This window comes from Crocuta crocuta, unplaced genomic scaffold, assembly GCF_008692635.1.
Source record: "Crocuta crocuta isolate KB4526 unplaced genomic scaffold, BGI_CrCroc_1.0 scaffold246, whole genome shotgun sequence".
NCBI classification, from domain to species: domain Eukaryota; kingdom Metazoa; phylum Chordata; class Mammalia; order Carnivora; family Hyaenidae; genus Crocuta; species Crocuta crocuta.
The window spans coordinates 7809035-7953213 of NW_027531902.1; the positions used below are offsets into that span (position 1 = coordinate 7809035).

General features: G+C 36.7%; 1 long non-coding RNA gene across 1 annotated transcript; it reads right to left on the reverse strand.

Moving 5' to 3' along the window:
* Positions 1-11766: 11766 nt before the first annotated feature.
* LOC144239978 (uncharacterized) lies at positions 11767-119189 on the reverse strand. Its single transcript, XR_013337533.1, has 3 exons — positions 119137-119189; positions 75158-75315; positions 11767-11824 (listed from the first exon to the last, which is right to left on the reverse strand). It is a non-coding gene; the product is annotated as an uncharacterized LOC144239978 (long non-coding RNA).
* Between the last annotated feature and the right edge of the window lie 24990 nt (positions 119190-144179).

Sequence of the window (144179 nt, forward strand, 5' to 3'; positions counted from 1 at the left end):
GTGGCTACTGGCCAGAAAAGTGGCCTTTGCTCTTTACTCTGAAATGGGCCATCTGTAATAAAACAGGGGCCATGGTGACAATCCCTTATATACCCAATCCAAGCTCTGCACATAGCATATGATTCCTACCCTCTAGGCTTGGCAAGGAAAGACTTTAAAATATTAAAATTCTTGGAGCGCCTGGGTGGCTCAGTCAGTTAAGCATCTGACTTCAGCTCAGGTCATAATCTCATGATTCATGAGTTCAAGCCTCATGTTGGGCTCTGTGCTGACAGCTCAGAGCCTGCAGCCTGCTTCAGATTCTATGTCTCCCTCTCTCTCTGCCCCTCTCCTGCACATGTGTGCGTGCGCTCTCTCTCTCTAAAATAAGTAAACACTAAAAAATAACTTAATTTTTTAAAAAGAAGTTTAAAATATTAAAATTCTTTAGTGTGTTCTTATTCCTCACTATACCATCTACACTTTTTAAACATTTCAATGGAAATATGGACCTGTGGTTATAAATGGCATCTTACATTCTGGACACATTTGATTAATGGAGAAATTGTTCTTTACTCATTGACATCCGGGTATGGTATGGCCTTAAACGAGTTTCCCAAATTGGTTATGTGATTTCATCAATTATGTGCAGTAGGAGCTTGCCCTACTCTTAGAAGAGTCTTTGAATTTTCATGTCTTCTTAGAGTTCTTACATTCTAGCACATTAGCTTTATAACAAGAGACATTTAGAAAATGTTTGTTAACAAATCAATGATAAAGTTCTTTAAGGGCAGTGCAAGATTAAGAATGTTTGTAGGAAACTCACTTTTTAAGTTTAGGATCAGTCTTCAGAAGATACTTCTCTTAAAAAGGAATGTTATAGTATAGAAATATTTACAATAAATTTTTCACTGCATTTCTCACTTGGAAAAACTAAGAGTGGCCATGTTCTTTGGTAGGGAACTACAAAAGAAATGATCAAACTATCAAAATCTGCCATTTCATGTAGCTTTTAAAATTATAGTTTAAACATATTTTATTTGATAAGACATATTTTGGTTTTTGTTGTTGTTGTTATTGTTGTTTTTCAAATACCTCTCCATCATTTAGAACTGGGACTTAATGCGTCACTTACTTGTTTTGTAGAAACATTTATTTCTAGTTCCTGTTAAAACAAATTGTATAAGAGGAAAATATATGCAAATGTAGCCAGATTTTGAAACTCCCTTAGCATTCATTTTGCAAGTTTAACATAAATTCTTATCCGTTCAATTGTATAAGATGACAATTTATTTCTCTGGTAGTTCAAAAGATACTTCAGGGCCCCTTAGGAAATCCATACTCACCAAACAAAAGCAGTACGGTGTCACAATCCTGGAACAGATAACACATATAACAAGGAGAAGTAAAGGCAAATACATTTCTTTGATTTCCCTGTGGACACTTCTGGTCATGGTATTTAAAAGGAACAACCCAATGGAAAATGATTTTCTTGCAAAACTCAAATATCTAATACTAACATTTACCTGGACCTGGATTCACCTTTGCAAGCTGTAACTGACTGGTCTTATAAACTTGAAACATACTCAATAAGTTCAAGGTAATGTTTGTCTGCATACTCCTTCCCTCTCTGTCTCTCTAGGTAGTCTGTGTCAAGATCTTTTGTTATGTGAAAACTAACATGCCAAAGAGCCAAGAAATTTGTTCCCTTAGCACAAGTATTTTGGCTAGAACAGAAAAGAGGCTTTAGATTAAATTTTAAAATATTCGTTTGATCACTGGCATTAATACAACTAAAATGAGGCTGAACTTATCATTATGACTCTTTCATGCACAATGAGCTAAGCTGTTCTTTTATTGCTAGTTTATTCTACAAACTAGCATTTAGTGCCCAACATGTATTAGGACATGGGGGCAAACAAACAAATGAATAAACAAACAACAAAACAAAACAGAAACACAAAACAAACAAACAATCCAAAACAAAACAGATAAAATATACTCTTTGCCCTCAAGGTCTACACTGTCTGCTGAGGGGGACAAACACAAAGATTCTCAAAACATTGTGAAAATGAATGGATAGCTGTATGTTGGAAGCACCATACGAATGGAGAGAATAGCAGAAATGCAATGAAACCAGATGTCAATATCAATCAAGAATGATTTTCTAACTATTCCCTAAAAAATAAACATGCTCATTTTAATTTCAAAGAAAAGTAAGAAGAATAAGCCATGTGCAATTTGCTTAATACAGTGGGGAAGGGAATGGTCAAAGAATCAGAAAAAAGAGACAAAACCTGAAACCACATGATGCATTTAACAACAAACCAACAGATTGATGTTGCTGGAGCACAAACTATATATTATTAAGTTCTGAAAGGTGTTGCTAGATAGCTAGGGTCAGCAGTGGAGAGTTTTGGACATTTAGCACTATCAGTGTTATCATGTAGGTGATGTAGAGGAAGAAAAAGCCTTCAAGGAGGGGGTGATTAGATTTGTGTTTTAGGATTAACTTTTCACTGGTTATGAGGAGACTGGTTTGGCTGGTGCAGCAAGATCAGGGCAGATGAGGCCACTTAGAAGGTCCCCAAATCCAGGCATGATAAAGAGGGTGGACCTAAATTGGAGTCAAGTAGAGAGAAGAAGAGAGGAAATGAAGGACTATTTAGAAATCAAAAACAACAGAAAATGGTGCTTTGATAAAGGGATAAAGAAGGCAGAGGGAAGTTTTGGTCTCCTGTGTCTAGCTTGAGAACTGAAAAGATCTCAGTGATACAAACCATCGAGTGTTTATTAAAGTCAGGTGTCTCATTTTTATACCTCTTCCCAAACAACTGGGATGTAGTAGATGAAACACTTTATTAAAAGATAATAGTGAGGCTAGACCTTCAAAGGTGAATCTGATGTTCATTGATGGAGACCAGAAATTATTTAGACTAGTGTAATTAGACCAGGTAAACTGGAGATTAGAACCTGTGAGTAGTCATGGTGAGAGAAGATTGGAGTGCTGATATTGACGAAAGACCCAATCATGGCAACTGATTTGTAATCTATAAATAAGAAAGTGGTTTGTTATTTATTTAGGTTTTCATTATTTTTCCCAATCAGCAGAGGCAAGATATCGTGAGAGAAGTAGTTTAGGGAAGTTGTCTTGTGCAGTGTCTAAGATGGGAGGGATGGGGAAAATGGAGGCAGAACCCTCAGAAGGCTGCTGCAAGCAATCAAAATATGATATATTGAGACAGTGGGGCAAATGGGGGCTTAAATATGGGGGGAAGTAATAGAAATAGAAATGATGGGTAGACAGAGTTTGTGTAAGAACCTGTGCCACTTGTTTTGTGATTGCAATTGAATTGATTTCTTAGAGACGGCAGAGTCTGAGAGAGGGGGAGAGAGAGAGAGAAAGAGAGAGAGAGAGAGAGATTTCTTCATTTTGGTAGTGTTGTGCAGGCTTTAGCAATCCCATCGTGAGGCCCAAGGGTGAACCATATGTTAACTACATTCCTGCAACAGAAACATGGATTGCTCCCTGGCAGTGACGACTGGCTATCCAGGTTTGCAAGATGCTTGAACACTCTTAATGGGACGTCACCTAGAAGATGCAGAGCTAGCCAAAACACCTTTCTATACCAGTTTCATCTTTTTACTCGAGTTGCCTTAAATGTGAAAACAATACTATAATACCACTAAGGGGGTTTTGAAGAAGAAAAACAATTCTTCCAAATTTTACTTCCCTTCTAAAAACTATTATCTTTCACGTTTTTTTTCTGTTCAAATACACATTTTTGCAAAGTTCTACATGTACTGTACATACAATTCTTCTATTTTTCCACTGATATGTGTATTCTACATATTGGTGTTTCTATCATCTGCATATTATTGAGTCACATATCTACATTGTAATGTTTGTAGCCATTTTTTCACTAAAATATATTTCAGTTGCACACTAAAATGCCTGCATCGTAGGCCATGAAACACATAGAAACATCTTTCTATGCATACAGCCCCTCTTTTTTTTTATTTTTAGGACATTTATCCAATAGAAATAAAATGTAAAACAGAAAAGCAAGCCACACTCATAATTTCAAATTTTCTAACAGCCACATTAAAAAGGTAAAAAGAGAAAAGAGATATTAACTTGAATAATATATATATATTTTTTTATTTGACCAACTAAAGCATTTCATTTACACATATGATCAAATTAAAATTATTAAGGAGATATCTTATATTCTTTTTTAAAAATTGTCTTCAGAATATAGTGTGTATATCACTTACATATAGTAGCACATCTCAGTCAGACTAGTCAAATATCAAGTACTCAATGTGGCTTATGGCTACTGTCTTGAACATAATGATTTTTTAACATATTCCCTAAAGACAAATTCATAGTCTGGGACCACCAGGTCAAAGAGTTGAACAATTTCAAGACTTTGCTTCATATAGTTATTCACTTTCCCCAATCAATCTATCAACTTAAGCTGTATGCTTATTTTAATTAGCTAATTAATTCAGTACTTCCTATATATAGATCCTGAGCTAGATGTTACAGAAAAAGTCCTATAATACAAAATATTGCCATTCGACCCCAATAAAATCACACAGGAAGGAAGGTTGAGATGTCATAGCTTTACTTCAGAACCGAACACAACCAAGTGTTAGGTTGTAAAAGTAAAATAAAAACATAAATAAACATAAATTTTAAATTTTGGTCACATTTATAAACAGAAAGTCTCGAGAAATGTATTCACCATTGTTTAAAGTTTCTTATAAAAGTTTATCTTCCTAATAATTAACTTAGATGTTATGATCAAAAGCAAAAGAAGAAAAGAAAACAAAGTCTACACAAACATAATCAAGAAAAACCATTTGGTATGGCTCATCCAGATAATTCCAGTTCACCCCAAACGAAACAGGTATCTTTCTCCTACCCCTATAGATGCCTGATGTCTATAATTCCCTCAGCAGCCAAATAGGACTTTGCCCAGGTAAATGTATTCAAACGGCACATATCTGGGGCTGTTCCACTCCACAGGCGTGAATTGCCAATCCTATCATAGCAGCTTCCGCCTGAATTTTCAGCCGTAATTGTTCCCATTCTTGCAGTACTTATGCTACGAGGGCAACAGCATCAACAAACAGAAGCATTTGCAGTTTCTCTCCATCTACTGGGAAGCCGCCTTCCTAATCAATTCTCCTCAGCAAATGCTCCAGGACAGTGGAAAATTCCTTGGGCGAGAGATAATACCACCCAAGGGAAAATGCATTTATAATTGATGTGGTAAAAAGCTGTCAGACAGACATGGGTTTTCTCAACCATTTTTGTAAACACTGTTAGCAGCACTTCTTACAACCACAGAAGTCTACAGTCTCTCTACCTCTGGGTAGAAAATTGTCTGCAATGGGGAAAAGCCCACATGCCATATCTTGTGCTTCTGCCTATCACAGTACTCCCTCCCCCTGCCCCACACACACCAAAGAGAATAATTACTATAGATACTCATGGCTCATGTTTACCTAACCATGAATTTTTAAAAATATGTTTTTAAGTGAAATGCTTGTATTTCAATTTACTGTTGTACTCAATTTACTGTTGTAAATTGTTGTACTCAATTTACTGTTGAGTACATTGTCAAAGATGGGGAAGAAAGGGAAAAGGAATATAGAAAGGAAAGAAAGGAAAAGGGAAATTGAAGTTTTCTTCTTAAATGGTCTTAGAAGTTATCAAGAAAAGGACATGGTTTGCCATATTTTTGGATTACAAAAGATTTCAGAGATCTGTGTGTTATATAAAGTCAAGTATATTCTACAATTGGCAGCTTTTTCTAGAGATCACGAGTTTAAATTATTTTAGCCAACAGATGTGAAAATCCCAGCTGTATGCCTTCTTACCTCACTTGTGTCTACTTTCAGGGAACTTAAAAAAAAAAGAAAACAAATAAATTTTATTATATCTGCATAATCTCAAAAGTCAGTCAAAATATCAGACATAATTACAGAACTAGGAAAAGCTTAAGTAGAATTCAAGGTGCTTTTCACCTTTCCAAGGACATTGAATTTTGAATTATTGTGTAATTCTGCACCTGTGAGTACAATAATTGAAAAAGCACATATATGATGTTAAGAGTCATACTTGAGTTTGAATACTGGTTTTGTACTCATGTTTTGATTCTGAGAAAAAAAAATTAATCAGTCTGATCCCCCATTCTCCATCTGATAATTGGGACTAATAATTTTTACCTTTAAAGGATGTGGAGAAAATTAATAGTGATTTGTAGGTAAAGTCTCACATATATAGTAGGCATTTAATACACAGCAGTATTAAAATACTATTAAATTTATGGTTAATTTCTGACTAACTTATTGTAGGATTTGAGTTGAGTATGCTATTAGCTACATGGATTTCATGGGAGTTTCTTTTCCAAAGTTCCTTCTTGGATTAAAGTTCAACCTCACTGCTGTTTTTTTTATTTTATTTTTTTAATGTTTTTATTTATTTCTGAGAGAGAGAGAGAGAGAGACAACATGAACAGGGGAAGGTCAGAGAGAGGGAGAAACAGAATCTGAAGCAGGCTCCAGGCTATGAGCTAGCTGTCAGGACAGAGCCCGACATGGGGCTCAAACTCATGAACTGTGAAATCATGACCTGAGCCAAAGTTGGGCACTTAACCGACTGAGCCACCCAGGCATGGACTGGCTTCAGTCTTTGAAGTGTCCAGCTGGGATTTTAATTTTATACTATAGTTCCTCATTACTCACTTGTCCCATGTTTTTAATTGTGTACTGTTTTTAGTTTATCATAAATCCATGCCTATCCATCTCTCCTGTGTAAATGCAAAAAAAAACCCAGTAGAATCTAGAAGGTCATATGAAAACCATAACCAAATGCAACACTCTCCTTTTTCATGGGTAACTACCCACATGCTTTCTGAAATTGATCTGATGATAGCTTCTGGAAAAAAGAAACCTTTGCTCTTGGTTTCAGCCGATAAGAAGAAATTGAAAGCCTATACTTGTATTAAAACCAGTTATCTGGCTAAATTTAGAGACCTACAGAGAGCATTAGATAGTCCTAAGAGTAAACATTGTGGAGCCAGACAGCCCAGGTTTGAATCTCAACAGCACTACTCACTAGTTGCATGATCTTGAGCAAGTAACTTAATATCATCATCCCTCAATTTCCTTACTTCTAAAGATTGGTGCCCAGGCAGTAGGATATATACTCAAAAGGGATAATTTAAGAGAGTTTCATAAGAGGAATGTTTACAAAGTTATGAGCAGTCAAGGAAAACTTGTAAGGGATAGTAATATACCTGACAATCAGAGAATCTCACCCTTCCTAGATCTGAAGGGGCCCAGGGAGACAGTGCCTAATGGAATGTTATGGGAGTTATTGTTGTGGGAGTAGACCAGCAATGGAGATTGTAGGCTTGGTAGAGAAAACTATCTATTGTCAGAATGCAGCCTGGCATAGAGAAATCTGATGGAGTAAAAGCCCTGATCTTCCTCTCCTCCTACTCTCTGACATATTGCTGGTATCTCTGGATTTAAGGACAAACCAGAGGGCAAGGAGCCCAAATCAGGGTGAAGAATGAAGGAGACTGGATGTAGAGTAGCTAGGAGAGAATATTCTTTGGAGTAATAGTATCTATTTCATAAAATTTTTATAAAAATGAGAGGGGTTATTATCTATACAGTGCTAAGAATTGTACTCAATGTATAGTAAGCGTTATATATGTTGGCTTTTTTTTTTTTTTTTTTAACAAAAACATCACTATTAGGGCACCTGGGTGGCTCAGCCCATTAAGCTTCTGACCCTTGATTTTAGCTCAGGTCATGATCTCATGGTTGTAAGACTGAGCTCTGTGTTGGGCTCCACACTGAATGAGGAGCCTGCTTAAGATTTTCTCTCTCCTTCTCCCCCCCTGCTTGCTCCTTCTTGCTCTCTCTCTCCCTCAAAAAACAAAAAGAAGTTTACAAAATTACTATTAACTTTAGTATTACCAATAACTTCATAAGTGATCAGACCTAAAGAGAGCTCAAGGTTCTATAATAATAGAACCTCATCTTTAGAAAAATGTAAAATCCTTATGATGAAAGTTAGGAACAAGATGCTAGTCTCCATAATACCAGAATGTGTTAGTAGACTTCAAGAAGGAATAGGGTGCATATTAGTCCACATATTTCAGTCAGGATTACATTGGCTATTTTAGCTTGAGTTTTCTTTGTTTAATGGCAGGTACTCACCTTAGAAGATGAAACTATAGTCAGGGTGGGTGGAAGAAGAACAAGATGGAAATGTAGAAATTATCAGACCAAGTGCCTCAGGTTAAACGAGCAGTGTCCTGGAGGAGATTAGTCAACTTTTATTAACATGACATTAGCAAGAGGTTTGAGTCCAAGCTCATACCTACAGTGCTGAGTAATGAATGTGCTATATGGGTTCAGCATATACCAATACCCCAAACACAGTCCCAGATCTTCAGATGTCATTATTTTGTTAGGTAGCAAACACAGAAAACTAACCATGCTACTAAGTCATGATAAGTCTCTAAATTAGTGCTAATGGGAATAAGTGCTAGAGGATTTGGGCAGCTGGAGGATCTCTCCAGAGTAATGGGGTTAAAGGCTTAATGGAAGAATAGAAAATATATTTTTGAGCAGGGCTTTTGTTACAGGGTGGTCTTTTTAGGCAGAAAAGAGATAGAGAGGAAATTTATGATGATGATGGAATTGAAAGGTGGAGTGTTGCTATTTGTGGATACTGAAAAAATATACACAAAGGAGTACACATTGCGGAGCAAGGCAAATTAGACCAGTCTAACAAGAACAACTGGAAAGAAAACATGATGGGTATTATGTGGTAATACTTTTAGTACAGAGCCAAGAAATTTGTCATGTCCTATTTTCTATTCAGCTAAAGCCATAGCTCAAGGAGTTGATTTCCCTTTTAGCTTTCAGATGTGTATACAAACACATTAGTTCTAGACTACCTATATCTGAATCAATGACTAGCACAGATAAATCCATGCATGCTAACTGGTTCATATACACTATGTATTTTCTGACTTGTTTGGAATTTATTGATCCCTCTCAACTTTCTATCTACTCTGTGATAGACAGAGAAGTCAATGTAACTATATTAGAATTGATTTTGTATTCAAAAACAGCTAACCTCGAGCCAATACTAATGGATTGGGGATATAGAACTGAAGCTGGACATGAATGCCTGTCAGTCCTGCATTGAGAATGACATTGTTTGGAGTGATGAAGTACAAGACAAGAGAAGCTCAAGTCTTATAGTCAGTCTTCCTGGTTAATACACATGGCACTTAGAACCTATAAGGTAAATAAACATGGGTGAATGCTTATGCCTTGCTTCTCTCTTGCTGTGGTTTGGAACCATTTCTGTTAATAATATGAAACAACAAAGCAAAACCTTCCAGTGCCATTCTTTCCAGTAGAAGATGATGTCAAACCTGCTACCTTACTACTTTATTGTACTTAGAAGTACATAATAGCTCATGATGAGATAGATACAGACATTGAAGAAATTATCACAAGACAAACATCCCAGGAGAAAGGCAAGAGAAAAAAAAGCAGGCATTACCAAATAGAAAATCTGAATGGGATATACACATATGAAAAGTTGCTTAACATCATTAGTAACCAGGGAATGCAAATTTAAGTGCATTGGGTTACCATTTTATACCCACAGAATGAATAAAAATTGAAGTCTGAGAATTCCAAGTGTTCACAAGGTTTTGAAGAGATGAGAAACATCATATATTGACACTGGGGGTATAATTAATACAACTGTTTTGAAAAGCAGTGTGCTATTACCAAACACATAACCCATAAATTTGATTCCTGGACATACATCCTAAAATAACTAATGCATGTGTACCAGGGATTATGTACAAAAAGTACATTGCAGCATTTTCTGAAAAACAAAATGTTAGGAGCAAGAAAATAGATAACTCAATTTTAGTATATTCATATATCATAATACATACTATACAACAGCAAAACTGGATGGGCTATAGCTACATAAATTAAAATAGATGAATCTCAAAACTACAATGTCTATTGAGAAAATAGTCATAGGGGCACCTGGGTGGCTCAGTCAGTTAAGTGTCTGACTTTGGCTCAGGTCATGATCTTGTGGTTCATGAATTCAAGCCGCACGTCAGGTTCTGTGCTTGGAGCATGCTTTGAACTCTGTCTCCATCTCTGCCCCTCCCCTGCTCATGCTCTGTCTTACTCTTTCTCTCAAAAATGAATAAACATTTTTTAAAAAAGGAAAAAAAAGTAAGAAAATAAAAAAAATTTTAACGTTTATTTATTTCTGAGAGAGAGAGGGAGCATGAGTGGGGAGGGGCAGAGAGAGAGACACACACAGAATCTGAAGCAGGCTCCATGCTCTGAGCTGTCAGCACAGAGCCCAGTGCGGGGCTCAAACTCAAAGACCATGAGATCATGACTTGAGCCAAAGTTGGACACTTAACTGACTGAACCACCCAGGCGCCCCAGAAGTCATAAAGAAATTTAAGAGTGTTTTCCACTTGCTATTATAACGAACCAAACTAAACAGTAATGTTGTTTTGGGATAAATTAATATGTGATAAAACTATTTTTGAAAAGCAATGGGATGATTAATACAAAGCTCAAAGTAGTAGAAGAAAGGAAAGAGGCAATCATTAAGGGGCATACTTGTAGTATGTTAAATTCTGCCAATGTATTATATCTAAAGTTGGGCAGTAGGTTAATGATGTTCCTTTCCATATTAAAATGTAAATACATTCTCTCTCCTCTCTGTCTTTCTCTATACATGAATACATACATATATACTTACAAATATATGCATATGCAGATGTAAATATATATACTCATTTTCTATGGAAGATATATTTAATAATAGAAAGCCTCTTACATTGATCACCTCCATCTGGACAATAACCAGTTTGGGCTATGTTTTTACCCACTTCAGGAGATGTACTTGAATTTTCCCATTGGTATAAGTTGTCCACTTTCCACACAAAACAAATCGGAAAGCAAGTTTTGTCTCTAGTTGTCTTCCTATTCTCTCCTCTTCATCGTATAAAATCTTCCTGGTTTTTCAACTCACTTCAGTCATATTTTTGTCCCTATATCTGCACTGAATTTTTTCCGTTTACACCAATCATGTCCATTAGGAACATGGGTCATTATTTTTTAGTTCTGGTCTTATGTCTACTATATCTACGGATATATCTACTTTAGTTAGTACATTGATTACCTCATCTTTCTTGAAATAGTTCACTTGACCTGGGTACACCTCTCAGTAATCCTTCTAATTTTCTTTTCTATATTTTCAATCTCCTTGGTGAATTCCTCTTCAATTTGCAACTTTTTTTAAGTTTATTTATTTATTCTGAGAGTGAAAGAGTGTGAGTGCGTGTGTGCGTGCAATTTGGGGAGGGNGTTTCCTTGGTGAATTCCTCTTCAATTTGCAACTTTTTTAAAGTTTATTTATTCTGAGAGTGAAAGAGTGTGAGTGCGTGTGTGCGTGCAATTTGGGGAGGGGCAGAGAGAGAGGGAGAGGGAGAATCCCAAGCAGGCTCTGCACTAGCAGGAACCACGAGATCATGATCTGAGCTGAAATCAAGAGTTGGATGCTTAACCAACTGAGCCATCCAGTTACCCCAGTACCATTGTTTTAAATAACCATCTACATGCAGAAGGCTCTAAAGTCTTCTTTGCAGCCCAGAATTTTGAGGAACTCCAGACTTAAATAAAGTACCTACTCACTGTGTCCACTTTTCAATGCCATCCCCACCATCAGTGTGTTCTTCCTCTTGGGTCCCTGTCAAGACATGGTGTCAGGACATTTAATCTCAACTGTAAACTGGATATTCCTTGATTCCTTTTTCTCACTCTCCCAGCATGCAATCCATCCTGTTGGCCTTAACTTCAAATGCTATCCCCAAACTGATAATTTTTCACCATATCCATAGCTACCACCATAGTTCAAGTTTTCAAATCTCTTACCTGGACTATTGTGTCCCTACTTCTGTACTTTCCTCCTTCTGCCTGTTTTTCACAAAGGAGCTAGAATGAACCCTCTAGAAGGTAAATCAAATGATATCAACTTTCTGCATAAAACCTTCCTAAAGCTTTCCTTTGTATTTTGATGAAAATTTAAGGTTCTTAACTTTAACTCAATGCTCCTGCATTTGACCCACTGTCTAACTCTCCAGCCTCATCAACCACTGTCTCTACCTCTGTCTCCTTTAGATTTATTGGCTGTTTTCTCTTCCCCCACTCCAGGAAACATAATTCTACATTAAGATTTTATACTTATCAACCCTTCTGCTTTTGATAATCTACTCCCAGATATTTGCAGGACGATCTTCCTCTCTTAGGTCTGGTTTCTTCCTAAAGGTTAGCTTTTCTTGACCACCTTATTTAACAAAATGCCTATGAACCTCTCTATCATCTCACCTTGCTTAATTTTTCTTCATGGAATTTACCATTCCTTGACATAACACTAACTTCATTTTTTGTTTGTTTCTTCTTATCTGTGTCTCCTTCTAGAATAAAAACTTCAGGGAGACAGACACTATTTTTGTTCATTGCTATATTTTCAATATTTAGAATGGTGCTTACCATATCATAGACAGTAAATATTTAATTGAATAAATGAATCTCTGGAAGAAGTACATACATAGTTTGAAATTTGGTTCCCAATTTGTATTATCATTTTTTCCCCTTTCAGCCTTTCTCATCGGAGGCTTCTCAGTTGCTCATAATCTCCAGATAAATTTAATATACTCTTGGTAAATATTAATGGGCAACTCTCTGGATAAACAATTCTAATAAATTAACTTTTAAGGGCCATTTTCCATTGTTGAAACCATATTTGTTTCCTCTTTTAAATGTCTTATAGTCTTAAATGTCGACTAAGTTAGTGATAAGCATTTGATTAGAACAGACTGAAAGTATCATGATCCATCACCTGCCACATGATTGGTTATGTGGCCCTCTCTCACAGTCACTACGGGACTGTACTATACACAGTAATGCGCAGTATAAGGTTGGGCTTCACTATGACCCATCTCTGACCCAAGTTTACACATCTTGCTGACTTTTTGCTGCATGTTATTTTGATGACTGATGATTTGATACAGGATAGATGTAAACTATTTTTCCATTACTTTTTGATAGTTTATGAAATGGTTTCAAATCTTGTTGAGGTTTTGGCAAGTTAACCCATTGCTGACTCTTTTAGAATATTATCTCATAGAGCTAATAAAATAATTCAACAAAGTTAAACTGTCACAAAGTGAAGCTTGTTTTCCACAAGCTTATTTAATCAGAACTATTAAAGTACTGAATATTCTAATGAATTTAAAACATATAAAATCACATTTAATTGACTAGCAGCCTCTGGAAGAAACCAACGTTTCTGATTTCCCTGGGACTAATCTTCCTTTCATTCAGTGTCTGTGTTGGAGCTGCTTGATGCTATGCATGATGACTGAACCCTTCCTCCCTAATCCTCATGGCCCTTTCTTTTATTCAGGTAATGAAGGACCTCTGCAATCTTGCTAAATGACTCTTCTCAAGATTTATCTGCTTTTATCGTCTGCACAGATCCTTTGCTTCCACTTAAATGGAATGCTCCCACTGCCTTCTACACAAAGATAGCTCAGTTTCTTTTTTAAAATCTTCACTAATGATATTCCCAACTGATCTGGCTATATCTTGCTTGTCTTTTTCATATGTATACATATATTAGCCTGCAGTTTAAGGTAAATCTAAATGAGGCCTCCCCATGGAACCTTGCCTGCTCCTCAGCAGGAAGGAGTTCCTTCATTCACTGAAATCCTACAGTCTGTTTATGTGAGCACCTATATATTTGACAGCTGATCAAACACCTTATTACTTTGTAATGTTAATTCTCCCTCCACACACAAATGTGCATGTGTCCTTGTGTGTATAAACTCCTAGAAGACATTCAAATTTTCTTGTTAACAAGGGCTATCTTTTAATTCCACAAAGTATTCATATAATTCATCTTCATAGGTTTTTGAACACTTTTCAGCTTTGCAACATGCCTTTGCAATTTAAGTGACTGTTGCCTGCATTTCACTTTGGAGGTAAGGTATTCCCAGCTTACTGTTCTTCATCCCTTTTGTGGTCTTTGGGGGCTGGCAAAGAGGCCCTACACTTGCTATATGCAGCTCTTTATGACTTTGATGCTTCCAGGGTGGGGCTTCTTTAACTCCAGAAGCTCCCAGTTGCCTTGGTGGCACTAGAAAAGGGTATGACACTCTCCTTTGTTCCTTGCCTATATGCCAAAATATTTAGAGGGGATGAAAACAGGAAGTCTAGGGCCGATTAGCTATCTAGCAGTATTAAAAACAAAACAAAACAAAAAGACAAGTTGTGGCAATCCCCAAGAGGGATTGCTACAGAAAAAATGGTGTCAATGGATTATCCAATGAGCTGGAGAGTTCCAGCTCTGATTAATAACACAGTTCCCAAGACAAGTCTGCTTCCCTCACATCTGCCAGGATTCTGGGTTCACAAACGTTTTTCCATGATCTCAAATTCCCTCACAAAAGCCTTATGAGTAAGAAAAAGTAGAAATTGTCCCAACTTTTATATTGTCTCTATCAAACAATGTTTTCTGATTCAAAAATCCCTTTCCCCAGCAGAAAGGGGGCTTTGTTTCCCCTTTGAAAACCTTCCTTATGAAGTCTTACAAGCCAGGAGTATAGCCATTGTGGCTTCTGAAAGCCTTCAACTGATTGGCTTGCCTCTCAGACCCTCTCCTGCTGTGTGCTTCTTTTCAGCACCAAATAAGTGTCAGACAATTAGAGATGGGACTGGAGATGTGTAAATTGTACTGTCGCCAGCAACAAATTAGTAATTTTGTGATGATACACTGTCCTTGTAACATGGTAGAGTTAGCACACTTACCTGCCTCTATTTGTGCTAAAAGGCCATGGATAAGATTGATGAAGATCCTGTATGGTAATTCATTTTCCTTCTTGACACTCTCCCCTCACCAACCCCTCCCAAGAAACGAGACATTGTCCAGCCCCTGGACATTGAACAAAGCCTCTACCTGGTCTTCCCAAACTCCCAGTGTTTTCCTTGTAGTTATTACCTAGAAGGCATTTCACCACCTTTGTTGAATGGGTGCAGGAAAGAAAGCCTGCTGCTCGGTGAAGGGAATAAACTTCCCACACCTCTTGATCTAGCCTTCTTTTATTCTGTTATCAGAGCCTTAATGGGAGCTGATAATGGCTCAAAAATCTCAGTTACCTATTTAAATTGAAAGCTCATAAATATGAATGGAAAATATTCTGGCATTTGTCCTTCCTTAATAAGTAGATATGGGAATAATTCCTCCACAGGGTTGCTGTTTCCAGGTCTTGACACTTCCCAGCCTTGACCTTTCCACAGTAGGAATTTCTGCATTTCTGAAAAGTCCTCCCGTGGATGGATAGCTGCCTGCTTTCTTGCCTGCCACCACTCTGATTGCTCCTCCAAGGAACGAGAGAACAGAAGTAGAACCATTTGCTTTAAAAAGTCCCAGTTAAACTGTGCCTGGTGGCCTGTTACACTTTAGTAAAAGAGGCACTCTTATGAGTGGGATTGGTCATAGTGTCATTGTGATATTATGATATAAGAAATGCCTTCAGAAGACCAAAATGTATTTCTCATATATATATATATTTGGTCTTTTCCCACAGTTTCTGGCTCACAGCTCCCAAACCGTTGGAATTTTGGAACTGTTAATAGCAATAAAGGAATCTTTTTTTGTTATGTTAGTGAAGGTAGGTTTTGCATCTTGCCTTAGGCAGGGAGTGTGAGGGTCTAGTTGTAAGGAGGAAATGATGAGATTAGAAGGTTGGAACTTTCTTTTTATTTTATTTTAAAAGTGTTTAATGTGTATTTATTTTTGAGAGAGAGGGAGAGACAGAGCACAAGTGGGGGAGGCACACAGAATCTGAAGCAGGCTCCAAGCTTTGAGATGTCAGCACAGAGCATGATGTGGAGCTTGAAATCTCTAGCCTTGAGATCATGACCTGAGCTGAAGTCGGACACTTAACCAACTGAGCCACTCAGGTGCCCCTATTTTATTTTGTTTTATTTTTTTATTTTATTTTATTTATTTTATTTTTTAAAGTTTATTTATTATTACTAATTATTATTATTATTTAATTTGTATCCAAGTTACTTAGCATATAGTGCAAGAATTATTTCAAGAATAGAATGTAGTGATTCATCACCTACATATAATATCCAGTGCTCATCCCAACAAATGCCCTCCTGAAAGCCGCTTGCCCACTTGACCCATTCCCCCCACCTTGCAGCCCCATACCTTTCCTCCAGACCTCTAGAGCAGGGAAAGGGGCTGGAGGCTGAATCAGCCAATGGCCAATGACTTAGTTAATCATGACTATGCAATGAAGCCTCCATAAACCCAAAAAGAAGAGGGTTCAGAGGGCTTCCAGGTTGGTGAACACATGGAGATTCAGGGAGAACGGCATGCCTGGAACGGGTATGGAAGCTCTGTGTTCTTTCCCCATATCTTTCCCTATATACCTCTTCATATGGCTATTGATTCATATCCTTTTTCATGTCCTTTAATAAATGGGCAAGCATTAGTAATGGTTTCCCTGAGTTCTGTGAGCCATTATAACAAATTAATGGAATATAAGAAGGAGGTTAGAACCTCTGAACCACCAAGCTGTAGCTCGTGGATCAGAAGCATAGGTAATGATCTGGACTTATAACTGGCATCCAGAAAATACAGTAGATGACAGGCACTCTTACAGGTATGAACCCTTAATGTATAGAATCTGATGCTATCTCCAGGTAGATAGTGTCAGACTTGAGCTGACACCCAGCTGTTGTCTGAGAATTAATTGTTGTGTGTGTGTGTCAGGGTGAGGAGGGTGGCCCTCACATTGGAATTGGGTCTGGGAACCCTAATAGAGCCATTAACATACTATTTGTTACCAAGGTATGTGTTTTTGTACTTTTTGTGGCAACGATTTTTCCCACAATCACGAAAAACTTACCCAAACTAATTTCACCACAATTCCCATGGAAAAGTAAAGGTTCAAGAACAACCAAGGGAATTTTAAATAGGAAAAGAGAATGAATCTTTCTTTTTTCAAAAATAGGATATTCTGTAATTATAGTAATGTGTGATAATAATGTGGTGGTAACAAATACATAAGTGGAAGGGAAGTGAGGGTCAAGAGACTGAACCACATATCTATAGGGAAATGGAGTATGATTGGTATAGTTATAAATCAGTGGAGAAGTGAACTGGTAAAATAACAAACTATGAACTAAGTAGAACTGGGAAGGAAGACCCATTCTCACATTCTCAATTCAAAACTCATAGTGGATATCAAAAATAAGAATATTTTTTCTTTCTTTCCTCCCTTTCTTCCTTTCTTCCCTCCTTCTTTCCCTCCCTGTCTTCTTCCCTCCCTAACTTCCTTCTTTTCTTCATTTTTTTCTTTTTTATATTTCTTTCCTCTTTCTCTCTCTCTTTTTCTGTATTTCTCTCCTCTCTGTCTCTCTCTCTGCATCATATATATGTGTATATGCATGAATGTATATACCTATCATCCACCTGAAGAAATTTAGAAAGCATAATGTTGAAGAAAGTTAGCAAGTTATAACAATATTTAAAATATATACTAAGTTTATATATATTTGAAATACTTCAGGGGCACCTGGGTGGCTCAGTTGGTTAAGGGTCTAACTTGGCTCAGGTCATGATCTCACAGTTAATGAGTTTGAGTCCCATGTTGGGCTCTGTGCTGACAGCTCAGAGCCTAGAGCCTGCTTCAGATTCTGTGTCTCCCTCCCTCTCTGCCCCTCCCCTGCTCATGTTTCTCTCTCTCTATCTCTCAAAATACATAAAAATTTTTTTAAAAAATGAAAATAAAACATACTCCAAAAGCCCTTGATATGTAATTAACATTGTGTGTGTAAAGGTAAAGCAGACAGCAAAAAATGATCAAGCAAAATAAGCAATATACTAAGAGGAAAGATACCCATATAATTCATAATAGTGTGCACCTCTAGGGAGTAAGGGCAAAGAATGGAGCAAAGAATGTGGGATGAAGAATACTTATTCCTTAGAAAAAGATTATAGTTGATGTGACAAAAAGTTAATAGTTTCTCTTCTGAGCACTGGACATGACATATATAATAGATATTTTTCTCTATTTCAATAAAGAGAGAAAAAAATGTCTCTGCTGACCTACCTACTTACTAGAATATATATTCTGAAGGCTGTCCTCTAATTGGCTGAACTGGGTTTGCATACACACACACACACACACACACACACACACACGCTCACACAGAGACATATAGACACAAACACCAGCAGCAGTCAGATTTAGAAGTATATTAAAAGCCCATAGAATTCAGAGAAAATTCTGCTTTTGCTCTTAACTTTCCTTGTCACTCCCACTTCAGAAAGAACAGCGAAGTAACTTGCTGGGAAGAAAGTGAAGTGGCAGTCATATATATTTCTCCTCTACTCATTTTTTAGTCTCTAATAAACCTTTGATAAATTCTACCCCATCTCAACTATGCTCATAAGTACGAGGCAAGGGATTTAGATTTGTTTTATACTGAAGAGGAAAGGAGATTAATGGATCAAGACTGATGAAAACAGTGGGTGTGGGTGCATGTGGGTGTGGCTGTGAATGTGTGTGTGTGTGTGTGTGTGTGTGTGTGTGTGGCAGTGGGGTGGTGACGGTGGTGAACTAATGAGTAATGAGAGTGCTCAGGGGAGGAAGACTTGGTTGGCAAGCAGCAAGAATCCTCTGGATTTCTCCTACAGCTTCTTCATCTGTTCAAACCACAAATCTTTATGGCTTTAAACAAAGCCAGAGTCATTAGCCCTATGGCTCTCAAGTGTTTGGTGATGTTTATGTTATTCGTGGAAGGGTTCATCAGATGAAATTGAAAGAATAGTTACCAGAATTTTTGGTAAATGGTAATGGTAATGGTAAATGGATGGCAACATAACAGGGGAAATAAAAGTCTTTGTTGCTGAGTGTCTGGGAGAGAAGAGAGGGGAACAAATATATTTTCCTGGATGTGTGTGACATAAAGTGCCAGTATTCTAGAGACCAATTTCACTGACTTTCCCAACTTTAGCAAAACCATTCATTTTCCTCTTAAATAAGAACCATTGTCATTTTCTGCGTTGCAGGATAATTAACTAACATGGATAAAGAGCTATTGAAATGTTGAGTGTTATTACCCTGGTGATTCATTTTTTGCAGTGGCTGTGGAACATGATTGGCAAAGTTTGTGAGTCATGGTGGGGAAAGTTTCCAAATTAGTAAAGCCCTAGATTTTTAACCATGCCAAACTCAGGGTAAAGGGCACAGATATAACCTAAGGATGACAAGTTTTACACTTCTGTCACCTTGTCTGAAAGCATTGAACTGACAGGGGAGGGCTGCTGAAAATTCAAGGTACTTTCTCAAATCTGTTGTTACCCCAACTTATGAAGCAGCTTCAGATCTAACCATCAGTAAATGATCTATCTCTATCCCTCTTGTTTTTTTTCTCCAATAGGCATGATGTGAATCATTTGACCATAAAAAATGAAATTTAGATATTAATGCTCTATTATTATGTATTGACTATAGAAATTAGCACTTCTTGCTTTAGTGTTATTTAGTACAAACTATGGGAAATGAAGGTCAGTGGTCTCAACCTTCAAATAATTAATTTTACTTGTACAGAAAAAAACTGTTTCTCCTAAAACAGAAAAGGACAATAGCAGCACAGTTTAATCAAACATGTATATTTGATTTGAAAAAAAAAAAATGCCTGTATTTTAATACAGAGGCATAGTATCAGAGAAGGCTTCGTGGAGAAGAGACAATGTCTAGAGACAGGTAAGGAGAGAAAAAGCAGTAGTGCATTTCAGAAGGAGAAGCCCATGATATAACATAAACAGTGAAAGCTCCCTTTGCCTTCACTTTCTTTATTTTCACCACTCACGTTATTTTAGGAACAGCAGGGAATATGTTGTTGGATCATAAATGCTGTTCAAAGATCATATGGTTAATGTTGTAATTTTTTAAATATAGAAATGGCTTCAGGCTGGTTCTAATTGAGCAGTCACTGTAAAACATACTAAACCACAGAGAACTTATGCAGAGAAGGATTTTTTAATTTATTTGTATGGCCTCTTTGGAATGGAGGCGGAGGCATTAACAACTTAAAATGACATTTTTGGGGTAAAATCAACATAAATATGGGCAGTTGGATTAGAGGATTAATGGCACCCTCATTGCCTGATCTTTTTTTTTTTCAATACTCTTTTCAGACAGCATATTGTCCATAAGGGTTTCTGATTATCTTCCCCATTATGCTTAGTGAGAACTTTGAAAGACTATGAAATTGGACTCAGTAGGTGTTAAAAAAAGTTTATTAAATGCTGATGGGAGTCTGTCTAATTCTGGAGATTTTCCAGTTCTAAGGAAATTGCCTTATTTGCAGCATTTCCATTCCATTGTTAACTGATCGTATTTGTTAACTTTTAAGTATATGTCACTTGATAAGAAAAAAAATCAGAAAGACAAGTTATGACAAAGAATTATTACTGCCTTTCTTCGTTGCTGTCTTATTCCTTTGTTTGTGCATGTGCTAGTTACCAGAGGACTGGACTTCTTTATAGGTCTCTGGATTAGTCATTAACACCTTCATGTGGGGGGCGAGATACACGGGCATCCTGTGGGGAAGATAACGAGTTTGGGATTTTATTGCAATGACTGCATTCCAGTTCCCAATTTTTTTCTATAGGTCACTCATATTGCAAGTAATTCTTGAGCAAACCATTCCCCATCTGTTCAGATCTTGTTATAACAAAATCAGCCATGACAGATTATGGTACATAAAACAGAATAAGCTTTGCCCAGCTGGATGTACAAAGTAAGGAGAGGAAGTATATACAGGGCCCTCTGGCTACAAAAAATGGCAATCAAGAGAACACTCTCCATCAGGAAGAGTGAAAGGTGTGAAAATGTTATGGGGAGAAAAATCTAGGGTTGGCACTTTGGAAAACCAGTTCTCAACAGCTGATTAATGTAAACAGGCAAATTAGAGCTTTTTGTTCTTTTAAATTTTATATTATTGTGGTAAGAACACTTCACATGAGAAATACTCTCTTAATAAATTTTAAAGTGTGTAATATATAATGGTTGACTAAAGGTACAACGTTGTACGGTAGATCTCTAGGTCCTATTCGTCCTGCCTATTGAAACTTTATGCCTCTTAATTGTCACCCATTTCCTCCCCCCATCCCAGTCCCTGGCAACCCACCATTCCACTCTTTGATTTTTGAGTTCGACTATTTTAGATACATCATACTTCGGTGGAATCAGGCAGTATTTGTTCTTCTGTGACTGACTTATTTCGCTTAACATAATGTCCTCCAGGTTTATCCATGTTGTCACATAACATGGAATTTCTTCTTTCTTCTAAGGCTGTATAGTATTCCATTATATGTGTATACCACATTTCCTTTATCCATTCATCTGTTGTTGGGCATTTATGTGGGTTATTTCCATAGCTATATTTAATAGCTATATCTTAGCTATTAAACATAATGATACAATGAACATTGGAATGCTAGTATTTCTTTAAGATCTTGATTTCAATTCTTTTGGATAAATGAAGAATTGTGATTGATGGGTCATATGGTAATTCTAGTTTTAATTTTTGAGGAGCCACTCTACTGTTTTCTGTAGTGACTACACTGCTTCTCATTCCTATTAATGGTGTATAAGTGTTCCAATTTCTCTACATTCTCACTTAGGCTTCTTGTCTTTTGTTTGTTGATCACTGCTTTGTCTTGATACGCATGTCCCCAGGCACAGCCCCCTGCTGTCTCAGCTCAAAAACTGTGTTCACAGAGCCTGAGTTACTCAGTGGGTATATCCCATTTCGGGGAATACACAGTAGGCAATGTGGCTGCCATCACTATCAGTAACTGAGGGGGAAAAAGTCCCTTCAGTATGAGTTGAAGAATCTTTCTAATGTATTCTAATGAAAAGGCAAGCTTGTTCATGAATGTTCTAAGAATCCCAGAGATGGCCTCTGAAGACCTGCTTTCAACTTTATGGCAACCATGGCTTCACTTCAGGAGGGACCATTCTGGAGAGCATGGCTTGTTTATAATAATTTGCTGTGAATTTTCAGTTTTGCAGTAAAAGGAACATCATGAATTATGGAAATCAAACTACAGGTGGCATTGCTGATGTCCATGTGATTGAAGAAGTTGGTGTACAGCCACCCATAGGCCTCCTATTTCTCCCAAATGCCCTTTTCCAGAGATAATCTGTAATATCTGGTTGGTGGTAGTGTGAGAGAGAACCATGACTAAGATCCAGTCCTAAATTAATGGGGCTATTTTTTGTTTTTATTTGTTTGTTTGTTGCATTTCTTTGACAAGAAAAGCTGAGGTCCACTTTTCTTTTCTCACGTAAGCAGTCTGTTGTTGATTCAGTTACCTTCTTTGGAGAAATCCACTGACCAATTAATTCCCTTCCCCTTGCCCAAACTTTCCTACACCTATCACCAGGTTCACTCTTTAGTGTTTTGCAGAACCAAGTCAACAGCTAGTTAAATCAGAAGACAAAAGAACAAAGAAATCCAAACTGCAAAAGTCAACCAGGTGCTCTGGCCTCTCCTTTTCTACTTTGTTTTCTTCAACTCACTGTCAGCTTCAAAGACAGGAAAACCCATTACTTGCCATTGGGTTTTCATGGCTATAGAGGTTATTGCTATGTGGTCATTATGCAGTTCCTTGAAATGATCTAGAATATTTCTTTTGAGAGGTATGTTATGCCTGATCAATAAAACAGGCTTTCAGGATTCCATTCAAAAGAAGGTGGGCTATATAACATTCTCTAATGCATTTAATATGTACATTATTTTTAAAACATGATATTCATATACATCTCATGAACAAAAATGTGCATGTAAAGTGTACATTTGCATTTATACTTATTTATTTAAATTTTCCTATCTATTGCTGCTCATCTTAGAATGTTTATCTGACGGCACAAAATCTTTCAAAATATAAATATTTGTGCATTTTTATGAATAATTATTACTTTTAATATTTAATTTAATATGATCTTTTTTCTGTTTTGTATCTAATTTTTAGGAAATAAATGTTTTCATTGTTATGATGTCAAATCTATTCATCCTTTATTTTTTCTTTGAAAATATAGTCAAATATATTATGAAAATATATGATCAGAAATTTATGATATTTGTTTTTATTAAGTTTTAAAATTTTGATTCTAGTGCTGTATTAGTTTTAGGTATACAATATAGTGATTCCACAATTCTATACCTTACTCAGTGCTCATCATAAGTGTACTCCTTAATCCCTATTACCTATTTCACCCATTCCTTTATTATTTTTCAACTTAGATTGATCTGCCCATCCAAATATATTTTTTATAGTTCACAAATATTTTCTGTATTTTTATAGTTAACAACTATTCTGAATACCAATATGGAATTATTTGTGTTGATACATTACATGAGATTTTATATAAGGTTTGATGGCTTACCCAAGCAACCAATTTTCTAATGTCCTTTAATAAATTATCTTTCTCTTTTCCAAAGACTTATTATTTCTTCTCTATGGATATGAGGTTCTTAGATAAACTAAGGCATACACAGAAGTACACTATCCTGACCCACTAACTCCTCAGGAGAGATTTATTAATGGATAGGTTACTACAGAGGAATTTCTGGTCTAATATATTTCCATCTATTTCCAAAATAATCTTCTAGTTATTACTAATTTGAACTATGTTTTAATATCTGAAAGGAGAAGTTTCTCATAATAATAACTTTGTAAAATGGTTTATACTAGTGACCACTGAGTGTTCAGTCAGTGAAACATCAGAATCACTTTAAGATTAACATCAAATTGCTACTGAGATTTTGATTTATATTAGGTTTAAACCTACTAGTTAGCACTTTTGTCCCCCAAATGTTATTTTGCACAACACTATGTCATAGGTTAATAGGATGCAATCAAAGACATGTATTCATTAAGTCTTGGTTGAAAAAGCTGTATTTACTGAAGATTTACTATGACAGATGACCTGAGAGCTACCAATGATTGAATTTCCATATGATTGCCAGTAAAGATAAAAAGTAGCTTTTCCCATACTTCTTTGTCATAAGATGTGTGCATACGTGTGTGGATTTGTGTGTATGTATATTTTGTCCACACCGATGTATTCTAAATCATTGTCCTAAGCAGTTCTCATTTGGAAACACTGCCATAAATAAATTTGAAAATAATGTCATCTTTATAACATCCAGCCTTCTTAGTCAGGGGTGTAATAGTTCTTCATTTGCTTCCTTTTATTTTTTAAAATGTCTCAACCAAGTTTTCTTTTATGCTTAGTTCCTGTAAGTTTTCTTTACATTATTCAAATATATTATTTGAATTTGTATTATGGATAATTTTTCTAATGTATTTTTAAAACAAGTGTTGCTAGCATGTAGAAATATTTTCTAATTAATTTTGTACTCAGTCATTTTATTTAACTCTCTTATTAATTTTATTTTATTTTTATTTAAGTCTTATTAACTTTAATGGATTTTCAGCTGATAGTCTAAAGTTTTCTGAATAGAAAACTATAATAGGCACAAATAATTATTATTTTATTAATTTCCTTTATTTTATATTTTTGCTTTAAATAAGAGTTCTAAGATTATGTTATGTCATAATACTGCTAAAGCAGTATAGAGTAATAGGGGTGGAATAGAAGCACAAAGTAAGCATTTAATAAATATTAACTATTAGTTTATTTATATTTTAATAGATACATTTCTAGTCTTTCACTATTTTAGTATGATGGTTTTTATTGCTTAATTTGAAGCGCATACCTGAGTTTGTTGTATGTATCATTCAGAATTTTGTACAGATAGGGGAACCTGGGTGGCTTAGTTGGTTAAGTGTCTGACTTTGGCTCAGCTCATGATCTCGCATTTTGTGAGTTCAGGCCCCGCATCGGGCTCTGTGCTGACAGCTTGCGGAGCCTGGAGTCTGCTTCAGATTCTGTCTCCCTCTCTCTCTGCCCCTCCCCTTCTCATGTGCTGTCTCTCTCTCTCTCTCTCTAAAGTAATAAACATTAAAAAAAAAGAATTTTGTACAGATACTTTATTCTTATATTTTTCAGAGGCATTATTTTCCTCCAGTCAGAATACTCTGTAGAATTATTAGATTAAATGACTTTTTAGTGTCCTAAAGATACATCAATAAAAAAATGATTTAAAATCCATATCCTAAAGAAGCATATATTCTAATGGAAGAAAAACAGATAAAAATAAAATTAAAAATCCAAGTTTAAAGAACATGATATAGATTGGATAGGATAATAACATTCACAATATATCTAACCAGATTTCAGAGGTGACAGTAGGGAAGAGGTACTATTCAAAATGACAATGGCTGAGAAAAATTCCAGAAATATTGAAACATATCAAAGAGATTCAATAAACTCTAAAAAGATTAATGTGCTTGAAATGGTAGTTTCAACATTCTTGCTTGCTGAAACCAATATTTAGATTATCTGCTAGTCTGCTTCCATTATGTGTCTTTTGTCTTGATTTTCAGATACATTTTCCTGGCTCTTCATGTTTCATGACTTTTTGTGGTACTAAGAATCACAAGAGACTGTGAATGATGCAACTTTCCCCCAGAGAGTGTCCACTCTGTCCTCTGTTAGAAAGAGAGGATGAGCAACTAATCATCACAGCCGGGGATTAGAATGTTCTATGTTGTGCTTCAGTATTAGTAAGAGTGCCCACCATGGATTCATTTGTTTCTAGAATGTGGCATCCTTGGGGTTTGAATTTAGCAGATTCACTCCTGCCCTCTAGAGTTTTAATCCTAGCTTTTTAGTTTCTATCCCAAAGGCTTCAGAAGAGACTAACACAGTTTGAGTCCTTTTGGTTGAACTTTATTTTCAAAATACTAAGAGACCACAAGAGATTTCTTGCTGCATTTTAGAAGTTTCTGGTCTAGATCCCTAAACTCCCATGCTACCCAGAACTTAGAAAATGCTCTGTAGGGGAAACCAGCTGCATTTTGGGGGCCCCATTACTTTCCAGCCTGTTTCATCAGCCTGTGCAAACATTAAAAACCTCTCTCTTGTTTTCTCTTTTCTTCAGTAGAATCCTACTGCCCAGGGCAAATCTTATCTTTGGTCAATGCCTAGAATGTACAAATGCTTTCAAGAAAGAATAATGGGCTGTGAATGTTAACTCACTCCAAATCCCACTCTTTCCTCTCTGGAATTTTAATCTATGTAGCTTTCATTACTTTCATAACCCTCTTATGTATTTTAAAATACAATATTTGTATGTTATCTATTTTCTAGGTGTTACAAAAGTTGTTGACCTGATGTGATTTACCACATTCTATCCAAAAAGAATAAATGAAAAGAAGCCACACCTAGACACATTATACTAAAATAACATCAGATCAAAAATGCTAAATGGAAGCAGAGATGGAAGAAGGGCTTGTGTCTACTGATTTGCCCTGAAACTAATTGGGGCATATCTAAATGTTAAATGCATAGATAACCAACTTCTTGAAAAGGTATTAAAAGTTAATTGGTATAGAGCAAGTATAATGAGAGTTTATGGACAAGTGTTCAAATGGAGGGAAAAAACTAGACACTGATGGATAAGGAATTTTAGAAAATGAATACATAAAAACATTAGGAGAAATTCTCAATAAGTAATAGGCTCCAAAAACTTCACTGGGTTTTAGGAATCTTCCAATCATGGAAGAACCTAGAATAAGAAAGTTGTGACCTCGTGTCTGAAGGAAATAAACAACTGACAGGTGATTGAAACAGGGTTAGTTATGAAAACAGGTGGTAAAGGCATGAGACATGTTTCGAGTACTGTTGCATAGACCAGAGTGGAATCAAAATACAACTGACTTAATCTTGAATTTTCTGAGTCCCTTAGCTGAAATTCTGCAAAGTCAAATTCTCTTGTCTAAAGGTATGATTATTTTCAGAGCCTGAGACAGACCCGAGAGGAAAAACATGGACCTGGGCACCAGGCTTTGCTTTTCTTTCTAACTCTGCCTTGATGTGCTTTCCTACAACTTACCCTTGATCAGTAGTCTTTTGACCTTTATCTGTCACTTGTCTTATTACTTACCAGTGTGTTTTAAAGTGTTACAGCTTAGAAAGAAACCAACTCTGAATAGCATTTCCCTTGGTCAAAACTTTCTCTGGCAAAGAGAAAGGACTGTAAAGATCAAAATAAATGGAAATCAATACAATGAAGACATTAAAATTCCAGCCCATTTGCCACTGTCACCTGCACAGGGCAGATGGCCTGGTAGCAAAGAGGAAGCAAGAGTTGTTGAAAAAAAAGTTAGAAACAATGAAGTTTGCCAAGTCACAGATCCTCTATGGATTTGCGTGGTCCCTGCTATCGCCATTTGGCACTTTCTCATTGCTGGACGTTAGTACTGGATAATGTCTTACCAGAACTGGGGTTGACTTAGATGTCTCACGTTTCTCTTATGCCCCTGCAGAGGTGCAGAGTGAGGGAGAAGCTCCTGAGTTGTCTCATAGACATGGACAATTCAGAGCTTTGAGAAGTAGCCAGAGAGGGACAGGCAGGGCCCCAAGAAAATAGCATGAGACTTTTTTTTTTTTTTTTAAAGAAAGTATGGGTAGGATTAAGTTACTGAAAATCAAGAATAATTGGACATGCTTTTGGCGGTAAATGCAAGAGAGTTGGTTAACCTGCCAAGAATGTGACTATCTTAGGGAGGGTTAGGAACACGGAAATAAGACAGGGTTCTTTGAGGGTAAAGGGCCAGATATTTCCTGGATTATTGCTAGGAAACATTTACTGTATTAAGCTTTGAAGGTGCAACTTCTAGTTGGAAGTGCTAAGTGTCCACTCTTTCTTGTGTCAGGATAGTTCCCAAATGGTATTCTTCTTCAGTAGAAAACCAAACCACTTGATTCATTCCTCCAGGTAAACTGCCCCTGTGACCAGAAACCTCCACTAAACTTAGAAGTACACTGACAGATGTAAATAGCCTAATAATCAACAGTCCAACCCCACAACACCTACCACCAACAAAAGTATTGGTTCCAGATAACAGACTGGATGTCCACCAGCCAAATGCTAACAAAAAATGTTTTGTTTATGACACAGCTTTGATTTATGTTATTATTAATTAGTTACAATTATTTAAATACTAGAATATTTCACAAGTGCAGGATTTCTACTTTAAAAACGTAGGTGTTTTGGAAATATTGGGAATGTTGGGGCCTACATTTTACATGGAAACAATTAGGTGGAGGTTGCCTGCTTTACATGGGACATGTGCTATGCATTGTTTTCCTCTTATAATCAGTTTATAACTTCTTTATTCATTCATATTCCTGGGTGGTTCCAATCAGAAGTTAAGTTTACCAACAAGGTAAACACTGATTTATAAAGTTGATTTGTATCAAGAAGTTCATATTGATAGTATCATAAAACCTTTGGAGATAAATAGAATTTTCATAGTACCAAGCACTGCCATCACTAATTAAGATGTTGCTGTCTTTTCAGTATTATTTTATTTTGTTTTACTTTCCCTATAGCTCAGTTTACTCAATAGATAAGAGAAATGGCTACAGATCAGTTTCCTCATCTATATGATGAAGTATTAACTCAGAAGGTGGTGTATAATTAAATAAAGTAATGTATATGTAATTTTGGAGTAGTTACTATAATCTCATAAACATAAAAATAATATTCTGTGTGTATCTGTTAACTTTGTTCCATAAAAAAAAAATACTGCTTCAAAACTCGGAGGATTAAAACTACCATTTATTTAACGCAGTTATTTGGGTTGGATGCTTAGTTTTTCTGATCTGGAGTAGTTCAGTTCGTCTTTCCTGGGCTTGCTTATGTTTCTGCCATCAGTTTTCAGGTCACAAAATCACATCACAGCTTGGCTGGTGGCTAGAAGATCTAGGATGGCCTCACTCACATATATGTCTATTAACAGGCCAATTGTACAATGGGTGACTGGGAAATACATCTCTCATCATCTAAGAGGCCAGCCCAGACTGTGTCGCATACAGTTTGAGGTTTTCAAGAGTAGCAAGTGATGTCCAAGTCTCTGATAGCTCTGATGGTTCAATTAACCAAACAACATCACAGAGCAAGCAAAGACTGAATGATTAGAGAAACTCATTTCACCTCTTGCTAGGAGTTGCTGCAGACTTACATTAGAACTTTTTTAATTTTTTAAAAAATTTATTTCTGTGTGAGAGAGAGAGAGAGAGAGAGCATGAGCAGGGGAGGGTCAGAGAGAGAGGGAGACACAGAATCCAAAGCAGGCTCCGGGCTCTGAGGTAGCAGTCAGCACAGAGCCCGACATGGAGCTTGAACCCACCAACCGTGAGATCATGACCTGAGCCAAAGTCAGATGCTTAACCGACTGAGCCACTCTGGTGCCCCCAGACTTTACAAAGGCACACACATACATAGATGAAGAGAATTTGTGGCCATTTTTGCAATCCACTGTTATTGCTTTTGTAGTCAGTTTATTATTATTATTATTATCATTGTTGTTGTTATTGTTGTTGTTATCTAAACAGGAATACCTGAACATCTGGCTATTTGACTTCACTGGGTCACTTCTCTCATTGGCTCTCCATTATCATAGGAAAAAAAGCCCTACAAAGGCTTTATGCTAGCATCAAGAATCCTTTGGTATTTGACTTTATGTAGCTCACTAGCCTCATCCTCTCTTCATTTACTGCATGGCTTCCACTTGTTCTGAATGAATGTCCCAAGAAATACTAATACGTTCAAAACTGTGTACCTTTTTTATATCACCTGCTACTTAATAACCACCTAAGAAACACTCATTAGATCTCAAAATTCTTCTCACACTTTAATTCCTCCATAAAAGTTTTCCTGACCTTCTTTCTCACCCACAGAGTAAGTTTCTCCTTGCTTAACAATACCTTTATTATATTTTAATGAAAATGCCTCCATAACTGCAAATCTTTCATAACTGTAGGCATGGATCTCATCTTCTCTGAAATTGTATCACTTAGCAAAATGTCTAGATCTAGCAGGTTCTCCATGAATGTTTGAGGAATGAAGAAACATATAACAGAGTGGTATATAAATTACATGTCCTTAAATATCCTCTAGAAATAGGGTTGATGAAACCACCATTATGCATCCTACGGTATGGGAGAGAGCCCTAAATATCCAGGTCATGTTTGTGTGGCCAGATTTCCTTGGCCTCAGATAACCTGCTCTTTACTCTTCCAAATGTATTTTATCACAGAGGAAACTCTCCTTTCACTCTCTGAAAATAAAGGCTTTGTCTAAAGTAGACCATTCCCTGCTATGAATTGATAGGATAGGGTCAAGCATTTTCCAGATCTTGAAACTAAGTTTTGTGTGCGCATAAATGCTGTTAGTAATGTATCTGGAGAATAGAATGTAGCCAGTCTGTGCCAGGGGACAGAATGCTCTGTGAGAACGATTTATGATCTGTCAGGTGGGAACTTTTATGGTGCTGTGCTAAGAGACAAAGAAATTTTAGGAGCTGCTAAAAGCAACACAAAATATGCTTTCAGGCTTAATGAGGAGAGGCGATAAAATCGGGTTGGCATGTATGGCTGGCTCCATGTGTTAGAGAAAAGCTGAAATGTTCTTAGTGTTACATATTTTGATTTTGCTAAATTTGTTTTGGGCAGAATGGATATTTATGTCCCTGCATGATGAGCAGTAACTTCAATGTCTATCAATATAATAGAGTTTTATTTGAAAATTTTACCCCACAAAGAGTTTTTATGTGAGTTTGTCATAATTTTTTTTCCACACAAAAGCTTTTTTTAAAAGGAAAGGAGATAATAAATCCACTTTTTATTGTCTTGGCTAAAGAAAATAGCCATACACTGACTGAATATCATTTTTATTTCACTGATTGAAAAACATTCCCGTAGGAATTGGTTTAAGTGGGTAAAGTGTTCAGATTGGCAATATTTCTATTTTTTTTTTACAGTTGGTTGATCTAACCAATAACTAATAGAGAATTTCTAGAATAGAATAAACTTCAGGGTGGGCAGTAGTAACAGACAGACTCAAGCAGAACACAGTCATAAAACTTAGAAGAGCTCTGTTAGAACATTTTAATCTAAACCAATCATATTAAAGTTGAGAAAACAGAGGCCAAAGCAATTTAAGTGCTAGACCAAGGTTCAAATAGCTCAAATGTATGTCGAGCATAAGGAATCAACTCTTTCCACACTTTAGGAGTGTTGTTTGGTGTCTTAATTAAATGTTGACAAAGCTGTATTTCTAGTTATTCTGATCAGACCGCACAAAATACTTTCAATTTCACTGTAAACTTGTGGAAGAAATGACTGATTCAATAGGATTCACTTCAATATCACTTGCAATGTTGAAGGTATCCAAATCAACAACACTTCGTACTTGATACTATAATACCACAGGTACGCACAGAAATTTTTATTGACTGAGTTAGGAAACAATGAAAATAAAAATATTAGTAACTTACAAAAATTATATTTCTTTTATGACAAAAGAGACATAATTAATGTTTTCCACATCTTGATTAAATATAAATATATACATATAAATATATACATGTTTATATTTATATTCATATATAGTGTTTACACACACACACACACACACACATATAGTGTTTAAACATGAGTATGAAGTGTTGTATTTATCCATTTATATATCCATCTGAAAAAAGCACATACTTGTGTGTTTAAGTTGTCCTGCTGCAATGCATGCTGGTAGTTGAACTGTAGGGCAACTGCTAAACTGCTAGCTAAATCCTAAACCAGGATTCTTGGTTGTCCCCTTGAGTCAAAAAGTCTTCAAATTCAAGTAATCTTGTTTCATCAGCTGGAGATTATCCAAATGGCCCAGATGGAAATGCTTCAACTTTTTGGGTTAATGGATTGCAGAAATTTTGATTCAGTATACATGCAGTGTTGTGGGGGAGTACAAAACTTTGCACTTGTTACATTATCACAGGTGATACTGAAATGGGGCTTACAAGTACTATGAGAATCATTGCTCTAGGCTTAAAATCATTTTTGCTAACTTAAGAAAGCATATTGTGTCCTGGATCAGAGGTTTTCCCTGTAACCTAATGACTTGTTGTGCATTTAGAACAAGTGGGACAACAGCATCCTTTACTGAATAACTGGCATAGATAGACAAATAAGGGAGAGAGACGGAGGGAGAGGGATGGAGGGAGACAGAGGGAGAGAGGAAGTAATCATAGGACCAAAACACCTGTGTTTGAATCCTAACCGACCCCCCTCCACAAACACATACAAATTAGCTCTGTGACCTTGGGCAAATAAATCTTGAATCGCAAATTTCTTTGCACAATAGAGCTAATAATAATACTTACCTTATAAGGTTGTTTTTCTGATTACATTAATTGACAGAGAAAGAGAAAAAAAAGCGAAGCATGCTTAGAAAACTGTCTGTCACATAATACATTCATTGTACAGAGCTTACTTGACTTATGATGAGGCTGTGTCCAGAGAAACCCCTCATAAACTGAAAATATAATAAGGTAAATGTGCTTTTTACACACCTAACCTACCAAACATCATTGTAGCTTAGCTTTGTACTCAGAACACTTTTATTAACCTATAGTTGGGCCAAATCATCTAACACAAAGCTTATTTTATACTAAAGTATTAACTATCTCATGTAATTTATTAAAGACTGTACCTAAAATGACTAACAGAATGTATGGGTGCAGAAGAGCTGTTAGTGTGTTGACTGTTCACCCTCAGGATCGTGTGGCTGACTGTGCTCAATGACTCTGCCCCGCTTCACAAGAGAGGGTTATCCCACCTATCACCAGCTCAGGAAAAAGACCCAAATTTAAGAATTGAAGTATTGTTTCTACCAAATGCATATTGCTTTCACACTATTGTAAAGTTGAAAATTTGTTAAATACAACCATTGTAAGTCAGGGACCATTTGTGATGTAGAAATTTACCAAATTGATGTGTAAATGTAGGGAGAAGTACTAGAAGAGTTCTATTGAACTCCTTTATTTTTGTGGAGAATGAATTTACTCAAAGAAGAAGAAAATAAGAAGGCATCAGAAAAGCTTTCCCGTGACCTGAAAAAAGAAAGAATATGCAAGGGAGAGGATTGGAGAAAGTCAAAAAGGATTCACCATCATGCAAGGTTGAGTATCTTCATCCTTTTCTGTTTTCTCCTTTGGAAATCCGTGGATAGACACTTGTTCTTTAGAGAGCATACTCAAGGGAGCACCCCTTGAATGTCTGGCAATTATTTTCCTGTGGACATTGTCTTGTAGAGAGTTGAAGTAATTGAGAGATGGAGCTATAGTGTGTGTATTTTTTACAGGCTGTGATCCTGACTCTGACATCTAGCTCTGGTTTTATCAAATAGTAGAAGAAAAGGATTATGAACTGAAAATCAACAAAAGCAATATGGATATGTTTCTCCTAGCTGAGGAAGATTCTCTCCCTAAGATTATATAGAGATATGCTTTGAAAAATGCATTAGCAGATATGAAAGGATTTTCACTTAAAAAGCAGACAGTATATTTTGTTTTAAACAATCTTTCACTGTAACAATATTTATTCTATAACAATAAAAATTATTTAATGTGCTACAGTAGCAGAAATAAAATCACCCATTTTCCAATATTGAGAGATTATACAATTGATAACAATTTGAAGTGTGTCAGTCTTTTGAAAAATTTCACTATATAGCCATCTATGAGGATTATACTGGATATTTGATTTGTATCCCATTTTGTTCATAAACTATGGCCTCATGACTGAGTTCCTATATCTTAAAATTAGTTGAAAACCTAATTTGTATTGATGTCCTCTAATGGACATGGAAGTACTCTGCTTTTGGAAAAGTATATTGTTTCTAATTCTTCTCTATTACAAAAAAATTATTTGTGTAATAAATTTTCCTAGAAATGTGATTCCAATATATTTATCAAGTAATAGTCTAAGGGAAAGTCCATTTTTCTGCACCCTTGCTGACTCTGAGTATAGATAAATTTTTTAAGTTAGTAAATCAGCTAGTTAAATAAAAAAAGACTCCTCATTACTATTTTGTTCTGAATCCATTGTTTGCTAGAGAAGTAAACCTAGTTTTAACCAACTGAGGATATAGAATTTGGAAATGAAAATTTGATGCCAACTTTTATGATCTGCCTTGGATTCTTGACTTCTATCCCTGCTGGTTGGGATTAAAAATGAGCCTGTCACCATCTGTCTGTGTCTGCCCCATTTCTGTTTCTCGGAGTCATGCATGGGTGCAATCACACAGACACCCCTTGATTCCACACATAATCAAGAGAAAAATTTAAAACCACAGGAAAAAAGCTTTTCACAGAACAGGAATTGCGTCCTCGATCTTTACATGCTAGAAACAGTCTTCAATTTTCTCCATGGAGATCTGTTTTATGTGTTATTTTGGTTTGCTTCTAACCCTGTTTTCTACTGCAAAAAGGCAATTTCTATTACTGGACTCTTGATTCGATGTGCAGTTAAATGCTACATCAAAGCTGAGTTTCGGTATTTCACAGTGGATGGGAAAAGTATTAACAAAGTTTGTGTTTTCCTCCTCATGTAATAACCACTAATTCACAGGAGTTAGGGGTTTTGGTGGGCTGAGTCTGTACTTCCATAACAGCAGATTTTCTACCTTTTTCATCAGAAATTCTCCCAAATATAGTGTTTGTCAGAAAATGCTCTGGTTTGATGTCTGACAGAATGTCAATCTCTTAGTTATTTAACACAAGTGGTTCAAACTTCTGACCCCTTGGACAGTGGAAGTCCCCCCCCCCCAACAAAAGCCTCAGGACAACAATCAATTCCTGGTTCAATCTGTTCTTAACAAAGCTTTACATTTCACCATGTGGTTATGCAGTGGCTATCATTGTCTGCTCTCTGTGTTAGATATTTCTTACCAAAAAAAAAAAAAAAATCACTTGGAGGGGCCAGTAGAATCCAACTGATACCTGCAAATATGTCTGAAAAGTGGCAGTAGAAGAATTCAATTTCTGAAAGCTATCAGAGTTCCTTCCTGGTCAAGGAGCTTCATTTTATATGCTCAAATTTAGAAGTACTAACTGACCTTAAATATGAATAGATATTCTGAGTGATACAAATTAGTGAAAGATGTGGGGTCTATGAGCAGAGAGTGTACCCCCAAAGTGAGAAATCAGGGTGGCTGGGTGGCTCGGCTGAGCATGCAACTTCAGCTCATGTCATGATCTCATGGTTTGTGAGCTCAAGCCCCACATTGGGTTTGGTGCTGTCAGCACAGAGCCTGCTTTGGAACTTATTTCCCCTAATCTCTGCCCCTTACCCACTCGTGTGTGTGTGTGGGTGCACTCTCTCTGAAAAATAAATAAACATTAAATAATGAGAAATCAGAATCTCAGAAAAGCATTGAGATGGAGGAGCAAGAGTCATTCCTAAGGGAAATGCTATTTTTGTTGTTTTCTTTGTTTCTTAGTGTTTTCTCACTGACTTCTCTATAAGTGTCTCTATTCTCCACAAGTACACACACAAAAAAGACAGTTTGGACACTGACAGATTTTAATTTTAAATCCAGGTCCACCAATTACTAGCTGTGTGACATCAGCAAATATATTTAACCTTTTTCTTTAATCTCAGTTTCTCCATTGTTTAAAAAATATACAATAGGGGGCAGAGCCAGGATGGCAGAGCAACATGCAAGTTTTCTACCTCTCTCATCCCTGAAATGCAGCTAGATCAGCACCAAACCATTTTGCACACCTAGAAAATTGATCTAAGGATTAACACAACAATCTGGATAACTTGAGCTACAGAACTCAGCAGGTATGGGGTGTGAAGGGGTGAACTGGAGGAGAGAGAAGCCACAGAAGGTAGGGAGCTGTCTTTGCTTGTGGAAAGAGGATGGAGATGGTGGGAAGTATAGAAAAAGCACTCCCCTGGAAACAGCTGGAGAGAAAGGGAAAGAATGGAAACACCCATTAGGGAATGAACAGGAAAGGGAGAAAGGAGAACGGAAAGGGTTTAAATACCGTTGGGATTCTATACACAGGAGGGTGCAGTTAGAAACTCCACAGCATGATACTTGGTGGAGCTCTGGTGGGAAGGCCGAATCCCCAGGAGCAGACAGCGAGGTCATGGTTATGCAGTAGCTACCATTGTCTGCTCTCTGTGTTAGACATTTCTTAAAAAAAAAAAAAAATCACTTAGAGGGGCCAGTAAAATCCAACTGATATCTGCAAATTTATCTCAAAAATGGCAGTTTTCTGTCAGCAACACAGGGAGAAGAGGTTCCCTTGCTGAGAGGACATTTGGTAGAGGCTGTGTGGCCTCCACACAGGCAAAGATCCCAATGAACCCCAGAGAACAGCCATGTTTGCTGGTGTTGGAACAAGAACGATAGGAGGTGGTGAAGCCTGGTGCCAGATGTGTATTGTGATTTGCCATAATCCCTGAAACACTGCACTACACGATTGCATGAGCTTTTTCTGGGGCAGGCTGGCATCTGACTGCAGTCTCTGGGAATCTGTGGCAGTACTTTCTTGCGAATGTTCCTGGGAACAGGCCAGCACCCAGGCATTGCTCAGCGAGACCCTCCTCCAGAGGGTTGGAGCAGGTCCAAGCTACAGGGCCCTCATAAGTGAGGGATTTGGAAACAGCCCCATCTGAGATAAAAATCAGGAGGCTGACGGCTTTGTCGTGGACAGTGTTGAAGCAGGAAGTGGACAGAAGCCTGAGAGAAAAGTGAGGAGAGCACAGAGTTCTGATGCTGAAGTCTGGGTGGCTGGGTAATGCCATTTTCACCTCTCGCGCTAATATGCATACATGCGTGCATGCCCCACAAGGATCCACATCAATAAGCTAAGCAGCACCATCTAGTGGAAAATGGAGCTGCTACATCAAGCCCCATCCAGTTGCACCAACCAAGCTCTAGAGGACCACCACAAGTCTTTCCACCTGCTTAGTTTATGGACTATAAAGTGCTTCATAGTTTGACTTCCAGGGGAAACTGGATCTAATTTAATTCATACTCCATTCTGTTCACTGGTCTATCTATCCAATTTTTTCTTTTTTCTTTTCTTATTTTTTAATACAGAAAGAGAAAAACTATTTTCCATATTTATAAAAAAGACTTCTTTAATTTTTTCTACTTTATTATTTTTTTGTAATTTTTTGTTCTATTTTACTTTAATAATTTCATTTTATTCTATTTCATTGTATTCATTTTTTTATTTTCAAAGGTTTTCCTATTTTTTCTTTTTTTCTTTTCATTTCTTTTCCTTTGTTCTCTATTCTGTCAAGCTTCTTTCAACAACCAGACCAAAACACAAGTAGGATCTATTACCTTTTATATGGCTTCTTTTTTCTTGTTTTTAATTTTAATTTTTAATTTTGTTATTTTTTCTTCTTCCAAAGTGATAAAGCAAAGGAATACACACACACACCCCCCCCCCCAAAAAAATGANCAACACAAATATAAGCAAGATTTCTGAGCCAGAATTTAGAATCACGATAAGAATACTAGCCAGGGTTGGGAAAAAAACCATAGAATCCCTTTCTGCATAGATAAAAGAAGTAAAATAGGATGAAATAAAAAATGCTATAACTGAGATGCAATCTCAAATGGATGCCATGGTAGTAAGGATGGATGAAGCAGAATACTGAATCAGCAATACAGAAGACAAACTTATAATAAGGAAGCAGAAGGACAAAAGCAAAGCAAAAGAGCATGATATAAGAATTAGAGAACTCAGGGGCACCTGAGTGGCTCAGTAGGTTAAGTGTCTGACTTCAGCTCAGGTCATGATCTCATGGTTCATGAGTTCAAGCCCCATGTCAAACTCTGTGCTGACAGTCAGAGCCTGGAGCCTGCTTCAGATTCTGTGTCTCCTTCTCTCTCTGCCCCTCTCCTGCTCATGCTCTGTCTCAAAAATGAATAAACATTTAAAAAAAGAATTAGAGAACTCAGTCACTCATTAAAAAGGAATAACATCCAAATATTAGTGGTCCTAGAAGATGAAGAGAGAGAAAAAGGGTAGAAGGTTTATGTGAGCAAATCATAGTGAAAAACTTTCTTAACCTGGGGAAAGACACAAACTTTAAAATCCAGGAAACCCAGAGGACTTCCATTAGATTCAACAAAAACCAACTAACAACAAGGCATATCATAGTCAAATTCACAAAATACCCAGGCAAGGAAAGAATCATGAAAGCAGCAAGGGTGGAAAAAATCCTTAATCTACAAGGGAAGACAGATCAGGTTCACAGCAGACCTATTCACAGAAAGTTGGCAGGGCAGAAAGGAGTGACAGGCTATATTCAATGTGCTGAATCAGAAAAATATGCAGCCAAGAATTCTTTATCCAGCAAGGCTGTCATTCAAAATAGAAGGAGAGATGATGAGTTTTCCAGAAAAACAAAAACTAAACCAGCCCTGGAAGAAATTTTAAGGGGGAGTTTCTGAGGGGGGAAAAAGAAAAAAAAACAAACAAACCAAAAACCCCAAAAGCAACGAACACTAGAAAGGACCAGAGAACACTACCAGAAACTCCAACACTACAGGCAACATAATGGCAATAAATTCACATCTTTCAGTACTCACCCAAAATGTCAATTGACTAAATGCTCCAATCAAAGGACATAGAGTAACAGAATGCATAAGAAAACAAGATCCATCTATATGCTGTTCATAAGAGACACATTTTTTTACCTAAATACCGCTTCAAATTGAAAGTAAGTGGATGAAGGACCATTTATCATGCTAATGGTCGCCAAAAGAAAGCAGAAGTATCCATACTTATATCAGATAATCTAGACTTTAAAATAAAGACTGCAACAAGGGATGAAGCAGGACATTATATCATAATTAAGGGTCTATCTACCAAGACCTAACAACTTTAAACATTTATGCCCCAAATATATGAATCAATTAATTGCAAACATAAACTCATTGACAATTATGCCATAATAATCATACCATAAGACGGGGATTTCAACGCCCCACTTACAGCAGTGGACAGATCATCTAAGCAGAAAATCAACAAGGAAACATCGGTTTTGAATGGCACACTAAACTGGATGTACTTAACAAATATATTCAGAATATTTCATCCTAAAGCAGTGGACTACACATTCTTCTTGAGTTCCCATAGAACATTCTCCAGAATAGATTACATACTGGGACACAAATCAGCCCCCAACAAGTACAAAAAGATTGAGATCATAACATGCATGCTTTCAGACCACATGCTATGAAACGTGAAATCAACCACAAGAAAAAAATTGAAAAGACAACAAATACTTGGATACTAAAGAACGTCCTACTAAAGAATGAATGAATTAAAAAAGAAGTTAAAGAGGAAATTAAAAAGTAAATGAAAGCCAATGAAAATGATCAAATCACAGCCCAAAACCACTGAGACACAGGAAAGTCGGTTATAAGTGGGAAGTATATAGCAACTCAGCCCTTCCTAAAGAAGGTCTCAGATACATAACCTAACCTTATACCTTAAAAGGCTATAAAAAGAACAGCAAATAAAATCCAAAAATGGCAGAAGATGGGAAATAATGAAGATTAAAGTAGAAATCAGTGCAATTTAGGGNGAAAGAATTAAAAAAATTGATAAACCCCTAGCAAGTTTGATCAAAAAGAAAAAAGAAAGGACCCAAATAAATAGAATCAAGAACGAAAAAGGAGAGATCACAACCAACACTGCAGAAACACAAACAATAATAAGAGAATATTATGCACAATTATATGCCAATACATTGGGCAACCTGGAAAAAATGGACAATTTCCTGGAGACATAAACTACCGAAACTGAAACAAGAAGAAATAGAAAATTTGAACATATCCATAACCAGTAAGGAAATTGAATTAGTAATAAAAAATCTTCTGAAAGGGGCACCTGGGTGGCTTAGTCGGTTAAGTGTCCGACTTTCGCTTAGGTCATGATCTCACGGTTGGTGCGTTCGAGCCCCACGTCGGGCTCTGTGCTGACTGCCAGCTCAGAGCCTGGAGCCTGTTTCAGAGTCTGTCACTCCCTCTCTCTCTGACCCTCCCCTGCTCACGCTGTCTCTCTCTCTCTCTCCTAGAAATAAATTTAAAAAAAAAATCTTCTGAAAAACCAGAGCCCAGTGCTGGATGGCTTTCCAGAGGGAATCTACCAAACATTTACAGAAGGGTTAACACCTATTCTTTAAAGCTGTTCTAAGAAGTGGAATTGGAAGGAAAACTTACAAACTCATTCTATCAGGCCAACACTATCTTGATTCCAAAATCAGACAAAGACCCCACTAAGAAGGAGAACTACAGACAAATTTCCCTGATGAACATGGTTGCAAAAATCCTCAACAAAATACCAACCAACCACATCCAACAATACATTAAAAGAATTATTCACCATGACCAAGTGGGATTCATTCCTGGGATGCAGGGCTAGTTCAATGTCCCCAAATAAATCAATGTGATACATCACATTAATAATAGAAAGGACAAGAACAACATGATTATTTCAATAGATGCAGAGAAAGCATTTGCAAATAAAGTAACCTTATATGTAAAAGCCATATATGAAAGACCAACCGCTAATATCCTCAATGGGAAAAAAACTGAAAGCTTTCCCCCTAAGGTCAGGAACATGACAGGGATGTCCACTCTTGTCACTCAACTTAGTTTTGGAAGTTCTAACCTCAGTAATCAGAAAACACATGGGAATAAAAGACATCCAAATCAGCAAGGAGGAATTCAAACTTTCACTCTTTGAAGACGGCATTATACTCTATATGGAAAACGCAAGGGCAACTGGATAGCTTAATCAGTTAAGTGTCTGACTTCAGCTCAGGTCACGACTCACAATTTGTGGATTTGAGCTCCACATCTGGCTCTATGCTGACAATTCAGAGCCTGGAGTCTGCTTCAGATTCTGTGTCTCCCTCTCTCTCTCTGTCCCTCCCCTGCTTGCATTCTGTCTCTCTCTGTTTCTCAAAAATGAATAGACATTAAAAATTTTTTCAAAGGAAAACTCAAAAGATTACTGTTTTAAAGGGGCACATGCAAAAAACTGCTAGAACTGATCCATGAATTCAGCAAAGTCACAGGGTATAAAATTAATGCACAAAAACCAAGAGCATTTCTATGCACCAATAATGAAGCAACAAGAAGAGAAATCAAGGATTCAATCCCATTTCCAACTGCACCAAAAACTATAAAATAGCATGGAATAAACCTAACCAAAGAGGTAAAAAATTTTGTACACTGAGAACTAGAGAAAGCTTAATAAAGAACTTGAAGACACACCAAAAAAAAAAAAAAAAGAAAAAATATCCCATGCTCATGGATTGGAAGAACAAATATTGTTAAAATGTTGCTACTACCTGAAACAACCTACATATTTAATGCAATCCATATCAAAATAACACCAGCACTCTTCACAGAGCTAGAACAAGCAATCCTAAAATCTGTATGAAAACAGAAAAGACCCTGAAAAGCCAAAGCAATCCTGAAAAAGAAAACCAAAGCTGGAGGCATCACAATCCTGGACTTCAAGATGCATTACAAAGCTTTAATCATCAATACAGTATGGTATTGGCTCAAAAACAGACACTTAGATCAATGGAACAGAATGGAGAACCCAGAAATGGACCCACAAACATATAGCCAACTGATCTTTGACAAAGCAGGAAAGAATATCCAATGGAATAAAGACAGACTCTTCACAAATGGTGTTAGGAAAACTGGACAACGACATACAGAAAAAAAATGAACCTGTACCACTTTCTTACGCCATGCAGAAAAATAAACTCAAAAAGGATTATAGACCTAAATGTAGGACAGGAAGCCATCAAAATCATAAAGGAGAAAGCAGGTAAAAACCTGTTTGACCTTGACTGCAGCAACTTCTTACTCAACACATATCTGAGGCAAAGGGAACAAAAGCAAAAATGAACTATTGGGACCTCTTTAAGATTAAAACTTTCTACACAGTAAAGAAAACAATCAGCAAAACTGAGAGGTAACTGATGGAATGGGAGAAGATATTTGAAAATACATATCAGGTAAAGGGCTTGTATTCAAAATCTATAAAGAATTTATCCAACTCAACACCCAAAATACAATTAATCCAGTGAAGAAATGGGCAAAAGACATGAATAGACACTTCTTCAAAGAAGACCTCCTGATAGCTAACAGACACATGAAAACCTCAGTATCACTCATCATCAGGGAAATACAAATTAAAACCACAATGAAATACCATCTCACACCAGTCAGAATGTCTAAAATTAACAACTCAGGAAATAACAGGTGTTGGTGAGGATGCAGAGAAAGAGGATCTCTTTTGCACTGCTGGTGGAAATGCAAACTGGTGCAGCCTCTCTGGAAAATATTATGGAGATTCCTCAAAAAATTAAAAATAAAAGTACTCTATGACCCAGCAATTGCACTATTAGATATTTATCCAAGGGATACAGGTATGCTGTTTTAAAGGGGCACATGCAACACAATGTTTATAGCAACCCTATTGACAATAGCCAAAGTATTGAAAGAGCCCAAATGTCTATCGGCAGATGAATGGATAAAGAAGATGTGGTATGTGTACACACACACACAAACACACACACACACACACACACTAGAGTATTATTCAACAATCAAAAAGAATGGAATCTTGCCATTTGTAACAATGTGGATGGAACGAGAGCCTATTATGCTAAGTGAAATTAGTAAGTTAAAGACAAATATCATATGACTTCACTCATATGTGAAATTTAAGATATAAACAGATGAACATAAGGGAAGGGAAGGAAAAGTAATATAAAAACAGGGAGGGGGAAAAACATGAGAGACTCTTAAATATAGAGAACAAATTGAGAGTAGCTGGATGAGTTTTGGGTGGGGGGATGGGCTAAATTGGTAAAGGTCATTAAATAAGACACTTGGGATGAGCACTGGGTATTGTACATAGAGGTGAACCACTGGATTCTACTTTTGAAATCATTATTGCACTATATGCTAACTAATTTGGAAAGAAAGAAAGAAGGAAGGAAGGAAGGAGAAAGAAAGAAAGAAAGAAAGAAAGAAAGAAAGAAAGAAAGAAAGAAAGAAAGAAAGAAAGAAAGAAAGAAAGAAAGAAAGAGAAAAAGTAAGTCATGAGATGTTGGGTTTCTAAAGGGATGTTAAAGATTATAAAACAAAAGCATTTATAGCTCAGAAAAAGAAGAAAAATACATTTAAAAACTTGAAAAGATATATACAATAACATTGTTATCGGGTGTTAAATATAATATTATATACAAATGCCTAGCATATAACTTGAAGCTTAATGAGCATTAATATATGGTAGCTGTTTTTAAATACTATTCTTTTGAATCTCTTCAATGTCAAAATTAGGTTGGTCATAACCATTTAGGTTTTTTTTTGGTTTCAAATTGAGCTGGAGTATTTTAATATATCTTATTAATTTATCCTTTCAAATACCCAAGACTTCATATTTGAAAGATTTATTTGAAATATGTCATAAAAACAGGAATGATAGGAGAAAGGAAAACAAGTCATATCATTTTGAAAACAGTGTTTGGCACACAGTAGGCACTAAGCAAATATTTGTTGAGAGAATACACATATGTGCATATTCCAAGCTGCTTGGCTCAGTAAAGGAAATTATGTGTTTTAATCATGGGTCTTAAGTACGTTATAGATAGAAGTGAGCAATGCAAGGGATTTCAAGGTACCAGATACGTGCTAGAAGTTTCAGTTAGCTAAACGCAGAGCATCTGACAAACTATAAGCTTGCTTTACTAAAAAATTAGTCTTTCTAAAGGGGAATCTTAAACAAAGTTCTATCTCTGTGTAACAAGGAAGATTTATGTATGAAAAGCAAAAGTATCTTGGAAGAGAGCATAATATCCAAAATTTATGATAGCTGGGAATAAAGGACCGGACTTTAGGAATCTAAGATGTTGAAAACTAAGAAAAAATTTATAATGCAAGTTCTTAAGTGGAGAGGTGATTCATCCTTGCATAGGATATTGAAAAAATGAATTCTGAGTTGGAGCACCTGTGTGGCTCAGTTGGCCAAGTGTCCAACTTCAGCTCAGGTCATGGTCTCATGGTTTGTGAGTTCAAGCCCTGCATCAGGCTCCACACTGACAGTGACAGCCTGCTTGGGATTCTCTCTTTCTTCATCTCTCTCTATCCTTCCCCCATTCGCTCTCGCTCTCGCTCTTGCTCTGTCTGTCTGTCTGTCTGTCTCTCTCTCTCTCTCTCTCTCTCTCTCACACACACACACACACACACACACAATAAGCTTTAAAAGCATGCATTCTGAAGAGAATGTGGAAAATGCTTTAGATGAACAATACAGTGAAGATTCTTCATAATCTCTATGAAGATGCTAAGGAGCTCACAAACTGAGTCAGATTTTGAAAGGTGCATAAGAAATGGAGTGAGAAAGACAAACAGCAAAGATGAACCTAATATGGTGATGAGACCTGTGAAGAATGACAGAGGCATTAAAGGAACTGAAAGTTTTAAACAACTTTAAGCCTCCTTATCCTAAACAAAATGCCTAATTACTTTTTCAAGAAAGAAAGATGACCTAGTAAGGGAAAGCCATGCTACCTGGGAATGATGTGCAAATTCTTTTTGATCCTTAATAAGTTAACTTTTAAGAGTCACCTAGATTTCTCAACATTTGACTTAACTTCTTGGTTCATTCTGATCCAGCTACCACTCTCTCTCCTCCATTGGCACTGTCTCATTTACAAACATTCATTAATGTTTGTAAAGAAAAAAATTCCATTGTCCAATGGCTTCTCCTTGAATCTTTACCTGCTTTATGGTTTCTTCTCGGTCTTCTGTGCCAATTCTTCCCTCTTTAGCAAGTCTTGAGATGTTGACATTTTTCAGTGCTCTCCTGGGCCCTCTATCTTTCCATTCCATGTTTTCTCTTGCAACAAACTTTTCACAATCTATGTCAATATTCCTATATCCTAATTGCAATATAGATCTACCTCTTACATTCAAATTTGCAACTCAGTTTTCTCCTCTGATCTGCTTACTTGGCAGCTCCATTCAAATACAACAAATTCTGCAGGTTGGTGGAAATCATGACCTTCCCATGATCTCTTTTTTCTTTTATAGTGTATTAATTTATTTTGAGAGAGAGAGGGACGGAGGGAAGGGAGGGATTGAGGGAGGGAGGGAGGGGGAGAGAGAGAGAGAGAGAGAGAGAGAGAGAACAAGTGGAGGAGGGGCAGATGGAGAGGAAGAGAGAGAATCCCAAGCAGGCTCCACACTGTCAGTGCAGAGCCCAATGTGGGGCTCAAACCATGAACCGTGAGATCATGACCTGAGCCGAAATCAAGACACTTACCCAACTGAGCAACCCAGGCAACTCTTCCATGATCTTTTTAATGGCTAAAGCTATTCTCTTTTCTGTGTTCACAACCATCTACTCAGTCATGCAAACAAAAAATCTTTGAGTTATACTTGACCACTCACAGTGGTTATCACCAGATTTTTCCCTTCTGAATATGTCTTAACTAAGTCCATCTCTCCTCATGTCACTGATCACCCTATTCTCAAACTATCATCTCTCACTCTTACTTTAGGCAAAGCCTAAAAAATCTGCATTATGTCTTTATAGTTGAATAATTTGAAAATATTGCTTCCAGGGTTGCTACTGAACAACTGATAACCATTCTGTCTTTTGATTCTTTTTATGCAATCTATTCTTTCCCTGCTTTGGGTGTCTTTTATTCATCATTGAAGCTTCATAACAAAATATCTTTGGGTCATATTTCTATTTATTTTTCAGGGACTTCAATGATTCCTTTTAATTCAAGATAACTTTCAGATATGGAACAATTTCTTAAATTATTTTATGCATGATGCTCTTTGGTCAATATCCTCTAACCAAAGCCAAAGACAATCAGCGTATATCTGTAATTGAAAGAAGGTGTTTTTATTGACATTTTTCATGTTGAAGAATGCTTACCATGGTGAACCATAGAGTGTAAGAAAGGACTTATAGGGTTTGGTCGTGTGGTGAGAAAGTCTGGGGAAGGTCAAATAAAGTGGGCTGTGCTCTAGAGTAGGTGCTGTCAGAAGTAGGGATAGTTCTTTGGAATAGCCAATCATTCTCATCTCAGATGAAGCCTGGTTCAAAGGCAACTGATAAGAAAGCAGTAATTAATCATATTAGTTAGGAAAGGAGACTATTTAGGTATTTGGGGGGTTTTACACAATGTTCTCATTTCTGTCTGTGCTCATAATTATTATGGAGTAGCCTTGCCTCTGCTTTGCTCCATCATAGAGAGTAGTTTTGTCTGATGTTAATTTTTAGTGTGATTATTCATGTTCAACAGGAGAGCAACAGTACCTAGCCATCCTTGCGTGCTGGGCCACCTCCTCCCAGCACTGCAGTCAGCTCTCAGCTGCTTTTCTCTTGCTCACTTTTATTTTTTTCTTCTTTGTGGAATTTATATTGTTTGGTTGTTGAACAAGGTGGGTTAGCTCTTTAATTATCTTTCACTTTTGTTTTGTCTTTGCTGCTTTCCATCTTTGTCTATTTTGTTTACTTTCTGGGAGATTTCCTAAATTTAACTTGCATCTTTTCCAGTGAATTTAATCTTTAAGAGCTCTTTGTGGCTCTCCAGACATTTCTTTTCATGGCATTCTGTTCTTGTTCATGCATGGAATACCTTATTTTATTGCTTTAAAGAAAGGAGAATTTAAAGAAGGTGGTGTCTTTGTTTTGCTTTATTTTTGTTTACTTTTGCTTTAAGTTTTTATCTCTCTGCAATTTTTGTCTTTATTCATACATCCTTTTCTCCAGTGCATTCTTCCCCCTTCTATTGATTCTTATTTCTCCTTTCCTATTTAACAGTGAAACACTCAAAAGCTCTATGCATCTATGCAATCTTCATATTGGTGGATTTCACTGTAGGGTGACACCGTCAGTCTGTTTTACTGGAACACCTACATCTATTGCTGTCTATAACTCATTAGTTAGTTAAGTTAGTTATTTAATTTTGTCTAAATATAGACACCATATCTGTCTGGGAGTCCAAATCTGACTGATAAGGATTAAGGGGAAACAAGTCAGGTAAGGAAGCTTCAGGTTTCAATTTCATTATGTACATTTTTTTTATTATTATCCCTTTTGAATACAGCACCCCTGCCCTGTGATGGTCCAAGGGTTCCTAAGTCCACATCTTAGGAAGGGTAGAAACAGTTGCCATTTTTACATGGTCAGTGAGATAGGAGAGTTTTTTAGAAAATCTAACCTCTAATATAGACTTTTAGCCAATTGTCCTGAACTTCACTTGGACCTGACTTTTAAATTACTGAATCTCTAATGTGTAAAAGTTTTCTCTGGGGTTTTCTGAGATACATTCACTTTCATTTGATTCTTGTTATTCTCATTGCTAGCTTATATGTTTATTCTCTGGGTATATTAAGTGAGTTAATATTTGTTCATGTGTTATCCACCTTCTAATTTGTTTTTATTATTTCTCAATTTTCCTTTGCTTTATCATTAAGGATTTAAGATTTACCCAAAGGAATCAAGGGAACTCAAGCCTCCATGTTTAACTAGCAGTTTCATTTCTTACTTTAGAAATATGAAAAAAATCAAATTCTGAGAATTGAGATGGCTATGGCATAGATACTGAGCTAGAATCTACAATGAGACATTAAAAGAAAATATATACAATTATTATATATTGCATCATTATAATTATATATAATGTATTCATATATGTAAAACGGACAATGGGGAGTAATGTAAGGAAACAAAATTGACCATGAGTTGGTATTCCCATAACCAGATGACTTAATGATGATTTAATCTTAATATTAGACACAATATCCCAAAACATATATTAAAGCAATAGGACAAATCAAAGTATTGCATTTATTGGAATGTAAATATAACACAGAACTTTGGTCAAAAAAGAAGGTAATAGAATCCATAGGTTATAATTATTCTGTCTTGGCTCAGTGAAAGAAAGTTTTAATAAAGATTTTTAAAGTTTGTTAGTATTCTAATGAACCTGTCATCTTTCTTTGTGTTTGCCCTGGATCTGTGTCTTATTTGAGCAAGTGACCTTGTACTATGGAACTCCACATTTCCCATAGCACTTAGCACAGAGACAACCATGTAAAATATCCTCACAAAGACTTATTAAATTAATTTTCCTAAATCCCTTCTGGACTGCCCATTTGCCTTCATTAATTATGTTAGATGGAGAGGAGATGACCTCTACTTGCTGTCATGATTGAATTACATCTTAGACTTGTAGATTCTTTGAGCAACACAATATTTGAGGGAAAGAGATAAACTAGGTGCATTAGAACATATTCATCTTACATTCTTTATCAAGCATGCACTTTTCTACCTCCCTTCTTCAAGCACATATATGTGTTCATGTTCTCTTCACACACTCTCTCTTAATTATTTCTAGCTGCAAGAGAATGGATTTGGAATGAGAATGGAGATATGCCTTTTATTTTGTCTTTTCAGCTGGTAAACCACAAATAAATGTCAGTCTTAACTATTGTAATGCGAAATACAAATATGTCATGTCAAACTATTTTTTAAATGATAGATTTTCATTTTTTAATTACACCAAGTATTTCTTTTGAGATTTAAGAGATTTTAGGCTTTATGAGCATTAATACCTTTGTGATTGTGATTTGTTTGCCCCTAATTAAAAAGAATCAGCAGTATAGTTGGGAGAGAATATTGATGCACCAGAACAACATATGAAGAATGCAGCTACTTATTTCTTTCCTTTTATTTCAAATATCAAAAATCTAGCACGTGGCAGAAATGAGGGAAATCTGTTATGATGGGATAATTGTGACTGTAGCCTTTGTTCCATCATTCATTAACAATAGAATAAATATGAGTCCTGGATTTTGCTAATCTGATGGTCTTGCTCTGTTTTTGGTAAACAGTATAAATTATTTCCAGAAGAGCCATGGAGAAAAATGTGAGACATTATTGCAGAATCCAGCACACTCATAAAACTTACAAAATTTCTGTCTGGCCCAGAAGACACGAACTACCTATGTGTCTTCAGGGGAAGACATCAGACAGGCTCTCTCACACTCAGTACCCTCATCCGCAGTTCAGGTTGCACCTGGATGAAAGAGAGTCTGCCAGCATTTCTTTAGCAGGCTTCTGGCTGTCAAAACAAACTAAAGGCTCATGGGGATGCCCACACTTGCCTGCTGAGGAGAAAACACTGTGTTAAGTGTTTTACATACATTATCCTATTATATCCTTACAAAGCCTTTTGAGTAGAGTCTCCATTAAACAAATGAGATCGTTAATACTGTATGTCTTTTAAATGGAAAGGCTGGGACTTGAGCCTGTTGCTTGGTACCAAAGCGGGCAGTGAAATATACCACTTCCCAGAATGGGTCTGTTGTTAACATGAGCCTTAGGACTCTCCTCATTCCTTCCCATTCCTTTGATGTTTGAGAGTAACTGGTAAACCAATTAAGGTATTGCAAGTGATGTAAAGAGAGTCTTTCTAGCCCACTGTGTGCTAAGAATGTTGTTGTTACACGATAATATTGGCAGTTAATTAAGATATAATTAATGCTGGAGTGCAGGCTTCATGAAGGCAGGATGTCTATCTGTTTAGTTCAATGTTGTATCTCAAGTTCCTAGAAGAGTGTTTGACAAAAAGAAGGAACCCGAAAAGTAACTATGGATGAATGAATTTTCTAGGTTGAGATTACTTTCAATGGCAACTTCAGACTGCTCACCATTATTTTTTGTTTTGTTGCAGAAAAGAAAGGTTGCACTTTGGAGAAATAAATGAACCTTTTAGAATTCACTGAGAAAAAAAAATAATAGAAGTTCCTACAAGCCTCAACTAAATAGATATAAAGTCTCCAGCTGCTCTTTCAGAGTGGTTCACCACTGGTTATAAACTATAGGCATTTCTGCTTCCAATCCACTAAAAGCATTCATTTTTCTTCAGAATAAGTTTTAGTCCATTAATCACACCCCTACCAGCAATGGTGGGTGCACACATGGTAGGAAGAAAAGATTGCCTTGGTGAAAACAACCAGAATGCTAACTCTGCCCAAAGAAACAACTTCTTCTAAGAGAGGTTGTTTGCTTGTTTGATTGTTCCTAATTAATTTCTCTCCAGTAAGGATGGAATTCAAAGAGATATCTGACTTGCATGGGATTACAGTAGCTTTGCTTGTATATGTGCATTTAAAACCAAGGGAGAGGAGGACATTTAAAAAAATGATAGAAAGGCATAAAAGGAGAGGAAAGAGATGTATGCAAAAACAAAAACAAAAACAAAAACAGAGCAGGATACAGAAGACAGGAAGCATGAGGGTTGACAGGAAAGAGAATTCCATTACAATTCAAAGCGAATGAGTCTGAAAGTTTACTATTAGAATATGATGAAAACTATTATGTCCATTGAGAAAAATAATGTGGACAAATGAGTTTGGCTATATTTTGATTATCTATATCTGAATTGCACAGCCATCTACCATCACCTGGTCACAACTGAATACCCTCCATCCCCTGAAGATATGGTATCTAGGAGGAAATAAAAACAAATATCAAAATTTTAATTGTGTTAACTCCCTGATTTGTGTTTTTACAATGATCCCTATTTACTTGTATGAAAAAGAGACTATTCATCACTACATGGTGTTGCTGTAGCAAAGAAAAAATTGCATACTTTTCTTCTAACTATAGCATCCAGGCTTTGCAATAAAATAGGTAGTTTGATCATTTATATAATCATTATTTTTAAGGGAGCAATTCAATCCCCAAATTAAAGAACTGATGTATATAAACAGATAGGATGCTCCCTTAATACTCTCATTGAGAAGTTACTTTTTAATTGCTTTGCTTATAATTTCAACTTCAAAGCCAGTAATAGCTTTCAAATTAATAGCTCATAGCCCATTTGATACACTGATATTTAATTAATGAGTTCATAACTCAAGCGGCACATTGCCTTTCTGACAGCTCCTCCAGGTTGTTAGATTCCATATTGCTGACTGTGGTCTGCTCTCCATTCTTAGATAGGTCACTCACCATATGGTGAAAAAAAAATGGGCTCAATCAGAGCGAAAGGTGCCCCTTTCCTGTTCCATGGAGTAACTAAGCTTTGGGGGATGGGTGGAATTTTGTATTGTTTTTTCTTCCAACTTAGGATATTCTACACCGATGTTCTCTACAATACCACTGACTAAATAATTGTACCTCTATAGGGTTTGGAAATGGGGAGGTGGAAGAATGAGTCCACATCCATGCCTTCTTCTTTCAAGAAACCTTCCCAAACCAACACATAGCCCACCATGTCCTTCCTCCCCAGGACTCTCCTAGTGACTTTGTAGGAATCAACAAGCAGTGGCATTGGAGTTAAAAAGTGTTTTATATTTTTCAAGGATTGTAACAAAAAAAGAGGAGAGAAAAAAAAGAAAATAATGAAAATTATGCAAGCCTTTTATAGAAAAAGTTTACTGACTCCTGAAGGATAATTTGCATTTGCCATCAGCTTCTAGAATTGAAATTCTTTTTCACTGGGCATGGCTTGGCCAATTTTTCTCTCTAATTCACAAAATGCATTTTCTCTAGGTGTTGATGACAAAAATGAGGCTCCACCAAGGCCACGCCTACTACTAACAGGCTATTCCTGCTGAGGAAGCAGAAAGCCACTTGTTGGTCTACGTGGCATTCATCATCCCTCCGTTTAGGTGAATTAGCACCACCTAGTATTGTGGCCACTCACAAGGTTTCCAAGTAGAATAAAAGTCTCTAATATTGGATCTCCCTCTATGAAATCCCCCCTGAACGCCTTTACTTATGACTACTGGCATTGATACTGCCATTTGAAATCAGCTTTGTTGAATTTAAAATCTTGACCTTTCAGAGGTGTCTATTAATGACCAGTGACTCTGGGAACATTCACATCTACACTTGTAGATGGCCCAGGTCACCACCAGAGGTTGGTTGGTTGCCAGCTGAAAGCCAGGGCCAGAGAGAGTATGACACAGGACAAGTGCTGAGAGAGGGACAAATGACCACACCCTGATGTGTATCAGCAAATTTCCCTTGCTGAGAATTAATTTATTCAACACCTTTCCAGGAATAGGTCTTCACAGGAGAAAGGGAAGAAGAATACCAAAGGAATAAAGGAAAAGAAGCAAACACAGGTTTATCTACTTGAAGTTTAACCGTGGGCTGGCCCAGCCGGAACATTATAGATTGCCATGAAGTTAGAAGTAATTAATGATAATTGAAATAGCTGTGAGTTATTAGTAGTATTTGGATTATTAAGATAAAGATAATTATAACAAAATTAGGTACTACAAATAGTGATTGCATTAATGATTTTAACTTTAATGATTGCTTTAAAAGTGTGCTAGAAATAGATTTTCTATAAATGGACTAATAATAATAATGATAATGATAGCTACCATTTATTGAGTGCTTACCATGCATCAGGAACTAGGCTATGTTCTGCATATACATTACCTTAACTGATTAAAGATGTGTTGATTTTGTGGATTAATGAGAAGAGGGACCCTCTATGACTTTTGTGGGAGTATATGTCTAGAAAGTTAGCAGAGGAGAGAATTAGCTGAAAAAAAAATTTCATTAGCATTCTACATATGAGGACTTTCCATTGTAACAATAGCACTTCTGAGGTGCATCTTCCTAAGAACAGCAAGGAGAGAATATTTGAGATAGACTCTAAATGGACTGCTCTGCAGAAGGCTCATTTCCACATGCATGAAAAGGAGGCTTGTGCAACACAAGCAACCTGGGGAGGAGCCCTTACACAGAACTTCCCACCAAAACTATAGCAAAAAGTATTTCAGCTTTGTCCTGAGTCTGGCATATTTATGTCTGTTACCAACTTCTGAAAATGTTGAGTGTGTGCAAACAGAGTTCAGGTACATGCAATTATATATAAAAGTTTGTGATAAACACGGTACAAAACTGGAACATCCTTTATATAATTATTTCTGAACTTGCCTCTAAAGATATCCCATCAAAAAAAGAGATGAACAAACAATAATAAAAGTTTTTATTTTGTGTATGTTTAGAATGTGCAAAAACCTAAAAAGCATTTGATGTGTGGTATAGTAGCATTTGAGTGAGTTGGTAATACGATCTCCACTTATAAGGAACTCAAGCTTAAAAGAAGTTTCTTAATCCACCCCCATGCCATGCAGACAATGTGTAGTATAGTCAAGATTCAGGTGCTTATTTGTAGGATCTTTTAGCCATTAAGCTATCTGTTGTTCAATCTAGTGGTTTGATGTACTGTGTGCATGAGTGTGTGTGTGTGTGTGTGTGTGTATGTATGTGTGTGTGTGAGTGTGTGTGTACAAGTGTGTGTGCCATTGCATTAGGAGCCCAGGAGAATAGGGGCAGCCCCTCTCACAGCACCAAGCAGCATTATGCATTTAACTAGCACATGCTTAGATGATGTTGATAACATGGAGTATTTTCCTCTTTCCTGCCCTGAGATATCAATCACCATGGATCAGCATCCTTCCTGTTTGTACTACTGGGAAACTAGCCTTAAGGTGTGCTAGGAAAGGAAAATCATTCATCTGATTTCAGTTTCTGTACTTTTGTTTTCTCTTTTTATATATGAACACAGCTAGCTGCTCTAGAATTTTGAAGATTCCAAAGCCCTCCTGTATATTGAGTTAAAATCCTTTCCCTCCATTTAGTCTGTGAATAGTGACTTTTTCTAATCGAAACCCTTATAAAAAGCTAATGGATAAAGAAGTGTTTATGTAACTGTAGAACCACTACTTATTTTTTAAGCCACTCAGGTTTCATTCCACACACCCCGGTTGGGAATTGATAAAAACTCTTAAAATCATTATATACATTAATGCAAAGCCTAACCATTAAAACAAAGAGGAGTTTTATCTTGAGCCCTCTGGAGGTTATTTTCAAAATGCCCTTGTCCCTTTACAGGGATGCATTTTGTAAGCATCAGGCTCCTTCCTTGGCACAAAATCAGGTCAGATTGGCTCATTGTGTGGACACATTAGTTTGAACACAGTCACACTGAAACTCAAATGAGGTTCCAAGCAAAGATCACTGGAAACTTTCAATACTTTTTATGATCTTTTGCAATGTGTAGTACCTTTTTTTTTTTTTTTTGGTTTATAGGATGGTAGCTTGCAGTTGGCAAAGCAAATCAGAGGAACACCCAAAGTTAAATGTGTGAATAAAATACAAGAAAAACATAGTAATGACTAATAAGATGTAAATGCCAAGAAATTTTCTTGTCTTTTAAATTAGACATCTGTGCCCTATTTTTACATGCTCATCACCATAAGCGTTTTAGCATGTTTTCCCCAATCTGTCAGCACAGACATATTCAGAAGGCCTTGGAGCTTTAACACCTTCACTGCTACAGAAATGCCCTGGCAGCCACTCTCATGGAACATCTGCGGAAAGCAAGAGATGTGTGATGCAGGCTCCACCCTGGACCACTTTGTTAAGAGGGCCTGGCACAGTGCCTCTTCTCTAATGAAAGAGAGAACTGTGTTTCTGGGTCGCGTCTGCAGGAAGATGGGCTTGAGGGACACCACATCTCCCTGACAGGCCTCCTTGTCATATGGATTCACCAGATCAGAACTTGGCCTTGTGTCCTCACAGGAGGAGACAAGCAGATGAAGGCCATCTCAAAACCGAGCCGCCTCAAGCCCACACATGTTCACACAGCTTGCATAAGTGCGGACTGGTCCTAACTGCAGAGAGACAGTTGCTCTGGAGTGCTCACACATGACTGGAAGAGGTGCCTACATTTGGCTTTCACCAGGAAGATGAGAGCCAGGGACTGAGGAGCCTACATTGCCCACTAGGGACAAGGCCTAATTTGAAGGCAGAGTGTTTTTAGAAGACCTCCAGATCTCTCTGACACTTCCAAAGATACCAGTTCACTTGCCAGATAGCTCAGAACCTACCTCTCTCTACTACATCCTGGAAAATTTTGTCTGTTAACAGTATGAGAAGGGCTTAAAAATAAAATTCTTTGGTGTGGGAAAAGAGATGGCACACACACAATGAAGTAGAAATGTCTACTGAATTGTTCTAGAGAGGAAGATAAAGGCATCAACTGGCTAAAATGTATGAAGAGTGAGGAGGAGAACAGACAGAGAAACCTCAAAAAAAAGATAAAGTCGGGAGCCTGGGTGGCTCAGCTGGTTTCGTCGACTTTGGCTCAGGGCATGATCTCACAATCTGTGGGTTGGAGCCCTGCATTGAGCTCTTGCTGACAGCTGAAAGCCTGGAGCCTGTTTCAGATTCTGTGTCTCCCTCTCTCTCTTCCCATTCCCTACTCGCCCTCTGTCTCTCTCAAAAATAAATAAACATTTTTTAAAATTCTTTAAAAAATGAATAAACATTTAAGAAAAAGACAAAGTCTAGGACACAAAAACCTATTTGTGGCTACATTATTAAAACTGAAGGCCAAATGCATATTCTATCTTAAAATGTACCTGTTCTTTTATTGAGCATTTCCCATATTATTAACTGACTTTTTAATTTAACTGACAGTCCTGTGAAGTTCTTTCCATTTTGTAGATGAAGAAACTAAGGCTCAGAAAACATCAGAGATTGACACAAAGATAGCTAAGAGAGATGTGTGAATTAGTGGAAAGAAAATGGAATTTGGAATTAGGCCTAAGTGTGAATCCCAGGTTCAGAAATGATTAGTATTTGACCTTGGGCAAGGTGCTTCAGCTCTCTGTGCTTCCATTTCTGAATCTGTGCTCCAGGGTTGAGAATATCCTCTCATGACAGTAAGAGGTTAAATTACTTTCCCCAGTTTACACAACTGGCAAAGAGTCCGCACATAAAGCACAAACTACAATTCTCAACACATGGCAAGTGGTGAATAAATGCTTGCTAGTATTAGAAGTGGCAGAGCCCAGATTTAAATCTCTCAGGTTTATGTGTTTTATGTCCTGTCACCTGTTATACTATCATATTCACAAAGGATGATTACACAGGAACAAGGAACATTTTGCCATTTATGCTTTTTTTAGGCACAATTGTGGCCAATGACAATGTCAAGATATATCCAGGGAAAATTATTCATATTGATCATCACCCTCTGTTTAGGAGATAAAAGCAATTTCTGGAAATGAATCTCAGCATAACTTAGGAGAATAAAGAAGCATTTCCATAAGCACAAGGCTTATGTCTGGTGATCTGTGCTTTCTGGAGCACCTCATTCACTCACCCTCTCATGAAGTTTTCCCTCAGCCCAGCCCATTGATTTTAGCTTCTTCCGAGTTCTTATAGCACTTACCATCGTTGATACAAATGTTCATTCATTTTTTTCTTTCAAAAATATTTATTGAGATTCTGTTTTGTCTCAGGCACCATTTGGAGTGTTGAAGATACAGCAGTGAACAGAATAGGCAAGACTTGGCCTTTTATAGACCATGCATTCTGGTGTATGGGTGGGGGCTGACAAATGCATGACTAGTAAGCAGATAGTATATTAGTCTCCTATGGCTTCCGTAACAAATTACCACATGCTAGATGCCTTGACACAACAGAAATGTATTCTATCACAGTTCTGAACACCAGAAATATGGATCAGTATCATTAGGATGAAATCAAGGTATTAGCAGGCAACACTCCCTACAGATTTTCTAAGGGAATTATGTTCTTTGCCTTTTCCAGCTGCTGGTGACTGCTGACATTTTTTGGCTTTTGGCTCCTGAGTCTCTGTCTTCTGTGTGTGTGTGTGTGTGTGTGTGTGCGTGAGCACACACGTGCATGTGTGTTTCCCCAGAGGCAGAGAAGGGCCAAGAAAACCTCCTAAGAAACTTAACTAAGAAAGTCTTTTCTGGGGTGCCTGGGTGACTCAGTTGGTTAAGTGTCCAACTTCGGCTCAGGTCATGATCTCACAGTTTGTGGGTTCAAGCCCCGCGTTGGGCTCTGTGCTGACAGCCAGCTCAGAGACTGGCGCCTGTTTCAGATTCTGTATCTCCCTCTCTCTCTGACCCTCCCCTGCTCATGCTGTCTCTCTCTCAGAAATAAATCCAGATGGCCAACAGACACATGAAATGATGCTCAGCATCCCTCCTCATCAGGGAAATACAAATCAGAACCACACTGAGATACCACCTCACGCCAGTCAGAGTGGCTAACATGAACAAATCAGAGGACTCTAGATGCTGGCGAAGATGTGGAGAAACGGGCCCCCTCCTACACTGTTGGTGGGAATGCAAACTGGTGCAGCCCCTCTGGAAAACAGTGTGGAGGTTCCTCAAAAAATTCACACTAGAACTCCCCTATGACCCAGCAATAGCACTGCTAGGAATTTACCCGAGGGATACAGGAGTGCNAGCGAAATAAGTCAGGCAGAAAAAGACAAATATCATATGTTTGCACATGTAGGAGGATTAGGAGGAACTTAATGGAGTACCATGGGGGAGAAGAAGTGGGGAAATGGTGGGGGAGAGGGAGAGAGGCAAACCATGAGAGACTCTTGAATGTTGAGAATAAACTGAGGACTGATGGATATGGGGGGGAGGGGAATTGGGGTGATGGGCATGGAGGAGGGCACTTGTGGGGATGAGCACTGGGTGTTATATGGAAACCAACTTGACAATAAACTATTTTAAAAAAAGAAATAAATAAATCATTAAAAAATTAAAACAAAAAAGAAAGTCATTTCGCACTACTCTTCTTGAAAATTTCTTCTTTTCTGAGGGAAAAAAAAAACCTCAAAATACTTCATCTCTGATATTCTATCCATTCTCATTTCCACACCAACCGTGAACCAATATCTCTTTCCTTCTTTAGCCCACTGTTTAGTCCTCTGTCACCAGAAGTCAAAAGTCAGTCCCCTGAGGATGAAACATTAGTCTTATCCTTATTTTCTTGCTCCCCAGAATATTCTATAATATGCATGTAGATTTGAAACATTTCCTTTTTGAAACATTTCTTTTTCAGATTTTGTCAGTGCTACATCCTGGTTTACTTCTTCCTACCACACTGCCAACATTCTAATTTCATGTGCTTAACCCTCTGTCATGCTGGTCTTCTAATGCTGTGCTAGCTCTGCTAGCTTTCTAAAAGTCTCTTTTCTTGTGAAACTATCCTGACTCTTGGAGTAACCATATCCCATCTTATAAGTGCATCTATACCCTATAAGCTGAAACAGCTGTGGAAGACCAGTAGTTGTCCTTCCACAAATCTGTTTGCTCTAATCTCCCAGGTGGTAAGATTTTAGCTGGGCTGGATTTCCCAGGTTCCCCTAGAGTTAGGTGAAGACAAATAAGTAAATTTCATCAGTGAAATGTGAAAGTGATAATCAGTGGAACATTCATTTCACTTTTTAGGGCAATTTCTTCTTCACATCCCCTGTTTTTCCTTTTCTACTGGTTTGGAAATGGCTCCAACTAGAGGAGCCAGTGTAGACCCAGAAAGGGGAGCCACATGTTGAAGTTTGAAGAGAGTAGCCTCTGTAGATCCTTTCCAAGATGTCTTTTACATTTTTTTTAGTCTTCCTTCGTTCCAGTACTTTTACTTCAACCCTGCACTGGAAATCTTACTCAGACAACTGACCTTATTCACTGGAGTTGTTTTGGCTGCAAACATTTGTAGAAAGAAAAATGTGTTTGGGAACTTAGGCACAACATATACCCAAGATATTAGCAGCCAATTATGACATCTAAATCCCAGCTTGAAATAACATTGAAGCAAAATCTCTACTCCTAAAGGAATGTTCTTCTGTAGGATAATACTGATGGTGTAATCAAGATAGACTTTACCTAAAATTATACCTTCTTTTGTCTTTCTTTTTCCCTGTCCTGCCTCACCTGTTCACTGGAAATTTCTCTTGGAAATATTTCCTCAATAAAGCACTTGCATCCATATTCAATCTGAGGGTGTGCTTCTGTGCAACCTGATGTAAAGCACTGTTCCTATCCTCACTCAATATCTTAGCCTATCTCCTACTGAATCATACCACAAATAGCAAGTCAAAGAGGAATTCCTCTATATAAAAATGAATACACACATCATCATCATAATCATAGAAATGATAAGAAGTACAGAGAACTTAGACACCCAAATCTTAAGAAACCCAAGATATATAATCTCAGTGTTAAATACAATAAAAATAAACTTGAACTTTAGTGAAATCAAGAATAATATCCTATCACCAATCTTGGTATGAATAGAAGTTTTTAAAAAATTAGGAGACACTAACAAAATCCCATGCACCTATGGGTTTGATGTCAGAATTTACCCTATGCAGGTAGACTTAAATTTTAAGGAAGATAATTTAGCTTAAAGAAATCATGAGCTAGTAGCGTTCTTAGTTGTCTGAAAGAAGAAAAGACAAATATCTTCCGTAAAAAAAGCACTGTTGATCTAAGCCTGAAAGAATTCCCATAGAAAAACTTCTAAGGAATACGAATTAACTGTCAAAATTAACATAACAAGTAAAGAAACAAAGGTATCATGAGGGGGAACCAGCAGAAATAGAGATTGCAAAAAAAAAAAAAACTCCCAGTTTTTTAAGGTATTTAAAAAGCTAGTTATTGAGTATAAAACAAGTATTGTACATATTTTAAGAAATAAAAAAGTGAAAGGTAGTAATGAAAGGAAGCTATGAAAACTTTTGCTATGGTATGATTGTTTGTGTGCACTAGATTCACAGATTAAAACCTTAACAACCAACATGATGGTATTAGAACGTAGGACCTTTGGAAGATCATTATGAGAGTGGACCCACATGATTGGGAATAGAGTATTTATAAAAGAGACTCCAGACATCTCCCTACTCCTTCTGCCATGTGAAGATACACCAAGAAATCTGCAAGCTGGAAGAGAGTCAATGCCCAGTCATGCTGGAATTGTGGTCTTGGATTTCCAACGTCTAAAAGTGTGAAAAATAAGCTACTCCACCTGTGGTATTTTGTCATAGCAGCCTGAATGGACTAATAGAGAAACTAAGTTGAAAATATTCAGACATTCCAGAAATAAAATATGAAATATTCAGGAAGGACAGAAGAAACAATTATGGCCTAAAAAACAATAAAAACTATTCAAAATACAGCACAGAGAAACAAAAACATGGAAGCTGTGAGAGAATATGGGAAACTAAAGCTAGAATATGGAGATCTAACATTTGTTTAACTGGAGTTCTGGAAGAGAGGATAAATAATAGCTGAAATATTTTCCATTAATCATAAATCCTCAGATTCAGTAAGCCCTATGAAACTTAGGCAGATTAAAAAAAGTCACTACACCTGCACCTAAAAATAATAAGACTGAAGAACACTGAAGGAAAAAAAGAGAAACAGGGCACCTGAGTACAGTGGAATATCATCAGTAAGTTGAGAGAAGATAATTGTTAGTCTTAAATTTCATACCCAGCAAAATTATTTTTAAGTAATTATAAACTTGAGTTCTGTACCCAGAAAATATAGATATTCAAGAGCAAGGGAAATTTTATAACATTTTTTCCATCATAAGCAGTATTTTTCCCTGCACATACACAGTCATAGCATTCATTAAAACAAATTTTCATGAAGGTAATATGAAAGAACCAAGGGAAAGAGAAATAATAAGCAAAGAAAACAGTGAATGTAAAAAAATGTAAAACAAGTATTTCCTATGAAAAGAGAAATTTTGTTTTATGGGGTTAAAATAAGGTTTAAAAATAAACAAAAACAATGGCATAGAAGTTGAAAAGTAACTGATTGGTAATATAAATATCTTTGTATAATTTGAGAGGAGACTAAAAGGAGGGTTGTTTTTCTCATTTTAATAAGAAAACATTGACATCCCTTGGGTACCAATCAAAGAAAGTAGAGCATGTAACTTTCAAATTGGTACAGAGGAAAACAAAATAAGAAATACAATAAAAAAAAAGGCCAAAAATAGAAGAAAAGAAATAGAAAAGTTTGTATAAATGAAAATATTGAAGTGGTTTTAAAATGAATAAAAATTTATTAGAAATTACAATAATGTAAACTGATTAAATACTCCAGCTAGAAGATAAAGTTGGATATAAACAAAACCTCAAATATGACTGTATTCCATTTACAAGTGATGCATCTAAAATATATTAAGGCAAATAATGTATATAAAAGATCACTACGCACTAATGAAACATTCAATTCACCAGGAATATATAGTAATACCCAACTTTGCAATCTAATACTGACTAAACATATAAACCATCATACTGGGAGAGTTAGATATACTTCTTTCAGTAATTCGTAAATTACATAGGCAAAATAGATGAATAATTTTATAGGAGAATTGAATTGCAAAATTAGCTACATTGATCCAATTAATATTCATGGAATGTTGCACCCAAGAAATGATTAATACATATTATTATCAAGTACTCAGAGAACATTTATGAAAATTAATCACATATTGGAACATGAAGCAAATTTAAAGACACATTTAAAAAATTAGTTTTATACAGACCATATTCTTTGATCCTAATGAATGTCAGTAAGAACTGAGCAATAAAAATGTCACTAGAAACATTCTTATATTTTAGAAATTAAAAATCTAATGTATTAACATACGTTAGAGAAGAATTCATTTTGGGGGCACCTGAGTGGCTCAGTTGGTTAAGTATCTGACTCTTGATTTTGGCTCAGGTCATGATCCCACAGTCATAAAATTAAGCCCCACGTTGGGGTCCTTGATGACAACATGGACCCTGCTTGGGATTCTCTCTCCCTGTCTCTTTGCCTCTCACCTGCTCATGTGTTCTCTCTCTCTCTCTCTCCCTCTCCCTCTCTCTCTCTCAAAATAAATAAGCATTTTAAAAAATAAAGAAAAAAAGAATATGCTTAGAACTAAATGATGCATATGCCACATATCAAAATTGTTGAAATAGTTACAGTGGATCTTGGATGGAAATTTGTCACTTTAAATATTAAAAGAAAAAATCTTAAAATGAATGACCTAAGCATCCAAATTGAGATTTTTTGTTGTCCTGGGACTGGAGGGATAAAAGTGGGACAAAGAGTCTACAGCAAAATAAAACAAAAAGAATAATCATAGAGAGAAGAGCATGATAGACTCGTAGCAAGATTTATCAAAAATAAAAGAAAATGCTTAAAAATTAATATTATGATATTAAGGAGACATAACTACAGTTAGCTCAGAGATTAAAAAACTATTCAATTGTCATGATGAAGAGCTTTACAATAATAATTTGAAAACTTTGGTGAAGTGAACAAATGTCTAATAAAATATAACATCAAATCTATCTCAATAAGAAATAGAAAATGGAAGAGTTCTACAACAGTTCTACATTTAGGGGTGCCTGGGTGGCTCAGTCAGCTAAGCATCCAACTTTGGCTCAGGTCATGATCTCACAGTTGTGAGTTTGGGCCCTACATCAAGCTCTGTGCTGACAGCTCAGAGCTTGGATCCTGTTTCAGATTCTGTATTTCCCTCTCTCTCTGCCCTTCCCCTGCTCATGCTCTGCCTCTTTCAAAAATAAACATTAAAATTAAAAAATTGATCAGTGGTTAAAATTCTTTTCATAGAGAAAGCATCTTACAGAATGCTTTATGGCATATTGTATCAAACATTGAAGAATGAGTAAATCAAATGTTACAAAATAAATACAGAAAGAGTAGGAGTGCTCTGCAACACATTTTATGAGGTTCAGATAATCCTGATTCCAAAACCTAAGAAAGATAACAGGCCTAGAAATATATTAGCTAAATTCACGTGTGACTATAGATGCAAACACTTTAATTAAAATATTGATAAACTATCTGTAATGAATAAAAGAACATAATAGATTATGATTGCATTGGATTTTCTCAGAAATATAATATTAGAATTTTAGATTTAGGTTTTGTATTTAGATTTAATATCTGGATTAGTATTTAGGTTAGGAAATCTATTGAAATAATCCACCCTATTAAAGTATAAAGCCATACATTAAGTCAACAATTTCATGAAGAGCATTAGAAAAAATTTAATATCCATGATGGGAAAAATATTTGCAAAACAAAAATAAAAGGAATAAAACAATCTTCCTTAACATAATAAAGGATATAGGTAAATCCCTAAACAAATATTCTTAATGGAGAAATATTGAAAGCAATTTCTTCAAGATCAGGACAAAGAAGAGAATATATGTTATCTCCACTTCTAGTTCATGTTATATTGTTAATTCTAGCCATGCCTATAAAGCATAATAACATTTTTAATGAATGAGTTAATTAATTGATAAAGCTTGAAATGCAAGAATCAAAATTATATATTTGCAGATGATTTGATTACCTATGAAAAATCTAATATGAGATAGTTAATAGAATTGCTAAAACTATTTACTATGGTTGCTGTATAGGATTAATGTAAAAAATTAATTGACATTTTATAGAACACAAATATTTAAGACACATCATATGCTGTATTTTAATAAATCACTAACATTTAAAAAACATTTTGAAACAAATGTAGTCAAAGAGTTTTAAGATACCTGCAAAAAATGTAAATTTGCATCAAATTATGTTAAAGAAAAGCTAATTAAATAGTGAGATCATGTTTCTGGATAAAATGACTCAATATCCAAAAGATGTCAGTTCTTCCCCTATAAGTGATCTATAATCAAGCACAATTACAATAAAAATTCCATGTCATTATTTTGTTGACTGTGATAAGCTGAATCTTAAATTTATGGAAGAACAGAGGGCACAAATTAGTAGAACCTTCCAGTTAAGAAAAAGGGGTGGGGGTATTTTATATATTTTGAATTAATGGCAGCTGCTACTACTTTTAAGATACATGCCTCCTGCATTGCTTATTCACAAAAATTCAGAAGAACATGGTTCTGGAAGGAGGGCACCAAGTACAAGTCTTTTGTCTATATCACTCAGCAGGTTTTTTGAGGAGGTAACCTTGTCTTTTATAGAGCAGCAGACACCAAATAGTGCTATTATGTTGTCTACTTATGACTTAATCGTTCATCTGTTAGAAGACCATACTCAGTAACAAGGCAGAAAATTGTGCTTTAGAAGAATAACAATAAAAAACTCTAGAATAAAAGAAAAGGTTCTCAGGCCTTTAGAGTCAGGATGAATTATGCTACTGACATCCTTGGTTCTCCAGCCTCCAAAGGGCAGACTGTGAGATTTCTCGGCCTCCATAACCATGTGAGCCATGTCCTATAATAAATTTCCTTTAATATGTTTATCTATATGTCCTATTGGTTTGGTTTTTCTGGAGAAGTCTAACACATCCAAAAGATAGTATATATTGGAATATGTTCTGTAGGCACTTGAAAACAATTTGTATTCTACTATTGTCAGGTAGAGTGTTGTCTAAATGTTGATTAGGTGCTTTTGGTAGATGGCATGTTGAGTTCTTCCATATCGTTGCTAATTTTCTCTCCATTATTTTATTAATGTTGACAGAGGTATATTCAAATCTCCAACTCTAATTGTAGATTTGTCTACTTCTCCTTTCAGTCCTATCAGTTTTTGTTTCATATATTTTTTAGCCTTTTTGTTTTGTACATTCACATTTAGGATTGCGTTGTCTTTTTGGTGGGCTGATTTTTTGACACTTTTATCATTATGTAATTTCTCCCTGTGTCCATGATAATTTACTTTGCTCTAAACTCTACTTTACCTGATGTTATTATAGCCACTCCTGCTTTCCTTCGATTAATGTTTGCCTGACACATCTTTTGCCATCTTTTTACTTTCCACCTGCCAATGTTGTTATATTTGGAGTAAGTTTCGTTGTAGGTAATATTTTGGGCTGAGTTATGTTTTTTAATAATTCATTTTGCTAATCTCTGTCTTTTAATTGGTATGTTTAGATTGTTGATATTTAATATAATTATTGATCCATAGGATTTAAGTTTGCTGTTTTAATTTCTTTCCATTTTTCTTCTCTGTTTTTGTTCCTTTTTTTTCTGTTTTCCAATAGATTATTTGGACTTTTTTTTCTAAATTCCATTTTGATTTGTACACTGTTTATGACTGTATCTCTTTCTATAGCTTATATAGTGGTTGCTCTGAATATTATGTTATATATACATAACTTATCACAGTCTAAATTTTTGTTTGCTCCCACTGGTGTTTCCCAATTAATGGTTTCATCACTTCCATGTCTGGGCTATATTAGTGAAAGGAAAACCCAGGAATTTTACCACTTCTTTGCATCTTGAGGTGTCTAAATAGTCTGCTGTCTTTACTCCAGCTTTTCAGGTTTTGTTATGTTTGCTTTACGTATGATGTTCATAGTTTGTACCTTTTGACTACCTTCACCTATTTTACTCCTTCCATTTTTAAAGGCAGCAATTATAGCATTCTGATCTTTGCTACTATTTTTGCATTTTCTTCTCTGACTCTTACTCCCCTGTGTCCCTCTTTCACTTATAGGAATTATTTTTATTACATTGGCCCCACCCAGATAATCCAGAATAATCTTCCCATCTCAAAATGAGCAGTTAATCACAGCTCTAAAATATCTTTTGCTATGAGGAGGTAACATATTCACAAGTACTGGAAATTAAGATGCGGATCTTTATAGAAGGTTATTTTCCAGTTTATCACTAAAAGCTTTATTTGGAAGAGATTTCTCCTATCACTTTTAAGCCGTAAATACATTTAATATAGTTTTGAATCAAATAAATTTGGGGTTTTTCTTGGCTAAGCAAAACTAAAAAAGTTTTTTGTTGTTTAATAAAAAGCAGATGTAGCAAAATCCTTTCTATGCTAATGCCAATAGCTTAGTGTCTTTCTATGATGGGCCCTTTTATTTTTATTTTTTTATTTTTTTTATTTTTTTATTTTTTTGTTTTTTTATTTTTTTATTTATTTATTTTTTTTATAGTTTATTGTCAAATTANATTAAAATGCCTTTCTTCTTTTGTCAAACATCATGGACATGACTATCTGTACTGATTATGTCGTAGTATGTTACATGTATCTAGAACACAACTCACTTTCTTGAGATGTGCCTAACATGTTATGAACTCTTTTGCTCTGGCAAATGCTTCAAATGACTAGTTTGCCACCTTACCAGAAAAAAATCTCATTTATCACAAAACAGGCATAAAGACTCTCAGAATTCTACATTAATCTCAAGAATCAAATATCTTGACATATACTTGCTGCAAATGTGACAAAAACATACTTGTTGACTTGTCCACTTGTCATTTATTAACAGTCATCAGCCATTCACCATATGCCATGCTGAAAAGTAGGTCTATAGTGTGCAGAGGTTTGGAAAAATATGGGCCTTTCCCCTCGGGAGCCAAGTTTGCTAGAAACAGGGAGGGAAGCAAGGAATGGACTCAGCCTGTTTGGAAAAGAGGATGGGAGGAGACTCAGAAAGGCTTCCATGAGTTGATCTTATTCTTAAAGAATAGAAGTGAGATGCTGGCTAGGAGAGTAGTTATAAAGGGAGAAGTTCGCCAAGTGATTAGTTAGCCAACAGAAGAGAAGAGGAAAATCATTCCAAAGACAGATGGCATAGGCAAAGACAAGAAATTTCAGAGGTAAGTTCTGAAGAGCTCTAGGAGATTTAATAATTTGGAGTGAGGATGTGAGGCAAGGAGTAGCAGGAGATGAGACTGCAGAAGTATTTAGGGCTGGATCAGGGAAAATAATATCTTAATTACTATTTTCCCTATAGAAAACACAGAATCATTAAAGCTTTTTTTTTTTTTTTTTGAGCTTTCCAAACAGCACATCATTCTTCCTTGTGACAATTAGACCTGAGGTTAGTGATCCATAGGGTTCACTTTACCCAAGATAGTTTATGTTTATTACCACTGTCCCAGCATTCTCACCAATAGTGCCCACTTTCACTCTCAAAAGTGTCCTGGTTTGACTTATAAATTATACAATCATATTTAGACAATTGCATTATTTACTGAAGAAACACAAAAGCATTACATGATTAATGGTGTCTCATTTTATTCCTTTTTATAATCCCTGCCATCTGAGACTGAACTTCTGAAAATAAAGTTGGATTGATCTTTAGTGAAGGAGGTTGAACAATTCACTATACCTCCCAACCCACAGTTTCTTCATTTGGCAAGTAGCTATAATTGTACTCATCTTATGGTATTATTTTAAGAATTAAAAGGATAAGCATACACAAAACATTTATAGCAGTATTTGGCATAAAATAAGCCAATTTTATATTATTGCTAAGTGGTTTGCTTATCCTAAATTCTGAACTCTTGACTTTAGATGCTGTGTAATACCCAGACAGTCCATGAGGTGTCAGGTCCTTCAGAAGTCACAATTTTCTCTGCTAAAACTGGTAACAACATTGCCATTAATACCATTACACTTGACCCATATCCTCCAGTGCCATTTCCCTCACTAGTTTGTGGGCTCCCCAGAGGCAGGGAAAAATCTACTTCTTACTCAAATTTACATCCTTAGAGCCTTAAACAACAATATCTGGAAAACAGCAGATGCTAAATGGATGCTTTTGAAAGAAATAAAGAATGAATGAGTTGATCCATTTTTTTGTGTGTGATAGGAGATTTTTAGAGGCTTATCTGTAACCTGGGTTCTCTGTGTTTTTTCTGATGTGCTAAACAATCTGAATGATACCTCATATCACTTTTAGTAAATTGTCTTAGGTCGATGGTCTCAATCAGGAACTATTTTGCCACCCACAGGACATTTGGCAATGTCTGGAGACAGTTTTGGTTGTCACATTTGGAGGAGTGTTACTGGCATCTAGTGGGTATAAGCCAGGGATTCTGCTTAGCATCCTACAATGTACAAAGCAGCTTCCAAAGAATTATCTGGCCCTAACTGTCAATATGCTGAGGTTGAGAAACTTTGATAGGTCTATGAATATAGCACATAATTTGTTTGACCTTACCACATCTTTTTGATACAGCTCTGATATCAGCTTAATATCATTTCCCTACATTAAACCCATATGATATTTCTGATTACTTGTTTGTTTGTTTGTTTGTTTGTTTTTGCCTCAGGAATTTATTTCCCAAAGGCTAAGAAACTTGCTTAGCCCAAAATTACGTATACTGGGCATCCTGGAGGTGGGAAGAAATTAGCAGTCCTGGAGGAGAGCATTAAACAATGTGGGTTAGAAATTGGAGGATAAATGGCTTAGTAACCTGCACATTTCATTAGCTTTTTCTCCTTCCTACTCTTGCTCTCCTTCCTCCATCATTCCCACTCCCAGATAAACTACTTGTACCCAAGTCCTTGTCTTGACTCTGCTTTTGGATGAACCTAAACATAGGCAATGGATTTTCCTTGAAAATACAAGTAATCATTACCAGAAGTAATGGGGCAGGGATATGAAAATTTAGCTATTCTACATCTGCTGTTGGATATACTGGAAATATAATAGTGACATGAAATAGTCAAACTGTATAGGTTACCATGGGTCAATTTCATTGATGTCAGTCATTTATCTGACTAAGGAATAAGAAACGAAGGTTCATGTGCCCTGAGCACTGAGGCAGTGCTAGAATAATTACTAATTTAGAAGTGGTATCTACCATTCTTGCATACTCCCTATCTTACTTTCCTTTGACCTGAGTACAGTGTGAGATATGGGGCAAAGAAAAAGACCTAGCTATTATAATAATCAGGGGAAAGAGATGAGAAAATCGGTATTCATTTACAGTATTTTCTCCTGTACAGATGTCATAGATGCTCTTTGAATCACCGCACAAATTTATAGACTCTGTCATTCAGTGGAAAGCATTAACGAAACCCTATTGAAGGCATTACATGGTGGAAAAGGACACAGAGAAATGAGGAAGACATATAAGTCCTCTAGATCAAGATAGAATCCACACATAAAGTCTCATAGTATAAATTTATGCATAATTTTCCTGAAGGTTGCTAAGAGTTGCCTTAGCAGGTAGAGTTAGCTGGGGACCTGGCAATATTGTGATCCTGACATCCAAATGCTTTCAGGGTTCAATGCAATCAGTCATATGAGAGTGCCTACCTACAATATTATTCTGCCTAGAATTCTTCATGCATTATATATAGGTTAAAAGAGGTTGCCATAAATAGTAGGTTCATAGAAAGGACAGATTGAACGTTTGAACTCTTTGCAAAAGAAAAAACAAGTGAGAGAGACAGAGAGACCATTTTTCACTTTCTTTCTGGACTCCCCATCACCCCTCTAATGTGGGAGACTGCAGAAACAACATTAGTTCAACATTAAAATCCAATAAGCTTTTTTCTTGACTTTAGTCTGACAGGTCTCCTGCATGGCAGAGAAGCCACAAGGCTGAATGAATGAGTTTCTAAACAAATTGGGTCAGATGTTGCTTTTGCTTGACTTACTTAAGATTGATTGGTAATTAAGTGATTTAAAATTGGTACTTTCCTAAAATTGTAGCAAACTTGGGGCAGGGCTTTTCAGGTTTTTTGAGACATTCAGAGGATTGGGAATAAAAAAAAAATAACAGTAAAGAGAAATAGATATTTCTGAAGAGTCTTGGTGTAAACAGAAGAATGGGATGTGGTTTACTTTTTTGAACATATCTCAAGCATGGAGAAGAAACATTTAATAATGGAAAATTACTCCATCATTGGAATTATAGGTAGTATTAAAGTAGCTTCTCTTCTGGTGAATGAAGAAAAATAAATGTACATCCACCCTCTTCCTCAATCAAAATCAGTGATTTATGGACTTACCATCCTATGTGGGATTGAATTGACTTTCTCATGGCCTAGATAATGTTTGGTAAGTGCAGAGAATGAAGTAAGGGGAAATGGAGCCCAGGAAGAAGCCTAAGTAGGAGTCCTGGATGGGCAGGTCATACTAAGGTGAGACTAAATAGAGTGTGGATAATATTATTCAGGACTCAATAGAGTATTACTAAGCATTACTAAAAATCACAGTTAAAATCATCCCTTTTTGTACACCTGTGAAAAAGTAGAAATTTGTGCATAACTATCTTGTATTATACATATAATAGAAATTATAAATATAAAATATGTGTTTGTTTATCTTAACCCTGAACATATGCCTCTGATAATTCTACTGTATATATTCCAAGGTGACAGGTGTTATTTAATTTTATTTCTCTAGAATCTGATGCAGACTTCTGTAGGACTTGGTGTATGCTTAAATCTTCAAAATAGGTACGTCCAAGTAGAAGATATTATTGTCATCGTTTAGGGGGAGCAAGAGTATAGAGAATTTTATCTGGTTTTATATTTTGAGATTCCTGGAAACATCAAAAATATTTTTTTGTTTTTTTCATCAAAAATATTTCTAATGCATGCATTAATTTAATGAAAGTTTCTGGAGAATAAATGCAAGATGCTGAAATAGGACAATCCATCAATCAGACAGGAATCCTATCTTTAAAAAGCTTAATATTCTATAGATAATAAGATGATACTGATTCTGTAAAGTGAAATATTATAGGGTGATATAAATTATTTATTAGTTGGGTTAAGAAGAGACTTTTAGACAGGAGAAACAGCAGGGAAAGCCCTGGGAAATAGACAAGATTTTAGCTGAAATTGGAGAGTTGGTGGGATTTGAATTGGTAGGAGTTGGATGTACTATGTGAAGAATTGGATATAAGAGCACATATGTATGGAAGAGTAGGGATAGGTACACAGAGCATCAGGTGACTTGATGCAATATACAGACTGTGGAGGAAAATAAAAGAATAAGATGGGAGAGGTTGTCCATGATTTAGATGGTCAAGGGCCTTAAGTGGCAGTTTGAGAGCCTGAAGCTTTGTCCATTAATCAAGGGAGACTTACTGAGGACTGATGAACTGAGTTATGCCTAAGGTAGATTAATTCCATAGTGGTATTTAGGATGGATTCAACTAGGGAGACTGGAGTTAGGCAATCTGAACAGTACTGAAAGCTTGCCAGAAGAGAGGTACAATGAGTATGAAGCACTGGCTCTGTAGTGGGGGAGAAAGATGAGAGAGCAATTGTTTCAGACATGCTGGATTCAAGTATCATGACCAAGTTGTTCACTGAAGATGATCTAATTTTCAGACACTTTGAATATCCATAGTTATGCCAAAGATACTATATGTAATGACACTTAAAAAGTGAGTTTCTTAATTTCACTAAGCTCTATGTTATCCTTAAGAATTACATTCATGCTCTAAACAAGTATTTTTCAATCTGGGCTATACATTTAAATCTACTGAGGTGTTCTTAAAACTGAGAAAGCCTGGAGAATCATCCCATACTTGCTTGGGATGGGGCCCAGGAATCTGTACTGGCGATGTTTCAGAGCCCATTGAGATGTGTATCCCAGCAGCACTGGACAGTAGTACTCACTTTGTAAGTTTCCACTCCCATGTGGAAAGCAGTCATTTATTACGTGCTGCCTGTGTCTGCAGAAAGGAGCAGTAATTAATGCAATCACAGATACTTAAGTTGGGTGATTCATAGAACATTTTTAAATTTTATGATATCTTTGAAACAGTTTTTGGTTATGCATTTTGAAAGGTTTTTTTTCTCCTTCCTTTACTAGTTGGTGACTAGCATTATTCTTGAAAATTTATTATTGAATGCTTATTTTTGAGTTATTATTTAAATCCTCACTATCATTTGATTAGTTGGATTTAGAAAATGTTTCTGGGGGCGCCTGGGTGGCTCAGTCAGTTAAGCGCCCGACTTTGGCTCAGGTCGTGATCTCACAGTTCATGGATTCTAGCCACCTTAGGCTCTGTGCTGACAGCTAGTTCAGAGCCTGGAGCCTGCTTCAGATTCTGTATCTCTCTCTCTCTCTGATCCTCCCCTGCTCACACTGTGTGTGTCTCTCTCTCTCAGAAATAAATAAAAACATTTAAAAAATTAAAAAAAAAAAAGAAAATGCTTTTGAGTGTCCATCTGAAGTTGGTATTTTTGGCTTCCAGTGCATTTATTGAACAGTGCTTTAAGAAGAGGAGCAGAGAGTGCCCTGAAAAAGGCTGTCATACTATGTGAATTGCAATCTCAGTCAACTGTGTCTAATACTATTAAATTTTAAATACAATCTAAAAATAATTTATTCAGAAGGAAAAAATTCAACAAAGAATATATAATCAACCATTTTTATATTTTTGTGATATGTAGGCTATTTAATTTTGCCTTCTGGTTCCTGTTCATGTATGTAAATTTTTGCATAGTTATTATGTAGATCCTCAATAAAATTTCCTTCTTTTTCATGAATTAGATTAGTTGCCATTATAGCATTAAGATTTTTCAGCATTTCAATATATTGTATTTGATTTCACAGTAGCATTTGAATGAGTGTGTAATACTTCATTAAATGGATACACTGTAATTAACAGATCATTTAACCCCATCAGAAACTTGGGTCATTGTTTTTGTTGATAAACAATGCTGTTGTCAACATTGTTTACAATGTTTTAGTTAACATATTCATTAAACATTGATTTATACTACTTAGTTGGGGAGAGATTCAGATATAAATAAACCCCTATCTGGCTTCATGGAGCCGACAATCTCATAGGAAATTATATGAACCATATAACAGTATCATAATGAATATATAAACATGGAAACATGATGGAGGAAAACTGAACCATGATGACAAGAAAAAAATAACACTTGCATTAAGTCCAAAACGATGAAGAGGGATTTAACAGTAAGACAAGGTGGTTAGGGAACCAATTCTGAAGAAATTAAATAATACTTTTGCAGAAGTTTGAAGCTTATGGAAATGATCAGAGGTTAAACTGGAAGGAACAGGTTGGTACTGTGGTAGTTTATAATGATAGATAATGCATAATGGTAGATAATGTAAATAGAATGGTCAAGGATGTGGAAAGAGAGGAAAGATCTTAATCTTCCATATTTTTCCTGTATAATAAAATGTAAGTAGTAAGATTATGGGTCAAAAGGAAGGAACAATTTCATAGCTCTAGATATGTATTGCTAAGTACCCTGGAAGAGGTATGCATACTCATACAAGAATCAATAGCACATCACGTGTTACAAATATAATTAGCAACTTAGGTGTACTTTATCATGATTTGGCTAATGTCACATGGTTAACTTTTTTATTGTGAAATGTATTGTACACACTGAATAGTGTGTACCATCTATAGCAGAGTAAAATAACAAAAATTGAGTACATGTGTATCCAACATTGGACTTAATAAATAAAAGTTTTCCAGTGAATCAGAAGCCCTTCCATCTTATCTCATCCTCTTTGCCACTCCCTCAGAGAGATAACTATTTCCTTAAATGCAGTATTGCTTTTATCTATTTGTAGAGTTCTAATATGTATGTATATAATTCTAAATAATATGTTGTGAAATTTTGCCCATTTTAATTTTTTAATGTTTATTTATATGAGAGAGAGGGAAAGAAAGAGAGTGAGAGGGAGGGAGAGAGACAGAACATGAGTGGGGGAGGAACAGAGAAAGAGAGAGACACAGAATCCTAGGCAGTCTCCAGGCTTTCTCAGCACAGAGCCTGACATGGGGCTTAAACTCACAAGCCATGAGATCATGGCCTGAGCCAAAGTCAGAGGCTTAACCAACTTAGCCACCCAGGCTCTCCAAAATTTTGCCCATTTTAAACTTTGCATACATAGCATACATAGAATCATATGTTAAATATTCCCTTTGAGGAGCTATTTTGGCTAAATATTTTATGCTTGAGACCCATATTATGACTGCTTTGCTATAGTTCATTTATTTTCACTGCTTTATATTGCTACGATAATGGAATACATACCACAATTTATTTATTTACTTGTTTATCTTATCTTCTATCAATGAACTTTTGCATAATTATTACTGTTTTGAATATTTTGTACGTGACTCCTGGTGGCTAATCTCCCTGGGATATATATCTAGGTATAAAAAGGACAGGTATAGGTATGTGCATCTTTGGCATTACTAGGTGATATCAAACACTTTCCACTGTAACTGTGACAATTGACACACCTACCAACGAGTGTGAAAGTTGCATTGTTCTATTGCCCCACATCCTCCTCACTACATTTTAATTTGGGTCACTCCAGTGGATATTCAACAATGATCCATTGTGATTTCATTTTTAGTTTCCTTGATTTCGAATGATATTGAACTGCATCAATGTTTTAAAGCCATTTATGTTTTTATACTAGTCACTACTACATCATACCTTTTGCCATTTTTTTTCTATTGGAATTTTTGAGTTTTATAAAAATACACTTTATGTAGAATTGGCTTATGTTTCAAATTCTTTTTTTTAACCTATTTTGAGAGAAAGAGAGAAGAGAGCAAGAGAGCGGAGAGAGAGAGAGAGAGAGAGAATCCCAAGCTGGCTTGGCCCTGTCAGAGGGGACCCTGATGTGGGGCTTGAACCCGTGAACGATGAGATTGTGACCTGAGCCAAAATGGGACACTTAACGAAGTCACCCAGGCTCCCCTCAAATTCTTTTCCCAGTTTGTTGCTCACCTTTTTTCTTTATATATTTTCAATGAGAGTTAAAAAGAGAGCTTTGTGAAGTCATCTGTTATGAGACAGAAGGACAAGTTTCAGAATTGGTGTCATAAAATAGGTTTATGTCGGGAGAGAAGCAGGCCCTATTCACTTTGAACGCTGAGCCAAGGTGTACCTAAATGTTGTCCATGAAATATTCAGATTCTAGTAGATTCCATTTATTTATTTATTTATTTATTTATTGAGACTGCTTGCACATGTGGGGGGAGGGGGGAGAGGGAGAGAGAGAGAATCTTAGGCAGGCTCTGCAACAGTAGAGAGTCCAATGTGGGGCTATATCTCATGACCTGAGCCTATATTAAGAGTCAGAGGCTTAACCCACTGTGCCTCCCAGGTGCCCCTCCATTTTTTTTAGAGTCCATCCAGGTCAGGTTTTCTCTTAATTGCAACTTATATTGTTGTAATGGACAGTGATATCTATTAGCGAGGATTTTACTTACAGTTCTACATTTCACCAAGTTCAAATTACTATACAGTTGTTAAATAAAAACCCACCTACCTTTCATTTATCTCATTTCAAAATTCGGTGATTTTTCTCTGCACAATCCCTCAGGATTCTTCATTATTTTTCCAGGCATGTTTCTTACTTGCCTTGAATGTAGGCAACTCTTGAATGTAGGTCTTTGTGAGCCAGAACAAACTTCTCCCTTAGGGATTCTGAAAGGTAAAAAAAAAAAAAAAATGCATTTCACATTTCTGCTCTGAAGGATGTTTTCTTCAAGATGAATTGGTAACCTTCAAATATTGGATGACTGACTTTCTCGGCCTAATTTAGAAAAGAATGACTTCAAATCCTATGAAAAAGACATCGCCTACCAAAAGACCCCTCTGGTGGGCCAGCCTTTCCCCTTGGACTATGGATCTCAATCCTCCTTGCCTTGTCAAGGGCTTTATTCCTTCATTTATTTCATCTCTTCTATCCCAGTAGTCTCTGCTCTATTGTTTTCTTATTTCTATAAACAAAGAAACATGCTTTAGAATCTCTCATTAAGAAAAAACAAAACCTAACAAGCACAACAAAACAAAGCACCTTTTCTCCTTATGTCCCTCTGGCAATGTTCCCATTTCTTTACTCCCCTTTTAGAGTAATACTTTTCAAAACAGTTTCCGATGAGCAATGTTTCCAGGTCCTTCCTTTTCAATCAAGTCCTCATTGCTCCCCTGAAAATGTTCTTGTCCATGGTCATTTTTCTGTCCTGTCCAACCCATTCTCTTCGGTTTCTTCTTGATAAAGGATGTTCCGCTCTTGGCTCATATGACACAATACCTTGGTCCCTGGCTTTTATTTTACTATTTTCATTGACTCATTTCTCATCTTTTACTATTTCACTATTCCTAATAGAGGAATGCCTCACAGAATAACACAGGGCCATTAATTATCTCCACTTTTACCCCTAAGTTGATCCATTTCTCACCATACTTTGACCAGTATCTGCTTGATAACAACTACAAAATTCTTTTTTTTTTTTAATGTTTTATTTATTTCTAAGAGAGAGAGAGAGAGAGAGAGAGAGACAGCATGAGCAGGGGAGGGTCAGAGAGAGAGGAAGTCACAGACTGAAACACGCTCCAGGCTCTGAGCTGGCAGTCAGCACAGAGCCCGACGCGGGGCCCGAACCCACAAACCGCGAGATCATGACCTAAGCGAAAGTCGGACGCTTAACCGACTAAGCCACCCAGGCACCCCAACAACTACAAAATTCTTATTTCCAGCTAAGATTTCTCCACTACACTAGAAGTACAGTTTACAAACTTGTCTACTAGATGTCTACACTTGGATTTTTCAAGACCATTTAAAATTTAACACGAGCAGAACTTCTTAATTTGAAACTTTTCCAGAAAGCACTTTCTCCCTTATTCTTCCTCATCTGTTTTAGGAGTACCATTATCACTCACTTGGCCAAATCACAAACCTGAAATACAGCCTTGTTTCTTCTCTTTACCTCATTCACAAAATCAAGTTTATTGACAATTCATGAGTGTTCCCACAAATATACCTTGAACTTGTCCTTTCCTCTTGACAATTACTTTTATGATCATATTTTTAGAAACACTCAAATCTCATTAAGACAGTTTCATAGCTCCCTAATTCGTCTTCACATTTACTCCACTGTGATTCGTTTTCTTCATGACAACCAGACTGGTATTTTTTTCCATAAATGGAAAGAGCCTGGCTCTTTCCCATCTTTCAGGTTTCATCAAAACCCATAACAACTTCATCTCAAGTAGTTCACCTGAACAACTTATTTTTCTATAAATCTACTTTCTTTTTTAATTAAAAAAAAGTATTTATTTAAAAACATTTTTTAATGTTTATTTTTGAAAGAGAGAGAGACAGAGTGAGTGGGGTAGGGGCAGAAAGAGAAGGAGACACAATCTGAAGCAGACTCAAGGCTCTGAGCTGTCACCACAGAGCCCGATGCAGGTCTTGAAGTCATGAACTGAAATCATGACCTGAGCCAAAGTCAGACTCTTAACCTACTGAGCCACCAAAGTGCTCCCAAAATGTTTATTTTGGCAGGGGGGGTGACAGAAAGAGAGACAGAGGATCTGAAGCAGGCTCTGTACTGACAGCAGAAAACTCAATGTGGGACTCAAACTCACAGACTGTGAGATCATGATCTGAATCAAAGTCTGATGCTTAAGCCACTGAGCTACCAAGGTGCCCCTCACCCTACTTTCTTATATTAATTATAACACTTGACACAAATCTAGAATTATCAATATGTTTGCCTAGTGCATCGTAAATACTTAATAAATATTTGTTGAGTGAATTAATGGAAATGATTTACTAGAATTGGGAAAAAAAGAAGTACATATGGAAATTATCAGTTTCACATTGGTATGGATTTCTTCACAAAACTGTCATTTCTTTCCATCGGCATTATTTACCCAGTCTATAGATCATAACCTGAAGGAATTGCTGTAATATGCTTGCCTCTATTTTGTAGGAGGTTGGACAAAAAGTTAGAGTTTGGATGAACTAATCTACATAACTAAAATACTAACAAAAATGTTTAAATGTCAAAATCCTATTGCTCAAAAAGTAAATAAGGAAGAAAAGTAAGCATATAAGGAAAATTTTACTTGACAATAATTTTTACACCTGTTGTGAACCTGCCAAATCTCGTTTGGTTCTCTGGAAAGCAGCTGGTACTAAGGTGGTCCCAGAGCCAGGTGCCACAAGCCAGGGGCAATGAATTGGTATTCCCCAGTCAAGAGCTAACTGGAAACTACAGAAATTAAAGTACATCTTCCTAAATGTCCTATGCTTTCAACATTTTCCCTTAGAAATTTTTGCTAATACATTTCATATTCTGGCTGCAATTTTCTTGACATCTGGCTCTTATTTAAGCCATTTGTACATAGCTTTTCTTTTTAATTTGCTCCGATTCCTCCCACAAGAAAGTGAACCTCAAAATTACAAAACATGATGATTTGATAAAAGAAAGTTAAAGTGTTTATGAGCTCTTGAGGTTATTATGGGTCTGCATCTGGAGTCAGTTTAGAAATGTGTATAGTTATGAGCTAATTTAAAGGATGTTGCAAGGTAGTCAAAAATATTCCATGATTCACCAAACTTCAATTCTCATTTTATTAACCACGATGACACTTACCTTAATAAATGGCCAAATGTGCCACAGATCCATGATGTCATTCACATCTTTATGAGTAAACACAAATTTGGAGAATTGCCATACAGAGATAATGAGAACTCATTACAAAAAATCAAACAAGGCCGTTCTTAGCCATACAATATATTGATATAAAACAAATAAAAGGCTCATGGCTAGGTCAAATTAGACACATACAATAGCAGAGAAAAATAAATATTCAAAGTTGTTCATTGTACCAGGAAGTTCCAAGTTTGTGCACTAAGTTATTTATTCTAGTGCTTTAAGCCAAGCACCAGATAATAAGCAGCTAAAGGAATATGGCTTATTCATGTTTATGTCATAGGTACATGACAAAGCTTTTTGGCATACAGTAGCAATTTTTGGAATTAAAGGAACGTTATTTGTCCAACCCTCATTTTTTGATAAATAATAAAATTTTACAGTCATTACTTTTAGCTTGAATGATAATGGCTATCATTTGTGCTATTTGTTTGGTTTTGAATTGTGTCCTTTAGAAAAGAGGCTATGAAACTCTGTATAGGAATGAGCATATAGTTGACAGACCCTTTTCTTACCCTAAATGTTCTTGTGTTTATATTGCAAATATACTAGTCTTAACTTCTCTATTTGTTTGTTTTAGGAATTGATAGTGTGATAAAAATACAGTAAACATAAAGGTAAACATAGATCTGCTTTAATAAATATTATTGTAAATTTCAGACAAAGGAGAATGGCATATCTCAAGAAATTTCTGATGATAAAGCTTTAAGCAGATTTTAAACTTCCAACTAATTTGAAAATTTGGAGTGTCTTACTCTTCTTAATTAACCTCATAAATTACATTGGAGATCAGGGCAATAAGAGTGAACAAAACCTTCCCTAATTTTGATATACTACCTATGAATGTGGATAGATAAATATTAGCAGGGAAGAAGAATTAACAGTTACAATGAATCTGTTTGGTTTTTGTTTGTTTTGTTTTGTTTGCTTTTTTTGTGGTATTTTTTTGAGAGAGAGTTTGAGCTGGGGAGAGGGGGAGAGGAAGAGGGAAAGAAAGAATCTTAAGCAGCCTCCACACCCAGTGTGGATCTGCCCCTGGGGCTGGACTAGGGTTCAATATCACTGTGAGGTGGTGACCTGAGCCAAAATAGTCAGATGCTTAACCAAGTGAGCCATCCAAGTGCCTCTGAAGCTGTTTTTAAATAAAGCATAGGTGTACATCAAGAAGTGAAACAACAACTTGGTGATTTTTATGGATGCTAACAAGGCAAATTCCTGTTCAAAGATAAACTTCTACTTAGGGACTGCATCTAGTCTATGGATGGTATTTTTAAAATTATTATTTTGCTTTTTACTTTTTCTAATGGGACAATAGTATCTCTGTCCATGTTTATCACTGTAATGAAGGAAGATTAGAAGGTTTCTAAACTTAAGAACAGAGTTGGGAGAAATTTGTTATTTAGATCAGGGAGATATAATCAGATTTAAATTATTAAGTAATAGATAAAGCTGAAATTTACTGTGAGGTATTGTAAATTATCACCAGGTGTTTCTGCTTTTAAAGTTAGTCTAGATTTTATCTTAAATGTGATATGCAAATAATGGTAGGGATTTATAATTATTACTATTAACATAATAGAGATATTGGTGCAGACTAATTTAAATGCATGCTATTTAATGACCTCACAGTTATTTCTGCTCATTAGAAACCTAACTGCCCCAAACCAGCACGAACAGTATCTCTCTTCATCCAGTGGCAATGAATGGAACAATTAATATAGTTCTGAAAATGACATGGATTTTAGGAAGCTGATTTTATTCAAGAAAGCATAATAAATGTCTGTCATTATAAACAATGCTTTGATTAAGGAATTTGTTGTATTTGTATCATTTAAAAATGAAGACATTTAAAATCATCAACTCATTAGAAAAATTTTGTATAAAACAGAAAGTATTATAGCTAGTAACTTATAAGGAAGAAGTGATGAGAAACGACTGTCATGGCACTCTCTGTGCATCAAATGCAGCATACAAGTTTTGCCCAGGTATAGGCTTAGCATGCATTTTGGTCACATCCTTATAGATTCCCGTCCAACATTTCTAGGTGAAACCTAGAAATTTACACAAATGCTCAATAGGCTTCTGGTTTTGGTTCTTGAAGGGAAAACATTTTGAGAAGCATAGATTCAAAATACCCTCCCCACCAGCAAAGACCTGGAAGGCGTCTCCATAAGATATTTCTCATGCTCTACTGAATTTTCCCCCTTATCCCACATGTTCATCTTTACACTCTTTGAAATCTTTGCAGATCATCTTCACAAGTAAACACTTCTTCCCAGTGCTCACTATCTGTCCTTTCCAATAATATTGCCTCAGCACATCAAACTATACATATTTTATTTTATATTGTTCCTAACTAGTTTATAAGGGACTGGAACTCTTTTTTTTCCCCCTTCTATGCATTTTTTTTTAAATCCTTGGTGCAAGCGATATGGCCTAGTATACTTGATGCACCCCATACATATTTATATGTATATAATATAATGTAAATATTGAAATGAATAAATAAAAACAACTCATCATCTGGGCTGTCTCTGTATAAACATGGCTCTGGCTTTAAAAGAATATGAAATGCATGGAAAACATCTTTTTGTAGGATCTGTGTTCTCCCTCCGTGCCCTACTTCATCATCACTTTGCATTCTCCGCATAATTTTTAAGAACATAAATTCTTGCCAGATATCCTGGTTTATAACTTAAGTAACAAGTGTCTGAGAGTCCAGAGTCATTAGTATCTATTGTGTAAATCTATATTTAGTATCATAAAATCTAATGGAATCCCAAATTACTGATCATAAGACATAGCTGATTTTTAAATACTGAAAGTAAAACATCATGCTAAGTGCTTTAATTATTTTTTCCTTGAAACGGATGGTTTTATTATATCTGACACTGTTAAGAAAAATGAAATCTTTGGGGAACTAAAATCTGAAAAAGCTGCACATTTTAAGTGCTTTCTCTTTGGGTGAAGATTTATTTTATTTTAATGTGGGACCACTTAGTGAGTGAGGAGGTTGTAAAAGACTTTTGTGTGCACATTAAAATTTTACATGCTCTGTGTTCTTAATATTTTACAATGTATATCATTATATATTTCCTGAAGAAGTAGAAGATCCCTCAGAATGGAATTAATAATACTTGAAATTACCATTTGTGTGTACCAACTATGTGACAAACATTCATAAGCCTGCTTTATGTAATATATTTGGAAGGGTTCAATGGGAAATGGTTTTTCTTCGTTGATGGTTTTCATATTGAATAAGGAACTTAAGAGTTTGAATAGACCTTCTAAATGGCACTTGCTTTCATTAATAGTTCTTACATTAATATTCTTTAAGAGGATATACTTGTAAACATCTGATTTTAAGAATGACATATGATCATGAGAAATAGGCTTGATTAAATCTATAAAGTGACCATGGGACATACATTTTAAAATTGGAACTGCTTTGACAAATCTGAGGAGAGTGGTCATTACAACTGGCAATCTGGAGTTTTCTCTTGAGGTTAAGAAGTTATGTGCCTATGTAATCTCGTATACATTCTTGGCTTAAAAGGTGTTGCCTCTTCAACTAGAAACACTTAGGCAAAACTAAAAATACTGTTAGTCGGTTGGGAATGTAATCTTAACCTGGTTTAAGGACATTTTTCTGGGAGAGAACTTTTTGTCTTGGAAATACATGGTAGGCTGAGTGAAAGTCGGTTTGAGGTCAGATTTCATACTTAATATAATAGATGACATTGTATTTCCACATTTCCTTGTGGATCTGAATCAGAGGATACATTTTTAAGTACATCAAATATGATCTATTTTGCAATAATTTATCTTGCATTCAGAATGTATTTGGCTTTATCTTGTATCGCTTGAGCTAATATAATCCCAAGATGCAGCCTCTCTCAAAACTTCACCTACACATTTCTTTCCCAGTTTGAAAACAAAAGAGTTTCTGCTCCACAATTTTCTCTTTTCGTGTTATTCAAAATGAGTAACTATTGCCAGTAGCTACAGGAAAAAAAAAAAAAAGACTTGGATGAAAGATTATGTTTGCAAAAATGTGACTAAGTTAAAAGAACTCATGCTGAATTGTACATTGCTATTAAAGGCATATTCCAGTAGAGAATTAAATTCTAGGAAAAGGGGATTTTCTGTAGAAAATACGTATTTTGGAATAAAAGCTTGGATTCAAATACTGTTCTTGCATTCATAGCTGGAAGACTTGGGATGTTCTACTTCTCTGAGGTTCAATTTCACAATTTGTGATATTTATAAAGTATAATTATATCTACCTCAAGTAGTTGCTATAGATATAAAATGTGTCAAGAGACTTAAGCATATACTCCAGTGTCTGGCACACATTAGCAACCTCAGATGTGTTAGTTTGCATTTCTTCCAGCCTGGATTGAGAGACTTACCGGTACTGGCATTGAGAAAAAAAACACAAAGTCAACATTTAATCAAATATACACAATCTACCTCTGTGCTTTAAAGCTTTCACAAGTGGGTATAATCAGTTAAAGAGAGCAACACAGTAACGAGTCTTACAACAGACGCATTTCATACAGTGCATTTTCATCATATCATCGTAAACATACTGTGAAATCCCCTCACCCCTTCCTTTATCATTGTCGTGTGTGTGTGTGTGTGTGTGTGTGTGTGTGTGTGTTTCATGCAACAAAACTGAGCAGTGTGGGACATAGTCATTAGAATTATGGAATTCAGAAGGATTTTTAAAACAAACATATACATGTGTTTTGAATATATATATTAAATATAAATATATATTAAAGAGATTGTAGTTGAATATTTTTGAGAAATTTACTGAGGAAAGATTATATAATATTTAATAATATCATAATGATAATGTAACCTATCTATCTATGCATCTATCCACTAGTCTTTGTCTGATTCTCTGTTGCAGGATCTAAATCTCTGGTTTTGTGGAGACAAATCCAAATATCTATGTACTGTAGAAATACCAGGCAAGACATTTTTCAGAAAAACACATGCCCAGAATGAGTAGAAGACATGACACTGTGGGAACTGAAATAAAAAACTGCCTTCAGGAACTTCCCTATTGTCCAGAGATCATGTAGAGTGTGGGTTGATACTGAAGATGAGTTTGGTACGCTGAAGAGGCAAGTGAGAGTGGGGGAGGGACAGAGAGAGAGACACACACAGAATCCAAAGCAGGCTCCAGGCTCTTGAGCTGTCAGTACACAGCCCAACGCAGAGCTCACACCCAAACTGTGAGATCATGACCTGAGCCGAAGTCAGATGCTTCACTGACTGAGCCACCCAGGCCCCCCAAAAGGTGTAGTGTTCTAATCTCTAGCTACACATATGGAACTGTGTTCTTGTTTCCTACCAAGCATGAGATGTGTTTGGCTTCTGTTTCTTAATTAACATTGGAAATTTGACCCGATCATCTCTATGTGGTCCTGACTTTCCATAGATCCTTTGGCTCTGAATTTTTCTCTCTGTTTTACTCAGAAAGTATGCTCTTGATATTGAGCATAGACATTTCACTATTTAAGTTTTTAAAATATTTTATCATCTCTATGTGCCTTGAATAGAGGGTTAGATTTTACATTGCTTACAGTTTCCATTTTCTAATTTTCTTTATTTTATTTTATTAAAAATTTTTTTACTGTTTTATTTATTTCTGAGGGAGAGAGACAGTGTGAGTAGGGGAGGGTCAGAGAGAGGAAGACACAGAAGCTGTAGCAGGATCCAGGATCTGAGCTAGCTGTCAGCACACAGCCCAACGTGGGGCTCGAACCCACGAACTGTGAGATCATTACCTGAGCCAAAGTTGGACCCTTAAACGACTGAACCACCCAGGTGCCCCTCTTTTTTTTTTTTTAATTTTAAAAGGCAAAATTCCTGAGCCATTATTAATGTGTATTATTTCCTAGTTATAAATATGTGCTAGATATAAAAATTAAAACCTTTGTGAATTATATTTTCTTAACATCTTTTCTGGAAAATAAGATACTTTGAATGGCATTAAAATGTTGTGCTATGGTGCCAGCAATAATCTTTCAACCAAATAATGCAAAGACATTTAAAAAGCAATTGTATATTAACTATTTTCTCCAATTCTTTTAATCAATCTGGGCACGTTTTGAGTTTGTTCTGATGGTCACTGATGCCTCATATTCCATTATTCAGGCCAATTTTGTAGCAATATTGACTGACAAATTACACATTTTGATGTGTTATTAATATTTACAGAGCACCCATCCCAGGTTTATCACTAATGTCACCTTGAGTGGAAGAATGATGTTCAAACATTATTTAAATTTATGGCAATGAGCAAAAGCAATTATTATTATTATTTTTAGTTTAGAAATTGATGCAAAGAATTCATTTCAAATGGCTATTGCACAGAATATTCATAAACCTGGATTTCTGTCACATTTTTCTATGAAGAAAAGGAGTATAAGAAAGCTAGTAACCACAACCACAGTTAAAGCAGGAACCCTAAGAGAAAATACTACTAATTCTCATCTTACTTTTCTGGAAATAAACTTGTATTTCCAAGATTCTTAAAAGACTGAGGGAAAGGAACATTGCTTTCCAAGTTTTCCCAAACCTGGAGACATAGTGAGAGGGGGATTTTTTTTTTTTTTTTTTTTTTTTTTTGCAGAAAGACACAGAGGAGACATAGGAGGGACAAGAGCTTTCCAATGAGCAACAGGAAATGCAGTTCGGCTGCTGGTCTTCTCTTCACGATGACCCCCAACACAAAGAGAAAAATAAAACATGGCCGTCGTTCTTCTTTCTGGGAATTTCAGCTATGTGCGTTGCCATGCAGCTATGGACTTCATTTCACAAACTCTACTGCAGATAAGTGTGACCATATAATTAAAATTTAGTCAATGCAAAATGAGAGCAAGTGCTTCATTTTGACTAAGTCATGTCCTTAAAAAGGAGAAGTATGTCCTCTCCTTACAATTTTTCTCTTCTTGCCAGGAGTGTACTCTCATGACGACCCACACCAAATCTGTCATCCTGGACTATGAGATAGAAGTTTTAAGGTCCACAGAAAAACAAGATAGAAATAGCTTGGATCTCTTACAACACAGGAGCCATGGCACCAGCCTTGTTGTGACAACCTGGACTTTTATATTAGAGATAATGAGATAACTATCTTGTTCGAGCCACTGTATTTTAGTGCCACTGTGTTATAGTACCTTAACCTGCATCCTAATTAATATGCATCACAGCCTAGGATAACCTGAAAAAGTTTATACCAGCTATGAAATGTATAATATATAAAGCACTTGAAATCAATGACAAAAGATATCCCACTGTTGAAAAATGTACAAATATTACAAACAGGCAACTCAGAAAAGGAACCCTGAAAAGGAACTACATATATGAAAAGTCATTCAACATCCTTAATAGAAGGGATTGTAAATTAAAACAACAGTGGTGGTTTCCAGTAGTCAAATTTTCAATCAATACAATTTTTGACAATAGCAAGTTTTTGGAAAGGAAATTGGTCCTTTCGTAAATTGTTTCAGGAGTGTAAATTGTTGCAACCACTTTGGAGAGCAATTTTGTACTATCTAGTAATATTAAAAATGTACCTGTTCCATGTCTCAGTAATTTCCATTTTTGGATAAGTGCATCCCCTACTGCATGGTGTATAGTAGCAAAATAAATCTGTAAATATCTTAAATGCCAATTAACCCTAAACAGGTAATACAATGTGATCTAATTATAGTATAGATTAGACCCAACTCACACACATACACACACATACATCACAAAACCATGAAACTGAGGGATAAAAGCAAGCTGATAGGGATAAATGAACAGAGCACTATTTATTGCAACTTTTTAAGCACATACACAAAATAGGCCACATTATATATATAAAATGAAGGCCAAAAGATCTTAGATCTGTAGTATCTGTTGCCTCTAAAAAAAAAAAGCATAGATAATGGAACTGGCTGTGAGAGGAAGGACAAAACTATTCCTAAAGATTCATTTTTTAATTAAACATGTGACAATTTAAAAAAAAAAAAGACAAACTGTAAACAGCCACCAATTTAAGGTGTTGGCAACATGAATGTTATAGTAGTATTCCTAGTTTTCTGACGTTTTCCCCCTAAAAATAGCACTCAAAGATATTGATGAATATTACAAACCCATTGTTAGAGGCTCCCATATTTTATTTTGGAAAATTATATTTATCACTGATTAACATGAAAGTTACAGGCACTGTTCTGTGAAATTTATGTACACTGAGGTAGACAGAATTTTCTAGAACCAAGTGATTCAAAGTTCTAAATACTCATGCATTCTAGTTTCTGCCTCCATGCCCAAAAGAGACCTAGCTTTTGACATATAAGCAAAATGTTTTCCATATTCTTTAGCTTTCCTCACTGGAGACTCTGCCATTACTTTTAAAGTTTGACTTCCTCCTAGAACTAAAAAGTATACTCTTTTCTGACTGCCCAGTATAAAAAGACACAATGATCAACTGAAATGATTTTTCATGCAGAGAAGAGCCTTCAAAATTATGTTTTGTATAAGAAATGCCTCCAGAACAATTAATCTCAAAGTGGTGATTAAAGACATCATGGAAGTGTGTATATATGATTACATATATTGTTGTAAAAAACAAAAAAGCAAAACAAAACAAAAAAAACCCAAAAAAACCAAAAAGCATAGGAAAGTTCTTTGCGTATAGGACATTTACACTTCTTTTAGGGATGCAAGGTAGATGTCCAGGAATATTTAGAGCACAAAGTAGCACCAAGTGCTAACCTCGAGTGAGTACTCAAAGTCAGGAGGGGTAGGAAATGGAGAACTCAGCTAGAATTCAAGAACTGAGCTGGAGAGGAGGCAGAACAGAACCCTCCAAAGACAAAAGAACTGGATGTTATATTAAGGAGATTGAGAAGAGAAACCAAGGAGATAAGAGAGACAAGATGTATATTGAAGAAGAGTGAAGGTCAAGTTCATCTGTGGAAGGTTGGCTCCACTCCCCCCAGGTCGTGAAAGCCAGGTTAAAACTGGAGTTCAATCCAAGACCAAGGACCCTGGAGATCTTCAAGTTTGAGAATGACAACAGTCACACTCCAGGGATTTGGAGGGCAAACTGAAAACCCTCAGTGACTGGATGATGATTATTTTCTGTGTTGGTCCCAGTTAGACCCAGAAACTTCTGGTTAAAGGATATATTTAAGAACCAACAGCCATAATAAGAGTCTAGCAAGAACTCCTCAGAAAGAGACCAAGTCTAAGAAAAGCAGATTCAGTAACATCCTTGCCACTTTGAATGTCAATTCATCATGTTATTTTTCTTTTCCTGACAACGGACCTGATTAAGGAGAAGAAGTTGTACAGGTGAACCTTATGCTACCTGCCAGACATAAGCACATGCCATTTCTATTCTGCAACAACACTGTGAGGTTTTTAAATCTGTGTTCTTTCAATTGCCACTGCTTTCCAAAATCCAAGTGATATAGTACCAAATACCACAGCTAAAATAGAATTCCATCCTCCAATTCTGGTTTCCAGCTCCTTGTGTTAGCCACTTGAAAGACTGCTCCACTCTTTTTGTGAAAGAAGCCTTAAAACAGTGATTTAGAAGATGAAATGGGCAGTATTTGGAGGGGGGGAGGGAAGCACAATTTGACCAAAGACAAGCATGGCTGTATCTGGAAATAAATGCTCTGCTTCACTACCTCCTTACTCTGTGGATATTCCCCCGGGAGCACACAGGGGACTATTACATGCAGTACTTAGATTATCAGTAAGTGCTGGGTACAGCTCTGTGGTGGGCGTCTCTCTGAGTTACTGAAGCAAGAGATAAGCTTGAGGCTCATTCAATTGTGAAATTGGTTAAAGGGGAGAAAACAAATATCACCCCCCCAACCCATACACACACATACATACTCAATGCCAACCATCTTAGGAAAAAGTGATTCTCCTGATATTGAAATTAACTATTTTGTTACTGCCAGGGGCTTATCCCTGTGTTTGTTTGAGAAGTGCATAAATAACTTTGGGGAGATCAACATACTCCTAAAAGTAAATGGTTAATGAAGAGCCAAACTAGAAAGAAATTACAAATTATAATTCAGGTTCTAAATAAACTCTGTAGTTTAGGTAATAGTAATGTAGCAATGTTTATTTCATCATTTTGACAATGTATCATGGTTGTGAAAGTTGTTAACATTAAAAAAATAACTGAGGTCATTTGGACAAATGAGGTATACCTTTTTAAAAATTTTTTTAAATTTATTTTTGAGAGAGCGATTGGGTTAGAGCAGGGGAGGGGCAGAGAGAGGGAGACAGAGGATCTGAAGAAGACTCCGTGAGATCATGACCTGAGCTGAAGTCAGATGCTCAGCCAACTGAGCCACCCAGGTGCTCCAGCATTTCTTGAGATAGACTTCTTACAGATGTCAGGGTCCCTAAAACTCACGTTTGGAATATGTGTTTTTTATACCTGAAGGGCTCAAACTTGGGCTAGATCTGATGCACTATTTATCCAGGAAGTCTCCACAAATTTCCACTTGTTTCCTAATATAGGAACTCATGCTATGGGAAACTGTTGCTCCAGTCAAGCAAGGAGCACCCGTTCAATGTACTGATGTCCCGGATGGCTTCCTGAACATATTCAGGCCTTTGGCATTGGCCTACTGACCTTAATTGTCCAGAAATATCCATATATACATACACACACACACACACACACACGCCCTTTTCCTAATATTTTCTCAAGCTTTACTGAATGGGATAACATCCACAATTTCACACTAATTTCCTGCAGTTAAGTCTACATATTACTTTCTAGATAATTGACTTTTTCTTTGTTAGAGTTATTATTTGAGTCTGACTCTTTACTTTTAAGAGAACTAGTTAAAGAATTTCTGAAGGAAGAAGAGGATTTTAATGAGGATGAAGTAACTCTGGGCTCAGTGGGGCTTTTTAAGCATATCTATATACCTTAATTTCCTCAAATGATTGGCATTAGACAGAGGACCATAGATTTTGGTTTGCCTGGAACAGTCCTGATTTGTGTGTGTGTGTGTGTGTGTGTGTGTGTGTATGTTTTGTTTGTTTGTTTGTTTGTTTTTAAGCTTATTCATTTACTTTCAGAGAAACAGAGAGAGAGAGAGAGAGAGAGAAGGAGAGAGGGAGGAAGGGTCAGAGAGGGAGAGAGAATCCCAAGCAGGCTCCACTCAGTCAGTAAAAACTCCCTTGGGCCAAAAGGTGAGGAACTTGCAAATGAGGAAATACCAACCATTGTTTGATCTCTATTCTGGTCAAAGGTCAGGGGTTGAGCAACCTTGCTCCTCCTGGCTCCATCAAGTCCCTGAGATGTAAATCTTTGATGAACATTGTGATTAGAATGGTCAAACATGTTCTTCAAGCAACTGTTAAGCAACCCCTTCCTCTAACCGCAAAATTCTCACTTCTGTACTCTGGCTTTGCCCCTTTCTCTATATAAACCCTGAGCTATGGCTCAGCAGGGCTCTCTTCCAAGGACTTTTTCCGGTGCTTGTGAGGTGCCATTGGGGGAGACTAAAATAAACCTGAATAACCAACTCCTTTTGTATTTTGTGGGCTTTGTTCTTGGTGATTCTCCTTTGGAAAGGGAAGTCTAACACCATGAACTATGAGATCATGACCTGAGCCAAACCAGGATTTGAGCTCTTAAGGAATTGAGCCACCCAGGTACCCCACCAGTCCTGACGTCTACTTGTTACCCCAGGGCCCTCTTTCACTCACAAAAGTGTGCCACTTGGGATGATTAACCAAATCGTCACCTAATTAGATAGAATAACAGCACTTCTTCATTTTGCAATGAGAAAACAGTGGTCCAATAGGATTAGGATTTACATGAGGCTACCCAGAATCTTAGTACGCAAGCCAGGTCTTAGGATCATCTCTGTAGTTGGCTAGGTCTCTTAATGAATGAGGATAGGTGATAGACATAAGCTTTTAGGTGGAGATTTTGTGAAAACCCAAGCATGAGCTGTTCATCTTGGCTTAACATTTAACCAAGAAATCCAGAGGTCCCCTGGATCAAACCTGAAGGTGATCTTTATGTGATCCATGTCATCAGGGAAGCATTTCAATTAGTGATGTCACAGAAGCCTCTGAATTAGAAGCACTTGCCATATGCTAACTAATTCTTGGTGCTTATAAACTATTTTAATAATATAAATTATATTTAACTTACAAGGGACTTCATCACATGGGATTAGAGGGAACTAGCTACTCATAAAAGTGAATTAATTGGGAATTGCTTCCTCAAAAGCAACTATGTTTGCGGCGATGGAACACCTCTTCCCCTCCATTCTCCTCGGCTGCCAGTGATAGGAGTTGAGGAGCATAATGCGCTGTAAGTGTTCACAGACACGAGGCAATCTAGTCCTAGGGCTGGATGGGTTCCAGTTCTTATGAACTATCCACAGCAAAGCTGCAGCGTTAAATACAACAAAGCTTCTCTGCACACAGCAGCCGTGATAGCAGAGGGGCCCTTCGCAGCCGACCTTTAGATGAACTTAATTACAACCAGCAAGAGAAAAATGCTAGGCCTTTTAGACAACATAATGGAGTTGCTCTAATTTGTTTACCAGTGGTGCCCAGCAAGGGCCTTCTCCCCACAGAAGGCTTTGGTGTGCAGAAATGAATCCAGGCAACCACATTTGAGAGAATCTGGCAGATTAGGCTGTGAGGTGTGCATATTACAAATGGAACAAGAGTTCTGGAAGACAAATCCCTTTAGCACTGTGCTGTCAGTTGGGGGGTTATCGCCAAACTGAATGTTCTGAATTCATTCAGTACTACTTAGGAAACCATTTAAATCATCGATGGCAACAGGCAACAGAAGTTTCCGATTATTCGGGTTCTTATAGTTTTGAGTGACAGTTAAGTAATTTTTAAGCTCACAGAATCGACATTTCTTACTTAACAACTCAGATTTTTCCTTTTTTTAAACTAGGAGAGAAGGGTAGAGTTTTTTTCTGTTTAACATCTGAAGGTCTAAATTCAATTTCTAATATAATTTAAATATACATTAATGAAGTGATTGGAAAATGTAAAACTATTTCTAAAATGCATAGACTGTTTCCCCTTTTTTCTCTTCTAAGGTTATGTCACACCCACCCATACGCATGCACACACATGCACACACATGCTCACACACACTGTATGCCAAAACACTCTGGCTGCACGTGCAAGATGAAAATTAGGTTATACTTTATGTTTTTTCTTTCTTCCCATTGCCACCTGGCCAAGGAAGAGTGTGCCATTGTACCTGTAAAGTGTACTGATATTATAGTGGAGGCTTGGTGACTGAATGCAGAGATAAATACTTCTCCAGACAGCAAATGGCAGAAGGTTTGAAGTGTTCCACATTATATATTTTGTAAGCAAGAGCACCATACCATGAGCCTTTTGTGCTGGTGAATTCTGGCTGCTTTGATGGTTGGATTTGGCCACATGTACTCTAGGGTAGTGTTACTTGGAATGTATGTAGTGAAAAACCTTTTTGTTGGTTTTAATTTTCATTTCTTCATGCAGTGATAAAATAAAAACGAGTTGCAAGGGAAAGATTACTTAAAAATTTTAACAAGTAAAATAAAATGCAAAATTCAAGTCCAATATTTTAGTTATTATTATATTCAACAGACATTAAAATTACTTTGCCAAATTGCTATGGAAGTTTTTAAATGTTTACTCTCAATTCATGTGTTTATTGAATCACAAACTGACATCTTTGCACAGACCACAATTTGAGTAGCAGTGCTCTAAGGCATACTGAGTTTAATATTCTCATCTTCTTTCCATGCTTTAGACCAGGGATTGGCAAACTTATTCTGACAAGGTCCAGATAGTAAATAGCACTGGCTTTATAGGCCATATGGTCTCTGTCGCAACTACTCAACCCTGCAACTGTAGCATGAAACCAGCCATAGACAGTATGTCAACCAATGAGCATGGCTGTGTTCCAATAAAACTTTATTTATAAAAGCAGGCTACTGGCCAGATTTGATCTATGATCTGTAGTTTGCTGACCCCTGCTTTAGATCATCTGAACTATATTTCCACATGCCCTAAATATTTTATTGTGTTTTTAAGATATTTTTCACAACAGGGTACTCACAGCTGTTGCTGTACATTTTAAACACACATTTTGCTTTGGTTTTCACACCTTTGGGAAATGCTACCAATAAAAAGAAGTTATAATATTTTAAGGATTAAAATATGCTGGAGGGGGAAAAAAAAGCATTGTGACTAAATAGCAGAGAAAGAACCCCAAGCCAGAATATATATAGTTGTAACTTTTCTTGCCTAAAGCAGCTGGGAATTTTCAGTATTAGCTGGTGTGGTTAAGGAAGGGAGGTGGCGGGGAAGGGTCTTTGATTCCTCCTTGCAGACTCAGCACAAATAGCACAACTTCTCTTTCTGGCACGTCAGATGGTTCTAAGTGGAACACTCTATGTGGGAGGGATTGTAGCCCTCTGTGAGATCTTCCTGTTTCCCCTAGAAAGTGGCAAACATTACTTCCCCCACAAACTCCTACCACTTATCAAATTCAACAGGACTGTTTATATGTTCTTTTATCTTCATAGACTGTGAGCTCTTGGGCACAGATTCAAGACCCTCCAAGAGGTCTTTGTTATTCCCAGTGTTTAGCATATAACTGGAAACACAGATATTATATAATTTATATTATTACATAATATAAAACTACATATCTCTTATACTTGTATAATATTACAGAAGATTAAAAAATATAAACTTCTATAATATATATACGTAGATCATATATATGTATATGTACACATCCTTGTGTATGTGTAATTTTATGTGTCTTTAATAGGTGAAGAGAATAACGAAGAGAATCACCCCAGGATAGTTGCAAAATGTAGCTGAGATTATATCCAAGGAAGTGTTTGTTAACTACGAGTAATTATGCAAGTATACGTGCTGGGATAACCTTCCCTTTGTTAGTTCAGATCTGAATTCTTCTCCCCTCCCATCCTTTCACTTTTGTATTACTTTCTAAAGAGGAATTTTGGTCTGAGCCTCCTTACTCATCTATCTGTGATGGCTCCTTATCCCATAGCCCACCTCCCCTATGATGTATTCTAATATTCAGGGCTGTTCCCAACTTTCCCTTCAAGATATAAATCCCACTCCTCCCTCAAATGCCCTATTTTAGTAGTACCTTTAACATTTTCTCCAAATTCACCCAAATTTTCCCTATTAAGAAAAAACCTCTGCTTAGATGATTCCCTCCACCTGCCATGATCTTGTCTATGTCTATGGCTGAAGGTGTCACCTGGGCCTCAAGCCTCTCACAATGACCTCCTCTGTGAGTTTTCCCTGGACCTTATGGTTGAAATATTTTCTCCACTTTTTTCATAGTTTGTCTGTCTCCCCCTTAAAGAGCACAACACTTTCTATCATATGAAACTGTGGGATGTGCATACACTACTCCCTGTATAAGACTATGAGCATTGTGAGGCCAGAGAACTTGCCTGCAACCTCACTTAGTAGGTTTTGCCTAATGAAAGAAGAGAAGAATGTCAATTTTTTAAGTTTATTTACTTATTTTGAAAGGGGGGAAGCAAACATTGAAGGGACAGAGAGAGAGGGACACATATAATCTAAGTGGGTTCTGCACCGACAGCAGAAAGCCTGATGTGGTGCTCGAACTCACAAGTCATGAGATCATGACTCGAGCTGAAGTCAGACACTTAACTGACTGAGCCACCCAGAAGCCCCCAAAAGTGTCAAATTTGAAATAAGAGGTATTAAATGTCCTGTCAAAAATTTCTCCTCTCTTTCCTACTCACCCGTACCTTCAATCCACTACCACCCAGGTAAGTCAGCTTTACTTCCTGCTATAAATGTCCTGTTGTCTGAATGGATTAGTTCCTTTGCTGAAGTGGTGGCTTCACAGCATTCTTCTTTGAATCCAGCAGGAACTCTGGCCAATTAGCCTTTGGAAGATCTGAAGATTTGGGGAAGGTCTGTGCATTTGTAAAAACCAACCCAATTCAGACGAATGTGCTCTGGTCTCTTTCTGATCCACAGTTGTTGCCTACCTCCATTCCTGATCTGAGAAATACAACCAGTTGAGCTTTTTAAAAAGTCTTTTTGAGTCTTTTTGATACTTCTCTCTATGCAGTATCATTCACTTCTAGGACACACTGTCTGAAGTCCTGTGATTAATTCTTACTGTGGCCCGAAGGGTGAATGGGTAGGTAAAGATTGGTCTGACAGTCCTGCCACAACATAGCTAATGAACACAGCAGTCACCTTGTATTGCAGTGGGGACACTGTGGAGTCCCTTGGGGACAATGGCTTCTATTTCTTGGACCCCTAAACTACCTGAACAACTTCTACGCACACATAGGGAGGTTTGGTATTTATTCAGTCTCACCTTGCCACCTCTGGGACTAAGTCAAGGCCAGCTCACCTCCCACAAAGCATCTCAACTCAACAATCTGGGATTTTGTTCAGGGGAAGAATAGCAAAACAGGTTGCTGAGAAAACAAGTCTTATGAAATAATACACAAATTCTCAGATTGATTAGACAATATTCAATATTCCTCCCTGGAATTTCTTGATGATGGTGGCTTTGGAGGAAATAAGTGTGAGGTATATCCACAAAAATGTCTATTAATTTCTCTCATTGTACATGTTAGAATAGGCTAGTTTGAAAGAATGAAAAAATGAGTTGCTTAGACATTATTATTTACTAGTTTTTATTACTTATACACCAGGTATATCAATAAGAAGAATTATATGTATATATATGTATGAATCACAGTGTTGTTGCCAGTCCTTGGGAACTTTTACTTTTAGAAACTGAGGTTTGCAATGTGACGGGAGGAGGCAGACAGTCTGAGAAGTTGAGAGCTGAGGAGGAGTACCTGCTAATAACTCTGTCCTTCTGGAAAATGTGAAATCTAGAAGAAAAAGAAAGAGCAAGGGTGGGCTGAATCTGAGAAGAGAACAGATGGGCCATGGTTGTGCCTGCCAGAGGCATGGGCAGAAAGAAATGAAAAACTCTTCCTGCTCTCCTTCCTCTCGAAACAGAGAACGTGTACACCGGAGCTCCTCATGGGTTGGGGCAGATGGGATGCTTAGAGAAAAATGTCTGCCAGTGCCTTCCTCAGAAGACGAGGAGGCAAGCCCATGAGCCTCACTTCCTTGGAAACCACAGGCTGGCCTCTGCTATGTATCTTGGCCAGAAAAACTTATCAGGAAAGGAGGCTAGTAAGAGTCTGCAAACATAGCAGACAGCATGTCCCATTCTCAAAGAATTATTTCTGATTTGGAAAGATGTATCTGCTTCAATACTTTACTACTGGTAACACACTATAGTTTTCACTCCTGACTGCTGCAGCCCTGCATCACAAGTCCAGTCTCCATCCCTGATACACTAGTACCACCGTGAACTTGTTAGACATGAAAATTCTTGGGCACCACCAGACCACTGAATCAGAAATGTTGGGGGGTGGGGTTCAGGAATGTGACGATCTGGGTGCAGGCTGAAGAGGAGGAAGGTTGAGAAACACTGTAACGCTTTAGGGATGGGAGCTCTTGGTGAACGTCTTGGATCACTCCTTTACTGTCATTGTGACTTTGGGCAGATTTCTCACACTCTCTGAAGCCTCTATCTCGGGGTTATTGAGAGAATCAAATGTAATAACACATGTGTCAATGCTTAAGCAACTGAAAGGCAAACAAACAGAAAAACAAGAAAACACCTGAACCAACAAAAACAAAAAGAATAAAACCCCACAAAACATCCAAGCAGATCTGTTTGTGAAAGAGAGACAGAGTGACAGACAGACATTCCAGAGCAGCCACTCAAGTCTCTTCAGGGGGGAAAAACAATAAACTATTTGCTTCTCCATAGTCCCCAGCCTCCCCTGCAGTTAGTTTGAAGCCTGGTAACTGGTAACTAGTTCTAGGGAATGGCCTGTGAGAAGTGATGTGTATCACTAGCAGCCTGAGGCATGAGAACTGGAGTCCTTCCTCCATCCTTTTGTTCTCTTGCCGTGAAGCATACTTCCTGTCCTACCAGATTCTGTGAGCCAGGAATAAATCTTTGTTATGTTCAGCTACTGAGATTCCAGGAGTGATATGTTGTGGCAGCTTGCATAAATTATCTGGGTCAGCAGTGTAGAAGGAAAAGCAATGAGAAAGAGTAAGATTGACAGCGACATGTCAGATAGGGGGTGAAGCTGGTTCAAAGAGAGAGGATGATATTGTCTCCTAATGATAGGAAGCAGACACTGGGCCATGTCTTTATTTCCATAAGTCCTGGGAAGAAGACAGAAATCTCTAAAACACTAACACCAAAAGGAGGGCAGATAAATTTCTAGAACATTATTGTCTAATCAGTGGCTTCTGAACAAGACCAATTCAGACAAGTCTTCTCATTCTTCAGTTGTAGAGTGAGAAAGGGATGGGGTGGCTTGAGCCCACATAAAAACCTACATATTCTTTCTGTTAAAAACAAACACTATGCCGAGTCTCCTAATGGATTTCCTGCCTGCATTTGTATATTACCAACATGTTCCCTGTAATGTATTTCTTCCGTCTTGAACCAAAAATAAAATGTCAGAAATCCATTTATGATCAGATTTCCTTTCATTTGTCTCCTTCAAATTCCATCTTTTGACATTTCTCTGAATTCCTTCTTATTTTAAGTTTCAGTCATACTGGACCACTGGTGTTTTACTGAATGCCTCCTGCCCTTTCTAACATTACTATATGTGTTCTCCTGCAAAGTTTGACTTTTAGGAGCCAGATTCTGATATTGCTTCTGTCAGGAAGTCTACTCTGATTCCCTAATCTGAAGTAGGTTGTTTCCTTTATGTGATTTTTCAAGGTATATATGTAATGCACTTCCAGGAGGAGCGTTGAATGACAGCTCCTCCTATACCTAGGGATGGCGAGTTCATGTCAATTGGAGGAATCTTCCTATTCAGAAATCTCTTGATGGACACTTTTAGTTACAACAATATAAGGCATGTAGATGACTGTTGTCCTGGACATAAAAAGCCAAAGGAATCTCTGTTGGCTAGGAACTGCAGTTTGCAAAACTTGTATCTCTGGGGAAGACGTGGATTAATCTATACACAGACATCAAGAATCTATTTCTCTTATTTTTTTCCTCACTTTTATTTTTGTATTTCTATTTGGGAGATGATGATGATGATGATGATGATGATGATGATGATGATGAAGAAAGAATCAGAATTTATTTTCATTTACTTTTAATTTTTTAAGGTGTATTTATTTTTGAGAGACAGAGAGAGATAGATCATGAGCAGGGGAAGGACAGAGAGAGAAGGAAGCACAAAATCCAAATCAGGCTCCAGGCTCTGAGGTGTCAGCACAGAGCCCAACAAGGGGCTCCAATCCACAAACCATGAGATCATGACCTGAGCCAAGGTCAGACACTTAACTAACTGAGTCACCTGGGGCCCCTCAGAATTTATTTTAATTGAGGTACGTTGATAATAATGTTTAGTCATTAAGTTTCTAAATATATATTTATTTATGCTTAGATTAAAGTATATTAAAGTTAGCTGTAAATTTGAAGATACTCATCTCTTCAAATTTTGCTATTTCAGAGTTATTTTCTTTCTGTAAATTTCTTTCTGTTATTTTCTTTCAAAAGTTTATTTGTCTATGGGTGTGATTTTCTTTGTATTTATTCTGCTTGGGGTGTGTAGAGCTTCATGAAACATCATGATATTGTGTACTGATGTCTTTATCAATTGTCCATGGAACATTTCTTATTTCTTAAAGCATTGCTTCTTCCCCTTCTCTCCACACTCTTTTTCCATGATTCCAATTATTATAGACTTTTTGCTGTTGTAATGGAAAAGTTGTAGGTGACATGAATGATATTATCTTTCTCAAGAGAATGTTCACCTTTTTTCTGCTATGCAGATAGAGTGAGAACTTATAAATTCTTAGGGAATTGGCTGAGTTGACTTGAAGCAGGGTTACACTTTAGGTAAGTCTTTTTCTACTTCTGATTCATTGCTTCTCCCAGGGCATATACCTGTAGGAGTTATAACTAAGAATCTGTGGTGTTCATTGGGGCCTCTTCCCCTACTCGGTCCTGAACTCTAGTCCTTGGTCCCTCAGCACCAAAGACTGCCAGATAATCCTCTCCATTTTTTGGAGTTTTTTTTTCCCCTTAGCTTATTAGTTTCTTTCAACATGCAACTTAAGAATTCAACAAATATCTCATTGTAGGGGTCAGTGATATCACCTCCTTTTTCATGAAGATTTTAGCTACTCAAGTCTCTAGGTTTTCATTTTTGTTGTTTTTCATTTTGTTATTTCTCACTAATTTCTTGAAAGTTCCAATTCAATTCATTTTATTCTACCTTTTAGTATCAGATCCTTTGTGTGGGCCCTTTGTAGATTCTCAGCATCTTGCCTAAAGTCCAGAATCCACAAAGACCCCAAGGTGAAAAGCAGCTTACAGAATGTTGGCTCACTTCTTGGACGTTTTCTTTCCTGTTCATCCTGTTCTTTCAATTCTTGGATGCCACAGAAAGGTTTTTAAATGTCTTTCAACAGATTTATTTTCCTATTTTATCTGGTTTTCCTAGTTGGTTCTGGTGATGATATAATTAGTGAACTTATGCACCAGATTATATACTTGATCCCAAGTGGGTATCACAGTCTATGTACTATGCATCCTTACCATTTCCATGTTTATATACTATTTTCTGTGTTTCTTATTAACTTCCAGAAATTATTTATATATATATCTTAGATATTAATTCTGTCAATAAGAAACATTTCAAGAGCCAGTCATAAGCTTTCACTTCTCTGCTTACACCTTATACCTTCCAATAAAGACAAATTCTGTTTTTCTAATACAAGGAATTCTATTATTTTTTCCTTATGTTTATTATTATTATTATTATTATTATTACAGAAATTCCTTCCTACTCTAAAAGACTCATTTGGTATCCTCCTATGTTCTCTATTATTAAGTTCATTAATTTACATTTCCTATTTACAAAGGATTTAGGCAAAGGGAATAGCTAACAAAAACTCTGAGAGTCAGATGATGGTTTCAAATATTATTCTCCAATAAAAGGAATCATGTCTCCTTGGAGGGATGGTTGATTCTATTACTAAGACAATAGATATACAAAATAAGCTTGGAATATCTTACAGTATCATAATGTAAGGAAATGCACACACAGACACACACACACACACATTTAGATGACAGTACCATTCTCATCAGAAACAATGCAAGTGAGAAGATAATGGAGAAAAATATGTAGACTATTGAAAGAAAAAACTGCCATCCTTGATTTTATACTTATTGAGAATATATTTTCAAAAATTGACATTAAATAAAAATTTTTTCATAATACAAAAGAGAAAATACTTAGTGGCAGCAGACTTGTACAATAGAAAATGTTAAAGAGGGTCTCTGAGGCAGAGCACAATGACACAAGAAGGATGTGTGGGCACCCCAATGATACCAAAGAACTAGAAGATTCAATGTAATAAAGATATGGGCAGCTACATAAGATTTTTTTTCATTATTTAGGGACACATAAGTGACTCAGTTGGTTAAACATTGAACTATTGCTTTTGTCTCAGGTCATGATCTCATGGTTGTGGGACTGAGCCCTGCATCAGGCTCTGTGCTGACAGTGCAGAGCCTGCTTGGGAATCCCCCAGTTGTGTGTGTGTGCATGTTCTCTCTTTCTCTCACTCTCTCTCTCTCAAAGTAGAGAAACATTAAAAAAGACTTTTTATTATTTAAAGTTCTTCAAAAGGTAACTGCTTAAACAAAAATAATAGTGTAGTGGGGATTTATCATACATTTAATGGAAAAGTTATGGCAACACTATATAAAAGGCTGGGAGAGACAGAGTGAAAGTATAGTATTGTAATATTCTTGTATGTGAAATATCATAACAGCAGTTGAAAGTAGATTGTGGTAAATTAAATACATATACTATAAACCCCATAACAACCACTAAAATAACAAAACAAAGAATTGTAGCTGATAAGCCAGCAAGGGGTATTAAGTGGAATAATTTAAAGATCTATTAATGTAAAAGAAAGCAGGAAGAGAAGAAAATGGAATAAAAATTGGAAAAATTGAAAACACACAGCAAGATGACAGAGATGAACCTAACTACGTGAATTATCACATTACATATAAGTGGTCTAAACACCCCAAGTGAAATCATTTTTCACTTTTGATTTAAAAAATACAAGAGTCACCTATGTACTGCATGCAAATAAAATATTTTAAAAATATAGTCACTGAGAGGCAAAAAGGAAAAGGAAAGAAAATATATACTTTGCATACATGCATCAAAAGAAAGTTGTAGTGGTTATATTAATATCAGACAAAGTATAATTCAGAGAAAAGAATATTACCTTGGGTTAAATACGTCATTTCATACAATAAAAGAGTCGCTTAATTCAAAGGATATAATGTTCCCCCAAACTTATATGTTAATACTAGATAGGAGGCAAAAACTAGTATAAGTACAAAAAGAAAGAGATAAAACCAAATTACACCTGGAGATTTCAATAACTCTCTCTCTCTCCATAATTGATAAAACCAGTAGATACAAAATCCTAAAGGACATGCACGACTTGAACAACAGTATCTACCAACTTAACTATTGACATTTATTGAGCACTCCAACCAACAACAGAACACACATTCTTTTCAAGAGCACATGAAATAGTTATCAAAATAGGCCACATTCCAAGCCACAAAAAATGCCTCAATAAATTTAAAAAGATTCAAGTCATACCAAGCATGTTCTTGTGTCACAATGGATTTAAATTAGACATCAATAACAGAAAGCTCTCTGGAAAGTCTCTAGGTATTTGAAAACTATACAAAACAGTTCTAAGTAATCCAGGAACCAAGGGATAAGAGGGCAATTAGAATATATTTTTAACTGAATGAAACAAAAGAAAAACAACATATCAAAAATTATGGGATGCCATTAAAGCAGTATTTAGTGGGAAATTTATAGCACAAAGGCCTACGTTAGAAAAGATGAATGATCTGAAATCAATGACCTCAGCTTCTACCTTCTGAAGCTAAATAAAAAGGGCAAATTAAACCCAAAGTAAGCAGAATAAAGGAAATAATAAAGACAGAGTTGAATTCACTAAAAAATTAAAAGGAAAGGAAAAATAGAGATAACCAATTAAATCAAAGTCTGGTACTTTCAGAAGATCAATAATTTTGATAAAACTTTAGACAGGTTAATAAATAAAAGAAAGAAGATGCAAATTACCAATATCAGAAATGACAGTTGATGTATCTACATATCTGAAGAGATATTAAGAGGATGATATGAGAATATTATGAACAAATTTGTCAATAAATTTGGCAACCTAGATGAAATGAACAATTTCTTAAAGTCTTCATATGAGTGAAGTCATATGATATTTGTCTTTCTCTGACTAATTCCACTTAGCATAATACCCTCCAGTTCCATCCATGTAGTTGCAAATGGCAAGATCTCATTCTTCTTGATTGCTGAGTAATACTCCATTGTATATATATACCACATCGTCTTTGTCCATTCATCTGTTGATGGACATTTGGGCTCTTTCTATACTTTGGCTACTGTTGATAGTGCTGCTGTAAACATTGGGGTGTATGTGCCCCTCAAAAACAGCATATATGTATCCCTTAGATAAATACCTAGTAGTGCAATTGCTGGGTCATAGGGTAGTTCTAGTTTTAATTTTTTAAGGAACCTCCATAACCATTTTCCAGAGTGGCTGCACCAGTTTACATTTCCACCAGCAGTGCAAAAGAGATCTCTTTCTTCTCATCCTACCAACATCTGTTGTTGCCTGAGCTGTTAATGTTAGCTTTTCTGACAGTGGTGAGGTGGTATCTCATTGTGGTTTTGATTTGTATTTCCTTGATGATGGAGTGTTGTTGAGCGTCTTTTCATGTGTCTGTTAGCCATCTGGATGTCTTCTTTGGAGAAATGTCTCTTCATGTCTTTTGCCCGTTTCTTCACTGGATTATTTGTTTTTTGGGTGTTGAGTTTGATAAGTTCTTTATAGATTTTGGATACTAACCCTTTATCTGACATGGCCTTTGCAAATATCTTCTCCCATTCTGTTGGTTGACTTCTAGTTTTTTGGATTGTTTCCTTCACTGTGCAGAAGATTTTTATTTTGATGAGGTCCCAATAGTTCATTTTTGCTTTTGTTTCTCTTGTCTCCAGAGATTTATTGAGTAAGAAGGTCAAAGAGATTTTTGGCTGTTTTCTCCTCAAGGATTTTGATGGGTTCCTGTCTTATTTTTGCTTCCCTTCCCTTATGTTCATCTGTGTTGTATCTTAAACAGATGAACATAAGGGAAGGGAAGCAAAAATAATATAAAACAGGGAAGGAGAAAAACATGAGACACTTAAATATGGAGAATAAACAGAGGGTTACTGGAAGGAATGGGGGGGGGAATGATTAAATGGGTGAGGGGCATTAAAGAATCTACTCCTGAAATCATTGTTGCACAATATGCTAACTAACTTAGAAGTAAATTTAAAAATAAATAATTTTTAAAAAAAGAAATGAACAACTTCTCTGAAAGACATAAATTATCATAGCTCACTCAAAGATGGAATAGATCATCTGAATAGGCCTGTCATGTATTAAATAAATCAAATTTATACTTAAAACCTTTCTGTAAAGAAAACTCCAGGCCCAGATGTTTTCACTTGTAAATTCTACCAAGTAATTGGGAAAGAAATGAAATCGGTTATACACAAAAGTGATCCAGCAATTGAAAAGGTGAGAATATTCCTAATTCAGTGTATGAAGCCAGAATTATTCTAATACCAAAGCTAGTCAAAGATGTAAAAATAATAACAGCAAACACTTGAGTACGATATCCCTCCTAAATACTGATTTAAATTTTTATTAAATCATATCCAACAGTATATCAAAAGAATAATAGACTATGATCAGTTCTGGGGTTTATCCCAGAAATACAATATTAGTTTAGTATTAAAGGCCCATCAATATAACAGAGTATATTGATGAACAAAGAAAGATAATATGGTCATAAATAGATGTGGAAAAGCATTTCGTAAAATTCAACATCCACTCCAAATAAAACTCTCAGCAAACTAGGAATAGCATAAAATATCCTCAAACTGATAAAAGGAATTGATGAATAACCTATGGCTAACATCATACTCAGTGTAATCAAAACTAGTACAGCTGCTTTCAAAGACAGTTTGGTAGTTTTTTATAAAAGTAAACAGTGTCTTACTGTAAGATCCAGCCATCATATTCCTTGGTATTAACCCAAATGAGCTTTAAGCTTATGTCCTCACAAAACCTGCACAGGGATGTTTATAGCATCCTTATTTATAATTGCCAAAATATGGAAGCAACCAAGATGTCTTTCAGTAGGTGAATGGAGAAATAAAATGTGGTACATCCATACAAAGGAATATTATTCAGCTCCCAAAAATATTAATGATACGGCAATGAAATGATGGAGGAAACCTAAATGCATCTCTTATTAAGCAAAAGAACCCAATCTGAAAAGGCCCCATATTGTATGCATGATTCTAAGTATAACACTCTTCAAAAGGCAAAACTATGGAGATATTAAAAAGATCGGTGGTTCCTAGGTTTTGAGGGAAGGACAGATGAATAGGCAGAGCACAGAGGATTTTTTTGGGGGAGTGAAAATGCTCTATATGATACCATAATGATGGATACATGCCATACATTTGTCCAAACTCATAAAATGTATAATACCAAGAGTGAACACACACACAACAAATAAGTAGATAGTTATTTTACCAAATAAATGCTTTGTAGGACAAACCTTGGGGAAATCTTAAAGGAATGAATTCAGATCTATAAATTGTTTCTCTGATCATTTGTGAGGTGTCTTGCAGCTGAATAATTCTGAGAATCATTCAGAAGATCTTAAAGAAGGGCATGGTTGCTTATTTATTAAAATGAATGTTAGGAAATAACAGTGAGCAATAAAAATAATGTAGTGATATGTAAAAATGGCATGCGGCCTAACTTAGTCACAAGGCCACCCTGCTCACACAAGATTCATTAGTCTTCACATCAGTTTTGCTATTGAGTACCTTTATAGAAATGCATGCAATGTAATGGAAATGTACCTGTACCTTATTATACAAGTCTTCTGAATATAAATAATGCAGGAGGTCTGTTCTTTGCAAAAAGATGTTGTGTTAGAAAATGAAAACTGTAAACAGATTTCTAGTGAAAGGTATTGTATATGCTCCAGACAGCATCAAGCTTTAATGCATGTGCTAGTTTTAAGTACAATGTGTGCGTGCGCGTGCACACACACACACACACACACACACTCCTTTAACTGTATTGGATTTTGATTTGGTTTTGTTTTCTTTTTTCCCCTTTTTTCTTTTTTATTCCTCAGTGAATCTGTACAGAATCTGTAATGTGAGTGTTCTTTGTTCATGATATTGTATACAAGGTTCCCCTGAAAATTAATAAGGTTGTCTCCAACTCACAGCCCTATTTGCATACTTCTCCCCTACCAGTTAGCTTTTGATTTTCCTCTGTATCTCTTTATTTTTGGGCTATACCTGAATGGTTCCTCTGCCAAATTCCAGATCAGCCTTTCACATGGATCCCACATCATACTCTTCTTCAATTCTGGACTATATATTTGGGGTAGTCACTCCTATTAGTTTCATGTGATTATTTTATAGTTCTTTTCCTTTAAAATATAAAATACGTAAGTGTCAAAATAATTGGATAAGGCACTGCTAATGAGTTAATAAAAACAGAATTCTATAATGATAATTAGGATTATATCTAAGAGCTTTAAAGCTACGGGGGGCCTGGATGGCTCAGTTGGTTAAGCCTTCAACTTCAGCTCAGGTCATGATCTCACATTCGTGTGTTCAAGCCCTGCGTCGGACTCTGTGTTGTCAACTCAGAGCCTGGAGCCTGCTTCGGATTCTGTATCTCCCTGTCTCTCTGCCCCTTCCCCTCTCATGCTCTGTCTCTCTGTCTCAAAAATAAATAAAACATAAATTTAAAAAAAAAATAAAGCTACAGTCCAACCAACCTTTAAGAGTATAATATTAGGACAGATCTAATTTCATAGAATGTAAGATTAATAAATCTTGGTCTCTTTTTTCCTTGCTCCTGGAATTCTCCCTGAGAAGATTTCAGTGAGAAGTACACTTATCTGCCCCCTCAAGGCCTGAGATAACTGAAGTCTTTGATTCATGGACAAACAGACCTGCTGAGAATGGGTTTCCAACATTTTCTCTTCTTGAAATAACTCTTGTTTCCCAAGAAGGTTTTATTATATACATCATTAGTTAGTGGTGTTTACAGGACCATTATAGTAACTCAAGGTGTTGAAGTTGGGGACACCTGAGCGGCTCAGTCGGTTAAGTGTCTGACTTTGGCTGGGGTCATGATCTCAAGGTTTGTGGATTCCAGCCCCATGTCGGGCTCTGTGCTGACAGCTGCTTTCCTTATCTCTCTTCTCCTCTCCTTCTTGTTCTCTCTCTCTCTCTCTCTCTCTCTCTCTCTCTCAGAAACAAATAAACATTAAAAATTAAAAAAAAACATGTTGAAGTTGCGATGAAAGACACCTATTAATCAGTAAAATGTACATTTCCCCTGGAGAATATATATTCAGCTCTTTAAAAATTTGTGGTCTTTGGCCTCTCCAAGAATCTGAAAATTCTTTCCTCCTCATGAAATCTCAACCTTCTTTTATAATGTCAAAGCCAGCCTCTGGTGGGCAATATGTACATGCTCATCTTTCTAGTCAGAAAAACAAGAAAGCTCACATACTTTACTCTCTTAGATTAAATCAGTTACACCTTGGATGCCAGTGCAAAGGCAATGGAGAGCCATTGAGAAAGCTATAATCAAAACTTTGAGTTGTTGCAAAAGGTAAATTGAAAAAAAAGTAAAGCATTTCCATTTTAAAGCTCCTACTGGACAGGGGAAGAGTGGTAAAGGGAACAAGGATACTTTTGTAACAGGTTAGCCCTCACAGGTCAATAAGTACAGAAATGCCACCTGCAAGCAGTGCAAACCGAGACAGCTGCTGTGCTTTGTACGAATTGCGCACCTGTGTAAAGTACCACCTCTGCCATGGTTTTGAGCAGCTGAACAAATTTAGTGGCAGTTATGAAAACTTTTATCTCCCTCTAGGTGGATTTTTACTTTTCTGTCTCAGAAAATGAAAGACTTGCCTTTGGAAGTGGGATCTGTATTTGACTCAATAGTTACCATTTGTATGGTCAGGAAGGGTGAGCCATTATATCTGCCCTTCACACTAATGGGAAGATTTCACAGGGCCCAGACTGGGACTGAATGCCTATCCCAGCTTGTTCTCGAGCCACCCTTTCCTGTGTGTGCTGTGGTGTTATTGTAGTATGAATTACTTGTGCTTTGGAAAACATACTGGAGCAAATTGGTACATAGATTTTTCTCAGTGAGAGAATTGGATGGATTTTAAAGTCAGATAAGCCCACTCAGATAAACAACTTGGGTCTTTCAAAAAGGAGGAGCACTTCACATTGTTAAGGTAGGAGTAAGAAACACCCTCCAGGCTGGTAATGGACTCCAAACAGGGGGTAAGACAGGACCTGGAGTATGTCTACCATACAACTCATGTGAAAGGCACTTTGTGCTGGCTTTTTGTCCTTTTTGGACTAGAAGGTTAGCCATATGCAACACATAGCTTTTACTTTGTAATATTCCTTAATATATTGCAAATTCCTTTTGTCGTCCAAATCCCTAAGTAAAACTCATATTTCCATAGGAAGCTGTAATAGTATTGTGGAGAACTAAACACTGGGAAAGTACAGTGTATATAGAGAGTAGAGCCTGCCCCATATTCTTCTGGCTTCACTTTGAAGTCTGTAAAGGAGTAACATCTTATTAATGAAGACCACGGTGTAGAAGCCTAGGTAGTACTAATATTAGTAACCCCAAAGAAGCTGGGCGAAGCACAAATTCAGAAGCTCACAACAGAGATGAGAAACAGCGTAGGGACACAATTCAGCACTGAAAGAAAACAATTCCCTCTTTATTAAACACCTCACAGGAAATTTTACTCTTACCACCAATATTATATTTTCCTATACACTTAAACACTTAACAGCAATGTTTAGCCCTTTATTAAATATCTTTTATCGATATGATGAACTCATATTATGGTCTTTGTGAAACACTGAGATATACAAGGTGGTTTTTTCCCCTTTAAAATGTCTCAAGACTATGGTGCTTTGGAGACCTGCTTTGATTTCCTCTGTTGATTTTATCTGTTGTATCAGCCCTCAGATTCACTTCTTTCCAAATAGTAGGCCCTACAAATTTTTTCCTTTCTATCTAATCTATTGGTTCTAATCAGGTATGAACAAGAAGGCAAGTGCCGTGAACTAGGATAAGAAGAAAAGATATTGTAAGTAGTGCCCGAATGAATTGTTTATGAGTAAAGAGCACATCAGGATTTAGGTTAGATGTCAGCTTCTCTGGGCAGGGCCCTCCCTGAAGGTATTCCTTGGAGCTCACATAGCACTCCCTACATGGTCCCCCCTCATCTCTCAACACAGTGCACTGTGTCTATGTGTTTCCTTGACAATCTCTCTCCCTAGATACTATATTCCTTGAATTCCAGGACGGGGCCTATTTCAATGATTATTTAACTCCATCACTTATCAAAAAAACTGTCAAAATGTAGGTTTTTAATGATGCTTTTAAACCAAAAAAAAAAAAAAAGAAAGACAGAATGGAACATAATCCAACATTGAAAAAACTATCTTTTCCAGCTCACTCCTACCTCCATCCCCTATGTCCATAAGCACCCACCTCCCCAAAACCACACAAATTACTTAAACTAGGGTTTTAAACACTGCCATCATAATCACTGAGAGCACTCTACAAAATTCTCATGTCTGGGCCCTACCAAGAGGAGCAATTCAATTACCCCTCTGTGAATGTGTCCTCTGCACACTTTTATGTATGTATATATGTATTTGTTAATGTTTTAATGCTGCAAAGTAATTAAAATATGTAACCAGAACTGAGAATTACTGAGTTAGTCTATTTGGTTTTATTTGTTTCCATGCTCATCACCAAGTATTTTGTAAGTACTATTTTCACCATTTTGTTTCTTTTCTCAGTTTGACTATATTTACTATTTTCTTTTGAATAGTGAATGTAAATGGTACACTTTAAAGTTTTGTTCATGTGTGATGATTTTTTAGGTGCCATTAAGTACAAATGAAAATGGGGTTTAATATATATTTACTGGGTACAAACATTTTCCCTCTTATGTAATTTATGGAAGTCCTCCTGACTTCCAGCCTTTACTGGCACCAAGGAGATATATGATTTAGCAGAGCACTTTCTATATCTCCATGAGTATCTCCATGCTATGTCTCCTTCAACTTCATAAATATAATATCCCTTTGCATATCTTGGCAAATAGGAATTAGGTAATTCCTAAACTTTTTTGGTAGAATAACTTTGTTTCTGTTTTAACTCTTTGCAGAGGTAACATTTGAATTATTTCTTCATATTCTTTGAAACTCTCGAATGTTTTTATGTGTCTGGCAATTTTTCCCTCAGATGGAACTATTTGTCCAAAATTGGGATTAACCATAGGTTCTGTCAGAAGTTTTATAAGGTTCAATCCAAACTCTTAAGCCTCAGTGAAGGGGCAGATGTTTAAACCAGCTAAATCTTTTTTTTTTTTAATATGCGTTCCAGGTGCTCATTGAGTTGAGAAAATAAGCTTCAGCTGGAGGCTGCCTGACCAGCGAATTACTGCTGGGGCAGAGATTGTTTCCCCCGGTACCAGAGAGACTAAGTCGCTATTTCAGAAGCTGTCTACGATCTGCACCTGTGGCCTCAGGAGAAGCTGGGATTCATAGGAGCACGCCACCCTTTTGTTTGGAAAGCACCTCCGTGGACATTTTGCCAGGCAGCCCGGTTTCCCGTGGTGGGAGAGACTACAAAAAAAAAAGAGGTGAGTAGATCTGTGCAGCAGAGTAACAGGAGCCAGAGTCATTTTCTGGAGGACCAAAAGGAGGCAAAAGAAAAAGAATGGGCTCAGTAGGAGGGCCTCGGTCTGCATGGAAAGCTAGGAAATTCCATAGTTATGCCTGACATTTAACTTTATATTGTTCACTGTTATTTTCTGTGCTTTAGAACTGTTTAGTCAGACCCAAATATTCAGAAAAAATGCATTACAAACAATAGGCTTCTGTCACTGATGATTTAAGGAATGTGGAAGGAAGGACTGCATCTGGGGTTGGAGTGGCCTTTCAGAGAGCTTGTGGAGTAAGAGCTGAGGAAACAAAGTTTGCTCCCCTCTGCTACCAGGTATCTTCTGATATATTGAGACAGATCCTGGGCTTTCTGCAGGGCAGTAAAAGAGACTGGAGTCTTTTATTTCCATTAAAGAGCACATTCTGGAGGAATTGTGGCAAAAGATTATGCTTACTTTTAGCAGTGGAAATGAGTCAGCTCTTGAACTTTTCTGAGTACTCCAAACAACTGCCGTTATTCTCTTAGTTCTCCTAGAATATGGTTAGGGTCAAGAGTAAGTTGGAGCTAAGGCTTCGGTCACTAAATCCTAGGACTCAAGACTGTATTCCAGCTCATAATTCCCAAATCCCTGTGTCCTTCAGCTCTGGCCATCCTGATTTAGGTGATGTATGCATGATTCCTCTGGGGGCTCTGTTCACTCACTCCAGATAGACCTTTGTATTCAGATATTTAAGTTTTACCATGTTCTTTATAAAGTTCTATCTGCTGTAAGTTGTTATATGTCTTATAGGAATTTCTTATCTTTTCTATGGATGACTCTTTCATAGCAATAATTTTATGCTTTATTTTATGGCCTTGTGAATCTGAGAAGGAATAACTCCGTGTGTCTCTGGTATATTTAGTTTACATCATGTTTTCATGGGGGAAAATCTAACTCTTTATATTTGTTTAAACAAATGACTTTCTTGAATGTAAACAGGAAATATAACTGTTGTGCTATTTAATTAGCTCCTAATGCCAAGTGCCTTGGAATAGAAATGAGAAATTTTAAGGTACTGATGAATTTATTCCAGGGAGAGGTTGGTGAATGTATTTGTTTCCTATTGCTGCTCTAAGAATTACTACAGACAGCATATTATCGTACTTCTCTGGAAGTCAGAAATCTAAGATGGGTCAGCAGGGCTGTGTTTCTTCTGCAGGTTCTAGGGGGAAAGCCATTGCCTTGCCTTTTCCAACTTCTAGAGGTTTCCTGCATTCCTTGGCTTTCAGCCCCTCCCTCGTCTTCAAAGACAGTGTCCTCGCATTTTAAAATCTCTATTTTTAAGTCTGTGTTTCATTGGTCCCTACTTTTATCATCACATCTCCTTCTCTGACTGTGACCTTCCTGGCGCCCCCCCCCCACCATAAGGCCCCTTAATGATTTACATTGCACCCATCTGTATAATCCAGGATACTCTTCTCAGCTCAACATCTTTAACTTAATCACATCTACAAAGTCCCTTTCACCCTAGACTTTCACCCTCTAGGGTAACATATTTACAGACTCTAGGGTTTAGGTGTGAACAACTTTGGGGCGCCATTATTCTGTAACTACAGTGAATGAAAACCTCATGACCTGCATGCAGATGTTAGGAAAACTGTTGAGCCTTACAGTGAATGGATAATCCTACATCAGTATTAAATTGCTGGCCCTAAAAACTGCTCCACAGAACAAACATCAGTCTTAGCCATCTGACACCATGGAATACACATAGCTTTAGTTGCCCCAAATGATAACCTCAGAAGATAAGGAATCATTTCAACAGAAACACTGTGCTTGTTTTTACCTCCAGCCTCCAAAGATCCAACATTTTCTACATAGAAAACTTTACCATATCCCTATTTTTCTACTCATCCTTCAGATTTTAAAGTTAATTAATGTTGAAGCACTGTCAGATGGAGTTTTGCAGGCCTGATGATTTTGGACAACACTTTGTATGTTAGTACCTCATAGTTTCTGGAATTGCTTGCTGAGTAAGTTTAGATGACTAATAACCTCATAATTAGATAAATAATTGATACGGTTCAATTATCTGCTGCTTTACGACTTTATTAATATTCGTGTTTGAGCTGTAGATGCCTTTCTGCCCTTTACCTGCCTGGGAGAAAACCTAATCCTCCACAGACTCAGTGATATGTGCTAGAGGACCCTTGCTAGAATCCAGGATATGTAAATTAGCCATCTTGTTCCCAAGCATTAGCAGTTGTTGTTTTAATTATTAATGAGTTGGTCAGTATTTGCTGTAGGAGAGAGAGAAACCAAGTAAATGGGTTTGGTGTTCATATCATTTAAAATCAATTTATTATTCAAGAATTCTTAACCAAAGTAGCTGAGTTGCCCAGAAGGCAGCCAGAAGTATGCTGGCTTTGATGATTTGTTTGTATCTTTAGGCTATGCATGAGGTTGTGTTGTTGGATCCTTCTTGCGTGTTGCCTCTTATGAGCTAGACTGTAGTTAATAAGTTGTAATTAATAACTTAATGAAATATTATCAGTTGAAATAATAAATGCCAGTATTTTGAAAATGAGAAAGATATTTTTTATTATTGCCTATCATTAACTTAAAAAGTATCATACAGGAGTGCTTGGGTGGATCATTTGGTTAAGCATTTGACTTCAGCTGAGGTCATGATCTCATGGTTATGACTTTGAGCCCCGCATCAGGCTCTGCTCAGAGCCTGAAATCTGCTTCAGATTATATGTCTCCCTCTCTCTATGCCCCTCCCCCACTCATGCTCTGTCTCTCAAAAATGAATAAATGTTAAAAAAAAAGGTATCATAGAAATATTGTTATAGACAATTGTATACATAACTGGATTAAGTAATAGGAAACAGTAAGAGAAAAATGGGTAAAAGGGGTAAAAAGGTTCAAACTTCAAGATATAAAGTAAATAAGTCCTGGAGATATAGTGTATAGCATGGTGACTGTAGTTTGCAATACTGTATTATATGTTTGAAAGATACTAATAGAAATCTTAAAAATTCTCATCACAAGAAATGTACTACCTATGGTGATAGATGTCAACTAATTGTGGCAATCATTTCACAATATATGCATATATCAAATCATTATGTTATATACCTAAAACTAATACAATGTTATATGCAACTGTATATCAATAAAAAAAAATTGGCACTTCTCAGCTGAAAAGGGGAAAAACTAGTAAACAAAATATCTGCTAATTTCTCTTAAAGGCACTATCTCAGAACTCCATTTTATCAATCATAATTTTTATATCTTTAAAATTGTCATCTATATGACACATCATAATCTTATTTTAAAGGAGAAAAAATAATTTCCATTTTCTCTGGCTTGCCCTGGAAGGGTTTATGTGCTTGATAACCACAGTCAAATTATTTAATTCTGTGACACAACATAATATATATTTAAATGTAAAAGAAATTTATAAAATAACTATCACAAACAAAAAAAGAAAATCATTGGTACTGCATTGCAGAAGATTTGAGAAAGAAATCAGCATTTTCTTTGAATATTTCTTAATGAATTAGCTTCACAGTCTTAGCACAGAAGTATATAAGAAATTAAGTATTTACTCTGTTGATTCAAATTATATTAGTTCAGAAAGATCTAATTAGATGATTAGTGATTTAGATTTTGGAGATCCAAGTGGTAGATAGATTTCATTTCCCCAGAACTTTAAGCTGTTTTTAGGCAGATGTTTTCAAGTGATCAAGATACATGGCATGGTTCTACATATACCAATATAAGTTTTATGCTATTCATGACTTCTTTATGCTTTACATGAGTTGGTGACTACTTTAGCCTGTGAAAATTGGCAATTAAACAAAAAAACATGATCAGAAGTAGGAGAAAAGACAATGTCCAGATTGTCTGGATAGGAAGGATTAACATGGAGAAAATTTTCACCTGCAGTTATCATGGACTATTATTTACTGCTGAAGATGCTGAAGACGGCATTCCTTGAATTTGACATTCAATTAAGATGATAGAGCAAAATAAATTATGTTATCTTTGATGTCTGAATGTTTGCTGTTGATGTCAGTTTGACAAATAATTGTGGAGAAGATCAATAATCCCTGATTAGAAACAAGTTGGTCTGTACAGGGAGACATGGACATGGGCTTGTTAACAAAGGCTACTCATCAGAGGGCTGTGATACTCCATTGGCTGGAGACATTTAAGATCATTTGGAACAAAGATTCTCCCTAACTATTCAGTCTGGTGCCATTTTAACTTTTAATCAATCAGCTGATTCCTGATTAGTCAGAAACTTGAACTCTTTACAGCCATGAGAATGAAGCTAAATAATTAGTGGTTAATGACAATGTTAGATGAATGGCTTATTAATATCTTAGGCAAGGGGGCGAGGCAGTGACCAGCTGAATCTAGCTTTGGCAGCTGGTTGCCCAGTGCAGACATGTAACCATTGAACCTACAACCTTGCTGGAGGTGGAAGGTGGGTAGAAGCTGAATCTACCAAGAATACCTGAAACTTCACATGTATAGTCTGGCCTCCCCACTTCCTGTTCTTAGGATACCTAGGAATTTTCCTTATTCTCACCTGTAGGAAGACCTAACACATTGGAAGTGTCCATCTTTTTAAGTAGATTAAGAATCAAGTCATCAGAGGTCACCTGTGTGGCTCAGTCAGTTGAGTGTCTGACTCTTTATTTTGGCTCAGGTCATGATCCCAGGGCTGTGAGTGTAACCCTTGTGTTGGGCTCTGGGCTCTGCACTGGGTGTGGAGCCTGCTTGAGATTCTCTCTCATTTTCTTCCTTTCTCTCTCCCTCCACTGCCCTCTGCCCTCTACTCTGCTCCTGATTGTTCTCTAAAATAAATAAATACATAAATAAACAGCAAATTACCAGAAGATTAAATGTGGCTCTAGACCCATTCTCTTCTGGCAAGGAGAGATGGTGGTAATGTTAAGTATCAAGTTCCCTGTGGTTAGATCTCATAGAAATGGAGACCAGTATTTATTACCAGTAATCCCAAGTAGGAGGAATGGATAAGGGCATGTAGGAGAGGTGCTGTGCCAGACACAAAGTGGCCACTCCAGCTCATTCTCCCTGCCTCAGGGTCTACTCTTCTCTGTATAGACAGGCCCCATTCCAGTGACCTTTCATGTAGGGTGTGTATTTAACACTTGGAAAGGGCCTTAATCTCCCCAGTCTGTCTGAACGTAAAAAGAATAATCCCCCTTTCATTCTTAAAGGAGTTAGTTGTTGTGATGATTAACTAAGGTGATGCTTTAAAACACTTTGGTCAGAATTGAGCAGTTGAGACATTACATTTCTTTAAGGTGATTTCATGTAATGCAATGAGAAACGTTGTGCTTCTTTCTCCTCAATGGAGTAATTTTAAAACTGCCCAAATCTAGTACAGATTGCATATTCAATGAGTAAAAATTATTAGAAACCCAGGACTAATCCTGTCCTAGAAATGTGCCATTCTGCCTGCCAAAACCGGAAGTGTGAACCTCTCCCTCCCACCAGCAGAGACTGGAGAAGAGAAATACATCTGTGAAGTCTTAAACAGTTATCTCAAAGTTTAAATGAAATCTTTAGAATACAAAAGAAGGCCTTGAACTAAGTTTGAGGTGGATGCTGTAGAGAACTTAACTGAATAGCTTTGCTTACAAAAATGAAAGTACTTTTGTTTCTGTCTTCTCTTTGTTTTTAGGGGGATGGTGAAGAGAGAGCCAGTAGTGGGGAAAAAGGGAGAGGAGGGAGAGGAGAGAATGAGAAAATCACTTAGCTGTGTGAAAAAAAAAATGCTCGTGAGGATCAGAGAGACCTTCCTTCATTGTCCCATGTGAAGTCTTTGGAGTTAAATGCAAGCCTGTTTTGTCTCCTCTAGGCAGAATGAGTTCCCTTGCCCTATAGAATTAAATTTTATTGTGCATGTGCACACGCATGAGAGTATAGGGCTTGGTGGCTAGGATGAACAATAGATCACTAGGTAGATAGGTAATAGAGGAAATAAATACTCCTGAAAAATGCTATAAACATCTACTCATGGAATTTTAGTAGCTACTATCAGATGGCATCCTTCCTATACTGGGTGGTTTGGGTAGGCCTGCCTGAGAAGGAAGGTATCAGGTCTATAAAACACTAAGGTGATTGAGTTTTGGGATGAGGAAAAAGCAAGCATAAAGGCCCCATGGTAGCTCAAAGAGACCTTGTGTTTATGGAGAAGTAGAAGGTCAGTATGAAGACAGGAAATAGATTCAAGGAGAGAGTTTACCAAAATGAGGTATAAAATTTTTAAAATTTTAAACATGAAATTTTGTTTAAAAATTTAAATATGTCTGGCTACTATGGGAAAAATGGATTGGAGAGCGGCAGATCAACCCTACTGATGTCAGGATTAATCCTTTGTTAGAATCTTTCATTAGAAAGTCAACATTCAGTTGTCTAGGAGTACATATCTTTATTAATCATAGTATAAGCATTCAATCAATTTCTCAATAAATGATCAAATAAAAGGACAAATGAAAAAACAAACACTATATAAACAATCATTTTGCTTGACAGCGGTTTCCAAACCAAAACAAATTTACAGTGTGCTTTCTCATAAAAATATAAAATAGGTTTATGGCAGGTAGAAATTATGACTAGGAGATCATATTAGTAAGAGCAGCCCTCATGATGAACTGTCAGAATTAATGGAGATAGTCATCTCTGATTTTGTTTTAAGTGGGACAGTCTCTGTTAAGCAGTATGGATTGCGCCACTTGAATAAAATTGTAGTTTTATGAATAACTTATTCATAAATTTGGGGCTTCTTCAATGCTAATCTCAAATGCAAAACATATCTGAATCAGTCTCAAAGAGGTTAAAGATTCCAGCATGGAATGCTCTATTTTGTCATTGTGTCATCTGGAATTGTTTTATGCATTTCAGTGCAAGTAAGAATGTAACAGGATCATCACTTAGTGATAAACTGTAGACTTCTAGACAAACATTTTAACTGATTTACATCTGTTTTTCCTCTAGGATAGCTATAGCATTTGATATATCTATTCTCCAACTGATCAGTGATAGCTGGGGGAACATTTCTTTAGCTGTATGCAAATTGACCATGAAATGCACAAAGTCAGGCTATATGCCTATGGAGTGATATCTGTTATCAATATCAGTTGTAGAAATACTCATCTGTTCATCAAACAAGGCTCACACCAAAGACCTTAAGAGTAATCAATTGTCCAAGTCACATGGTAGTGTCAGGACATACTTAAAAGAGCCCTGAGCACTCCTGGGATGTTCAATAATTGATCAAAAGTACATTATCAAAGATGAATCAGAAATCAGTCATTACTTCATTGCTTGGATACATAGAGACAGCTCCATTTAAAGTATTTGTCTTGCAAAATTTCTGAGAGGAAAAACATAGAATTAAGTTGTTAGGTGACAAACTAAAAGGAGATAAAAATCAAGAAAAAAATATGTCCTTGTATTTGGGGAAACAGGATTTAAACCATCTTATTTTGGGTTATTATTATATTTTTGGGTCTTCACCTCCTACCATCTAAGAAAAGGGGAAACTGTAAGAATAGATAAATCTAATTTCCCAGTGATACTTATGAAGGTAAGAAAACACATAAGGTTACTTAGGAATAAGACATTTGTATAAAAAGCTTTGACTGGTTTGAGAAAAACTTAAGTTTCCATTCCTACTCTCTGTCAAAGGGACCAGGAACTCCTTCAGGAACCTGACAGATAAATCTGAGCTCTGGGTTCCATTATTATTCTTGTTTGATGTTGTGCAAGATACTTAACTTTTATATCAGTTTCCTTATGTATAAAAGATATCAATTGTTACCTTCAGTAAAAGGGTTAAGTGAGGGGTGCCTGGATGGCTCAGTGGGTTAAGTGTCTGACTTCGGTTCAGGTCATCATCTCACAGTCCGTGGGTTCCAGCCCTGCATCGGGCTCTGTGCTGACAGCTCATAGCCTAGAGCCTGCTCAGATTCTGTGTCTTCCTCTCTCTCTGCCCCTCCCTTGCTCGCTCTCTGTCTCTGACTCTCAAAATAAAATAAAAGATATAAAAAAAATTAAAAGGATTAAGTGAGGTAATGTACGCCTATCATTTATTCATTAGCTATGTAAGTGTTCAAAAATGGCATTAAATAATTATAATAATACCAGTAACAATAACCACATTTCCTTGCTTTCATAAATATAAGAATGAATAATTATAGAAAACGGTGAACAGGGGGTGCCTGGGTGGCTCCACCAGTTAAATGTCTGACTTCAGCTCACGTCATGATCTCATAGTTCGTGGGTTCGAGCCCCCCATCAGGCTCTTTCCTGACTGCCAGCTCAGAGCCTGGAGACTGCTTTGATTCTGTATCTCCCTCTCTCTCTGACCTTCCCTTCCTCACGCTGTCTCTCTCTCTCTCTCTCAGAAATAAAGAAAACATTAAAAAAAAAAGATGAAAAGGAAAGTGGTAGAAGAAAGCATAAATGTGTCAGAAGAATACTACATGCAAAATACTGTTTGGAGATATTTATGGATAAAATCAAGACTTTGTGATATAATTTTGGCAGTAATAACTCAGGCATCTTCTGGCATTCGTATTGCTAAAACATCCTGGCCCTTGGCTGGGAGTGAGGACAGTGGAGGGCAGAAAAGGATTCTGTGGGCCCAGAACATACTGCTGCTGCTGCTGAAGATCTGCCGCATCTTCAGTCTTCTTGAGCCTTTAAGAACCCAATATGGGGAAATTAACAGCTGCACCATGGGGAAGCAAGTACTTGTCAGCATTAGACATCAAGAACTCCAAAGACTACAAAGGACAAATTTTGTGCCAGTGTAGAAAAAGATCATGCCTATGGTGTCTCATTGAACCAGTTCAGATAAACTAGTAAATAGAAAAGCACTTACTGAGTTAACTGGACTGAATGATTCTGCTTATTAAGGGGAAATAGGTTTGCTCAGCAAGAGGCAGCAGAAGTATATCTAGACAAGAAAGCCTGGGAGCAGTGGAGTGGTTCTTAGGACACTTCAGAAACTCAATACAAGGACTCACTCTTCAGGAATGAAGGTTTGAGTTGTGTGAGAAGTATAGGACTCTCAACAACTGATGCGCTGGCTGAGGGTAAAGGAATCTGAGAATGTAATGTGAAAGATAGAAATTATAAATTATCAACTATGCCCATAAGATTGGCTACAGAAACAAGAATGGTAGTGATGCATGTTTCCCTTCTTCTTTGATATACATATTTTAACATATCAAAGTTTATTTTCTTCTCTCACTTATTTTATATAAGGTATGTTCTTGGCTTTGAACTGTATAGTTTAATCTTTAGGCTACAGTATCTCAGGGTGGGATTTTGACAAGATGAAGAATGAGCAACATGGAGGAAGAAGAAATGGGGACTGAAGGAACCACAGGTTTCCTTTTTAGGGAAGAAATAAGTAAGTTTCATGTATATGAGAGATGGTTGTATTACATTAATGAGAAGCAAGTGGATCTTGTTGTTATCACTGCTGAAGTTTAAGAATGTATATCTTCAAGGCTGTGTATGTGGAGTGGCTGAATGTTCAGATTGCCCCTCTACATGTCTAGTTCACTTTCCTTATATTTGGAAGGCTTGGAAAGGTAAAGATAAATTTCCCAGACTCTTGCAGCTAGGGTTCTAGGTATCAATTAGCTTCTACCAATGAAATATACTCACATGAGATGAGGACAGCAGACCCATCTCTCTATGTCTATGTTGGCTGACAAGTGAACTCTCCCAGACATGAGTGTCTACAGGGGATTCAATTGTTTGTCTTCAGCTTCTGTGGGTGGGGACAGTTGTGGTGGCAACAGCAGCAGTACAGAAGCAGATACTTTCTGCTCCTGGGTCTGTGTCATGAAGGTGTCACCTTGAAAAGTAGATTTAGTCGTAGCCCCTTGACTTTAGCTTTCTAGCCTTTATAAGTGATTTCTACATTCAACCTAACTTTGGTTGAAAAACCTAGAATGATTTTGTTTTCCTGCACTGAACCTGGGTTGCTTAGGAATTTCTTTTGACAGAGCTACAGTAAAACATCTGGAACAAACAACTTGAGACCAAGGTATATTCCACAGCTTCAAGTGAATCAGAACCCTATTATTATGAGTCTAACCTCAAAGGGGGGAATGCAGAAGATTAAAAAATAAAGTTGTTTGATGAGTGGATGGATGGGAGTTCTTTAAGAAAATAAAAGAGAATTAATAGGAAAAGGAAATTATTTGAGATGTAACTTCTAAAAATACAAGTGACTTTTAGAAATAATTAACAACTAGATGAAATAAGGTTAATAATGAATTCTAGAGAGAAAATTAAAGTGATTTGTCAGGTTCTATACTGTGTACCAGGCATTGTACTAAATGATTTTGAAGCATAATTCCATTTCAACCTCATAACTACATTAAGATAAGTGCCATTATTATTATTGCCATTTTGCCAATGCAGAAGCTAAAGTTCCCAGGTGTTAGGTATTATAGTATTTAACATATGTGGTAGAACTTGGATTAGAACCTCAAAGGTTTACCTTTAGAGCCTGTATCATTAGTGACTACCCTATGTTGCCTGTCAATGATCTGCAGGACATATTTTCTGTTTTGTTTTGTTTTTAATGTTTTTTTTAAATGTTTTATTTATTTCTAGGAGAGAGAGAGAGAGAGAGACAGCGTGAGCAGGGGAGGGTCAGAGAGAGAGGGAGTCACAGACTGAAACAGGCTCCAGGCTTTGAGCTGGCAGTCAGCACAGAGCCCGACGCGGGGCTCGAACCCACGGACCGCGAGATCATGACCTAAGAAAAAGTCGGACGTTTAACCGACTAAGCCACCCAGGCGCCCCTCTGCAGGACATATTTTCTGAATAAACGACTAGAGTACATGCCAGCTAGAGTGGCACCTGAAATTTGATTTGTCCAATGATTCTTTACCAGTGGCAATTTTGCACCTGGGGGACATTTGAAAATATCTGGAGATATTTTTTATTGTCATGATTGAGGGCAGGAGGTGTGCTAGCTGACATTTAGTGGGTAGAGGTCAGAGTTGCTATTATATATTCTACAATGTGCAGAATCTTGCCCAAAACAAAGAACTATCTGATTGAAAATGCCAGTAGTGTCAAGATTGAGAAGCCCTGTGTTAGCCAAACATTCCCCAAATGGTTTCATGGAATTTCTGTATATGAGGAAAAATAGCTTTGTGGTTTAAAAAAAATTAATTCTGTGACATGCTATGTAATCTATACCCTTTTTGAGTAATCTCTATGAGGATTATATTTTAAATCTTATTTTAACATAGAATTTAAAATTCTGAAAAGTCTTGCAACAGCAAAGACACCTGCTTACCTTTTACTCCACAGAGAGATGCAGTTAGGATTGCAGATGGTGGTCCTCACACAAGTCATATGAGACTTCCCCAAAGTATTGGGAGAAAGAGCCAAAATTAAATGATATTCTCTTGACATCAACTCTAGAAGCTGTGAAATACTTTTTTTCTGGCAAAGTATACATATATATATGTATACACACACACATTATATATATTATATATATCATACATACCTTAATTTGGAGTTGAATATTGGGGTGCCTGGGTGGCTCAGTCAGTTCCAACTTTGACTCAGGTCATGATCTTGTGACTCATGAGTTTAAGCCCTATGTTGGGCTCTGTGCTGACAGCTCAGAGCCTGGAGCCTGCTTCACGGATTCTGTGTCTCCTCCTCTCTCTGCCCCTCCCCTGCTCATATTCTGTCTCTTTCTCAAAAATAAGTAAAACATTAAAAATGTTGAATATCTAAATCAAAATTAATCAATAAAATGTAATAAACCACAGATTATAAATCCTATTTCTTCCCATTAGCAGTGATAAAATAACTTTTTCATACACGATTTTATTATCTCTATCAATACATTCCTCCCAGTTGAAGACAGAGAAAGGATAGAAGTGACTATGCACGTAGACAGAAATTTTGCCTATCAACAGTCCATCTTCTACCACTAGGTGTGAAAAATAGAGTTGGTCTTATAAGCAGGATGGGGGGCTAATGGCTGGTGATAGTCACCTGTCTCTGCTTATAAGGCTCATCTTTGATTATTAAACTATATGCCTGCCTCAGCCTTTGCTTTCTCTGGAAAACTGACTATATACACCATCTTAGTTCCTTCTTTACATACTGCCACTGTCCAACATTGTATGTTGGGCATACAATGTCCTCATATTCCCTTGTAGGATCCTTAGAAGAGTAGAAAGTAACCCAAAGCTGCTTAGCAGTGTTTTTCTTGAACTGAAAGATGCAGATAAGCCATTTTTTCATAAAGCCTAAAAAGAACCCAACAGGAAGAACAAAAGCCTTGGAATGATACTTCTCACCATGTTCCAGATTGTATTGGAAGAGAAGTGTCTGCCATACCGATTCCTGACCAACTGCTTTTCTGCACAGCCTAATGGATGACTTGGCATACCTCTGGATTCCTTCAGACGTGGGAACAAGTGCTTTTTCCTTTGTCATAATGAGATTTAATCAAGCAAAGCCAAAACCATTGCTACAACTTAAACACTCCCCAGGGAGGGGGAGCCAATGACTGGGGGAGTAATGAACCTCTATTTAACTTTCAGATTTTGTTAATAACAGTTTGACTTGTATTGGTTGGAACTAATTAGTTGCTGCAGCTTCTCCATTAGTGGTTTATAAAATGGGCCTTACCTTGTGCATGTTAAGCAATTTTCTCAGTGTGGGTCATTTTAGAGAAAACAGAAGGAAACTAAGTGTCTTAAACATGCATGATTATTGCATTTTGTTGTGGTTTCCTTTCATATGGAGTTTCCAGAATGCTTACAGATCCAATTCTGACAACTTCAGAAGCATGTACTAAGATTAAATAATTTGGGTTTTGGGGGGATCACCCCAGTTAGTTGTTAGGAATTAAAGAATGAATTTTATATATATCTCATAGAAGACAATCCAGACATGGTATTAATTTTGTTTCGGTAGCAGAATAAAAAGTAGGATCCTGTTGATATTGAATAATAAGTTGAGGAGGAGTTAAGATGGTAGAACAACAGGGAGATGCTGGTGTTGTCTCATCCCTGAAATGCAGCTAGGTCAGTGCCAAACCATTTTCCACACCTAGGAAATTGATCTGAAGATTAGCACAACAATCTGCATAACCTGAGCCACAGAACTCAGTATGCACATGGTATGAAGAAGCGAACTAGGGGAGAGAAAAGTCACAGAGGGTAGGGAGCTGTTTTTGCAGAAAAAAGACAGACAGAAGGGGGGAGAGTGTGGTGCATCGGGATTTATGCAAGAAAAACACTCCCCTGAAAGTAGCCAAAGAGAAAGGGAGAGAAACAGTGAAAACACTCATGGGGGACTCAACAAGAAATCTGTTCCCCAAAACCACTGACAGGAAGAAAAGTGTGTTTCAATACCACCAGGATTCTATAAACATCAGAGCACAGTGTCTAAAGTTTTGGAGCTCGATGTGTGGTGATGTTCTGGTGAGGAAGCACAGCGAATCTCCAGGAGCAGGCAGGGGGACCTGAGAGGTCCATATGCCATGTAGGGAAAACTGGTTCCCTTGCTTGGAGTGCATTTGATAGAGGCCATAAGGCCTTCCCACAGGCAAATGTCCCAGCGGACCCTGGAGAGCAGCCACATTTGCTGGTATTGGGACAAAGACCCCAGAGTGCAGTGAAACATAGCACTGGCTGTGTGTTATGGTTTGCCATAATCTCTGAGCCTCTGCCACTGAATGATTACACAAATGTTTTCTGGGGCAAGCTGGCACCCAGCCATTGCTCAGCAAACCATCCCCCAGAGAGTTGGTGCAGGTCTCTGAAGCCAAAGGAGTCTCTGAAGTGTGGGGTTTTAAAACACAACCCCTCTGAGAGGGAAGTGCTGCCTGGCAGGCAGACAGCATGGACATGGACAGAATAGATTGGACAGAAGCCTGAGACAAAGGAGGTGTGCTTGATTGTGGGTTGGTGAGAGCACAAAGTTCCTGTGCCAGAGACTAGGGAGATGGGTGAAGCCATTTCCACCTCTTCCTCATTTGTGCCATACTGATCTACCCCAGTAAGCTAAGTAGCACCACCTAGTGGGAAATGGAGCTGTTACAACAAACCCTGCCCAACTATGTGCTCCAAGTACATCCCATAGAAGACTAGCACAAGCCTCTCTACCTGCTTAGTGTACGGGCTATAGAGGACTTCATAGTTTGAGCTGTAGGGGAAACTGAATGTAATTTCATTTAGGTTTCATTCTGTTTGCTGGTTCATTTATTTGTTCATTTTCTTTGCTTCTGATTTTCCTTAAATTGTTTCTTTTTTCCTTTCTTTTCTCCTCTTTTTTGAATACAGAAAGAAAATTTTATTTTTTACTCATTTATTATTTAATTTTTTATTCTATTTCATTTTCTTTAGTTCATTTTATTCAAATATGTACATTTTTGAATTTTTAAAAATTTTATTGCCTTATCTTTTCAACAAGCAAACCAAAACAAACCTAGGATCTAACTTCCTTTTTTGGATTTTTGTTTTTAATTTTTAACAGAAATTTTTTATTTTATTACTTTTTCTTACTCCAAAATGACAAAATGAAGGAATTCATCCCAAAAAAAGAACAAGAAGAAATAATAGCTAAGGGCCTAATCAACACAGTTATAAGCAGATGTTTGAACTAGAATTTATAACCATGGTAATAATACTAGTTGGGGTTGAAAAAAAATCATAGAATCCCTTTCTTTGGAGATAAAAAGAAGTAAAATATAGTCAGGACAAAATTTAAATTGGTATAAACGAGATGTAATCTAGAATGGATGCTACAATGGCAAGAATGGACAAGGCAGAGTGGTGAATCAGCAATATAGAAGACAAAATTATGGAGAATAATTAAACAGAAGAAAGAGGGAAACCAAGACAGGAGATCATAATACAAGATTTAGAGAACTCAGTGACTTATTAAAAAGAAATAACATCCTAATCATAGGAGTCCCAGAAGATGAAGAGAGAGAAAATGGGGAATAAAGTTTATGTGAGCAAATTCTAGTAGAAAACTTTCCTAATCTGAGGAAGGACACAAACACCGAAATCCAAGAAGCAGAGAGAATTCCCATTAGATCTGTCAAAAATCAACCATCACCAAGGCATGTCATAGTCAAATTCACAAAATATACAGACAAGGAGAGAATTATGAAAGCATCAGGTTAAAAAAAATCCTTAGCTTATAAAGGAAGACAGACCAGGTTTGTAACAGTCCTATCCACAGACCAGGCCAGAAAGGAGTGGCAGGATATAGTCAACATGCTGAATTGGAAAAATATGCAGCCAAGAATTCTTTATCCAGCAAGGCTGTTATTCAGAATAGAAATGAAGATAAAGAGTTTCTCAGACAAAAACAAACAAAAATCTAAAGGAGTTCATAGCCACTGAACCAGTCTTGCAAGTCATTTTAAGGAGATCTCTTTGAGTGGAGAAAAGACATAACAAATCAAAAATAACCAAAAGCAACAAAGGCTAGAAAGGTCCAGAGAACATCACCAGAAACACCAACTATGTAGGCAACGCAATGGCACTAAATTCATATCTTTCAGTATTCAGTCTAAATGTCAATGGACTAAATGCTCCAATCAAAAGACATAGGGTATCAGAATGGATAAGAAAACAAGACCCATTTAATGTTGCTTACAAGAGATTCATTTTAGACCTAAAGACACCTAAAGATTGAAAGTAGGGGGATGGAGAACTATCTATCATGCTAATGATCACCAAAACAAAACTGGAGTAGCCATAGTTATATCATACAAACTAGATTTTTAAAATAAAGACTATCACAAGAGGTGAAGAAGGGCATGATATAATAATGAAGGGGTCTATCCAACAAGAAGACCTACCAATTATAAATATTTATGCCCCGGGGCGCCTGGGTGGCTTTGTCAGTTAAGCGTCTGACTTTCGCTTAGGTCATGATCTCACGGTCCGTGGGTTCGAGCCCCGCGTCGGGCTCTGTGCTGACTGCCAGCTCGGAGCCTGGAGCCTGTTTCAGTCTGTGACTCCCTCTCTCTCTGACCCTCCCCTGCTCACGCTGTCTCCCTCTCTCTCTCTCTCCTAGAAATAAATAAAACATAAAAAAATTTTTTTTAAATAAAAATAAAAATAAAAAAATAAATATTTATGCCCCAAATGTATCAATCACAAACATAGGGAAACTCATTGATAATAATACCATAATAGTAGGGACATCCAAGTTTTTCCTGTGGCTGATTTCGAGTTTCAGTGCCTTGTAGTCTGAAAATATGCAAGGTACGATCTCAGTTTTTTTTGTACTTGTTGAGGGATGATTTGTGTTCCAGTATGTGATCTATCCTGGAGTATATTCCATGTGTACTCAAGAAGAGTATGTATCATGCTACTTTAGGATGGAATGTCCTGCATATATGTGTTAAGTCCATCTGGTCCAATGTATCATTCAAAGCCATTGTTTCCTTGTTGATTTTCTGCTTATATGATCTGTCCATTTCTGTAAGTGAAATTGAATTAGTAATAAAAAATCTCCCAATAAACAAGAATCCAGGGCCAGATGGCTTTCCAAGGAAATTCCTCCAAACATTTAAAGAACAGTTAAGACCTATTTTTTTTACTCTATCCCAAAACATTTTTTAAAAAATGGAAGGAAAACTTCCAAACTCATTCTATGAGGTCACCATTACCTTGATTCCAAAACCAGACAAAGACACCCCCCTCCCAAGAAGGAGAACTATAGACCATTTCCCCTGATGAACATGGATGCAAAAATTCTCAACAAGATACTAACAAACTGGATTCAATAATATGTTAAAAGAATTATTCACCACCATCAAGTGGGATTTATTCCTGGGATACTTGGTGGATGCAGTATCCACAAATCAATCAATGTGATACATCGTTTTAATAAAAGAAAGGATAATACAACATGATCCTCTCAATAGATGCAGAAAAAGAGTTTGGAAAAATACAGCATACTTCCTTGATAAAAACCCTCAAAGTAGGGATAGAAGGATCATACCTCAAGATTGTTAAGGTCATATATGAAAGACCCACTACTAATATCATCCTCAATGGGGAAAAACTGAGAGTTTCCAACTAAGGTCAGGAACACGACAGTAGCCACTGTTATTCAAATAGTGTTGGAAGTCCTAGCCCTAGCAATCAGACAACACAAAGAAATAAAAGGCATCCAGATTGGCAAGGAGGAAGTCAAACCCTCACTCTTTGCAGAGGACATGATACTCTATGTGGAAAACCAAACAAACTCCATGAAAAAATTGCTAGAACTGATCCATGAATTAAGTAAAGTCATAGGATATTTCAGTGTACAGAAATTGGTTGCATTTCTATACACCAATGAAGCAGCAGAAAGAGAAATCAAGGAATCAATCCCATTTACAATTACACCAAGAACCATAAAATACCTAAGAATAAACTTAACCAAAGAGATTAAAAGAAAGCTGTACACTGAAAACTATACAAAGCTTATGATAGATATTGAAAAAGACAAAAAATGGAAAATATTCCATATTCATGGATTGGAAGAACAAATATTGTTAAAATGTCGATACCACCAATTGCAATCTACATATTCAATGAAATCTCTATCAGAATAACACCAGCACTCTTCACAGAGCTAGAATAAACAATTCTAAAATTTGTATGGAACCAGAAAAGACCCCAAATAGATAAAGCAATTCTGAAAAAGAAAACCAAGGCTGGAGGCATCACAATTCCAGACTTCGAGTTGCATTACAAAGCTGTAATCATCAAAACAGTATGGTACTGGCACAAAACCAGACTTATAGATCAACAAAACAGAAAAGAGATCGCAGAGTTGGACCCACAAATGTATGCCCAACTAATCTTTGACAAAGCAGGAAAGAATATCCAATGGAAAAAAGACAGTCTCTTCAGCAAATGGTATAGGAAAAACTAGAGAGCAGCATGCAGAAGAATAAGCCTTGACCACTCTGTTGCATCATGCGCAAACAAAGCAAAACAAAACTCTAAAAGGATTAAAGACCTAAATGTAAGACAAGAAGCCATCAAAACCCTAGAGGATAAAACAGGCAACACTCTCTTTGACCTCAGCTATAGCATCTTCTTACTTGACATGTCTCTGGAGGCAAGGGAACCCCAAATGCAAACATAAACTACTAGGACCTCATCAAGATAAAAGGCTTCTGTACAGTGAAGGAAATGATCAGCAAAACTAAAAGGCAACCAACAGCATGGGAGGAGATATTTGCAAATAACATATCAGACAGAAGGTTAGTATTCAAAATCTATAAAGAACTTATCAAACTCAACACCTGAAAAACAAATAATCAAGTGAAGGCATAGGCAAGAGACATAAATAGACACTTTTCCAAAGAAAACCTCCAGATAGCCAACAGACACATGAAAAAATGCTCAACATCACTCATCATCAAAACTACAATGAAATACCACGTCACACCTGTCAGAATGGCTAACATTAACAACTCAAGCAACAACAGATGTTGGTGAGGATGTGGAGAAAGAGGAACCCTTTTGCATTGTTGGTGGGAATGCAAACTGGTGTAGCCACCCCTGAAAAGTGTATGAAGGTCATTCAAAAAAATTAAAAATAGAACTACCCTACAACCCAGCAATTTCACTACTAGGTATTTATCCAAAGCATACATGAGTATTGATTTGAAGGGGCATATTCACCCCAATGTTTATAGCAGCACTACTAACAATAGCCAAAGTATGGAAAGAGGCCAAATGTCCATCGATGGATGAATGGATAAAGAAGATGTAGTATATATAATAATATACAATGAAATGTTACTCAAAAAGAATGAAATATTGCCACTTGCCAAAATGTAGATGGAACTAGAGTGTATTATGCTAAGCAAAATATGTCAGTTAGAGAAAGACAAATATCATGTGACCTCACTGATATGTGTAATTTCAGATACCAAACAGATGAATATAAGGTAAGGGAAGCAAAAATATAAAAACAGCGTGGGAGGCAAACCATAAGACACTCTTAAATACAGAGAACAAACTGAGGGCTGCTGACAGGGTATTGGGTAGGGGGTGGGGCTAAATGGGGAATGAGCATTAAGAAGGGCACCTGTTGGGATGAGCACTGGGTGTTATATGTAAGTGATGAATCACTAAATTATATTCTTGAAATCACTATTACACTACATGTTGACTAACTTGGATTTAAATTTTAAAAATTAAATAAAAATTTTAAAAAGCTAGGTAAAAGAAAAATATAAGTTGAAGCTACTCCAAAGAATGAAAGGTATTCACTGTATCCTTAGGCTTTTGATGTTTGATATTGGTCCCAAAGCAGATTGCTTCCACTGTTCATATTGTGTCCCAGAACTGTATTGTCAAATAAAACTAGGGAAAGAGCTTGATTACAACACAGCATTTAAAAAACACTGGAAAAGGGATCACACAATATCAGGGCAAAGGGCAAGGAAACCTTAGTCATGACCCCAGGCCCTGCTGGATTTAGATGTTTATGATAGTTGTGGAACATGCCTTGAGACCATGGTATTTTAAATCCCAGTATGATATTCTAAGCCTAAATGTCACTGGATTGCAAACTGAATTTGGAGGTGGATGCCATCCAAACTAGGAATGGAGGCCAGAAGGGCAGCTGAATGAGGCTGTGAGTCTCTGAGTATAGGTGTGTTTCTATCAGCCCAGTGTCTCCCTTTTAGCCCAGGCTGATCTTGAAAACTCTTCAGATATCTGGGCCCATTTTGTGTGTTCTATGTGGTCCTTACTATGTATCTTAATTTTCTGTGTCAAATCTTCTCAATTTCTAAAGATTTGGAATCTGATCTTTATGGTATTTGGGGTTCTATAATGGATAGAACTAACATGCTCTTAGAATATATTGTGCTAGATAGTTGATTTCCTAAATGGATGGGCTCTTGGCTATTTTAAGTCCTGGGAGTCTGATGGGGCAGGAAAAATTGAGGAAGGAATGGTGGGAACGAACTTGGGGTTGGCCTTGATTTAGAAAGAGCAAAATTAGATTCATAATGCCATCTTCTAAACCTAGTAATATACCAACATAAATAGCATAAGCAGGCAAAGTTGAGTAAGTTGGGTCCTGATGTTGAGTAATTTTCTACTGCATCCATTCCTGAAGTAAATAAAACCTTCATTTTTATAGCTGTCACATCTTAAAATCCAAAATGTGATATATTCAACCATATTACAAATGTTCAATTAAGCAAGATATACCCAAGGGTTGTAACCTCTCCACCTCTGGTGCCAGAATGCAAATGTTCTTAACAAACAGAATGAAAAACTAATTTGTTGACATGCGTAATGAGATGCACTTTTACTTCTGCTTGTTCATTTAATATTAATGAAATGGGTTAATCCTTTAAGTGACACTGAAATCCCTCTCTGTGGCCATCAGTGTATCTAATAGTTAACAATCTAATGCTTACCCATCTAATGAGTGATGTGTCCTAGAAAGTAGTCCTTAGTCCTCAGGGAAGATGACACCTTGTAACAGATTTAGTCTGAGAACTCTCTTTGGAATAAAACAGTTCCAGCACACACTGTTTTTAGGCACCGAGGATGCAAAATCTATATTCTAAAGAAACACATGAATACTTTTTGTAAGTATTAAAGGGTTTATATAGCATATACAAATGTTCCAGTGACCTACTATTAATCACACTGAAGTCTACTATTCAAATAGAAAGTTTTGGATCCCAGAGGAATAGAAATATGTCTTCATTTACATTGAACTACCCTCTCTGCTGTCTGTATGGGTGCCAGAAGTGGACCATTAAGGTCTCTTTAGAGTCAGCTGAAAACTGTGTACTCCATTTGGCGCCCCTAACATTGGGATGTTAGTATAGTTCAAGATTGTATAACCTGATTGTACATTGCCCTCAGGAATAGAAGAGGCCCACTGCTGGGAAAGGTCCTGATATTGACAAAGTTTTAATACTCTCTACTGCTGAATCTTTATCCTTTAAGGATTTATTTGTTTATTAAAACCAGCCCTGATTGATTTAGGTCTATTTATGGTAAATAAATGAAGAGATGAGGTCAGGGTACATATTTTTTTTAATTATATCATTAACCTGGTAGTTTATTAATTATAGAATTAATATATGCCTTTGGGTAAAATAATAATCCATTCAGAAAAGAAAAATAAAAAATACAAATTAAGAGTTTCCTCCCCCAACTCCCCCCAAAACTTAGTCTTTCACTCCCAAGAGACAACCAATGTTAACAGCTTATTGGTTTTCTTTTCATGTGGTTATCTTTTCTCTTGGAGCATTAAGCTCCCAGATCTATTCTGTGACCTATCATCAATACATAGAAGTTTTGAAATGACAATGAAAATTAGATTCATAATATTTATACCATTAAACACCTACCTTTCCCAACGTTACTGCTTAATTGTTAGAACATATATATAAATGTGTGAGCAAGCATTTCATTTTTCTTTTGATTGATATCATTAATTCAGGTAATAAGTTTAGATTATTTCCGTAGTATCAATTTTGGAATGAATCTGTTGCTCTTCACTTAATGAAAGATGTGGAATTAGGGTACTTACTCTCTCCTTTACTAACAATCTTATTCTTTTCCATTTTGTTAGTCATTTTTAAATTTTACATCAAGGGTTATAACAGAACATTATCTTTTGTATCAGTAATTGAATTTTGTATTGTGTTTGTAGTTTGTTTTTAAAACATGATATCAGTGTAAAACTCCAAGCACAATTCACTATAGAACAAATAGAATGAGTGTATCTTTAGAGAAGAAAATGTAATCTTGTGTCATTAAAAGTTACTGCTTAAGGAAGAATCTATCCATTGTCAATAATTCATGAACTCCCATTTCTAGATGTGGTTCAGTACCAATCTTTTTTTTTTTTTATCATGTAAACAGAAATGTTTTACATTTGTTCCTAATATGTCATTGACTATTAATGGTTTGGCTGGATCTACACATCTATGGAAAATGCTTTTCCTCAAAATTTTGAAAATGTAATTTTTCTGTTGATCCAGAAAAGTTTATAAAGTCTGATAGTCTGGAATAAGTAACTTGTTTTACTTTTAAGAGACCTTATAATATTCTCTTTATCCTTGGAGTTGTGAAAAATCATGAATGAATGTCCAGATTTAATGGTGTTTTTTTGACATTAATTATTTTTTTCCTTTCTCAAATTTTTTGGAATTCCCATTAGTTAACCCATAATGTATTATTAGTTCAGGAGTAAAATTTAGTGATTTATCACTTACATAGAACACCCAGTACTCATCACAAGTGCCCTCCTTAATCTCCATCACCCACCCATTTAGCCCATCCCCTGCTCACCTCCCCCATCAACCCTCAGTTTGTTCTCTATAGTTAAGAGTCTGTTTTCTGGTTTGTCGCTGTCTCTCTCCCGCTCTCCCTCTCTCTCTCTTTTTTGCCATTAATTCTATTTCAGATCAGCTAGACATTTAATATCTGATAATGTTTTCCTTAGATCCATTGTTTCTCTGATTATTTCCTCCCTTCCAATTGTTTCTCCTTTTTCATTCTGGAACTCTTACTAGAAATAAGTTGAAAAACTATAACTAATTTCCTAGTATATTTACTTTGCATTATTCTTCAATTTCTTTTCTCTTTGTTTCCCTATATTTTGGACATTTATTTCAACTATATTTGCAGATAATCATCTTTTTTATTTGTGTCCATTTTGTTATTCAAATGATCTGTTTAAAAATTTAAGCAATTTAACAAGTATATATTGTTTAATTAGTATATAACCCATTATATACTTATTTTATATATATATGATGTATATGGACATAAAAATTTTTAGTCACAGAGTAATCCATCTAAAATAATCTGTTCCTGTTTTATGAGTACACTTTTTAAGTTTTGTGACTGTTTATTGACTTGTCTGTTTTTCTTAGGCAGGGGTCCTTGTTTATTCTTTCCTTGCTGGCATTCTCTTTCACATTTTTTTCTTCTCAAATGCTTAATAATTTCTAGATGTCTTTGAATATCTGTGAACAAAGAATTATATTAGAAGGACATTATAAAGGAAAATGCAATCATGGTGGGTGCCCATCCCCTCACTAAGCTGGAAGTGTTTCTATTTTTTAACTGAAATCCTATATGAAATGAAATAATGAGACTTTATTGTCCTGCAGTTTTTCTTTGCTATGAACAAAAGTAGAAATTTCAACTAGACAATTACATCATCCCTGGAAGCACAATATACAAAAATGATAGCTCTTTTGAGGAAAAAGAAATCTCATTTGGATACAGAATCCAAGTCTGTCAATGTTATTTTTAGTTTGGAGTAGTTGTAACTCATAAAATATCAGATAAAAATAAGGAATTATACTTCATGGTTGACATTATTTTAGTGTGCTTCATGTTCAAAAAATGTTATCAATATGTTTGGGTATCTGATCCCTCTGATATGAACATTCTGTGAAAAGGCACATTTGTCTAGGTCTGGGTGTACAGCACTAAATCTAGTCATTTATTTATTTACTTGCCTAGTATTTGCTCCATTTCTGCTATGTACCAAGCATGCCCCAGCAAACTGGGTTTATAGTAGTAAACAAACCACAGTGGATCTCTTTCCATGGTGGATGAGTAAGACATAAAACAGACATACTACTAGTAACTTACAAATGTAATATATGATGGGAAATTATAAGGTTCTAAGGGAAAGTAAATGAGTATGAGTAATCAAATATTTATCCTTTAAAGAAGTGATATTTAAGCTCAATAAAATTAAAAGGAGAAGAGAAGGGCCTCTTATAAGAGAGTGTGGTCAAGTGAACATTTCAGAAAGATGAAAATGGCAGATATGAAAGCCTGGTGCAGGGATAGACAGGTATATGTTATGGGATTGCTCAAAGGGCAATGTCATTTGCAGAGAAGAAAATTTTGCAAGGCAAGCTTGGAGAGCAAGAGAGAGGCCACAAAATGCAAGACTTTGTCTTAAGGAAAATTAGAATTTACTGAATTATTTTGGAAAATTAGAAGTTACTGGATTATTTTGTTTATTGAGAGAGAGAAGGAGGGAGAGCAGGGGTGGGGGGTGGGGGGAGCAGAGACAGGGAGAGAGAGAGCCAAGCAGGCTCCACACTGACATTGTGGAGCTCCACACAGGGCTCGTTCCCTGGTCATGTGAGATCATGACCAAGTGTTGGATACTTAACCAACTGAACCATCCAGGTGCCCCTGGATTATTTTAAATATGTGAGTATAGCGATCAGATTTGCAATTTAAAAAAGAATTTAGTTCATTGTGGATGATGAACAAATAAATGGAATATAATTGAGAGTCCAGAAATAAACCTGTATATCTGTGATCAATTGGCTTTCAACAAGGGTACAGGATACTTCATTGGAGAAAGAATTTTTTTTCAAAAAAGGATATGGGTAACTTTTATCCATATTTAATCCAGATGTCACACTGTATTCAAAGATTAACTCAAAATGGGTCAAACCTAAATGTAAGAGATACAACTACAGAAGTCTTAAAAGTAAACAGAAGCCTGTGGCATTGGATTAGGCTATAATTTCTCAGATATGACACCAAAAACCTGTCATCAAAGAAAAAAATTAGGGAAATTGGATTTCATCAACATTAAAAAAATTTTTAAGTTTATTTATTTTGAGAGAGAGAGACAGACAAAGGTGGGGAGGGGCAGAGAGAGAGAATCCCAAGCAGCCTTTGCACTGCCAGAACAGAGCCCAATATGGGATCAAACTCATGAACTGTGAGATCATGACTTGAGCTGAAACCAAGAGTCAGACACTTAATCATCTGAACCACCCTGGCACCCCAACATTAAAAAATTTTTAATGTCAAAAGGCACTATCAAGGAAGGGAAGAGACAAACCACAAAATAAGATAAAATATTTGCAAATCATGAGTGATTGAGGCCCAGTATTTGAATATAAAAAGAGTTCTTATAGCTCAACAATAAAAGACAAACAATCCAATTTAAAAAATTAGCAAAGGATTTGAATAGATTTTTCTTCAAAGGAGACACACAACCAATAAGCAAGCACCAAGACAGGGCATCATTAATCATTACGGAAATTTAAATTAAAGCCACAGTAAGTCACTACTTCATACTCATAGAATGGCTGCAATCAATAGATGAAAAATAGCAAGTCTTGGTAAGGATATAGTGAAATTGGAATGTTTGTGGCAATATAAAATTGGCCGCATTGGAAATGTTCTTCAAAAATTTAAACAGAAGCACCTGGGTGGCTCTGTCAGTTAAGTGTCTGAATCTTGGTTTTGGTGTTCAGGTCATTATCCCATTGTTTGTAGGTTTGAGACCCACATCAGGCTTGAACACATTTATCAAACATAAATTTCTGGAGATTCTCTATCTCCTTCTGTCTACATCTCTCCTGATTGCTCACTCACTCTCCAAATAAATACATAAACATTAAAAAAAATTTAAACAGAGTTAATGTAGGATCCAGCAATTCCACTATATATATAGACACACACACACATCATATATATATATATATATAGTATATATATATGATGTGTGTGTAGTATATACTGTGTATATGTATATAGTATATATAGTATGTATAGTATATATACTATATATAGTATATATGTATGTATAGTATATAGTGTGTATATGTATATAGTATATATGTATATATAGTATATAGTGTGTATGTATGCATATATAGTATGTATATATATATATATATATACTCAAAAAATTTAAAATCTACCTCCATAAAAAGCTCGTACAGAGATGTTCATAAGCAGCATTATTCACAATAGTCCAAACTTGAAAACAACTCAAATGTTCATCAGCTGGATAATGGATAAACAAAATATGGCATATCCATACATACATGATTCCATTTCACTGAAATGTCCAGACTAGGCAAATCCATAGAGATAGAAAGTAGGTTCGTGGTTGCCAGGGGTTGGGGGAAGGAGAGAATGAGGACTGCTAATGGATATAGGGTTTCTTTTGAGCTTGTGAAAATATTTTGGAATTTGTACACAAATTTGTGAATATACCAAAACCTTCTGAATAGTATACTTCACAAGAGTAAATGTTGGGGTGTGTGTATTTGTTTCCTAGGATGTCCTAACCAATCACCCCAATCCTGAAACCACAGGAGTGTATTCTTTCACAGCTCTGGAGGCTGAGTCCAAAATCAAAATCCTGGCAGGGACATATTTCTCTGAAGTCTCAGTGGAAGAATGCTCACTAGCCTTTTCCAGCTTCTGGTGGGCTTGGCTGTTCCTTCTAGATTCTGATCTCTGTCACCTCCTTCCCTGTGTATCCACTCTCCTTCCTTCCTATTATAAAAGCATCATTTATTAGATTTAAGGCCCACCCTCAGTCCATGATTATTTTATTCTGAGATACTTATTTAAATATGTCTAATTTATATATAAAGGTCTCAATTTTGAGGTTGGAATGGACATGAATTTAGGGGGACATAATTCAATCCTTTAAGTATGTAGGACTACAAAATAGTTAAAAAATCAAATGCCTAGTTCAGGTCCTGCAGTTTTGTCAAAGCCTTCCTTAATTATCCAAGATGAGGAAATAGACTCCATTAAGTTTTATATTCTCAGTGCCTTCAACAAGGAAACAAAATGTACTTGTGTTTAGGCAATAATGATCAGGTGAGTGACTGCACTGGCCAGAGATGTGAACAAAATAGACTAAATCTCAACAATTATGGAGCTAATAGTCTTAACCGTGTTAAACCAAAAAGCATTTTAACCATGGTTGAAAGATTGCTATGTTTTTCTTTCAGTGTAACATTTTATGTTATAGATTATGTAGTCATATATGTATTCATTCAGTTATATGGTCTTTTCCTGTGGCATATATATAAAACCATTGTTTGACCACTGTTGTGCCAGGCACTGTATCAAGCCTGTGTTCACTAAATTTCTTACAATAATTTTATAAAATGTGTTATTCATATTATCTTAATATTCTGGATTTAAAATACAAGAGACTATGTGTAGCTGAACAACTCTCTCGTAGTCATGCAACTGTTAGAGTTTCAAAATTTATTTTCCACTGACATGGATTTCAACTTGATGCATCTTTATTGTCCACCCACGACATACAAGTTTTTATCTGATTGAAGAGTAATTAATTGTCCTAAAGGAAAATGGCATTCCCCCCCCTAATAGTACATAGTCACCTCTTAACATGACAAATTTCAGGATCTAATTGTGTTGAATTGCCATTTGGTCATGCTTTTCACAGCGCATTTCACTTTTTAATGTGTTTTCATTTGATTCCCACAGCAACGCTTTAACACTGTTTAATAGGAATTATTATCCCCATTTTACAAATGTAGAAAAGAAGGTTTGTGTAGAGGTTATTCAGTTAGCCCATGGGCTTACATTTACTAGGAAGCTGACTCAATTGGTTTTCAGGCCAGTTGTATAATCCATAATATTATGTCCATCTACGTTTCTAATGTTTCATTAAGGCTGTGAATAATTCATACAAGTAAACTTTATTAATAATGATTTCTCTACTCTGTCTGATAATGAAACACTATAAAGTTCTCTATTTTTATCTCACATGAATTGTTCCACTCTGAGCTGTCCTCACAAATTTCATTGTCCGTCATTACAATGCTGCCCTAGATCTCAGGGGAGAGAAACTTTCCATTGCTTCAACAATCCAAGGATAAAAGGGACTAGAAGATACAATGCCCAAACAATTATAAATGGAGACCTAAGGTATCCTGATTGGACACACACTAAAAGGGGGTGACAGAGTTAATGTGTTAGGAAAACGGAGACAAGAATTGAATTTATTTCATGCCATTCTGCTTCAGCTCTGAATAGAGTCAAAGCTAAGATGTCAGAGTTGGCAGTGAGAAACAGGAGGCTGGTGAGCTGGCGTGTAAAATTAGGGAAAAGGAAGAGATCCTTGTAAGCCTGAAATTTACAACTCTAAAGGGTTCAATGGAACTCCCTCCCCTGGGCAATTAATGAAGGTTCCTCACAAATGTGCATTGGCAGATGGGTGGCTCTGAACCCAGCCTTTCCTCAGACTGATCAATAATTGTAGCAACTTCAGCTGATCTGGGAGTAGGGGGCCCTGGGAAGAGTAACTGAATAGAAAGCATGGATTTCTGAGACATAATTTCAGAGCAGATTCAGCAGTTTAAAATGCATGGTTCAAAAGAATCGCAGAGAAAATGACCTTTCACTAATGGGAGATTGTGAAAAGCAAGTAAGTAGAGCTGAGGTTTTGAAATATTTACCTTGAGGATAAGACTCGAAAAGTCCCTCTGACTACAAGACGTTTGGGGCTGAACTTTAAAGCTTCCCGGGCAGCTTTAAGTTTCCCCTAAGGCAGAGACAGTCTCCCCAGTCTATCATAAAATAGCTTTGGTTTTACTAATAAAAAATAATGAGTTTCCAAGTTTTCCTTTTCAGTCTCTATTTAATTGCCTAGAAACACAGTGTACCTCAAGGCTCCACCCACTGGGGGTACAGTCTTATTTTTATACATCATAAAAATCTATTTAATTTTCCATTATGCTCATCGAATTTTCAATAAATTTTAATTATCTTAACAGACTCCTATGTATTGACATTATCTCAAATATATTATTTTGGCTTTAAAATAATCAAACATAAATTTCTATAAGCCATATTTGTAAATTTATTAAAAGAGAACATTCAGGTTGGGTTTTTGAGTTTGTCCAAAAATCTCACCAACATTTCCCCAATCCTTGCATGTAATATAGACTGGGAGGGTTGATCACCCACTGAATTGTTCTCTGCGAGGTGCAGAGAGCCTGGTGAGCAATTAAGTTTGTAGGAGGTAAATGAATGAGTGAAGCAAGATTCCATTTCATCTACCAAGATTTTCAAAGATGTAGCTTTCAGGAAAGCATTGAATTCTGTTAATGCATTCAAGACATCAAACACTATACCATCAGGAGAAATAGTATCTTTGATTTTCAAAAGGCATATCATTGTGAAATCTATGGCATTTAAGATCCTAATTGGGCACACAGAGTACATCTTTCACAAATTTCAAAATGATTCTGAAAGTCAGATGGCTTTAACCACTTGTTACTGATAAGAACCTTAAGCCCAGAGAGGGCAAGAGAATTCCCTAGATTTGTCCAGCCAGAAGGTAACTGAGCCTGTATAGAAGTCTCCATTCTGTGATACTCTAAAGCCTCAGTTCTTTGCAGCATGCTGGACTCTCTCCCTCAATTACCATTTTATGATCCTTGGAGAAATATCTTGTTATTTGTTTCTATATTTTGGATTCCAGGATAAATGTGTTACCATATCAAAGCCAAATTCCCACCGGTGTTATTCCCATAGCCTCTTCACAAAACAATGAACTGGACATGCCATCCTAGGCCTTTTCTCTCACTTTTGTACTCCAGCAGCTGGAAGAATCCGTGTTTGGGCTTTGTGTAAACATGAGAAAACCCTGCCCTTTCATTTGGAGACTGCCTCAGAAAAAGTGATTTTTTGTGACAAGGTTTATGATTTTGGTCTGGTGAATGAATAAAATTGCAGACTTACAGGATTTGGCCGTTCTTTTGTCTTAAATGTAAAATGTTTCTAAAGCCAGTGTTCCTGCCTCACAAATGATAGCCGAAGTGTGCAGCCCTGTGATACCAAAGCTTAATGTGGCCAGACCTTGAACTTTCTGCCTCCATCTGACTTTCTAACATTTAGCTCCTAGAATACAAAATGGTCTGCTGAGGCTCTGCCTCCCGGGTGTCGGCAAGAGCAAATGCTGAAGGACTTTCAACTCAGTGGGCTTCACACAAACTATACCCCAGAGAGAAAATCTAAGCAGTGCTTCCAGCAGGTGCATGATGTGTTTCAGAAGCAGCAAACATTTGATGCACGAGCAGGAGGCACTAAAATAGAGGCTGGGGAAGAAAGAAGGGATCAAGAAGTGATGGAAGCAGTATTGCGTCTGAGTTCCAACGTTCTGCTGCTTCACCAGCCATTGCTTCTCCATGATTTCAGGTTCAAAACGGATCAGAGGGAGCAGGTGAGGCAGAGGATGCAGTGTGGAACAAACGGATCCCTAAACATCCTGGAGAGGGAAGGGGGCATTGCTCCTTCCAAGGAGGGGAGAAGGAGACATGCCCGCAAAGAAAGATCTTTCTAGGACTTTGTGATTAGCTCAAAGGGCACGAGGCATTAAGTGGGTATTTTCTGATTTTTTGATTTGCAGAGCAGTGAAAGAAACCAGTGGTGGTGATGTAGGTATCCCTGCGGCTGTGTTCTTCCTCCTCTAGCTTCATCATCTTTTCCCTTCTTTCTTAACACACACACACACACACACACACACACACACACCCCTTGTTGTTCTGAAATAGACTTGGCAGATTTTGTAACAAAATGTTTTGAACACTGCAGGTAAAATTTAGCCTGTGTGTTGCTCTCTAACCAATTTTGTTAAGTGACTGCTAAGACTGGGGCTGTTTTCAGGGTTTGGCAGCAAGGGTTGGGGTGAATTTCATGGATTTAGGGACAATCTGGTGATGTGTGTTTGCTCACCACAGGACCTTGGGCATCCTTTTAGGGACAAAAGCCTTCTATGTGAGCACTCTGTGATCAGAAGCTTTTCATTATCTGCCAGTTTCATCATCCCATAATGAAGACTATGGCAGGAATCTAGGGATTTGAATGACAATCAGCACAGGACCCATGGCATTTCATGTCATTTCATGGCAATGAAAACAGAACTCCATGAAGTGAACAGACATTCAGGTGTACCGAACACTCTGTTTAGCTCTCAGGGAGTAGTTGGAAATACAAAAATGGATTTACCATGGCGTTTATTCCTGTTGGCTCTTTCTTCTAGATAGACTTCATTTAATTTGTTTATATGGTGGTACTAGTTCTCAAATGTAACTCCTTGAAGGAAAAGTCAGATTGGGCCAAATAAACTAACTGCAAGGCAATGTGAACGTGGTTTTGATCCTTGTTAATACAGATCTTCCTGAAGGTTGTGTATCAGGTGGGCTAAAGTTTCTGGCTGTATTGATCCTCTCATCCCCTGTGTAGGCTGGGACAAGCCTTTAGGCCACCATAGCACCTGGGCTTGTCACCCCTGGATTCCAACAGTCTCATCAAATTACCAGTGTGCCGTACAAATATTAGTATATTCTGAGTATATCAATGTCATTAAGGCCTACTCTACCTTCTAAGCTCTAGACATTTGATGTCAACAGACATACAAGAGAAGAAACAAAATAATGGGAGCCTTTTCTAGTCCCACAAGACCAAATTCATACTGCTCAAGAGGCAAATTTTGTCAAAAATTGTCCTGAAACTTTATCTAGATTATTGTTACATGTGGGAATCAATAGTAGTAGCCCTTTTACAACTTAATTTTTCCCCACAAAAGATTACCTGTCTGAGAATTATTGATAATATGTATGTAGATGATTGATCTGATTGATCCATTTGAATTACTGTAAGTTATACAGCTGACTGTGTCTCTCCATTTTATTTCACTCTAATGGTCATTAGACTCAATTTTTACTGTAAGTGACTGTAAGCTGCTATGAATATCTGTAGGTAGATATGCTGGAGATACTTCATGGACATGGTTCACAGGTAGGGGGTATACTCTTCTCCTGGGCTCCTGGGATGTGTTTGAAATTGAACGTGTAAGGCTTGTTCCATGTGATGTTTGGAGGACACTCCTGGCAAATAATTCTAGGGGGCCAGGGACACTGCATTTTTCAGTATATATTTGGCATAATAAAGATTTAGCCATCCAAAAAAGCAATACTTCCCCTCTGGATAAACAATGTACTAGATCAGGTGCTTAGAAGTGATATTGCTGGATGCACTGGATTTAGTAGATTTCTGCTCAACGTCCATTTCAAACAGCTCCTTGCTCCCCTGACCTATAACGTGGGAAGTGAGAAACTCCCTTCTACCTGCAGCTGCAGATTCGCCTTAGCTTTCCCAGGCAGGTGTTCACATGGAGACTTGGAATGGAAACAGCAAGGTGAAGGTAGGCTGCTCTGCTGACAAGCAGGCACAGACAGAGGCCTTTTAGTTATTTATCTTTCCCACAGCAGATGCTGTCCCACTGTCAAGAGCCAGCATACAGGCAGCATTTTTTTCTTTTTTTTACCTATGAACCAGCAGATGTGTTGTGGCTCTGGAGCTGACAATTGTGGTGACAGCTTCCTGACCCTGGAGTAACAACTATGTGGGGATACGTTGTATCCTGGTTCCCCAAGGCCCTCGTTGTGGTGGAGATATCAGCATCCCAGGTGTGGTGAAGAGAGGGCTGCTGTCCACTCATTCCTGAAGGCCCTGCATGGGGCTCTTCCTTCAGCCTTTCTGAATATTTTAGATGCCCCTACACTCCTGTTTGATTTTTTTATATATATATATTTTTAATTTTTTAATTTATTTCTAGGAGAAAGAGAGTGTGAGCAGGGGAGGGTCAGAGAGATAGGGAGTCACAGACTGAAACAGGCTCCAGGCTCTGAGCTGGCAGTCAGCACAGAGCTCGATGCAGGGCTCGAACCCAAGAACTGCGAGATCATGACCTAAGCGAAAGTTGGACGCTTAACTGACTAAGCCACCCAGGTGCCCCTTTACACTCCTGTTTGAATTTCTTTCTGCTTCAGACATTCAGATTCGTTTTCCTCACCTTTAGCTGAACCATGGCTGAAGCACTAGGTTTTAGGAATTAGATTGCTTTGTTTTTTACTAGATTCTGCCATGTTGCTCCTTTAGAATATTGGATCAATTTGCACTACCCCATATATAGTTCCTGTTTCCTCACACTCTCAGTAACATTTGAGATGGTCAGTTGTCAGATTATCACTGCTTTTCCTCCTCTTTCTCATTATTATCATTGTTTCTCCATCTGAAAATCATACAGGAGCAAACAGGTATCTCCACTTAAATGCCCTCATTATTTGTTAATCAAACAGTTTCTCACGTTTACTGTTTGCTTTCCTTTTTTTTTTTTTTTTTTTTTTATTCTGTNATAATGCCTGATGAACTCTCAAATTTATTGTGCTATTGATTTGTTTATAATTTTCTATGTCAATATGTAGACATTCATAGTATCCCTGCCATGCCTGGTAATTGTCTGGAAGCAGCTCAGGGAGCATATTAGGACAATTCAGCAGTGGATTCCAAGGCTTAGCAGCCCAGGCCTTCGTCAGTCCCCACTCTGTGCAGTGAGGGGTCAGTGAAGCACATTCTATCGTTACCACACTCCTTCCTGCACTGTTCAGACCTGCTTCTTCACCCTGGTTTTAGGAGCAGCTTCTCTGTGTGTTCCCTGTCCTCCTTTCCTGGGGGGAAGAGGAGAAGAACAGGGTTAATGGATTATACTAGAGGCCCCATTGCTACAAATGATCCCAAACTGTAACTGATGCTTCACTATCCATTTTAACACCCCTCCACCCTCAGGTACCCATCCCAGCAAATCTTGGTGGCTCACCTGGTGGTGTGATCCAAACTTTCACTTCTGAAGATTCCAAAGCTTTGACGGTCCTTCTCTTTTTTGTTCTGGAGTCCTGCGCAGACCCATGTACACTTTATTGCAGCAGGGGAATATGGGGAGGTGACTAATTTCCATGGGTACCTCTTCTAGATTCTATAGCTATTTCTCCTTGCTCCCACATTGTGTAAAAGAAGCCATATCTTGTCCTGATAATCAAGGCCAATTACTCCTGCTAATAAAGTTTATTTTATTTATTTGGGATAGAGTGTGTGTGAGTGTGGAAGGGACAGAGAGAGAGAGATTGAAAATCCCAAGTGGGCTCCACACTGTCAGCACGGAGCCTGGCACATGGCTTAATCATAGAAACCACGAGATCACGACCTGAGCTGAAACCAAGAGTCAGATGCCTAATTGACTGAGCCAACCCTATTCCTGCTAATATAGTGACTCTTATGGTCTGCTTTTTCCTGGGCATAGGGTCCAAAGTGCCTTGGTAGCAGGTATCACTTACAGTTCATTAGGATTCTTACCTGTGTCCCTTAGCAAGAATGTACTCCTTTGAGGACCAGGATCTCCAACCCTGAAGAGCCTAGAGTTATAGGAACAGAAATCATAAGGGTCCCCAGTGAATCATTGGGAGTGATGGTAAGTGGGGCCACCCATACTTCCACCCTTGGTTTCTAAACAGATATATCCTTCCCACTAGAGACAGACCATTATATAGAGAGACATTTAATAAATGCATTCTGCTGTGAAGAGTCATACTTACTCATTTCATACTGTTTCCTCTACGTTGGCATTTAGTTGCACCTTTAGAATGTTATTCTTGTGTTCTATAAAAGGTCAGAACCCTCCTGATGGCATAGTATATAGTGTAACCAGTGAATATCATAGTCATGGGCCACTCCATTACTTTCTTCACTTCCACCACTGAACATCAGTCTCCTGATCTGATGATATACATAGAGAAGTTAATGCCTGTGGATCAGGCATTCTCTAAGCTCCCAGATAGTGGTATTGGCTATGCCTGTCACCTTGTGGGCAAGAAAGAAGTTCCAAAACTCACAATTTATTTCTTATCCCTGTAAGATTGAACAGATGGTCTTTTCAGAATAGAAGGAACATAGAGTAGTCAACTTGTCACAGAGTAGCTAGTTCATCTCCTCAAGGAATGGTGTCATATTGGGTCTTCAGTGTTGGTCTCTGTTACTGAT